Genomic DNA, 116,021 nt, shown 5'->3' with positions numbered 1-116,021 from the left:
TTAAAAAAAGTGATTTCCACCTCGCCCCTCTATCTCTCTCCACCTCGTCTCTCTCTACAACTCACCCCTCTCTCTCTCCAATTCACCTCTCTCTCTTTCCAACTCACCTCTCTCTCTCCAACTCAGTCCTTTCTCTCTCTCCAACTCACCTTCATCTTCTCCGATTAAAGTCGTCGGCCGGAAAATTTTCCGGTCGGCGACCTTCAACATAAAAAAAATAAAAAATCTCTCTTCCTCTGTCCTTTCTTCTCTCCCTCTCTCTTTCTTCTCTCCCTCTTTCCCTCCCTTCTCTCTCTCTCTAAATATTCCGGCCAAGATCACTTTGTATCGTGGTGAGTTCGTCTCAGTTCCAGATTCTCTGAGACAAAGGATTTTTAAGGAAATGGGAGAGAGAGAGAGAGTTTTTAGATTTTTGTCTTATAAAGTAGATGATGATTAATCAATATTCAAGGATGAACATCACAATGTAGAGAGAGAAACTAGATTTAAGTTCTGAACAAACACCTAATTTGTTCATCTTCCTTGCATTCTTCAGATTTAATTTTTGTCTTGTAAACACCAAATCAGCGAGAGAAAACCAGATTTAATTTCTTCATCTGAACAAATGCCAAATCTAGAGAGAGAAAACAACATTTAATTTTTGTCTTGTAATGATGATGATGAATATTTAAGGAAGGCCACCCTAATTAAACACCAAATCATCAGAAATCTAGCCCGTATACAAGAATTACGGCGGCTAAATGATGAATCTAATTTCTCAACAAACAAACATTCAAATATGACCTTCAAAATCTAGAGAGAGAAAACCATATCATAATATCCCAGATCTCTTGTTTTACAAGGCGATGTAATCGATCTCTGCAACTCATAGCAACATGAGAGCATCCATATTCATCATGACCATATAATCAATTCCACCCCAAAATTCCAGATCTCTTGTTTTACAAGAAGAAATTTGGACTATTAACCTAAAATTCTACCCCAAACTTCTTATAGACTTTCCTTAGTTCATCACTATTCATAGGTTCATAGCCTCATAGCCATATGAGACGCCCAGATGCCTGGTGAAGTTCATCAAATCCCTTACTTAGGTCTATTTCTGTCTTTTATCAAATCACACAAAATCTGAGGGTATTTCCGGTGGTAGTATAACACGAAGATGGGGAGGAGAGCGAAGGTAAAGAAAGACCTAAAAAACAAAGAAAGAAGAAGGAATTTGGGATTTTGGTTTCAACCGGACCTTGAAGGTCCGCTTTTTCCGGCGAAGAGGAACCCCCTTCGCCGGAATATTTAGAGAGAGAAGGGAAAAATATTTTTTTAGAGAGAGAAAGAGGAGAGTTTAAAAAAAAAATCTTTTTTTAATGTTTGAAGGTCGCCGGCCGGAAATTTTCCGGCCGGCGACCTTCGTCGGAGAAGAAAGAGGTGAGGGAATTTTTTTTTTTTTTTTTTTTTGAGGTCGTCGACTGGAAAATTTTCCGGCCGGCGACTTTAATCGGAGAAGATGAAGGTGAGTTGGAGAGAGAGAGGACTGAGTTGGAGAGAGAGACAGAGGTGAATTGGAGAGAGAGAAGAGAGAGAGAGGGGTGAGTTGTAGAGAGAGATGAGGTGGAGAGAGAGAGGGGTGAGGTGGAAATAACTTTTTTTAAATGTCTTAAATATAGAATTAAGAAGGGTAGTAATGACATTTACTTGAAAATAGGGGGCCAGATTTGAATTTACGAAAAAAAGGGGACCATAAAGGAAGCTGGTCACAAAGTAGGGGGCCATATAGGAATTAACTCATAATTTTATTTCACTAATCAGTTCTAAAAAAATGAAAGAAATCATATAAACTTACAAAATTTTTTAGTTCGATTTTGTTTTTCTCAGTTGAAGTAAAAATTTGAATCTAACATTTTACTTATTAAGTATTTCGAAAAGGAGACTTTAAATGAAACAAAAATATATATTGTAGTCCATTGTAATGATTGCACTTCTTAGGACTAGCAAGTTGTAAATATGAATCTAACTGCCCTTTGAGAATTACATTACCTATTTTATAATACAACTCCACAAATATGAAAAAATATGTTTTAATATCGGCCCCCCTCGATTTCTGATCCTGGTTCCGTCTCTGATTTTTCGTAACATACTATGCTATAGTAAAAGTTTTATTACAGATTTGTATACCAAATGCCATATTACGACTACGTTTAGGGAAGAATTGAGAGCAACTATGCAGTATTATTGGTTGGGCTTAAAGTTACTCTGGGCAGATGTTAGAATCAGCTCGATACTACTTCTAAAACTTGCTGGTGGAAAGAGTCTTTCTAGACGGGAAAGACAACAACTAACACGCACGACAATTGACATATTCAGGCTCGTGCCGTTTGCAGTTTTTCTTTTAGTCCCTTTCATGGAGTCTTGCAAACCGTGTTCACTGTTTATACTGTGAAAAATCACTTGGGTTTTCAAATCCAGGGGTTCTGTGATGCAGGCGCATAGGCGTGTGGGCCCACGTCCACGCGTGCCCACACCCTATTGAGTCATAATAGTAGTTTATTTAGTAGAAGAGAAGTTACTTTAATTTGATATTTCTTTAATTTTAAGTTTCTATGTTTGAGTAGTTTATTATTTTAGGAATCTTAGTTTGAGTCTATCTAGGAAGGTTTATTATCTTATAAAAGGAGATCTAGTCTATGTTATTATGCACCTTGAAGAGAAAAACCATTGAAGTTATTAAGAATTTAAGTTTATTTTATTGTTTCTTACAGTTTTCTTTAATTATTCGTAGTTTATTTTATTGTTCTTTAATTATTCCGCTGCGTCTACATCAAGTGGTATTCAGAGCCATTTTTTTTAACCAATCACAATGGTTAATCCTACCGTTCCTACTCCAACAATCAAAGAGAAGACACCAACTTTTGCCTCCGAATGGGACAACATCAACAAAAAGTTATCCTCGGTTACAAAATTGGAAGAAGCTTTCGAAAATCACAAGAAGGAAACTATGGAAAAATTCGATCAAGTCAATGATTCGATCATGAAGCTATCTAAACAACTCGAAGGCATATGTAAGTCTCCCTCTTTTACCACTACTCCTTCTTCTACTACTTCCATTCAAGCATCATTACCACTTCCAACCACAACACCAACTTCAAATTCCCTACTTGGACAACCTAACACTGCCCCATTCCCGATTCACATCAACCCTACATCACCACTATCACCGGTTTTCCCACTCACATACATAAACCCCACAACACCACCTTTCTCCTTCAACGAACAACTAACATCGAACAAACCCGAATCGTTCTCCCATTATTCCACTACCAACCCAAGTACCACCCAACCATACCCCTTTCAAACACCAAGGCAATACTATTCACCGAACACCACCCCACTCGAAACCCAAAGCCACCGAACCCTCACAGCCCAACATGGATACACCTATTCGCCAACACTCTCGTGCCATCTCTCCACATCTCACGCCCAACCGAGGAACACCCTCTCCTCACCAACAAACCGATAATCACCACCCCTCCCATCAACACGAACCGGAAACCGTCAACCACCCAACCCATGATTTTACCGATAGCTACAACCCTAACCGAACCCGTATACCCGAACCGGTACTGAACCGACCCACTCCAAACCGAGACATAGGGTTCCCATTAAACAATACCCAAAACCGAGAAGACCAATTTGAGCCCGACTACAACCCTTACCATCATGAAGCCCGTCAACCTAACCGATCCCACTTTTATGAACCGGCTAGATTCAAAAACCGACCAACCGTTACGGAACCACATCATAACGGTTCCATGCTACGTAACTGTTATATTCGTCCCCATCCCAAGTATAATGATCCGGATGACTATCACCTAGAGGATGATCACGATTCTCCACCACCTTCTTCTATGTACCGTGTCCGTATGGACGTCCCGGCTTATGACGGTTCCATCAACATTGAAAACTTTTTGGATTATATAGCTCGAATGGAAATCTTCTTTGATGTTATGCAGGTTTATGGACAAGAACAGGTTAGATGTGTCACTGGCTATCTTTCGAAAACAGCTTTAACATGGTGGAAACAAGAATCTGAACAACGACGGTTATCAAATCTTCCTCCCATATCCTCGTGGTCTGAACTTAAACCACTTATGATGGCCCGTTTCCTCCCTCCCGATTATGAAAATCAGTTATGTCTGGAATATCTTCGTTGTCGTCAAGGACGACGTTCAGTTGAGGAATATGCCTCCGAAGTTCAGCGTTTAAGTACTCGGCTTAATCTACCCGACACTGAATCCATGAAATTGGAAAAATTTAAGGATGGTCTTCGAGGTGACATTAAGGATCTTGTCAACCTCCGTCCTTTCTCTTCCGTATCGGAATGTATTAGTGTGGCTCGATCTTTTGAATCGAATTCTAGATCTATTTTCAGGGGGAACTACAATCGTCCTAATTATATTCGACAACCTACAGATGATACTGATCTTTCGAAACAAACGGATGACGGAGCTAAGATTGTTCCTGAAAATCCTTACAAAAAACAACCTCCAGGTAAGTGTTATCGTTGCTTTGAGACAGGTCACTATTCTAATAATTTCCCATTACGTGGTAAGACAAATTTAGTGGAAAAACAGGATTACTTGGATGAGGAGACCGATCATGTCAATATTGACCCGGATTCAGGTGACCGTGTTATGTTAGTAACTCGTCGGGTACTTTTTACTCCTCTTGAACATGATCTTTCTCAACGGAAAAATTTATTTGTTACACGAGGAACGGTCTTGAACAAAGTTTGTACGATTGTTATTGATAATGGGTGTGTGGAAAATTTGATTTCTTCCAAACTTGTGGCTTACTTGGGTATTCCTACTATTCCTAAACCACACCCTTATCATACTGCTTGGATTCAATCCGGTACTGCAACCTGTGTTGATCGAATGTGTACCTTTTCCCTCTCTTTTGGCTCTTTCTATTTATCTGACATTACTTGTGATGTTACCGATATGGATCTTTGTCATATTATTTTAGGACGTCCTTGGCAGTCGGATGTGGATGCTATTTACAAGGGTCGTTTGAACGTTTATGAATTTCCATGGATGAAGAAGATTATCACATTGTTACCGATTACGAAAGGATCTGATGAACTTGCTTCCATCCTACAATCGGTTCGGGACGAACCTTCTGGGGAACAGGGTGCTGATGCAGGCGCATAGGCGTGTGGGCCCACGTCCACGCGTGCCCACACCCTATTGAGTCATAATAGTAGTTTATTTAGTAGAAGAGAAGTTACTTTAATTTGATATTTCTTTAATTTTAAGTTTCTATGTTTGAGTAGTTTATTATTTTAGGAATCCTAGTTTGAGTCTATCTAGGAAGGTTTATTATCTTATAAAAGGAGAACTAGTCTATGTTATTATGCACCTTGAAGAGAAAAACCATTGAAGTTATTAAGAATTTAAGTTTATTTTATTGTTTCTTACAGTGTTCTTTAATTATTCGTAGTTTATTTTATTGTTCTTTAATTATTCCGCTGCGTCTACATCATTCTGACTTCTGAGACACAGATAAAAAAATTTAAATAAGGAAAAACCTAAAAATTAGTAAAGCTGCATAGCCTCCAAACTATTTAGTATAAATTTCCTTTATTCCTGAAGAAAATGGGTTTCTAGTGGTTCTTTTATGATTTTTGTGAAGCTATCGTTGAACTCGTATTTTGTGGGTTATTCAAATAGTTGTACCATAGGTGGTAAAAGGAGACTTAGATCCTCTATGGTACTAACGATCAGCTTCGGAGTGAGTGTAAAATGTCAGGTCTGGCAAATAATATTTTTTCCATCCTCTAATTGATATAGATATAGTGACATATAATTGCTTGTTTTTTTTACTTATTCTCTTGAATCTTAATTTCTTTATAGAAAATATCAACTAATTCCGGACGTATATGTAGGAAGCATTGAAAAGGAAGCTCGATGCTAGAATAGAGTATGCGAAGTTCTTACAAGACACTGTCAAAGAAATGGCGAAGGAACTTCGAAACTCACAAAGTGGAGAAACTAAAAAAACAGCAGAAGATCTTGATGAATTTTTGAACAAAGTGAGTCGTTTTCTGGACTTGAAGTTCTACTGCCTCCCAAGATTTGATTTTCTTGTTGAATATTTTTGCTTTCTGAATCGCTAGTAAGTTTTTTTTTTGGAGAAGATAAAATAATATCATTAATGAAAAAACAAAACAATGCAATGGCAGAAGCCTAGATGGCTAACCATCCAATACACAGACAAAAGACAAGAAAATATAGATACATTAGGCTTATAGCCTAGATAAAGCATCCCAATTCCTAATGTATTGGCTAAAAGGGGTCGACTTGCTCCATAGTTGATTGGTTGCCCAATAGTGAATTAGGTTCTTAGCTTGAATGATGATATTATCCCGTGTAGCTTCTCTGTCACTTTCTATCTCCATAACTCTATAATTACGCTCTAACCATATGACCCAAATGATTGCCGGAGGGGTACAAAGATGGAGGAAGGATTTTCTATCTGTTACTTTCTTTGGTTTTCATTCTATCAAGAAGTTGGAGATTGATTGAGTGCTACTGTTTGTATCATGAGAGGGGATTAAAGCTTGCCAAATCTTAGAAGTGAAGGTGCAATTAAGGAATAGGTGATCAGATGATTCACAATTGGACTTACACAAAGAGCATCTGTTTGGAGTTATAAAGCCTCTTCGAATAATCTTGTCCATGGTTGGAGCAGCTTTATGGATGATAGCCCAGAGAAGAAAAGAGACTTTCGAAGGAATACATTTGTTCCAAATCCAACTTGCAAGTGGTTGTTGTGAGGATGCAACTTGATGTTCTAGCTCTAGATATAAAGATTTGACCGAGAAACCATGGTTTGAAGGGAGCCACTTACGTGAGTCAATCGAGGAATTGAGGGAAGATGAAGCTTCCGTTCTGGACTCAAGGAGAAAAGTAAGGGGATCAATCTCTGATGTTCTAATTGGCCAAGAAAAATGAAGATTCCATGAATCGCTAGTAAGTATGTTTTTGTTCAAATAGGTCAGCACCGGAGTCATCATTGTTGTCCATCCTATCACGTTCTAAATAGTGGTATGATATCTATGTTATAGGAGGAGGACGAGAAATAGGAGAAAGCTAAATCTAGAATTAGCCAGGAAGATATCGCATTGAGAGATGATCGTTCCAACCAGAGAAGCACAAGAGCAAGCAACACCAAAAACATTAGAGAAACACGAGCAACTCTGTGAACTAAGCGGTGCATTGGCTGTTTTAGCTTGTTCCAGTCTGTAAGTACGGAGCGTGAGGAGTTTCTGAGGCTTGTCAATGAGGAGGTATATGAATTGTGAAGTAAAAGAAAATTAACTTCTTTAATTTAAGAGAAAAAAACACGTTAGCAGAAATAGATCCACGGTAGCCAGCATAGGGTGGGAATAAAATTTCGAGGCCCGACACTCGTCATGTTTACCCGAGTCTTCATGAGCTGTGGATGGCTGAATCCCAAAGATGGATAGTCTTCAGCGCTCATAAATAGGGCGTAGGAAACGATCAAAACCATTTTCGCTTGCTTACTTCGGTCAATACATAATTCACTTAATAAAACCTAATATCAAAATGGTTTACCTTATATCCCAGGTTGATGCTATGCTCCAAAAGCTTGAAAAGGAGATTGATGACGTCGACGCCAAAATTGGTGACCGTTGGCGATTACTTGATAGGTACATAAATTGCTTACGATGTGTTTATACCTTATCCTTGTGACTAGTCTTAAAAGGTGGATATATATATAAGTACCCCTACCATTTGGCAAAACCTGGAGCCCAATTGTTAGGGTTTCTTAACTAGTACCCAGTTTAATGAATTTCAACAAAAAAAAAAAAATAGTACCCAGTTTAATGCAACATGAGCACACAAATATATTGTTACTCTGACAAGACGAGCCTATAAATATTTCACAAACATGTCTATTTTCTAGTATTTATGCATCTTGTGAGTAAACTTGCAGAGACTGACTCGGGTAGACATCTACATTAACCATTTGCAGGGACTACTACGATGGGAAGGTGACTCCAGAGGAGGTACCAGATGCAGCTATGTACCTCAAGGACCCCATAGGCAGAGACGGTGCCCGAGAATTTTTCAGCAACCTTTCTAAAGATACAGGTCAGTCAATATCCAAGTTCCGCCTTTACCTATTCATTTACGTGCTCATTTTCCCTGTTAATTCTTTAAATCTTCAAATGAGTTTTCTGATATCTTATTGCTCTCTAACCTTGGCCGAACCCCCTTTCAAGCTTCCTAAATAAAATTTGGTTCCCGCTTCATATGAATAAATCTAATTTTCTATAAAGTTGAGAGAATATTTCGTAATATAGAAACAACTTGGCTCTTTTATCCTATGTTTCGGATTAAGTTTACATTAACTATATTACCTTACGGACTATAACTTTTGTTGATTCCAACAGAAGGCAATATTCTTGTCGAAGACAGTCAGATTAACAGGTGCGGAGAAAAAGCTAGAGCACAAAATAAATAAAGATTTATATCCATCCACCAGATGGATACTTAATCTTCGAACAACTGGATTCACGATAACAAAAAGAAAAATGGTTTGCCTTTCTTTAGAATTCTTTGCAAGGAAGACAAACGCATTTATAATGGCTTTTCCATTAGATTGTTTTATTTGCATGTTCACTTTATATATACCAAGATTAATACGGGAAAATGGTGCATATATAATTCCAACTCACAAATGATCTCATAGAATTGAGTAGGGGTGAACATGGTTGGATAACCGACTTTTTCAGCCTATCCATAGCCCGATCCAAAGGGTTTGATTATTGTAAATCTCAATCTGAACCAATCCGTTCATGGTTTGGTTCGGTATGCATGAGCGATATGATTTGGTTAAATAACCGAACCAAATGTCAAAATTTTGCCAAGAACAAATTTTCGAATTTTCAACTTTAAAACTTGCTACAATTATACTTGGAACGTGCTAAAAAGTAGTGTTATCTCACAAACCCTTAAGTCTACATGTACGTGATTAATTCGACATAGTTTATCAACATTCGAGGAACATAAAAAATGATAAACAATTGAATCATATATTCTCACATATCTATTATATTAAAACAAATCAGTCAGTTATCCAGGGGATAAGTCTGACCGTCCATTTTACTTTAGAGATTTTGTTGAAAACACATCCGGCAGATGTTATAAAATATTTTTATGTAAATATAATAAAACAAGAAGGATATTAATGTCAATTGTTTTGAATATTCAGTTACGGTCTCCCTAAAAAAACTATACCCCACGAATTTAGGGTGAAATACATCCCATGAATTGAGTTTTTCTCACTTTTCACGTCCAAAAAACTACCCTAAAAATCTCAACTATTTAATATTTAGTTTCATTTTCTAACTACTTACCCTTTCACTAAAACCCTATCTCTCCCAAAATTTCCCTGATTTCTTCTTTTAATCATGGTTTTTCTTTAGTTTTTTCTAACATTGTTTGGTGGTTCCTTGCTCTCCACAGGTCACCATCTCTCCCGCTCAACCTCTCGGGTAAGTTGTTAAAGTTCCTTTTTGGGTCTTCTTTCATTTCTTCCATTTTCAAATCTAAAATATATACGTCAACTACTTCATCTTCCATTTTCTCATATCTTTCATTTTGCTGTTTTTTTTTAACCACTTTCATCTTTCATTTTCTCATTCATCAACTCAATCTCCGTTGATTACTTTCATGTTTGATTTTCGAATAGATTTAACTACTTATCCATGTTTCTTAACATGTTCACTTCCACCCCTTTTCGCAATTCATTTGCGATCTTTTGTCGGATTAGTTGAGTATTTATACTCGGGCTATGACGGCGATCCCATTTGCCAGGTGTCTGATCAGATTCTACTTTGTGAAACTCGAGCGAATATGGTGTCTGCATATGGAGAATACTGGCGGGATAATTCGGAATCATCATTTGGTTCCACCTTACAAACACCCTCCTTTCGTTCTGGAACTTTGGGTGTCCGTTTAATCAATCTTCAATGTTACAGGAAGGCAGGTACTAGTTTCATCTTTCAATCAATCGGAAGGACTCTCAAGACCAATTTTCATATCATCTTCTTAAAGAGCTGTCATGCTTATAAGCTATAGAATGAATGAAGCTCCACTAATCAAAGTTATAGTGGGCAATTCCTCAATTCTGTAATTTTAGTGTTTTACTTTGTTTATTGTTATGTTTGTTTTTTAATATGGATATTGTAATAAACTCTTAATTAGTTTAATGTATTTGCTTTCAACAAAAAAAAAACTTTTAACAAAAAAAAAAAAACAAAAAAAAAAAAAACAAGGAACAATAAAATACTAACACTTATCCTTTTTAGGTGTGGTTTGGCAACACTAAAGTAAGTTACTTTTTGCTTATTTAAGTAGAAAAATAAAAAAATTAGTTTGGTAACGTGAAACCTTCTGACTTTATTTAAGTTAAAATTTGACTTGCTTTTGAAGTTTAAAATTTTTGCTTTTGACTTCAAAATTAAGTTACTTATGTCCAACACATACACAAATATTACTTGACTATTTTTTTCTTGTCTACCTCCGCTCCACCACAGTAATTAGCACCACTACCACCATACCTAAACCACCACAGTTGGCACACATCTACCACCACCCCACACCTCCACCACACCACCACCACTCCACCACACCACCACCACACCATAACCACCACAACACCTCAAATACCACCACTTTACCTCCACAACCACAACCATAATCATCATTAAGCTTCCACCACCACCACAACCATCACCATGTCTCCACCACCACCACACATCAACCACCACCACACCTCAACCACCACCACAACTAAGTCTTCAACACCATTACCACCATCACCAAGCTTCCACCACCACCACCACCACCATCACCACATCTCCACTACCACAACTCCACCACCACCACACATCCACCGCCTCATTTCCACAGCCACCACACCTCAAACACCACCATTACCACAATACCTCAAACACCACCATACTTTCATCTCCACCGGCACACTTCAACCACCAATACCATACCTCCTCCACCACCGCCACTATACTTCCACCACCACCACCACCATCATACCTCCATCACTACCACCATCGTCAAATTTCCACCACCATATCCTCATGACCTAGCACCATATTAACACCACCACCGCCATATTTCCACCTCCACCACACCTCAACCACCACCATTATTACCACCACCTTTGACATAATAGTCATCATGAAATCGTATGAGTAAACTTAAATGAATTATCTCTATGGCCGGGGAAAGAAAAATAAAAAGTAGAAAAGTAAAAAAGTAAATAACGTTTCCAAACTAACTTTTTTACTTTTTTAATTATAAATACTAATAATTTTGCCAAACATAATTTTATATTTTTTAACTTTATTAAAGCAAAAGTTCTTTTACTTTTGTTTGCCAAACGACACCTTAGTCTTTTAGCCAAAGCCCAGAAAACCCTAACTCTCTGCCAAGTCCTTTTTAGTCTTTTTAACCAAAATCCTAAAGTAACCCTTTATTTAATTCTTTGCGGAACCCTAAATCTGGACAAATCTTCTTGTCTTCTACTTGTTTCAAAAAGCTTCTTCTTAATCATCTTCCAAAAAGCTCTAGCAATGGACGACGACATACCAACACTTGTGTGGGAATTGTTCACCCTCATTAATGCAACAAGGAAAGGTGCTATTTCTCTAATAGATAACAAAGTAGTATACATTCATTCACCAACATTCGAATCAGAGTTCACCCGTTCTTCCTTCCTCTCCGAATTAATGAAAGAAATGAGGGATCATGGTTTTACTGAACCAACAACATCATCATCTCAGGACGAACAGAAGAATTACTACTTCTATCATCATTATTTCTGTGTAGGTAGCCCTGATTACAGTAAAGTGAACAAAAGCAATACATCCCCTTTCCCTGCTGAAACTGTCTATAGAACTCCTCCTCATAGACTTATTGGTCCCATTAATCCTCCCGTCGGACCCTTTCGACGTCATCATCCTCTTACTGCTCCTAAGCAAGAACCGATTCAACTTACTCCTAAGGAAGAACCGATTCAAGAATAAATCCCTTTATGGTCTCAAACAGACCTCTCGCCAATGGTTCTCCAAATTTTCATCAGTCTTACTTTCTAAAGGTTTCTCCCAATCCAAATCCGACTACTCTCTCTTCACTTTTATTTCAGGTTCTACTTCCATATATGTTCTTGTTTATGTCGATGACATAATCATAACTGGTAATGACAATTTTGCCATTTCCAAACTTAAAACTTTTCTTGATCGAACATTCTTTCTCAAGGACCTTGGAAGACTTTAATATTTTCTCGGTATTGAAGTTTCTCGTTCTTCCAAAGGAATTTTCTTATGTCAAAGAAAATATACCCTTGATATTCTCAAGGATTTTGGTTTGATGGCTTATAAACCATCAGCTTTTCCAATAGAACAAAAATCACATCTTAGTCTGCATAATGATGATCTTTTATCTGATCCGACCGTCTATCGTTGCTTAATTGGTCATTTACTATATCTAACGGTCACTCGTCCGGATATCACCTACTCAGTCAATAATCTAAGTCAATTCATGCAAAGTCCGAGTCAAGTTCATCTTGACGCAGCTCATCGTGTTCTTCGATATCTCAAAGGTTCCCTTAAAAAAGGTATTTTCTTATCTGCCTCTAGTTCTCTTCACATCACTGGTTATTGTGATTCTGACTGGGCTGGTTGTCCTACTACTAGGAGATCTACAACCGGCTATTTTACAATGCTTGGTTCCAGCCCTTTATCCTGGAAATCCAAGAAACAACCAACGATTGTAAATCATCAGCTGAAGCTGAATACCGTGTTCTTGCCACTGTCACGTGTGAATTACAGTGGCTCAAATACCTGCTTCAAGATATGGGTATTAATCACTCTTCTCCAATGATGGTTCATTGTGATAAAAAGGCGACACTTCACATTGCAGATAATCCCGTTTTTCACGAAAGAACAAAGCACATAGAAATTGACTGTCATTTTGTTCGCGAAAAGATAAAAAAAAACGTCATAGCTACTCAATTTACAACAACAACTGAGCAACTAGCAGCCATCTTCACCAAACCCTTGGGTGTAGAACCGTTTCAGAAGATAATCGGCAAGTTGGGCGTAGTTTCCATCCCCGCTACAACTTGAGGGGGAGTATTAGGGACCCATGAATATTCCTCCATACTCGGCCAACCGAGTCCACCTTGACTAGGTCCAAGATTACTCATGTATTGTTAAGATTTAGTTAGGATTTACTTACTTATTCAAATTTGTAAACTCTATATATACTTGTAACTATCCCACATAAAATAACAACTTGAATATATTCAAATTCAAATCTCTCTCTCCCTCTCGCTCACTATCTCTCTCTCTCGGTCATCCCTATCTTTCTTTATCACTGTTTTATACTAAAGAGTCAGGAAAGTCCCTCTTCACAATATCGCATTGAAAGAGATGACTGTTCCAACAGCCAGAGAAGCACAAGAGCAAGCAAACACCAAAAACATTAGAGAAACACGACCATCTCTGTGAACTAAGCCGAGCATTGGCTGTTTTAGCTTCAGCATCTGTAAGAATTTTTTTTCATAAACTTTGCTTTTCGTTTAAGACAAACATTGAACACTTTGAGATGGTGCAATCTACTGGATTCTTACATATGGTTTTCTTTTACTTGTTCCAGTCAGTAAGTATGGAGAGTAAGGAGTTTCTGAGGCTTGTCAATAAGGAGGTATATGAATTGTGAAGTAAAAGAAAACTTCTTTAATTTAATTTTCTAGAGAAAAAAACACGTTAGCAAAAATAGATCTATGCTAGCCCGCAAAGGGTGGGAATAAAATTTCGAGGCCCAACACTCGCCACGTTTACCCGAGTCTTCATGAGCTTGTGGATGGCAGAATCCCAAACATGGATAGTGCCCGCTAGAATTGGTGGGTCTGCCTCCAGCCAAAAATGATTACTTGGTAGTCTGCTTGGGCTGAAGACGCCCAACGGACTACTGGTGTTTCCGCAGTCATAAGCTTTAAACCTTGCCCAAGAGAGCCGCACACCCAACCCTACACAGTCAATGTAATTATGCTGAAGAGAGCCGACCAGCATCATCATGGGAAGTTAGAGCTAGATGTGAATTCGTAATTGATTGTTATAAATCGAACATCGTTATTTGTTTTTTCAGATAGAAAGTGACCATGCAGCCGAGGCGGCTATATGTGACAAAGGTTTCTTCAGCGCTAATAAATAGGGTAGGAAACGATCAAAACTTTTTTCGCTTGCTTACTTCGGTCAATACTTAATACATAATTCACTTAATAAAACCTAATATTAAAATGGTTTACCTGATATCCCAGGTTGATGCTATGCTCCAAAAGCTTGAAAAGGAGATTGACGACGTCGATGCCAAAATCGGTGACCGTTGACGATCACTTGATAGGTGCAATTGCTTACGATGTGCTTATACCTTGTGTCTAGTCTTAAAAGGTCGATATCTATAAGTACCCCTACCATTTGGCAAAACCGGGAGCCTAATTGTTAGGGTTTCTTAAGTAGTACCCATTTTAATGCAATATAAGCACACAAATATATTGTTACTATGACAAGAGGAGCCTATAAATATTTCAAAAACCTATACATTTTCTAGTATTTATGCATCTTGTGAGTAACCTTGCAGAGACTGACACGGGTAGTCGGGTAGACATCTAAATTAACCATTTGCAGGGACTATGATGGGAAGGTAGCTCCAGAGGAGGTAGCAGGTGCAGCTATGTACCTCAAGGACACGATAGGCAAAGACGGTGTCCAAGAAATTATCAGCAACCTTTCCAAAGATACAGCCATACAGGTCATCCAAAATATCCGAGTTTCTGCCTTTACCATTTACATGCCCATTTTCCTTGTTAATTCTTTAAATCTTCAAATGAGTTTTCAGATATCTTACTGCTCTCTAACTTTGGCTGAACTCCTTTTCAAACTTCCTAAATAAAATTTGGTTCCCGCAATAAATCTAATTTTCTGTAAAATAGAGAGAATATTTTGTAATATAGAAATAATTTGACTCTTTTATCTTGTGTTTCGGATTAAGTTTACAGTGAACTATATTATCTTACGGGCTATAATACTGGTCAATTTTCATTGATTACAACAGAAGGTAAGATTCTTATCGAAGACATAATCAAATTAGCAGGTGCAGAGGAAACAACTGAAGCACATCATAAATAAAGATTTATATTCATCCACCAGATGGACACTTAACCTTCGAACAACTGGATTCACGATAAGAAAAACAAAAAATTCTTTGTCTGGGACATCAAAAAATGCTTTGCGTTTCTTTAGAATTCTTTGCAAGGAAGACAAAGACATATATAATTCAACAAGATATATACGAAGTTTAATACGGGAAAATGATGCTTATGATCTATCTTACAATTTTTCTCATTTTGCTCAAAAAAGGATTCTAATATTCAAATGATCTATAGAATTGAAACCAAAAGTCAAGCTTATCCGAGGCTTGAACATGCCTCTTTTTAGTCTTTTAACTAAAACTCAAAAAACACTAAACTAAGATTATTTAATTTTGTTTTTTGCCCAACACTAAATCTCGTCAAACCCTATTTAGTCTTTTAACCAAAGCTCAAAAAACCCCTAAAACAACATTATTATCAATTCTTTGTCCAACCCTAAATCTCTGTGAAGCCCTTTTTAGTCTTTTAATCAAATCCCAACAAACCCTAAAGTAACATTATTTAATTCTTTGCGGAACCCGTCTTTCAGAAATCGTTTCCGTCTTCTTCTTCATCCAAAAAGCTTTCTTCATCTTCCAACTCTAGCAAAGCAATGAACATACCAACACTTGTGTGGAAATTGTTCACCTACATTAATGCAACAAGGCAAGGTGCGATTTCTCTCATACAGGACAAGGTTGTATACATTCATTCGCCAACATTCAAATCAGAGTTTCCCGGTATCGATCTCTCCAAATTAATGAAAGCAATGAGGGACCGTGGTTTTACTGAACCGACAACATTATCTCAGAAAGGAAACTATTACTTCTATCATTATTATTTCCGTCGAGATAGCCCGGATTTTAGTAAAGTAAACAGAAATTTTACAACGCCTTTTCCTGCTGAAACGCCTTTTCCTGCTGTCTATAGAACTCCACCTGAACAATTAAAACAAGATCCTCCTGCTAATGCCTCCTCTCGCCAAGCGCGCGAACATGCTCGTCGTAAAGCTCTGGCCTCTTCTATGTTAAGCAAGATTGCCTGTTCCATGGGTGAGATGAACAGGATTGCCAATTCCATGGGTGAGCTGAACAGGCTTGCCGTTTCCCCGCGTACTAAAGTCACCAGCTTTAAAGAGAATGTCACCAGTTTAAAAGAGAGAGCCGAAGCTTTAAATGACAAGTGCCTTGCCCTTAAGAAGGATTGGTCTCAGCTCTCTCAGATTCTAGCGAGAGATGGACGAATTTAAGTTTTAGTTTTAGGATAATATGTTTTGAAATCTGGACATTGATTACTTTTTTTTTTTTTTTTTGATGAAGGACATTGATTACTTATTACCACTATTTGTGATCAAGAAACTACATGATATTATATTTTAATATATCTTGTATTAATTATATATAGGGGTGAGCAAAAACCGAACCAATCAACCAAACAGAGCCGAACCGATTTCGACTCGGTTCGGCCGAAAAATCGATTAACCCAAACCGGTTTGGTTTGGACTTGGGTTTCTAGAAAATCGCCCAAACCGAACCGACTGAACCCTAAGGGGTTTACCACAATAAAATATTATAAAACACTAAATTTAGGAATAATTTAATAAAACCCTAAGGGGTTTACCACAATAAAATATTATAAAACACTAAATTTAGGAATAATTTAATAAAGAAGTATTAGACTAGAAAGAAAAAGAAATAAAAAAAAAAACCCTAAAGTCTTCTATAGTCCACCGTCCTTCTACCTTCCCTCCTATTGTTATTGTTGTTGTGGTTTTCATCATCATTCATCAAGCAGAAACAATTAAACAAGAGTAATTGCCTATTTCTCTTGTGAATTTACTATCTACAAGCATTGATTGAAGCTGTAACTTGTATTCACTTTTTGGTTAAAGCATTCTTGAAGAAGTAATTATAAACAAGTTCATCTTGACAATACATAGAGATGTGTTTTAATTTTAATTTTGGTATATTTAATGGTCTAAAAGTACGATAGTTTCTTAGTTTTTATGTTGGGTATATATTTTAATTTTTTCTAAATTGTGCTCGGTTAAACCGATCAATCGAACCCAACTGAGCTGAACCAAACCAAGCCGAACCTTGTCGGCCAGCCGAATGATCGGCTCAACTTCGACCGACGATTTAGCAAAACTGTCACTTATTGGTTCGGCTTCGGCTCGAACCATAACAAAAAAAAATCGACCGTTGCTCACCCCTAATATATATATATATATATATATATATATATATATATATATATATATATATAACAAAACATAAAAGTTGTGACTAGGACAAGCTGAGTAGGACAAATTTACTAGGCAACTAAGCTGACTAGGCAACCCACCTTATTTGGAATTCTAATGGCTTTGATACATCTAATCATCCGTGCCACATCCACACAAATACAAACAGTTAGATTCAGCACTAAAATAAATCATTTAGTGGGTCCAATTAGTGCACATTGATTATAATCTTTAATGTGGATGAGTTTTAATTTTTGGGCATCTAAATCATGGGCGTCTGTATTGGTTGATCTCCGAGTATGACTTTTGAATCCTTTTGCGAGACGATTTTATTGCTTCAAACACCCTCCCATTAAATCTACTTATTATACACATCCCTTACCAAAAAATGACGTTCCAAGTCTTCCGGTATACGGTTATGAACGCTCCAAACTCCTTCCTCTTCATCTTCCTCGCTACTTTCATCTATGCTTGAACGTGGCGTTCCTCAATTACAAAAGCATCTTGTCGCTTTTTCTCTCAGAGCATTCTCAATGTGAAACAGGTAAGTTTTCTTCTAGGTTTTTCTCTCTCAGAATTTTCGGTGTTACCTCTTTTGTTTATTGGTAACATCTGTGTTTTTATTTGATCTTAAGTGTTCTAAAATTTAGAGATGTTTGTTTTGTTTGAAACTTAGCCGAGTACGGACTGTTCAAGGTTTTGGATGAAGAAAAGCTGTATAAATTCAATGTATATATTGATATCGTTCAATGTAAATATTGATTATTGTTGTTATTGATTTCTTAAGGTATCTAAAGGTTTAGAGTTTTTTCTTCTAATTTCGTTTATGTTACATTTTAGGGCTATAAAATTGAGTATTGTACCTAATGATATCATAATTTGGGGTTTTCTTCTTCTAACTTCGTTTAGCTCTTCTTATTTGGTTACTTAGTATTTGGTTTCATATAATCAATTGATTTCTGCTTACCCTATGAATAATGGATTCTTAAAGCTATACTAATAATTCTTTTTTGAACAATCAGGGAGAGAAGTAGAGAGAACCAAATTAGGAAGTTTCGGTTCACCGAGGTAGGAACAAGCTATCTACATAGATTTCATATTTCCAGGTTTTGTGATCTCTCCCTCTATTTCTTTAGTTGTGACTATTCTACGGTTTGACATCAATAATTGTTTGTATTTTTATCAATCCATTTTATTCTATCCATTATAGAAACTCTGACAATACATTAATTAGTTTTGTTATGATTTAATTCAGATGTTATAAGTCATTAGTTGATTACGTTGGGTATTTATGAGATTCTTTAGTATTCGTAGATTTGATTTAGTTTTCATAAAACTAAGGTTTTATCAGTCTTACCATAGGAAGAGGAAGTAACAGGTTTTGATTCAGACACCGAGTCAATTAGTAATATTAATAAGCTTTCATATATGAATCATATAATGGATTCAAATGAGGAAAAGCTTTTTTCGGAAAATGATTTCGGAGATAGAATCGCCCATTGAAGAACAAGATGAAGATATTGATGAGAATTTTGAAGCTTCAGGCTGCGAAGATAGCCCGAGAATAGTGGAGATTGAATTGAATGAAACTTCGAAAGTTCTTTAGTTTTGAAGGGATAGATTTATTAGATTCAAGTGTTATAGGAAGATAATTTTTTACTGTAACTGAATTAGAACAAGAACAAGAAGAATTTAGTGAAGAAATGTAAGTCTACCCATTGAATTATCAGGATAAATCTCAAGATTCTCAAGATTGAGTTCGAAGAATTCATCAGTGTCCGAGTTTGAGGACTTTGATGAATTGGAGTCATTGGTGGAGCACCGGGACTTAACATAGCAACTAAAAATGGAGATAAAGAAGATTAGATTAATAAGACTTTCAATTATCTTAGAAGAATACGAGTCCCCAAATATGGTTGAAGATTTTAAACCATGGAAGATCGACGAGAAGTACTTGCACAAAGATTGTATCAACCAGCTACACAAATTCTACAAGATTTACGAAGGATACCAAAATTTGATATTGTCAATTTTCAAAAAAATTACTCTTCAATTCTTCTCTTTGTTTACTATATATACCCATGATTTTCGTATACCTCATTATTCGTTTAGCACTGAATTGACAATCGATAGTGTTAATTCACCCACTTCGATCATTTGCTATCTCATCTTTAAAGTGTGTTGATAATTCATAGGTTTTCTTAAGTTTAAGGACCCATTTCATAAAACTTCATCAAGAAGATCAGGAACTCGAACTCTCACATTAATACTTTCACAAAATTTTCAATTTCCAAAACCTAAGAGGCCCGAAATGGAGTCAGCGACGAAGTTCAAAATTTGGAAGACCCCAATCTCTCTTGGTCAAAAACCTCTCCTCCACCACCATAGACCTCACCATTTCCACCTCTCTTTCCCATTTCCTCCCTCATTTTTTTTTTCTCTAAATGCTTTATTAGTTTTTCATTTTCTTAACCCGCAAATGACAACCTTCACGCATGACAGAATATGCATTTAAGTTGTGTCGACTATGAAAGTATGTAATGGTTATGTAGATAGTGCAAATTACATTGGACTAAACTCCATAGATAAATTTCTTGAGGCCATACTGGATTTAGCAACATGAACTTGGCAACAACGCATTTTCACCGTTTTTAAATTTTGTCGTGCCGGAGGCACGGGCTATACCAAAGTTGCCGATCCAATTTTACTAGATATGAAAACCCTAGAATCGTTCAATGCAAGCAAAAAAACCCTAGAATTGCATACCTCAATTTACCCGAGCTAGGAACAAACTCCCTCTTCATCTCTTCAAGTGTTATCTCTTCTCCTTCAGATTCAGAGGATTCGCTCACAGGAGCGTGCTCTTCTTCTACCTTTCGCCTTTTACTCACCGGGGATTCATTTTCAAATTCCATGTTTTCTCTTCTCCTCTCGTTTTGCTTTCTTCCGATAAAGGATCCATGCATACGAGTAGACTTACTTTTATAGTAATATGGAAGAACCACCTATTTGTCGGCAAGTTATTAGCAATAACCAATGGAATACCAATATCATTGATCAATGCTTTGACAGGAACATATGTAATGCGATTCTTAGCATTAAATTACAGGATCATAAGGAAGACACCGTGCGATAGACCCTAATCAAATCAGGTAATTTCACTGTTGGTTCGATGTATAATCACCTCAGAACCAACAATTATTCGTATGAAACGAGGGAATGGAAACGCATTTGGAACATTATTACGACTCCTATAATCAAATTTTTACTGTGAAAATGTTGTACGAACAGATAGACTGATAAGAAAAAAGATTGGAAAGTTCATTGGTAATATCTACAATTGTGAGTACTGCAAAAAAATTGGTAATATCTACAATTGGTAGTATTCTTTAACTTCAGCCTTTAAGTGTTCAATGACATGTCAAGATCCTATATTAAAAAAAAATACCATGAGAATCAAATTTCTTCCAAAAATAACCACAAATAAACACGGGAATTTAATTTTTCGAAAGAAATTCACCTACCAAATAAACCATTAACCGTTGCCCATTCAATTCCACATAAAAAAACCTGGGATGTTGTACATTTAACAACTGTCATATAAATAAATGTCATAGTCGGAGTCACAGTAAAGGAATCCCTCGTAACATATCATTCAACAAAACAAAACAAAAAGGTCCCTCATAACACACCATGTAACATGATATCGCCTTTTTCCAATGCTTAGGGTGACCTTGCCAGACAGGCAATATTGTTCGCATATTTGATCAACTTGCAGAAATTTTGTTGAATAGCATCATCGTTCTCCCAGCACGAAAACCTTGATTTGGCTTCATCGTGCAGTTCCTACGATAGCAAAGAGAAAAGAAGATGTCAAAAGGCCATCAGGCTCTATATATAAGTTAGTACGCATATTATTAAGAATAGGCATGTACTCTTCTAAGTAAAATAATTTTAGAATCCCAAAATCTCACCAACAAACATCATAAAAAAGAGAAATACATCTAGAAGAGAACTATAACACAAAAACGAATGCTTGAATTATATTACCTGATAATTAGTTAAGTCTTTTTCCAACTTCTCTTCATTTTCAACCACCTCTTTTGAACAACAGCTGCAAAACCTACTACGTTCTTTTATCTCAGACATCTCCCTCAAGATCTTGTTTTTTTCATCTTCATTTAAATTGGCATCAGCATTGATAATCTCATGAATATTTTTAATCTGTATTTCATAGCACATCTGATATTGAGGGAACACAAAAAAGATGAAGACAAATTACACTACAAAGTTCTAGTTTACGAGTACTGTATATACCTTCATAAGTTTTTCAAGAATCACTATAAATGCATCATAATTTTCATATAGAGTTTCTTGGAAGGTTGCAAAATGACCACTGTAAATATCGACTACAACCTGAAGAAAAAAACAGGATAAAGAAACATATTATTGCAACAAATAGTAACACTCTCAATAATTAGTATCAGCCATACAATGTGAGATGATTTACCGTCCATGCTTCTAATTCTTTTTCTATTCCTTCTTCCAGAGGTTTATGAAGCGAGTCCCTTACGATTGCATGAGCATAGTAAATCAACTCAAATATCGTCCGTCCTAGTTCAACAACCAGATCATCCATTCCTTTTTTCTTATCTCTTTTCGGCATATTAATCCAGTTTTCGATACCATCAGTGTACAATTTCCTAAAAGAATAATATGGAGACATACAAATATTAAAATAGTCTTTACACACAGCGGCCACTGAAACATGGAATAGTAATAAAAGGGCATGAAGCATATGGTGTTTCAACCAGTATGCCATATATATACAAAATTAAACCCCAAAGCGGTCGTCACGACCCACTAATAGTGAGGGGGCGAAGCCAATAATTTGACGTCTTGGGGGGGGGGGGGGCAGATATACATACAAAATTAAACCCCAAATGCACGATGAGACGTGGGTTTGAGGATATAAACTAACTTTAGTTGGTGCAAATTTAATTTTTCAAGACTCCATTAGGATACAGTTTTCTTTTTGTATCACAAAAAAATAAAAAATCAATAAAAAAACATAAAAGTTTGTAATCTAGAGACAAATCTAAGCTCTATTTAACAATTTTAATACCCAGGTTTGTTCTACCTTTCAAGGTTTTGTCTTTGTTAAACTATTAGGAAGCTTGAAGATTTTGAGTTCTTCTAGTTAGGGAAATGGGGAAAGAGAAGACAGTTGCTACTATATCCGAAGATCCTCATGCTCGAATCACAAGAGTTCGTGCTGCAGCAAATCGTGTTTCTGGTTTCATTCGTCCGCCTCAAGTACCCGCAAGACAGGAAACGAAGAGGGTATTCCGTGGAAGATCTAAAAGAGCGGCCTTCCACGATAATGATCTGCATCTTCCGTATTTCTTGCTTGGTGGACATTAGATCAATCAAGCTATCCATGGAGTTAAACTCTAGAACACTATATAAGTTATAAAGAGCCGGACTTAAAAGAAGTGGTTCTTGCACTCCAAGATTTGCAGCTTAACATCACTTCTTGCCCGCTTAATGTTATTCGAGAAAAGTATAAGCAACCAAAGTTCAAATGTGTTTCTACTTTATCATCATCATCAAGAACACTCCAAAAGTTCATATGTTCAAGACTCTTTAACATATGGGTTCTTCGTAATCAGCTAGAAATCAAATATCTTGTTAGAAACCAGATACTTATCGGTCAACTTACATGATTATCTAATACTAATATTAACCTTCACAATTACATTCAACTGTCTTCATAGTTATGGTTGGTGTTGTTGTAAAAAATATGAACAAGGTTCAAACGAAAATTTCGAAATAAATTAGTGAAAAAAAAAAATTAGGAAATAGCAGGAATCGAAAAACACGGAGCAGATCAGACAATAAAATTTGTTAAAAAGAAAAGTCAAATTAGAATTTTAAATATAAAAACCCTAGAATCGTTCAATGCAAGCAAAACAAAAAAAACCCTAGAATTGCATACCTCAATTTAAACGATTTAGGAACAAAATCCCTCTTCATCACTTCAAGTGTTATCTCTTCTCCTTCGGGTTCGTTCACAGGAGCGTGCTCTTCTTCTACCTTTTGCCTTTTACTCACGGGGGATTCATTTTCAAATTCCATGTTTTCTCTTCTCCTCTCGTTTTGCTTTCTTCCGATAAAAGGATACGACCGACGCCTTACTTTTATACTGACTAGGTATAGCCCGTGCCTCCGGCACGACAAAATTTAAAAACGGTGAAAATGCGTTGTTGCCAAGTTCATGTTGCTAAATCCAGTATGGCCTCAAGAAATTTATCTATGGAGTTTAGTCCAATGTAATTTGCACTATCTACATAACCATTACATACTTTCATAGTCGACACAACTTAAATGCATATTCTGTCATGCGTGAAGGTTGTCATTTGCGGGTTAAGAAAATGAAAAACTAATAAAGCATTTAGAGAAAAAAAAAATGAGGGAGGAAATGGGAAAGAGAGGTGGAAATGGTGAGGTCTAAGGTGGTGGAGGAGAGGTTTTTGACCAAGAGAGATTGGGGTCTTCCAAATTTTGAACTTCGTCGCTGACTCCATTTCGGGCCTCTTAGGTTTTGGAACTTGGTCGTATATATGTTGTTCTATACTTATGTCGATGTATGCTAAAACGTCTACATCTTTAAATTTGTGTGGTACTGCCCTATATTTGTTCCTTGGTGTATCTGAACCGACATGGATGACAAAGTGTTAATGTGAAAGAATCTATTTAAATCCCCGATGATACATATTTGGACTTTAGCATAACGTTTAATAGATTTGTTACTCTTATCATTTATTTCATCCATGCTAATCATCATCATACAAGTATGGCCTTAGAACCGCACAAATCTTACCAACTTAGTTTTGTCATACCTCTTTTAGATATAATTAACATCTAACAGTCTATACCAAACCAGTGCAACGGCCAAAAATCTTTTCTTCTCACTAAATATATGCCCCTTCACTTTTCCTGATGTACACCATACATTTATATATGGAGATTAACTTTACAAGTACTCTGAGTAATTCGGTTGACCCTTTCAGATGTAGGACAATGTCCCTCGACGATGCTTTTTCGGTACCATCTCCTGGTATTATAACGGCAATCTCATGTGATGTAGGCAAATTATATAGCCTTCTATCCATGGTTGGATTATAATGCAAGTGAACAGGCAAATGCTGGTTAGCAGAAATAGTTTCTGATAAAATTTCATATGCCTGACAATATTTAGGGTAGAATGCATTGTAAAGAAGGAGCGTTTCTTGAATAATGTTGAGAACACGAACATCCAAATCATTGTTTCTTTCACTACGAATCCTTAATGCTGTATCAGGATCATAGATATAGAGTTGAGCATAGGATGGCGGTGTGTCCGCCTCTGGTAATAGTGAACCAGTCCGATGACGCAATTCCCCATGTATAGTGAATGAATATGGTCCCCGACCACTTAGCGTTCTAGATTCTAATGTGCATCCTAGACTTGTGAATGCATTTGCAGCGTTAAAACGACGTATGTTTCGTCTAAATGACGTTGAACTTTCGTCATCTCCATCATATAAAGATTTTAATGGCAATGGAGGTTCACGTAGCCGGGGTAGGCGGATTTTTCCTTGGAAACAACATGTACCAAATAACGGTCTTGATATAGATGAATTCTTTAATTTTTCGTCAATCCAATGTAGTGCTGAACAATGAGGACACAATACTTCCATAAGTCCAAGAAAATGTCGCTCAGTATCAACTGTATTGAACTCATCTAATCTGGAAGTCGAAGCCTCGGTCGGCTCTTCTAGGGTACTAACATGGTTTGTGTGTTGTCTATCATCTTCTTGTTGGCCCAACATCTTTAGTCGCTTACATGTATTTGTACTTTGTGACGACATATTGGTTTGCTATTATATTATAGATATATGTTAGCAAGACTTATTATTAAGGATAAAAATAACCTGTAAAAATATATAATATCGCCCATAAATAAAGAATGAAGAGATAATAAACCTCATAAGCGTTATGCAGGGTTGTGGTAGGTGAATGTTGTGTGGTCACAGGAAACACATCATTTGGTATTGATGGTCCTTTTCTCTTGTCTCCAGAAGATAGACGTTCCCTATTGCGACGCAATTGTTGACCAATGCTACGTTTCTGTAGTATTAGAAAAGGATCATTTTTTTATTAAATGAAGGGGACCAAAATGGTATATGAGGGGTACAGAGTAAGAAGTAGCGCAATTAATGAGTTAGAGTCTGTGTAAATAGGTAGATACGATTTTAGTAAAACAATACAAAAACTGTAAAACAAACCTCATTAACAGATGCAGTGGTGGGCGAAGTTTCATGTTGTATAGGTATGCTAGAAGTTGTGTCATTTATTCGCAGGGGTCGCATAGATGTACTTTGCAGAAAACCAGATGAGCGTTCATCCTATAGAAGACAACTTCAGTGTAAGTCGGATAAAGGATTTTTTTAGTATGCAATAGAAATATAGCGATTCAAGTTGTGCAGTAGTGATTAGGAGGAATATATAGTGTCTAACATTGTTAGGTATCACCACTGTTTTTCCTTTGTTTTGGCGTGCTATCCGTTCCCTTTCCCGACGGAGGCGTTGTCCTGTACTGCGTTGCTAGTTTGTAAGAATGAATAAATAAAGTCAGGGATGTAGTTGATTTGTTAATTTGTAACACTAAACAAATGAAATCAGGAATGTATTATGGGAAAGATCCTTAAGGTAGTATATAGTGGAGGCAATGGAGTAGGTGTTTATTTGATAACAATCAATTTGTCAGTAACAACCTATGTACAATATAATATATGTATATATATATATGTGTGTGTCTGTGTGTGTGTAAGAGATGCATTTTCATAGTTATTTTCTTAAGTTTAGTAGTGTGAAAGGGAAGGTGTATTATAAGAGAGATGTTGTAGTATTGATGACGTCATAAGTAAATTTTTGTTGTTGTCAATTCAATTGAGTAATTTGCATAAGAATAATCGCAAATGAGATTAAAACGCTCACATGTGATTCAGTGCCTTCACTTTCATGGTCAAAGGTGTCGCTAAGTTGATGGTGTGGTGCCGCTTTAGAAGTAACCATTGAATTTAGGTTGAGGCGATGCTGAGAAATAATTTGAGGAAATAAAACAACACAGCTGCAGAGACCTACATAAAATGGATTTGAAGATAAGTTTAACTGTCTGAAATTGTTTAAAGTTATATATTGAATTAAAGGTCCCAAAACATTTTCATATTTATGACATTAAGTGAACATTTGTTTAATTATCATATATAAATACCACAACTAATATGCATTTAGGAAAAGTAAGTTACGATGTAACGTTTACATAGGAAATGGTAATAGATCATTATAGAAATATGAAATTGCATTTTGAAAGACAATATATATACTTTAATACGATAAAGCATTAACTTGTTTTTGAGCATCCCTATTTAAAATGGGCTTTCTATTCTCCGATATTACTAATTGAATCCAAAAGGAACTGGGATTCAGATGAGAAGTCCACCGCCTCCGCCTTAACGACAGTTAATTTCACCAGACGCTCATTATTGTAAAGTTCTTCTTTTACTATTAACTTGAATGAGTACAACTTAAATTTCACCATCCTTATAGTGTCTGAAAATTTTTCTTCATCCCCTTCTTTCAAAATTGTCAAATCTTTCGCTGAAATGCCCATTATTGCTTCAGCAACCTCTTGGAATGCAGTCACATATGTAGTACCTGTGCAATCTTGAAGTTGTAATTGCAGAATGTACCTGATTTCACAATCTGGAACTGATTGATCACACCTTCCACACCACCAATGTCCCTCCTCATTCTTTGTTACCTTTTTGTTGCATTTACGGGACCCAACCATTAATGGGCACGCAGTGTACGAAAAGTTTTCTGGTTTTACGTATGAAATTCTAGCGGTAACAATGATATAGTTGGGTTCGCCAGATTTTCCGAGCCCCTCTTCTTTGATTTGAGATATTAGTTTACGGTGATATTGAACATTTGTTGCTGATTGCTTAGAAATACGGATGGATGTGGTTTTGGATTCGTCTGAACTATACCACAACCTAAGTTTATGAGCCTCTGGAATGTCTGGATTGATGATTAATTGCGTTGACATCACTGTGTACACTGATTTTCCATTGAATTCATTAATTCTTCCGGATTTGACAGCGATGACAACAATAGAAGCAGAGTCAAGAAGTTCGGAAACTTTGTCACCCTCAACATTGCAAAACTTTCCCCACATGGTCAAATCCACTGTGTAACCAGACATGTCTCTCAACTCCAGATTTCTTTTCACTGTCTCGGTTCCATCTTTTTTCACTATAGGCGTGGTTGAATTTATAGACATCACCAGACCAACTACATCCACTAATGAGTATTTTTCCATGTTTCCAATTTCATTTATTGGTTGAAAGTGAAATTGATGTACAGGTATTGTGTTATCATCTTCCGCACAACGTTCAATTTTGGAAGATTTGTCTAGATAAATCTCATACTCATTTCTCAGATGGTTGAAGGTTTTAGATGCAGGTTTTAGCATGCCATTAGCAATGGAGTATACTTGTCTCTCTTCAATGTAATCATAGAATTGGTCAGCTACCGCGTTAAAACAAGTTATATGGATTTCATCTCCTTTAGAATCTACAATGTCAAAGGAAAATACTTTCCCAGGACCTTTTGCATTTGTGTAATTCGTAAGTTTACTTTTTGAGGTGACCCTAGCTTTCACTGTCCACTTCCCTTGATAAGGATTGAGTAACCTTATGGGTATTGTCATCACAGGAGTTGCGATTGTAGGTGAACTCATTATCTGTATATAATGTCATGAATTGGTGGTAATGAGTTCTAACGTTGGGGACACTTAAAATAAGGATGAAACATCAGTAAGCATTAATCATGACATTTTTCAAAAAAATTTGGGTTATATTTTACTCTATAATGCATTGATAAAGTATTAAAGTGTAGAATATCAATACAGGTATGTTGGTTATGTAGAAGTGGGTTTTGAGTCAGGTAAGTAATCCTAAAGTTAAGTAGTTTATGTGGTTTTATGTGATTTAGTCGGTAAGGTCTGTCAATAAAATACATGATTCTTATAAGATCTACAATTATGTCTATCATGGTGACTAAGATACTAAGTAGTTAAGTAACCAAAGACTAACATAGCATAGGTCAGACGAAGTGGGAACAACGTTTAATGGGTATAAGCTAATGGTTTGTTAGTAAAGAACGTCAGAAAAATTAATTATAATATCAATGAATTTAACGCACCTACGCTGAATCAGAGCCTGTCTTGCGCAAATTCCAATTACCTATAAAAAAGTGTGGAAAGTAAGTAAAAAAGAATGTTCAATAATGTATGAAGCTTTAATCATTAAAGTTTTCAATATTATGTACACTTATTTATAATAGTTCAATACTGAAATTAACCAAATTTTGTTAGTAGCCCTGTAAATATCCGGGTCAATTAAGACTGTTTCACTCATTGATTCTGTAATTGTAGAAAACACTATCTTTACTTCAATATTAGGCTAATAGGATGTTAAACAGACTGTTTGTTTTTCAAGTGCTTCTAATAAACCCTATACATGCTGAACTATAAAACGTGTAGAATAGTGGAGTACGAAAACTTATGTGGGTTAATTAACGATGAATATCGAAGTGAAAAAACAAAGAAAACAGCAAAAACAATGTATAACCTAAAATAATTTGTAATTTACTTTGGTTAAACCCTCTGAAATAGCTATGTTGTGCAACTCCTAAAAGAAGCTAAGATGACACCCAATGTATGTACATTAACCAATACTAACCAAGTTTGGTGGTATATTACAATTATGAAAGATCAAAATATAATTAGGAATCAGAAACAACGCTGAAAATTTGAGGAAAGAAACTAACCTTAGTCAATGTAGGGTACTGTAACGAAGTAGACATGCTTTTGTTGAGAATGAGTATGAGTTTTATAGATAAGTGGAGCAGTCCAAAATTGAAACCTATCCATTGAAGAACATTAATTGTAAGGAGGGTAAATGAAACAACTTGGTGGTAGAGAGAGGTTTCTTTGGGATGGAAGTTGATAATTTGAGAATATAACCAAGTCATCCTGAGGTTCAAGAACTTTGACCGAGAATTTTGTGGTCAACTGTCTATTTTGTTCAACCGTCACCAGGTGGTGAGCTGTTGCCTTGAATATGGTAAAGCACGGAGTTATTACCATGAATGGGGATATCGTAACTCCCATCCAACATATATATTGGGGATATTGTCATCTAGAATGACGGTAACGCCTCCTTAACGGATATACGAAGAGAGGTCAGCTGAGGAGGAGAGGACGAACCTCTTCTTTCCAGAGCTAGATGTACTTCCGTATTTTGGTCTGCTGAGGGAGTGAGGACGGACCTCTTTATCCAGAGTTGGATGTACTTCCGTACTTTGGCCTACAGGTGAGGACGAACCTCTTTATCCAGAGTTGGACGTACTTCTGTACTTTAACGTTGCTTCGATCCTACAAAATCACCATTACCTTACCTTGAAGGTCTGGTTTTTCCGGCGAAGGGGCTCTTACCCTTCGCTGGATTCGTAAAGAGAGATGAGAGAAAAAAATTAATTAGAGAGAGATTGGAGAGAGAGAAAAAAAAAAAGATTAGTTACAGAGAGAAGATAGGGGAATGAAGAAGAAGAAAGTGAAATTTTTTTTTTTTTTAATGTTTGAAAGTCGTCGGCCGGAAAATTGATCTGTCGGCAACCTTCGCCGGTGAAGACGATAAGGTGGCGAGAGGATGAGGTGGCAAAGAGAGGTGATGAGATGGAGAAAAAAGAGGTTATGACTAGTTAACGAACATATAACGGTAACTAAAAAATGGAGTCATCTGAGAATTTTTGATAAAGTAGAGGGCTAGGCAAGAAGCTGGTCATAAAGTTGGGGGCTATTTGGAAAATAACCCTAATTTTATTAGCTTGTTAAGTAAATATTAAATATTTTGCATGTATATCGTAGACAAATTGAAGTGAGAGAGAATTACAAACCCATCCACCCTTTCTCTGGTCTGGTTACGAAAATGATTCAGAAATGTAATTTGGGTCGAAAATAGAGTTACAAACGTGTAAAATTTGTCACAAAATTTTAGTTCTTGTGTTGCATTGGAAGAGGTAATAGTTTTTTTTTGAATTGTTAGCGTTTCTCCAACCCATTCCAACCAAGTGATGTTCACAAAGAAGAGGTGATTGTAAAGTTAAAAGAAAGTTGAAAGATCATTTTTGTTGATTGTACTCCTTTGTTGTCCTTGTGGGCTCTTTGGTTGGACAAGGTAGTGACATGGTGAAATGATGTATAAAATAGGTTAATGAATTCTTAGATATTGAATGTACTTAAATAACTTTTTGAACATTTTAAATATAAGCATATTGGTGGTCTGGGTAACCTTTTTTTAATAGTATAAACTGCAAATCAGATACTTGAGAAACCTTGTTTCGTTTTCTTGGTACAAACTTTAAAGAGACCAAGATTAAAAAAGTTGATAAAAACAACTAAACTAAATTAAAACAAAAAATAGACCGAGTTTAAATTTCCTTTTGACCAACTTTGCAAATACACAGCTAAAAGGTAATTTTATCGAAATGTTTGATCAAACTTAAAATAAAATTTGATATGGATGCATGTGCATGTTGTAAACAAGGAGATGATATACCTCGGTATGCTTCTTTCAAATATGGGAGTTCCTATTGGACTAATGGATACTATAGTTGCTACACTTGCTAGATTCAGATACGGCAATTTAACCAAGTATGGCATCCGTAGGCCTACGGAAGGTCCAGTTACCCAGAAAGCCACAATAGGCAAAGCTCCCGTTATTGATGTTGGCACGGTTGAAAAGATAAAAAGTGGGGTCATCAAGGTAACTATAATTTCGGTCGCTATAATTTAGTACATTTTATACAAATAGGCAAATTAGTTAAGATTTTTGCTCAATCTGGCCATAAATAAATTACTAATCAATAGTTTAAATAAATCATCAAATTTGATGATGTACACGCCTATAGAGCTACCCTTATGCATTCTCGAAGTAATTGACCGACGTATCAAGATCTTATATGTTTACGAACTTATGATGCATTAATATGTGTTCACAGGTACTACCTGAGATATTGGAGGTTAAAGATAATAATGTGACCTTTCAAAATGGACAATTGCATAAATTCGATGTCATTGTCTTCGCAACTGGTTATCGTGCTTCAAATGCTTGGGTTGAGGTAAGCGATTCTAGTTTCTACTGGTCACTTTAGTCACCCGATCCCTTTGACTCCAATAATACTAAGAAGCCCCTTCGATGTCACCCATTTTGTGCTTGGAATGAACTTGCCAAGATAACACAACTTAGACACCAGATCCCTTTGACTCCAATAATACTAAGAAGTGATGTTATTGTAATTTGGTTGATAAATTGAGTAAAATGTAGCTCATTTGTTAAATATGTGCAGGATAATGGGTATTTGCTAAATAATGATGGGATGCCGAAGAACAAATATCCTACTCACTGGAAAGGGGAAAATGGGATATATTGTGCTGGGTTTTCCCGGAGAGGTTTAGCTGGAGTTTCCATGGATGCTCAAGCCATAGCACATGACATCAAGTCTGTCATTTCTAGTGAAAAGATATCTGGTCTATCGTTGAAGCAGATATTGTGACAGTATAGCATTGGTCAGAATAAAATTTTGGTTCCACACCTTTAACTCTCCAAGAGAGTTTTTGTTGTAAATTGGTATTTAGAATATTTATCCTTTGGATAATTGTAAACATAATTGTTTGAATGAAAAATTTAGTCGGGTAATACATCTTGTAATTTTCTAATGAAAAGATATTCTTTGACTACGTGATGCAAGCGCATAAACGTGTGGGCCCACGTCCACGCGTGCCCACATCCTATTTGATTATAATAGTAGTTTATTTAGTATAGGAGAAGTTACTTTAATTTGATATTTCTTTATTTTTAAAGTTTCTATGTTTGAGTAGTTTATTATTTTAGGAATCCAAGTTTGAGTCTATCTAGGAAGGTTTATTATCTTATAAAAGGAGATCTAGTCTATGTTATTATTCACCTTGAAGAGAAAAACCATTGAAGTTATTAAGAATTTAAGTTTATTTTATCGTTTCTTACAGTTTTCTTTAATTATTCTTAGTTTATTTTATTGTTCTTTAATTATTCCGCTGCGTCTACATCAAGTGGTATTCAGAGCCATTTTTTTTAACCAATCACAATGGTTAATCCTACCGTTCCTACTCCAACAATCAAAGAGAAGACACCAACTTTTGCCTCCGAATGGGACAACATCAACAAGAAGTTATCTTCGGTTACAAAATTGGAAGAAGCTTTCGAAAATTACAAGAAGGAAAATATGGAAAAATTCGATCAAGTCAATGATTCCATCATGAAGTTATCTAAACAACTCGAAAGCATATGTAAGTCTCCCTCTTTTACCACCACTCCTTCATCTACTACTTCCATTCAAACATCATCACCACAACCACTTCCAACCACCACAAACTCAACCGTTGCAACCACCACACCAATTTCAATACCCCTATTCGGTCAACCTATCACTAACCCATACCCGACCACATTCCTCCCACCGATTCACATCAACACTACACCACCACTCTTACCGGTTTTCCCATTAACATACACAAACCCTACTTTTTTCGAAAACCCACTACCCACTGCCACATACCCTACAACACCATTAACCACCCTGGGCCACTCAACCCATAACCAACTCAGCTTCTCCCAATTCAACTCTTATAACCACCCACAAGTTTACAATTAATGAGGAACAACAACTACAAGCACCTCCACATCATCTTTCTCCTCATTCTCTACAGGAACCCTTCTCCAACCAAACATTCCACCAGACATATACAAACCCTAGTTATGTAGGCTACAACCCGGATTCTATAGGCACCCCTAGTTTCCCTATACATAATATTCAAATCCCATCTATGGCCACCACCCAAATAACCCTACCCCAATATCACCAACATGTTCATGTTTTCCTCCCAATCTTTTGGTGTCAAACACCATCACCAACACAACAAACCTCTCCTTACTATTCCATATCCCCAACACTTCTACCAGAAAATTTTGAATCTTCCATATCCCCAACACTTCTGTCAGAAAATTTTGAATCTTCTCCTCAAGTTGAAACTCAGTTATCAACACACCCAAGTAATCAAAACCCAAAATTTAGTGAAGGAAAAGAAGAACAAAAAGCAATTATCAAAACCCATCACAACCAAGAAGAAGAACAACAAGAGAAACAATTAAGAAAAAGAGGATCAATTTCCTAATTCTTACAATGAACCTATACTCAATGGTCAAAGATCACATACCAATTGAACAACTTCCATCTAGGTTTCACATATCAATTGAAGAAAACAAACAGTGGGCTCCAGGTATTGATCACGTTAGAGTACATAAACTACATGAAGATGAACTTGGAAAAGTCAATTTTGCGTGGCATATCTACACTACATGGTTCCATATCGATATCTTAGTTAGCGATGGTTATGCTTATACTTTGGCTATTGATGAAGTATCTTGGAAATTTGTTACAATTACTCTTACTTCACACTTGCTCATAGTACTTCACACTTTCTTGAAGATTAAGTGGTTGTGCCTACCGTGGGAAGATGGCGAGATGAACATTATTTATTCACTAAGGTTAATTTTGCGAGAATCATTGGCATATGAGTTTGGGTACGAGGTTGACGATTACTTGCACATTAGTATCCTTCCATTCCAGTGCAAACTTCGTTCGAAGTGGGAATTACGGATCGCCATGACAAAATTCATCGTCTGTGGGTGCATCAACTTGTTTTCTTCATCGAAATCGGTTCGGGACGAACCTTCTAGGGAACAGGGTGCTGATGCAGGCGCATAAACGTGTGGGCCCACGTCCACGCGTGCCCACATCCTATTTGGTTATAATAGTAGTTTATTTAGTATAGGTGAAGTTACTTTAATTTGATATTTCTTTATTTTTAAAGTTTCTATGTTTGAGTAGTTTATTATTTTAGGAATCCTAGTTTGAGTCTATCTAGGAAGGTTTATTATCTTATAAAAGGAGATCTAGTCTATGTTATTATTCACCTTGAAGAGAAAAACCATTGAAGTTATTAAGAATTTAAGTTTATTTTATCGTTTCTTACAGTTTTCTTTAATTATTCTTAGTTTATTTTATTGTTCTTTAATTATTCCGCTGCGTCTACATCACTACGTTTTGAGCAATCTAAATTTGTTGAATTGAAATATCGGTTCATTTTAATTTGCCCCCAACCAATAACCAATGAAAAAATTTGGCGTATACAATTGTCTAATATTTAAGTTTAGCTTCCAAGACTATGATTCGTTAGTCAAATTTAATAGAGCTTATCTAGCTGCGCGATGCACAGGATCATGATGAGACGTATAGGATCATAAACCTAGGGTTGTATTTTCTGTCTAACAACCTATAACCGTTTGTAACAAACCTTTAGCTTTTCTTGTTTTCGTCTTTCTCTCTGTTGATTCACTATATAAAGACTGGTAATAGTTTGTTAGGGATTAAGTGAAATGAAATCAATTAAAATTAACAACCAATATTTTCTTTTTCTTACGACCCTTCATTTCGAATGGTTCCTCTCCTAAAGAGAAGGGTCATGGTAAATTATGGATTAAATATTTTTATAACTACCGACTCTTCTTGTGAATTGAAGATTCTGGACGGTTTCATACCGACGACTGTTTCCAGAAACCCTTCATTTATTTTCTTCCTTCACATAGATTTCCAAACTCAGATTCCAACTTGAGAAAACGCTTCATTTCTTCTTCTTCTTCCTTCGTATGGCCTGAACTAGATACATCTACAAATCGGTTTGTTTCCCCATTTCTCTTTCATTTATAAGTTTCAAAGCTATTAATATAAAAGTTATTGTAATTGGATTAGGTCGCAGAATCACTGAAGCTGGAATTTCATTTTGGTTGAACCTACGTAATTCCTTGATTTTGCTTTAACTTATGTAATTGCTTGAATTTATCAATCTGTAATTTATTAATTGACCTCTATCTCTCAAAGTTACAGTAATTTGATTGTTTATTCTATTTTCTTAATCTATTACATTCATAAGAATTCTGATTGATTTCCGGTCTTAGTATAGCTTATGGAATATGTCAACTGATCATCTAACAATTGTGTTCATTACATGTTTGTTAAAATGTCTCTATGCACATCATTGGGATGTTTGGAAACAGTATAAAATCCTTCTTATTGTTAAAGGGTGTAAATTTTTCTTTTTGTTTTAGTAATTATAGGGCATGATACATCTACTAACTCGTTGATGATCGCTACGTTTCTTGACTTCTATTTTTTCCCAGTCTCCTACACTCTCTCACACATATTCAATTCGATCCATGATTCGTTAGATCTTTTCTCTTAATTTTGATTTTCGTCTGCTCTTCCTTCCACGTTATTCTTGAGTTTTTGTATATGGCAAGATGCGAAATACGAAATGCTACTTAGAAATCTTTTTCAGAAAAGGCTTATTGATTCGACTTTTGACCTTTGTTTAATCATTGTTTGACTGCTTTTTTCCTTTTCAGATATATGTCGATGAGGATCATTGAAACAAAGTTGGAATTGGCATTAGCTAACGGTTAAAGGTAATTTTACTGTTATTTTCAAGATCAAATAATTTTGTTGGTTTTGATAAAAAAAATTACTGTGGCGAAGGCAAAAGCGACCTTTAGATTTAATTCAAACATTATACCACACAGTCATATGTTGATGCCCTTTTATTCATGGGTTTAGCATCAGACACTCAATGTAAAGCACAAAACAAATTGAAGAGAAAAAGAACCGACAAAATGAGTTCGTCCATTGATGAGTGAGGTTGACTAAGAATTCAAGTTTTTTTTCCTTCAAAAAGTTATGATTATCTGGTGTGCCTTGGATCCTCTTTATTTGTCACGTTTGTTTCAACAGTGGACAAACTATTATATTAGTTTGCTCACTGACACATATTGGTTTGACGAGTAGGAGTTTTGATATTCACATGTTTCCATCACAGTAAGTTCTTATTTGTAAAGATTTGAATGTCAAAATACTAACCTAGCATGTGCGTTGTATTTCTTGGAAATCTAACGTGATCTCCATGCGAAAGTCTTATCCTATCAAGAGGACCTTCTTATGCTTCGACTAAAGTTAGTTTTTTTTTTATGTTTGATACGTAATCAATTTCCACTACTCATATAGTTTTTGAGAACAGAGGAATGCATAGATGCCAATGATGTTGTTGTTTTACTGATTAATCCACATTTGTTTTAAATTCAAATGGTACTCTACTGGTACCTATGATATGAAAACCAAGTCTTAAGGTCTACTCAGAACAATGAAACACAATTGATTTTCCTCATGGAGTGTAATGGTCTTGATAGTGTTGTTACGCTTTTGGACTCAATCAAGGAACAATTCCCCATCTTGATATATGTTGATATCTACCAGTATTCTTCCATTTTAATCTCATGTTTCTATTAGGAAAAATAATTACACGTTTTGATTGATGTGGTTGGCTGGAGTTGTTGGTGTTGAAGTTACTAGAGGGTTTGATGTTTCGTGTATTTTACTATACAGTAAGGTTATTTTTGGACGCTCTCTCATTTCTTCTTTGGTTAGTGTTAATCTTAAGATTAAAGGTTTTGTGTTTTGTTTGTTTCAACATCAAATCAAGGTTAGTTCTGTTTAACCGTTCAAAGATGTTCAACGCACTCAATTTCTCGATACTTTTCCAAGATCTCGACTTGATTATTTCCAATTTCCACTCAATAATTTGAAAAGAAATTTTAGGCTGAATCGACATTATCAGAGTAGTTTCAACAACCTGTGTTTTCTATATGTTTTTGATGTTTCTGTGAACTTCAGTAAATAGATGTACTAAAATGTATTAGTTTTAAGTGTAAATCAGCTTTGATAACACGTTTTGTTCGGATTTTGTATATTTCAGATTTCCAATTTATGGATTCATTTATATTGCGAAGTTTATTTTATTGAGTTACCACTATTCCTTCCTTTTGCAGGTAGATATCGGAAGTTAAACTTAGTAGAGATGCTTGAAAACCTACATTTTTGTGGTGTTTTTTCTCATCGAAGAAGAGGTTGCGAATACGAATACAAATCTCTTTCAATGATTCGTTAGAAGAAATGTATTGAAGAACTACTAAGAGTGCAAAGAATGTGAATGAACTACGAAATCGTGCCAGAGGTGGCAAATATGTGTAATATGGACGAGGAACCCCTTCTTCGAAATTGGACATGAGATTATGAGAAGACGTGGAAACCAAAAGAAACACATGAAGCCAAGTGTAGTATGGTAAAGGGACCTGATGAAAAGCCATAACCTATTCTATATACGTATTTATAATATTTTTAAATAATAATTTAGGATATCGGGACAAGATAAATATTTCCCTTGGCTATATACTGAATTATTTTTTGATGAGATTCTATGTACTGAAGTTGACAATGAGAAGATGAGGAGACTAAAAGAAAACACATGGACAGAGCACTAATGGGGTGAAGACTTTTCAACAAAAAAATAAAAAACAAAATGGGGTGAAGACTTAAATTGTCAAAGAAAGACTTAATAATGATGACTCATGTGAATATTCATAGTTTGGTAAAGCATTAGTTATTTCTGTGTTTTATTTGATTGCATTCTAGACACTGTTCTTTAAACGAACCTGTTTTTGTTCCTGAAACTTTTATGTGTTATTGCTTATAAGATTTGAATTGTAACTGTACAAGATTTGTAATAAGATAAAAAAAAACCGGCCCGTGCCCTATGGGCACGGGCTATACCTAGTCTATATAACAAAACACAAAAGTTGTGACTAGGACAAGCTGATTGGGAAAATTTTTTGCCAACATGACACCTTGTGCTGACAAGGACAAGCCCCTATTAATCATGCAAGTCGTCTAGACACCCTTCTAAATCTTGACCCTCTATTATTTGATCCAAAGCTTGAGAAGAACCTAACTCTCCACCTTCTTTCATTAACACTTGCATGGCCGCTTCAATTTCTTTGAGCGGTTTCTAGCTTCTTTAATTTCTTCATCTATCCCATATTATCTCTCTAGATAAACCTATTGTTTTTGTTCTCATCTTCTTCCTCATTTGTCTTTTAAGAGATCATTGTTCACTTGGGTTGAGTTTCATAATCATAATTTCTGATTTACCTATTGGAACTTTGACCTTTTTGTTGGAAGGCTTGATCTTTTGTAGATTGAAGGTATTTTTTTTGTTTGATTTTCTTCAACTGGGTCTTCTCGATTAATCCAATAAAGGGTTTTGATCGTTCTTCTTTCTTCCATCTCTTGGAATCTTCTGCTGAGATTTTGAAATCTCTAAGTCCAGATTATAAAATTTCTCAAAATGGGTAGTAGATCAGACAAAAATAATCCTTCTTTACCATATTTTTTCAAGGTAATTTGGATCTTCCCCTTTTCTTTTTAATCTATATTTTTTTTGAAATTCTACTTTTTTCTTTTAAATTTTGAAGGAAGAATTGGAGGTGGATATTAACAACTGAAGTTGGTCAAAATCGAAGAGCTTTAAGTCATATTATTAATATGACTTAAAGAGTACTATCATATCAGGGTAAATTTTTGAAACCCTTATATCTAATTTACGCTAATTTTCGTTCCATGAATTTATATATCTTATTTTCTTTTTATCCAGGGTTTAACCTGCAACTTAGTTCTTCTTCAGGAAAAGGAATGCAATTTTATTGCTGAAATTGCTAGCCAGAACTAACCTTGCTCTTAGGTACTTAATTTTGCTGAAATTATTATTTGTTGCAGGAATTTTGTGGCTGAAATTGCTAGCAAGAACCAACCTTGCTCTCAGGTACTTAATTTTGCTGGAAACCCATACCAAATTCCATGTTTTCTGAACTAGATTTGAGACAAATGGGTTTATTTTACTTCATTTTCTTTGTTTTTGGGGTTTTTGATCTTACTGAGATCTAAAGAGTATGTTTTAAATTGAGAAGAACCTTAGCTATCAGAATAGCAGACCTCCATTCTGAAAAATCAGTACCTTTAGCCGCTCCCTCTACCCCAAACTAAGCAATTAAGAAAAAAGATTCTCACGGAAAACTCTTCATCGCTTATTTGAGTTAAAATTCTTTCACTCTTAAAACCTACTCCTTTTAGAAATGATTTCCGCAGGTCCAGTTTTGATATAAAATTTTTCATGTATCTACTGTTAAGCGAGCTTGTTTCTCTATCGAGCATGATCTAGGTAGATTCGTTGACAAATTTATCCATCCAAGGACAAATGCTGGTATGTGGTATAAGTTGGTAACTTATTGTCATCTTCCTTGAATTCTTTTACCGTGCAAAGTGAATAAGTTGAAGTTATTGGTTCTTTGGTGATGACCATTTCTTTCAAAAAATATGTGTATTTTATTGAATTTACTTGCAGTCCTTTAGCTTTTGGCAGGAGTTGAGGGAGAATTATAATAAAAATGAAAGTATTTGGTTTGTACCAATTTGGTCAACTAAATAGAGTGTCTTCAGTTGTTTGTCAAGATTCAGAAAAAATTCTCTGTTTTGATATGTTCATGTAGCATTTTATGTGCTCAAGGTGGATTATCCAAAAATCGTGATTTCTTGTGACCCGAAGTACAAACAATTGGAGCCTACTTGGGAGAGATTTCCTAAGTGACCATTGATTAGTATTAAGAGTTTCTTAGTTTAATGCTTGAGAAGTTTTGTTGATCAATTTCTGTTTTTGACTGATGGGAAGACCAAGTGAACTAAAATATTCATTGAGATATGCTATCCAGTACCATTTTCCAAATAGAGACTGCAAAACTCAAGAAATTGTCTAGGCGTAGATTTAAGATAAACAGAAAGTTGGATCCGAGTTGGTTATTAACATAATGAGTTGTTTTTTCTTTTTGCAAAACATAATGAGTTGTTGATAGTGTGGTTTTGATGTTCTTAATGGAAACATTAGTGATAATAACATTAAGAGAACAACTCTGTCATGGACCATAATAATGTTGTTGTTTGTTTGTGTAGGTGTGCCAAGGAAATCACATGTTCAAAAACAATGAAATATTAGGAGATGTGTGGTAACAAAAAAATATTACATGTATGGGTACAATACAAATTTTGAATTCAAAGGTCTTTCAGGGCACAACCCACAACTGACTATGAAATTTTAATATAGTGCAAATATCGATATTAATATGAATTGAGGAAGGAAAAAAAAATGAAATAATTTTTCTTCAATCAATTGCTGTAATTTTGAGGTTAGTTGTGAATGGATTTCTTATTGTTTTATTACATAGAATTTGGAGGAAAATGAAATAGTTAAATCTTTATTTAAATTTTTGGAACTTGTGTGTTAAGAGAATTCTAATCCTCACAAGTCACACCCTACTCAATATATTTGAAATGTGATTTTTATCGTGACATGTATGGGTACAATACATTATATGAATGCGTAAACGGTTTGAAGGAAGTGTCCGTGCCGGAGGCACGGGTTATACCTAGTGTATATATACATAATCTTCATCTCTCTGTCTCTGATCGTGTGTAGTTTCCAAAAGATTATGGAGATGAAAACAGAAGAAGGGTTGTGTTCAACAATCCCTGATGAAATAATCATCACCAACGTTCTTGTGAGGTTACCAGTGAAATCACTCTCACCATTAAAGTCGGTATGCAAAAAGTGGTACTCTTTATTCTCTGACCCTTTTTTCATTAAACTTCACTGTAATCATCATGCTACTCAACAAGACAAATTCACTCTCATTATCAAATTTTATAACAAATTATACTTTGTCGATTCGGGTTCATTGTCTTCACCACCTAATAATCGTATTTACACGACCCATTACCCATCTATCTCTTTTCAACCTTGTATTCAATTTGTGGGTTCTTGTTATGGTTTGGTTTGCTTCATTCATCATCGTTTTCATCGTGCTACAGATTATCATATAACTGGTACATATTACCTTTGGAACCCATCCACTGATGAATGTAGACTACTACCTTCACCATCATGTGCTACTTCACTTCATCCTTCGACTACTAACTCGTACGGGTTTGGTTTCTATTATGATTCCAAGCTTGACGATTACAAACTATTGAAAATACAAAGCATGTGGACTCGCCATGCTTTGCGTTCTAGTGACTCAGTACTCTATACTTTACGATCCAATTCATGGAAACAACTCGTTCAAGACATACCTTGCGAAATCATTCACTCCGTTCACGGTGTACTTGTTAATGGAGCTCTACATTGGATGGCAACTATGTTTTCTAAAAGATATAATGTTATAGTTTCCTTTGATGTGGTTGATGAAAGGTTCAAGGAAGTGTCAATGCCGAAATTTTTGGAGAACAAATTCTGGTTACACTTATCGCAACACATAAAATTGGGTGTTTTGAATGAGTGTCTTTGCATATGTGATAATGTTAGCAAGGTTACTACTGATGTATGGGTGATGAAGAAGTATGGGGTAAGCGAGTCTTGGACTAAACTGTTTACTGTTCTAAGAAACAAGGTTCTTCGAACAATTTCGCCAATCAAGTGTTTTGAAAATGGTGACATATTGTTCGAGGGTGGAAAGGGCTTAGTTTTATATGACAAGATGAAAAAGACGAGTAGAATTATTAGGGTAAAGGGCATCCGAGGTGGTTTTGAACCTTTGATTTGTTTCGCTAGCTTAGTTTCACTAAATTCTGGAATTACTTTGAAGAAAATATTAGTATATAAAGAGAATCAATATTAGAAGACGAGAAGAAGCTTAATTACAGAAATATATGGAGGATATGTATTTGGAACTTGACTTCCTTAGAGCAACTCCAATGTGGGGCTCGGGCTCCCAATTTTGGGAGCCCCTGAATTTTGGGAGCCCCGGGGCTTAGACCAACTCCAACGTTGGGCTCCCAAGAGGGGCTCCCAAATCCAAAATATGCACATGTGTGGTGTATGTGTGTGAGGGTTGTGTTTTAAATTTTGGCTCTAATATATTAAATTTCAAATTTTTTAAAAAATGGGGGGGAATTTGAATTTCAAATTTCAAAATTTTGGGGGGAATTTGAATTTCGAATTTTCCAAAAAATTTGGGGGGAATTTGAATTTCGATTTTTTTTTTACTTTTTGTTCACCTATAAATACAATCACTTATCCATTAAGTTTTCTACATCTTGTTTCTATATTCTCTACATTTTCCTTCTACATTCTTTCCATCTTCTCTCTCCCTTCAATGGATGATAATTTTGAGTTAACAAATATGATCATTCAACAAGAGTTAGAAGATAGGGAAGAAGATGAATTTTTATTTGGATTGTGTCTATCAGAGTTACAGGAAAGGGAAAGGGATCAACGACCACGTTCCCGTCATGTTGGTTCTGTTCCGGGTCATCGTACGATAAATCGTAACAGGAAAGATGGTCATGAACGACTGATGCGTGACTATTTTGTTGAGAATCCAATTTATGATGCTGCTACATTCCGAAATCGATATCGCATGAGTCGTGATTTATTTCTTCACATCCTCAATACGTTGGTTGCTCATAATCACTATTTTGCACAAGAGGCAGACGCCTTCGGCAGAATGGGTTTATCGCCACATCAAAAGATAACTGCGGCTATGAGAATGCTTGCTTATGCGACACCAGCAGATGCAATTGACGAATACCTTCGACTTGGAAAGACGACTACAATCGATTCACTACGACAATTTGTATCAACGATCGTCAATGTGTTTGGTCCTCGTTACTTAAGGTCTCCTAATGAATCTGATATTTGTAGGCTTTTAACACTTGGTGAAAAACAAGGATTTCCTGGAATGCTCGGTAGTATAGATTGTATGCATTGGCGATGGAAAAATTGTCCGACCTCATGGCACGGACAGTATACTGGCCATTGCCATAATCCAACAGTCATACTAGAAGCTGTTGCATCGTCGGATCTTTGGATTTGGCATGCATTTTTTGGGTTGCCTGGATCATTGAATGACATCAATGTGTTGGAGCGTTCTCCGGTGTTCGATGCAATTGCCACAGGTAAGGCTCCAACTGTTAATTTTGAGATTAATGGTAAGCATTATGATACGGGTTATTATCTCGCTGATGGGATATATCCACAATGGGGTTGTTTTGTTAAAAGCATACAAAATCCATTTACTCCACAAGAACAATATTTTACGAGACGTCAAGAATCGGTAAGAAAAGATGTTGAACGAGCCTTTGGTGTATTGCAAGCTCGATTTGCTATCATCCGAGAACCGGCACGTGTTTGGGATGTAGAAACACTAGGTGATATCATGAAGGCATGTATTATATTGCATAACATGATAATCGAAGATGAAGGACCTAATGCGACTAATGATTTTGACGGAAGTATTCCAGAAGAAGTGGTTGTTGGGGGAAATGAAGAAATGTTTAATCGTCTTGGTCGAGTGACAAGCAAAGATTTGCATACACGATTAAGGGCAGATCTTGTACAACACGTGTGGAATACTAAAGATCGCAACGACTAAACGGAACTATTTTCGTTATTATGTATTTCGATTATGTGTTTGTAGGGAGTTATTATGTATTTCGATTATGTGTTTGTAGGGAGTTATTATGTATTTCGATTATGTGTTTGTAGGGAGTTATTATGTATTTCGATTATGTATTTGGTTTTCAATCAATGAAGTGCTATTTAAAAAAAATACATAAATTCCGGGTTTAATAAAAAACAACTAAAATTCATACATAACCAAAACAACTAAAATTCAAACATAATCAAAACAAAAAACAAAGTCATACATAATCAAATCAACTAAAATTCATAGATTTTTCTTTTGCCAATTTGAGATCAACATCATATGAAGAGCAAGTTGTTCGGGAGTCATGTTCGAAGTATCTTTGCCCGCCAAGTCTATCCCCATTTGCCACACTTTAGCGTCTACTTTTTTTTCTTCAATGGCTAATTCTTTTTCTTTCATTTCTAATTGTTTGTTTTGAAGTAGTCGATTTTCTTTTTGCGAAATAATGGCTTCATTGATAAGTATATCTCTACTATCTTGTTTCTCCATTTTCTCTTTCCACAATTCAAGCACCGCGGAAATTTCACTACCTTTGGATTTATCTCTAGCCTCCTTGCTTGCTTTTCTTCCAAGTGGTCTTTGTTGGGTTATTGAGGGAGATCCTTCGTCTTGGTCAAAAGAATTTTTTCTTTTGTGTGACGAAGATTGAGATAAATTTAATGACCATTTGGGATGGTCTTTCAAAATTTTATAACAATGTTCGAACCTAAAATCTTTGTTGCCGTTTTGTTTAAACATCGCCTTTGCGGAATTTATCTACAAAAATAAAATTTTAAAATTTCAAATATGTGTCAAAAATAAATCATAATGTTGTCAAAATGTAAAATAAGAGTAATTACCCGATCATTATCATTTTCTCCGCTTTTTGGGTTCCTTTGCAACAATGCCAAATACCCACAAAACTTCGCGCATTGCTTGTTAATTTCGCCCCAACGACATTTAAGACCTTTTGGTACACGATTTTGATTTGTACGTTCGTTGAAGTGTTCGGTAATTTTGCTCCAAAAAGTACCCCCTCTTTGATCATTACCAATAATCGCATCGGTGGCAATATGCAAATAAGCATGAACGAGCAAAATATCATCATCATTAGTATAACGCTTACTAGAAACCGACGACATTGGTGTTTCATTACAATCAAGACTTTCTTCGACCCTTTCTTCGAACCCATCATTGGATAAATTAACTTCATCGACATAATTGAAATCGGAGTTCAACATTTCCACATAGCCTAAATTATGTAAATTGGCATTTGGATCCATTGAAAAAAAAAAATTAATGGAGGAGAAATTGATAGAGAGAGAGGAGATGAAAATATGAAATAGATAGAGAGAGAGATAAAATATAGAGAGAGAAGGAGAATATGAAAAAAAATTGGGGTGGATCCCCTTTTAAAGGGGATCCACCCCAATATTCCCGTTGGGAGCTCCCAACTAGCCGTTGGGAGTTCCCAACGGGAAGATTATTGGGGCTGGGAGCCCCCAGCCCGGGCTCCCATTTGGGAGCCTGGGAGCTTGGAGCTCCCAGGCTGGGGGCTGGGGCTCCCAAATTCAAATTGGGAGCCCCAGCCCCATGCACATTGGAGTCGCTCTTAGACTGGTTGTTGAGAGATTTACATTGTTCATGGTGTGTGTTCAATTGATTTCAATTCTTAAATTTTAGTCGCAGAATTATTTGTTATATAAATAAATTACTGAAATTAAGTGAAATGGTATATAATTGATTCTTGTGAAAATACACAAGTTATGCGTAGTCACAACTCAATCAAGAGACATCTTCTGTATTTGTAGACTCACGGCTAACTATGTAAACACTCAACTTGACTTATTTTTAGATACAAGTTTTTGGAAAAAATTTAATTGAAATTTTGAAAATAAAGTTTTTTGACAATTTTTTAAATACTACAATTTTTATTGGTAATTGTAATTTAGATTTAAAAATAATACTATCAATTTTTCATGTCTGAATAACCTAATTCTAGAGTTTTTAGAGTAGCATTTTCTCTCTCTCTCTCTAAACTCTCTCAAACCGTTTTTTTTCAGATCTGAGTTTTTTCTCCGGCGAAGGGTCTTCCCTTCGCCGGATCCCTCTTTCCTTTAGTAGCATGTTGTTCTTTCTTGTTTCATATTGTGTTTTAGGTTTTAATTGCTGTAACTCTTTCTCTATTTGAGAGAGAGAGATTGATGGATATTCTTGATCATTGGTGTATGGTGTTTCATAGTGATCCGACGAAGATGGTTCCAAATCTGGTTCCAATTTTCGATAAGCGACAACAAATTGCTTCATCTCTTTTGTTATGGATTTTTGATTGGGTAATTGAAGATTGTTTCAAGTGTGGAGATGTATGAAATTTTTGATTATTTGATAATTGATTTCTCCATGAATGCGAACTTTTAGATCCGAAGAACTTATAAGTAACAACCTACAATGGTTAAAGGGTGTGTGTTTAAGAGGCAATGCCTTGGGGTTTTACTTTCTTCTACCTTTCTCTCTCTAAAAACAACACAAACTAGAGAGAGAAGGAGAAGCAGAAGATTACCAACGAAATTGTTCCATCACAATGTCCATTAACGCCTTACCTGTTGTTACTATTCTCTTTGCTTTGTTGTTCCTGATTCAAATCAATTTCCAACATTTTCCGAAGAGCCGAAGTATAGAAACGGTGCTGAATGTTCGTTTTCATCATCATCGTCGTCATCTTTGTGTGATCCATCTCATGTTCATATAGCAATGAAGCTTGATTCAGAGTATCCAAGAGGTTCAGTGGCGGCAATTCTATCATATTCCGGTGAAGGCCAAGATTTTCCGGCAATGGAGGCTGTTCTCCGGTGTAGCAAACGGTTTCCCGGTGAAGGCAACGGTTTCCGATGATGGCAACGGCGGTTTTGCGATGGTGGTGTGGCGACATCGGCGGTTTTCCGGTGACGCGGCGGTTATCCGGTAACGGCGACGGTTCTCCGGCAAAAAGGCGATGGTTTTTAGTTTTTTTTCAGTTATTTTTGTCGGATCTTTAGGATCCTTTTGTCAGATCTTTAGGGTCTCTTTTCTCGGATCTTTAGGATCCCAATAGTGTCTGTGTCTAGTCCAATTTCTCCCCCTTTAGGAGGGTTTTGCATTTACAGGTATGTAAGTAGCTTGACGCACCTCCGACAGAGAGAAATAACTTTTATAATCCTTGTATCATTGTGATTTTATCACTATTAATGGATATGTATCCCTTGGATTCAAAAAAAAAAAAAAAAAAAAAAGAAAAAGAAAATAATACTATCACTGATTGTCATTATATTTTTTTTCATTCCAAATACACCCCTCCATCTATTAAATTAATTTAGGGTTTCTTCACCCTGTAATTGTTATCTTTCTTGATTCTTTTGAGAAATTAAGAAGAGGATGAAATTTAAACCACGGGAGGACGTACGAGGCCAGTGTGTTATAATGCCATGTTTCAAAAATTGGATATCCCTAGATGTCCACTAAAGGTTTGATCTTTAAAGGCGCCTTTTGTAAGTGTTAGAGGCGCCCCTTTTCCTCACAAACATGAAACATCCCCTCAAATTTGTATTGGGTGGAGTTGGTCCGGGTATACTGAAGGGTTTAGGGAACAAAAAATTGGTAGTTTCTAAAAGATATACTAGTACTATATAGTAGGAATCCTAATTCTTTACCAACTCACACACACACACACACATATGTATATATATATATATCTTCATCTCTATCTGATCGTGTGTAGTTTCCAAAATTGTGTAGTTTGTAAAAGATTGTGATGATGATGAAGAAGATGATGAAAACAGAAGAAGGGTTGTGTTCAATCCCTGAGGAAATAATCATCACTAACATTCTTGTGAGGTTACCAGTGAAATCACTCGTACCCTTAAAGTCAGTATGCAAAAAGTGGTACTCTTTATTCTCTGACCCTTATTTCATTAAACTTCACTATAATCATCATGCTATTCAACAAGACAAATTCACTCTCATTCTCAAATTTCGTAAAAAATTATACTCTTTCGATTCGGGTACATTCTCATCATCATCATCTTATAATGACCTTCTTCACAGGCTTCAAATGAACCATTACCCATCTATCTCTTTACCACCTGTAATTGAATTACTCGGTTCTTGTTATGGTTTGGTTTGCTTCACTCATCTTCGTCTTCATCATGCTGAAACTGGTCATATGACTACTAGTACTAGTTATTACCTTTGGAACCCATCCACTGATGAATGCTGACTATTACCTTCACCACCTTTACTTGGTGGTTCTTGTTCCTCGAAGGGGTTCGGTTTCTATTATGATTCCAAGCTTGACGATTACAAGCTATTGAAAATACTAAGTATTTCGGATGGCCACAGCGACTCATTACTCTATAGTTTACTGCCAATTCATGGCAACAACTCTTTCAAGACATACCTTACAAAATCTGTTGGAATCGGAGCCAATTTTGGCTCGACCCGACTCGTCAAACTCAGAAACCGAACGCGCCATTGCGTTCGTCTCGTCGAGCTCTTAAATTTAGAGCAAAGAATTACTCGAATCCGATTCCGGATGAATGAGAAATTCGAGTTTGAAGTTTGGGTGAAAAAAAAGGTTAAGTCAGGGTCTGAAACGTCAAACGGGACAAGTTAGATCAGGGGTCGTTTGAGCGAATACCACGCGCATCCAAATCTGTGGGCACATTTCGGGACTGATCTAACGGTGGGCGTTCCACCCGAGTTTTCTAGCCAGATCCGACGTCCCAGGGTCCAACCGACTCCAATATTCAGTTATTCTTTCTGTTTAGTCCCTCCTTTCGAATGGATACATCTTTTAACCCAACAGACACTATGCACCCATTCAACTCCGATATAAACCAACCAAACCCACTTCATTTTTCAATCAATTCATTCTCTTCTCTTCTTCTCTTCTCTCCTAACAATTAGAAGTTCTGGTTTGCCTAGAATATCTAATTAAGGGTGTATTTCTAAAAGTTCTGGTTAGACTAGAATATCTAGAAAAGGAAGAAAGAAGTTTTGAGTGGAGTGATAATCATAGGTCGTCTAGAACATCAATTCAATTCACTTTCTTCTTCTCTTCCCTTCTAACAATTAGAAGTTCTGGTTTGCCTAGAATATCTAATTAGGAAGTATCTCTAGAAGTTCTGGTTAGACTAGAATATCTAGAAAAAGGAAGGAAGAAGTTTCAAGTGATATTTGAATTTCCGAAGCAAATAGAAGATCATCCGCATTAGTCCAAGAGCTCATAATACTTACAAAGGTTCGTCCGCTTTCAGAATATAGAAGTACCATCTTAAAATTCTGAAAGGTTAGTCGTTGTATCCCGAAGGCATTCACCCTAACGTTTGGTACTGTTACGGGGGTGTAAAATGTCTTAAGGAAAGAGAATTTATTCTTGCCTCGACTACATTAACACCTATCTCGGTTAGTCCGAAAGAAGGAATATTGATTAATCATTATTCCTTATTAGTTTATCTCTCTATAAGTTAGAGAAAGGAAACTCTGTCTAAATTAAGCCAAGACAGAGAGAAATCGACTTATCGATTAATAACCAGAGAACAACAATCTTAAGACATTTTTTGTATAACAATTATTTCTCTGGTTATAAGATATTGATCTGGGTTATTTTATGTGTGTTTCAGAAAAAATGGCAAGAACAAGAACAACCCTACGGGTTCTTCAGCCTAACACCACATACGTAGAAAACCCAGAGATGTTCAAAGGAACTGACTTCGCTCTGAAGCGGAAGGGTCCATCTCAAAACAGAGGCAAGTCGAGGAAAAGGCAAAGGCCTGTCGAATGCTACAAATGTAGAAAGAGAGGCCACCTAGCCAAAGATTGTCGCTCCACATATGACAGTCAAAGGGAAAAAGCCGATAACCAAGCTTCATTAGCAAAAGACACCAAAAATCGGAATCACCGTCTAATGATTACTGAATTCGAAAAGGCGTTTGATATACTTCATAAGATGAACCTCTGTGCAGAGGCACATGAAGATAACCTGGTTAACAACCAGAGATGGTGGGTCGATTCTAAGACAAATCATCACGTTTGTAGTGACAAAAGCCTATTCTCTTCCTATACATAGGTAGCCGGAGGAGAGACCTTATTCAAGGAAAACGGCTCGACCACCCAAGTCAAAGGAAGGGGAAAGATCGTGTTAAAATTCACTTCCGAAATAGAGGTGACTTTGACCGATGTACTCCATGCTCCAGGAAATCAAAAGAACTTGATTTCTGGTTCCCTTTTAAGTGAGAACGGGTTCAGACTAATCTTTCTGTCAGATATCGTTATCATATTTAAGAAAATGATGTATATTGGAAAGGGCCACTTATGTGGGGGGTTATTTCAATTAAATGTTACCCATGTAATGCCGAAGACACCTATTATTAATAAAATTAATAATTATGCGTATATTGTTGAGTCCTCCAATATTTGTCACGAAAGATTAGGACATGTGAATAATAAGTCATTAAAGAAATTAATGAGCTTGGAGTTAAATTCCGAAACTCGAAATTTACTCAAGACGTACATGTCAAACATGTGCATAGTCAAAATGACTAAAACGTTGTTCAAAGTCTTTAGACTTAATACACAATGAACCCTATAACCTAAGAATGGTTCAAACATAAGGTGGAAAAAGGTAATTCATCAATGACTCCACTTGTTTCTGCTATATTACTTACTAAAGTGTAAGGATGAAGCAGTCGAAAAGTTCGAGCTTTATAAAAACAAAATAGAAACTCAACTTTGTAAAAAGATTGAGGCTTTAAGAAACGACTAGTATGAATCTCTTTTCGCCGAGATATACGCCAAGAATGGCATAGTTCATCAAACGGCGACTCTTTTGGTAGAATGAAAGCACAGAACATTAAAAGGGATAAAACTCGATCAGTGGAGATTAAAAATCGATGATCAATCTAATCTCGATGGATTTTGTGAAGTATTTCACTAAAATCTATTACTAGCCATGAACAGAAATAAGGTTCAACCCATGGTGACCATAAATGTTGACTTAGTTAATGACTCTTAAAATATCTTCTCGATAACAGAGACATCGAAAAACTAAGCGACATCTTGACCACCAAGTATCGACATAAATACTGGGTGTGAAACCGTATATCGAGAATACAGAGAGCGATCAATGATGAATACATGATCCTACAGGTTCAATTCGATGACGAATCGAAGATGACAACCGCATAAGTTAGCGGAGAAGTATGTCAAGACAAATGTCAAAACCTAAACGGTTAGAAGGTCAACGACAGAATATTACAAATAGTTACGAAACGATGAACTGTCCGAAAGAAATCATCGGTCTGAGATAATGAAAATTCCGTGAAACATTCTCGAATACAAAGTTGTCGAAGAATGCAAAATTCGAGAAAGTAAGTTATTTCGAATAACATATTCAGGCGGTAAATACTTCTCTAGAAGGTCCTGAGGCCTGTCTAAGAATTACAAGGAATCCTCAGATGTGTTAAACGGAAGGACCTTGGCTGAAAGATCTCGAAATCAGGAGTTATTATAAATAAATCCTTAAGTCTTTGTAAGGAGGTCCCTAATCATTCAAGAGTATGAACGAAATCTAGAAACGATAAAGGACAAAATAGGGAATGATAACTTTGATGATCATGCGACAGTTTAAATCTATCAAGAGAGTATATATGATTACGACATATAACTTAAGAAAGAGTTAAAAGAGGAACTCACCTTGTACTATATCTCAAGGTTCTAATGATCATAAATCATCATGTTATAGAACAAAACTAAACACACTACACTAAAGAAATTGTGTACGGAAATAGTTTTGTTAAAGAGGAGAATCCAATGGTTACCCTAGAACTGTGGGGGCAAATATTATCACATATCTGAACGGTACCCTATATGCAATAGTATAAGATTCCACCCAAATTGACGAATAAGAGGAAATACTCTTAAAATGTGGGGGGGGACCCGAGAAGGAACCGAAAAGCCAATTATAAAGAAATAAAATGGCATATAGAACTCCAAATTCCCCTGAAGATATAACGTCATAATGACGTGAGAAGAGGGAAATTATGGAGTACCTCGGAAACCAGATTTAACCAATAAGAATGTTTGGTCAAGAACTACGGTTATATTCACTAAGTTATGACAAAAGTGAGAAATCAAGTTTGTGAATATAAGTGATGACGTGAATGTCTAATTCACTCAACAAATCTGGAAAAATACAAATGGAAAGAACTTCTCTTCCTAATCCTAAACTGAGTAACGAGATTCAACCGTGAATCATCTGTTCAAAAGAACAGACAATACTAGTTAGGAATAAGAAAGTGTTTTAGAAGATATGATTCGATGCTTTTCAGATTGAATCATTACTCATGATTGATAATCTAAAGTTCATGGTTAAACAGAGAATGGTAGAATAACCACTCAAAAAACCACGATAAGCATAAATACTTGAATTTGAACAAATTCAAGAAAGAGTTATCAGAGTAACAAATAGTTCTTAGGTATCTGAGCAGACTCGTATTAATGTTTGTACATGTCATAAAGGAAAATGAAGATATGTGGACAACACTCGAATCTCAGATACAAAACAGTGGATATGACAAACCACTAAGGGATACGATATCACAAAATCCTCAGAGGCAGACGTGCATAGCTGGATCAACAATGTAATCCTAAAGGCCTTGATGGATACATTGCTTTGGAGAAAGAAAAGGAAGTAGGTGAACTTCCTGGAGGATATTTGTTTGTGATTGAAGCCAGTGCACGCAATAAACCTGAGTAGTTGTTGCGTAGGCACTAATATGGTAAGTCTAGAGAATTCAAAATAAAATAGACTAGCACCGTAAAGCAATTGCTCTCAAGGAATGCATAAATTAAAATTATGCTCAATCCTAAGTTACCTGGCGGATCCGTAAAGAACAAGGGTGAACAAGAGAGTTGAAATTGCATCATCAAGGGGAATGTGGCAAAAACGCCTAAAGTAAATGAGTAAAGGCATGGTGAAACCCTACCTAGATGACTGGAGATCCCACGATCTAGGTTCAAAGGGCAACTAAAGCTATATCCTGACTCGACAGTAACACTGTAAGAGATTTCTATCTCTTACCCATTCCTAGGATGATAACAGTGTTGCCTGCATTGAGAGGCTAAGCATTAAGCTTTTAATGAATCCGAAAACTTAGAACTTGATTCTAACGTGAGGTATAGCAGGATACCTTATTACGGATAACCTATATGTGTGTGAATTGATGCCGGTTCCGTGGGAAGGTCGTCTAGGCCGACTTCTCTAAAGCACACATGAATTCGGGATTGTTCAGGGCCGAAATGAACACAACCGAGAACCTAAGTCGGTAAGGGATTAGCTGTGTGATAGCTATTCAGGTTTACAATTTCCAGGACTCAGTTCAAGACGATAAGTTCACTGCCGTCCTTGTAGACCTTGTAGTTATTCACTAGGAAAGGTTCAAAGTCGAAAGACTACCTTCTTCCGATGCAGCGAAGTTCCGCATATGACTCAGTATAGTATGTTTGTATATAGTAAACCTCGAATTTTCATTCATGTGGGGGATTGTTGGAATCGGAGCCAATTTTGGCTCGACCCGACTCGTCAAACTCAGAAACCGAACGCGCCATTGCGTTCGTCTCGTCGAGCTCTTAAATTTAGAGCAAAGAATTACTCGAATCCGATTCCGGATGAATGAGAAATTCGAGTTTGAAGTTTGGGTGAAAAAAAAGGTTAAGTCAGGGTCTGAAACGTCAAACGGGACAAGTTAGATCAGGGGTCGTTTGAGCGAATACCACGCGCATCCAAATCTGTGGGCACATTTCGGGACTGATCTAACGGTGGGCGTTCCACCCGAGTTTTCTAGCCAGATCCGACGTCCCAGGGTCCAACCGACTCCAATATTCAGTTATTCTTTCTGTTTAGTCCCTCCTTTCGAATGGATACATCTTTTAACCCAACAGACACTATGCACCCATTCAACTCCGATATAAACCAACCAAACCCACTTCATTTTTCAATCAATTCATTCTCTTCTCTTCTTCTCTTCTCTCCTAACAATTAGAAGTTCTGGTTTGCCTAGAATATCTAATTAAGGGTGTATTTCTAAAAGTTCTGGTTAGACTAGAATATCTAGAAAAGGAAGAAAGAAGTTTTGAGTGGAGTGATAATCATAGGTCGTCTAGAACATCAATTCAATTCACTTTCTTCTTCTCTTCCCTTCTAACAATTAGAAGTTCTGGTTTGCCTAGAATATCTAATTAGGAAGTATCTCTAGAAGTTCTGGTTAGACTAGAATATCTAGAAAAAGGAAGGAAGAAGTTTCAAGTGATATTTGAATTTCCGAAGCAAATAGAAGATCATCCGCATTAGTCCAAGAGCTCATAATACTTACAAAGGTTCGTCCGCTTTCAGAATATAGAAGTACCATCTTAAAATTCTGAAAGGTTAGTCGTTGTATCCCGAAGGCATTCACCCTAACGTTTGGTACTGTTACGGGGGTGTAAAATGTCTTAAGGAAAGAGAATTTATTCTTGCCTCGACTACATTAACACCTATCTCGGTTAGTCCGAAAGAAGGAATATTGATTAATCATTATTCCTTATTAGTTTATCTCTCTATAAGTTAGAGAAAGGAAACTCTGTCTAAATTAAGCCAAGACAGAGAGAAATCGACTTATCGATTAATAACCAGAGAACAACAAAATCATCGACGCCCCTTGGGGTGTACTTGTTAATGGAGGTCTTCATTGGATGGCAACTACGTTTTCTACCCGTAATGATGTTCTGGTATCTTTCGATGTGGTTGATGAAAGGTTTAAGGAAGTCCCAATGCCGAAATATTTGGAGAACAAAGTGTGGTCAGACTCATTAGAATACATAAAATTGGGTGTTTTGAATGAGTGTCTTTGCATATTTGATAATATTAGCAAGGTTAGTACTGATGTATGGGTAATGAAAGAGTACGGGGTAAGCGAGTCTTGGGCTAAACTGTTTACCGTTCTCAAAAACAAGGTTGTTCGAACAATTTCGCCAATCAAGTGTTTCGAAAATGGTGACATATTGTTGGAGGGAGATGGAAGGGGCTTAGTTTTATGGGGTAATTTCTAGAAAGGTCAAAATAATATTGAAAATGAGTAGAAAAGCACAAAACATTTGAAAATTATTATTCAGGTCAAAAAGTGTGCAAATACTAAAATACCCCTTTTTGTCATTTTGTGTAACTAAATTCTTTTATTTTTCTTTAAACTTTAAATTGATATAACTTTTGATTGAGATGTCGGATTTCTCTAAAAATTATATATTTAGAAATGATTTTTCATTAGCTTTCTAACAAGATCCACTTTCAATACTTTTTTCCTAAAAAAAAACCCAGAAAAAAACGGCGTTTTTCTCCTTTACGTTTTTCTGCAAACGTGTTTGCAACAATCTGTTATGCAAACGTGTTTGCAACAATCTGTTATGCAAACGTGTTTGCAACAATCTGTTCTGCAAACGTGTTTGCAACAATGTAAACTGCAAATACGTGTTTGCATAATGTAAACTGCAAACACGTGTTTGCAAAATATAGATTGCAAACATGATAAGGAAGCTTTGCAGAATATAATCTTGGGTTGCATAGCTTGCAAACTCAATTTGCAAGAATATAAATTAAGAGTATGTATTTACGAAATGTTGAGTTTGAAATTGATTTCATCATTCATCTGCCAAGTTTCATATTCAAGTCAAAAGTAGGATTTTATGGATGAACTTCAACATTAAAGAAACTATAAAGAACATAAACTGTGAAGCTTTTAAGAATGTCAATTTTAGTAACAACTCAGCCTAATCTATTCTTCCATTGCATCTCCTCCAACTACCACTTGCTTCTTCAACACTTTCACCTTCGTCGTTAAAACCTCTGCAAATAAATAATTACAAACCCAATTAGACAATCAAAATGTCTCAGTAATAAGTTCACTTCAGTCTTGTATATAGAAAGCTCAAACACTTCAATCTCCAAGTCCATCATATCAAGCATAGAGTCGACAAAACAATTTACAATTTCGGTTTGAAAAAAGAAAAACAGAAAGCTGCAACTAATGTGAAGATAAGTTATTACTTTTTTATATGTTATTCGCATTATGGGATCATATATCTAGGCGTAGAAAAGATTTTCTATTCTGCAGACTATGCAAAAAAGCATTTACCTATGCCGAGCTTGTAGGCAAAGTGCTCGCCAGTAGATTGTTGGCCCATTATCCTTGTTACCAATTCAAATTTAGTTGATATGAAGGATGTCCATGTAAAATAGAGGGTCATACACTTCCTAATTGTAATCATAGGTTTCATTCTGAGTGTATTGATATGTGGTTCCATTCTCATTCTACTTCCCCACTTTGTCGATCTCTTGTTACTAAACCAGATATTCGAGAACCAAGATTTGAAGGTGAATATGTTCCAATTCAAATCCATATTGAGTCAACTCAGCCTGAACAAGCCGGGACTAGTTCCGGTGTACGTGTTCATCATGTAAGAATGAAGGAGCTGAATCTGGTTCAAATTCTGCTCCTGGGTCTTCTTCTACGAGTTCTAATACTTCATTAACAATTGAGATTCAGAGAAATTGAGAAATTTGTAAGACTAAGAAATATAGGTTGGGTTATCCGAAATGTCTAAAGTGAGGAATTAGATTTCGAATATTTAGGTCGAAATGACCAAAATTTTCATCAAAACAGAAATTTCACTAAATTTTTCTTAGCAATGGCTTGTCAAGGAACTCAATTTCAAAATATTTCGGTGACTAAAATATTTCCATTTCCATGTCTATTGAAATTTCATTCCTTGGTTTGAAAATGCCAAATTACTGAAGATCCAGTCATATGAACAAATTTAGCACAAACCCTTGATAAAATAATCTCAAATTCACCAACAAAACTTTAACTCATTTCATTCATCATAGCAGTAAAAATAGGATTCATATTATAACATATTCTTCAATTCAGTATTCACAGTAGTTATAACTTATAAGTATCCCAACCAGCTCTAACATTATAATCACCATCCTTCATGATTAATGATTAAAAATTGAAGTTGGATTTGTTTACCTGAGTGGAAGCATCTCAATATGATCTTCGAACTTTTGCGAAATCGATGTGATGGGAAAGGCATATCTATGGAGAAGAAGGAAAAGAAGAATCGTTTAATGGATCAAACCCTAAATTTCGGGATCTTTCCTTTCTCTATTGGTTTTGTTTCCAATTTTTCATTAGAAGCAGATAACTCGTTCACGTTTCTGGATTTCAAAAATCGAAGAAGAAGAAGAATCGAGAAGGAGAAGAGCAAGAACAAAAAAAAACCCTAAATTTTTGAGATTGGTAGAGAGAACATGAATTTTAAGGAGCAAGGGCATTTTTGGAATGAGAAAATCTAAAAATGACCTTTTTACTAATTATTCATATTATTTTAGACTTAATGTATGACTACCCATAATATTGTGGTAATTTCTACCTAATAGAAAAAAGTCTAGGTTTTTTTAGTTATTATGATAATTTTTTGAACCTAAACAACCATTTTCCCTAGTTTTATATGACAAAATGAAAAAGACTAGTAGAATTATTCAGGTAAAGGGCACCCGACATAATTTTGAACCTTTAATTTGGTGCGATAGTTTAGTTTCACTAAATTCTGGAACTAATTTGAAGAAAATATTATATAACGAGGATCAATAGAAGACGAGAAGAAGCTTAATTACAGGAATATATCGACGATATGGATTTGAGACTTCACTTCCTTAGACTAGTTGTTCATAGGTTTATATTGTTCATAGTGTATGTTCCCATTGGTTTCAAACTTAATTCTTATATTTTAGTCGGAGAATTATTGGTTATATAAATAAATTACTGATTGAGTGATTGTATATAATTGGTTCTTGTGAAAATACACAAGTTATGCGTACTCACAACCCATTCGAGAGACATAAGTTTTTTAATATCATTTTCTTTATCACTTTCTTATATCTTTATCGAAATAATTAATGTTTTTGTTGATAGAAAGACATAAGACATCAACAGATGTGAGATTGACCTTAGTCAATGTCCTTTGACCCCAAATACATATTGGCATCTGGGTATACAAGACACGGATTGACCTGTCCGAGAGTCAAAGCAAGGGGTTCGAGCTCAGGCCAATCTGAGCCCTTTGGCTACCGGACTGATTCGAGTCTGAGACTAGTCCGATGGTATTTTTCAAGACAGAACTTCGAGTTTGCCCCTGCTTTGCTTCAAGACAATGCTAATTGGTTCTTGTGAAATTATATATAACCGGTTCTTGTGAAAAATCCCCTACGTTAAATTTGAATTACTGAATAGCCAAACCACCTTTGAAACTACAATTCAAATGGGTTCAAATCCTTACTTGTTTTTATATGTCAAAGACTACACGCCTCTCCTCCCACCTTTAGCAGTTTTACTGTTTTATTTTCCTGGCCCAGTCAGATTTTCGATCTTGGACAAGGTTGGCAACCCTATTTATGAGGTATCTAACTCATTTTCTTTTGAAGATTGGTTGGTCGTCCATCAAGGGAATTCTGGAGGGTAACTTTGGAACCTTTCGGTTCTTAATCTAGGAAGTCAAGGCATTGATACATCATGAAGATGTGTGCCTATAGCCCAACAACATGAAAGAGGTCTAAAGCCCGACAAATTTGTTACATTGTTTACTATATTTATTGTCTAAATTACATGAGATAAATCTTGATGGCAAACTGTTTCCACCGAGATTCGGTCTCACGACCTCATTGGCTTAAGAGAGGGTGTCCAACCACTGTACAGGGTGGTGTACCTTCAGTGAAGGTTTTAATTCTTATATTCATCTAACGAGGGAGAGGTTATGTTTGTCTCTGTCTTTAAAGAAGATTTGGATGGATATGATCATTAGTAGTTTGGAGTTGGTTGTTTATTCTGAGTTTACTAGCTCAGAACAGGTGTGACAGCTCTCGTCTTCTTCGGTATCCACTATCTTCGTAGATACTACCGTGTATTCGAAGGAATCAACTGAAAACTGATTGTGTTTAGTTTAATGTGTTTAGGAGATGTAACCTTTGCTTGTTCTTGTAAACTTTTGCTAGATAAATAAAGTTTTACATTGAATAAACACAAAAATAGCCGGGTACCTGAGAAAAATAGAGTGACTGCCACTAAGGAAAAGTTGTAGAATATGATATGATTGATTAGACCAGTTGGAACATCTTTTTCTCTCTCCGAATGAAATATCTAGGAAAATGGGTATGAATATTGTGTGCACAAAACAGAATGTTTTGTGCTGAATGGGACAAACCAAAAGACAAATCCGGTCGTTCGTTGTGTTTTCGATTGCATCCTCACCCTTTGATCAATTACCCACCCTAAAAATGACAAATTTAATCACCGAGTGAATGACAGAAGGTAAACAAAACCCTTAATGTGAGATGTGAAATATGGTCAACCTACCTTGGCGCGTTATTTCCTTCGTCTTCCACTCATCTGTTGCGTGCGTTACAGACTCTTTAGCCGTTCCAATCTTTAATAATCAAAACAGAAAATCTTCATTATGTCTTCAGGTCTATGGGTGTTACTAAATCTTCTTTCCCCTCATTTTAGTGGCAGAAGAAATCAGTATCACTCCTCCATGGTCTTTGGCAAAAACGAACCACCCAGAAATTCACATAGTCAACATCAAAGTAATCTTCATGATTGAAATTCTCACCAAAGCAATTACTCCTCCCAAATCTTCAGCAAATAAGAATATCATCTGCTCAATCTTCAGCAAAAGAATCAAGCTTCTCAAGGTCAACACCATTTTTAAATCACTCCCCCAAATCTGTCTTCAGGATTATGAAACTTGATGAGAGTTTGGCAATCAATCAATATGTGCTATAATTTTATGCTCTAATCATATTTTGCAAAAGGATCCAGGTTATAGTGATTTATGGTTTTCATAGTAAATGGCCTTCTATGATGAAAGTATCAGTTCAGGAATTCTACTTGACCAACGGTTCTAACCCTATCTCCCTCGTAATCTTTGCTTAATATCTCTCATTATTTTCTGATTTGATCAACATTGATTATCGTTTGGGTAATAGGAATTGAGGGATCCAAGAGATTCCATGTTGCTACTGAATTTACTTATAATCCCACGTTTAATTAGCTAAGTAAACAAAATAATATTTTGTGGAATTTTAATGATCACATTTGAATTAATGAATTGTGAACTCCAGTTGTTCGATGAAAATTCTCAACCAAATTAGCCCATTATATCTTCAAGGTTAGTTTCTTTAATCGTTAGTATATTTATTTTTTTCTCATCAAAGTTGTTAGTCGTCCTTCGATTTTGATCTTCTTAGTTCAGTTTTTGTGAATTTGATCCGGTTTGGTCTTCTGGTTTGTTGGTCTTTAGTTTTCAATTACTTCAATTTGACTTGTGTTTTATTCTCCATTGTGTTACCTATTTTGCAGATTGTACATATGAATTACTTATACGGACTCGAAGCGCTTTTTTTTTGCCTTTATTTTAGTGAGATATTGTATTTCACTATTTCTTATGCTTTTTGCTTATTTATACGGACTCGAAGCGCTTTTTCTTATGCTTTTTTGCTTATTTATATTACCTCTTTGTAATGGAGTTTGTCCCTCGTAGCCTGGCTTTCCCCTCCCTCTATCTCGCTAACATTTACTCTTCCGATGGTAGTCATAGCTCCAATACTTCAGTCCAAATAACACCAGTGGTGCTGATGAATCTACTGCGGAGGACTCCAAACCAACTCCACAAGCTTCAATAATAACATAGCTATTGGTGCAACTATTATTACTACTTTAGCAAGGGCTTGGAAACACATTAGGGACAACACATGTAGCATTTGTCTTACATCCACTCTGACTTGCGTTGAGGATAAAGAATTTAAAAGTTGTAAAACCTGCCCTGGATTGTCTTCATGTATGTCATGGATTGACTTACATCCACTCTGACTTGCATTGAGGACAAAGAATTTGTGGACTCACCATAAACCATTAGCATTACCTTCTTCATCAGAATCATTCTCAACTCTTCATGTTTATACTTACATGGTTAGTGGTTATGTTAATAATTCATCATCTAACTTTATCTTTTTCTACTTGTTTCAAGAGGTTCCGATCCCATAACCTACACTGACATTTTGGGGAATGCTTTACAGTTCCCTTTTGCAAGTTTTGAAGGTGTTGCTTAGGCCTCAAACAAGTTCTTCAAAGGTATGTTGAGTAATTGTGAACTTATTACCTATCCAAACATAACGCGTTAAGCATTCAAGTTATTCATGACCCTCCTTAGTAAGTATATAAATAGACTTAACTCTTCGGACAGTTTTACATCTTAACAATAAATCTTTAGATTTGTAAGGGATACTGACTTATGCCTGTAGATTTATTTTTACTAAGCCCTACATAAGTCTATATCATCTGGTCCGACATCTACCTCTCGGTTGAGAATGCATGATTTATGCCACTGCGTTGGAGAAAGTCTTATAAGATATTTCTTTACACACACTTCTTAAGAGCCTTAGGAGGGTCAGTCAAAACTTGTTATTTTCAATTTTTTTTCTTTGTCTACATAAGGCTATATCATCTGGTCCGACATCTACCTCTCGGCTGAGAATGCATGATTTATGCCACTGCGTTGGAGAAAGTCTTATAAGATATTTCTTTACACACACTTCTTAAGAGCCTTAGGAGGGCCAGCCAAAACTTGTTATTCTCAATTTTTTCCTTTGTTATAAGACCATGGTGAGTTGAAGTTCGGGATTGTTACTGCTCGATTAGGATTGTAGAAGCCTAATCAATCGATTAGGTTTTTTGTTCGTTGCTCACCCATTTCCTTCACTTCATTGCTCAATTGTTTTATTTATTTCTATTTTGTACCATACTTAATTTTTAAGGGTTGTTCTCTTATAGTGTAGGCCATTCATTAGTATGTCAAGGATTTATTGTAGGATATGTTTAATAAGTAATACACATGGTTTGGGTTTCATTTCCACGTTGGTTTCAATTTGATAATAAGGTTCTATGGTATGTGATTTTAGCAAGTATTTTAGTTGACATTTTACGAATCATGGATTTTTTTGGTTGAGTTACACTTCAATTTGGCGCAATCAATAACAAATTTCTAATTTGATTCATGAGTTAGTTATTGCCTCTGATGTTGTTCTATAAGCTCTATCTGATTTTCTTCCATCCAACTTTGTTGAAGTACTGATATCACTTCATGATAGTAAGCTTTAAGAGATATTCAAGTTAAATGGCATGAGCAGAAGACCAAAAAAATCAGCTACGGACAGGTATTTCTCTATTCAGAAATTCAAATCAGAGAGTTAATTTGGTTTGAAAAAAAATTATTTAGTGTGTTTAGTTTAGAACAACAATCAAATTGGTTTTGGTTGTTGGAAGAAGTTAAAATTGATTGAGTTATGGCAGAGTTTTTTCTTAGAATTATGACAAGTTTCTTAGATTTTCGACATCTAGGACTATTTAATAATGTATTCTTATGGCGGGAAAGGAATACAACAATGCAATGTTGTTCTTATAAAAAAGTTAAATTCATGACTTTGAAATACATTTCGCGACATTATTTTACAGCTGGGAAACATAGGATACAAGCGAGTCATTTGGCGTCTTCACCCACACAGTTAGGTTTAAGTTTATGAACATGCAAGATATTTAGAAAACCATTTAGACAAACTGAGTTTATAGAACTAAGAAGCTATTCTGAAAAGTTGTCAACACAAAGTGCAATATTGGAGCTAATTGTAGTCTGACCTTTATTGAATTTGTCACTCACAACAACTTTAGTCATGGTTTTTTTATTCTTTTTGTTTGGTTTGTAGACAACCATGCTCACTTTTTTGTATCATGTTCTTTATGATGAATTTTAACCAGACTATACCCCAGATCTCTTATTATGCTTCGTGATCAGAACCGACACAGGTAAGAGAAAAACTGTGAAATTACAAGATGCAAGAGATTGTACAGAATAAAACCTCTAGGGGTGTAGCTAGAAATATATTATATGCGACTGTTGAGGATGTTGGAGAAGTGGACATCATCATCAAAATTTTGCACTTGGTAAGCATCTTATTGGTGTTCTGTTTTATAGAAATAGGTCATAATTTTATTTTTCTTAAATAAGGATTTTGTTGTTCAGAACCGTAACTTGTCTATGGAAGATATGTTATGAACACAAAACTGACATAATGTGAGAATTAGAAGGTAGATAGTACTTCCTTAATACTTGATAAAATAGTCTTTTTTTTTTCATTTATGTAAGTAGGATATTGGTTGATTTATTTATAGAGGTTGTAAAAATGGGTGTTTTTTAGGTTTGAATGAATGAAGTGAGTTTGTGAGTTTTCTCTCTTTTTCCTAGCTTGAATTCTATTGCAATACAGTTTTTCTAATTGATGAATCTTATTTTTATGTAAAAGAGAAACTATTCAATCTCAAAAAAAAAGTTGCATGGTGTTGTTAGTCAATTGCTTTTTAATTCTATGTTGAATGGTGTGATAAACACACTTACCCGTGCCCTATGGGCACGGGCTATATCTAGTCTATATAACAAAACAAGATTTTTGTGCTGACTGGGACAAAATAAATGCTTGATATCTGGGACAAAATAAATGTCTCTATCTCATCTTTCCATCATTTAATCTCTCCCCACAAAGTGTCAAGTGTTTGGTGAGCAAATGACCCTTCATATTCAATCAAACAACCACAACACCTCCAAGCCACTCAAGCGTCATTACTCATGCATTATTCTTCTTTGCGCCATTTAAATCATATTCATTGTCCAAAGGTAACTCCCATTCTAATTAATCCTTCATATTCAATCAAATGACCACAACACCTCTAAGCCACTCAAACGTCATTAGTCATGTGTTCTTCTTCTTTGTCTCATTTAAATCATATTCATTCTAAAAAACATAACTCCCATTCTGACATATAAATTTTATAAAAAAAAAGAGCGAAGAGTCCAATGGATAGTGATCCAAAGCATAATAGCCAGAAAGAGACAACTCTTGGATAAATGTGCATCAAGTAAAGCAAATTTTTTTCCAATCTTCTCAGTTTTTGCGTTTTTTTTTGCATAATAATCTCTCTATCATTCTCTCTCCCCCTCTTTCTTTTTCTCTTATTGTGTTTCAAATTGCAAGAGTGATGCGGAAACAAATTTTTGATATGGTCACTATATTAGAAAGTATCGGGGTGAATAATATTCTCTCTTTTATTTCCTAACTCATAGTTATGTTTTTCTCAGTTTCTTAATAACAAAGGCGAAAGTGAGCATTCTTATATAGGTAACAAGTTTTCTAAATGTCGTAAGTCTAACCTTAATTTCTTATGTTGGCTTACATCTTCTCAAGATTTCAAGTTAGCGGAAAAGTTTTAGTATATTTTCGATTATTGCGTACGAATGCGCCTAAAAACTTATCATGTTGAATGTGTGGGAAGCTAGAAATATCGATAAACACGGGTGTTATCGTGTGATTCTTGACTTGAAGTTTCCATGATGATGATACTTCAACTGAGAAAGTGAAGGATATATTCGTTCGGTCTGAAGGAGATGTCCTTCCGAAGGAGTGTCCTTCGACCAAGATGGCAATGGGATCAATTTGTCAGTTAGGATAAAGATGTATTCTTTATGAAGATCATCCAGTCCGGTCCAATTAGGGGTCATAGTGCTTTGCTAGAAGACAACTACGATCGTCGGATAAATTCGGTGATTCGCGACAAACATAGACCGGATCCTACAACGGGTTACACATAAGAGTGGTAACTTGATCGGAGAGAGTTAACTAGTGATAAAGTGGCAAATAAGTGGATTTGATCCATTATTGGTAAGGCCAAATAGTGTTCGAAAGAGTCCAAACACATACACACAAACCCGGGCCCGAACGGGAGCCCGGGGGTGCCCATAAAGGGGTCGGCCATCACATGGCCGACCTAAGCAAACACATGGCCGACCTAAGCAAGGGGTGGGCCAGCACATGGCCAGTTATGACCTTAAAGTGGGCCGACCATAAGCCCATAAGAGGGCTATAGTGGCCGGCCACACTAAACCCTAAAAGGGAGTGCTTTTGGGATAAGTCTAAAGAGAGATTTTTTTGGAATCCTAGTTTGGGTCAAATACCTACTCTATGGTTCCCTATAAATAGACCTCCTTAGACATAAGTGTGTACCTAAGAGATGTACAACTTTGGCGAGCTTTTGTGTGGAATTTTTCTAAGAGAAAAAATTATACACCTCTATCTCTCTCTCTCAATATACAGCTAATGGAGAGAGAGGAAGTTAGAGAGAATCTCAATTCTACCAATCTAGTCAAGAAGAAGAGTTCTTTCCAACCTTCTATTAAGTCCTAGCAGACATTAAAGAAGGGAGATCAAGTTAACCAACTCGGTGTCTCAAGTAGAGGAGCGACAATTGGAGCTCTCGATCTTCACAAGCGAATTGGAATGATTCGAGGGAAAAACACGATAAAGGTATTTATCCCTCTTCTAGTTCATTGATTAGTTCTTGTATAAATGATCCTGGTAATCTAGTGTTAACATATGATGTTGAGATTCCGCTTAGAACACTAGATAGTATATTATATACACCCAAAACCCTACAGAAAGATGAATCATAAGAAGATTTTAGTCTCCCTGAACATTATTCATATGCTAAAATTGATAATCTTCCTACTACTCATCTTCTTTAATGGTCAAATTCATATTCATGCATATTTAAATAGTGGTGGTCCCAATAGAGAAACAATTCTATGGTTCTTTAATGGTCAAATTCATATTCATGCATATTTAAATAGTGGTGGTCCAAATAGAGAAACAATTATATGGTCCCAGGTAGACATAAATTAGTACTAATTTACGGAGGATATGAATCACGTCGCATTGGTTTTGATTTGGAAATCCAATTGAGGCCGTTTGGAAATCCAAAGTGAGAGGCGGTTTGGAAATCTAATTGAGGCGGTTTTGGAAATCCAAATTGAGTGGCGGTTTCAATTTGGATGGTTTCCAATTTTCGAAGTCGGCAATGTCCAATCCTACCGGCTTATAATATATATAAATAGGGGGTTTGAGTGCTTTGTAAAACACAACAACACAAACACAACAACTATTTAACATAGAGTGTGAGCAAGTGAGAGAGAAATTTTGTTCATAGTTTTGAGCGGTGTTTAATTTCTCGGTCGTCGAAGATCTAATATAGAAGGTTAATTTCTATACGGTATCATCTTGGGACGAACTTGCGGGTTCTGTGAGTCGTCTTCATCTATCCTTCAATAAAGATTTCTTGTTCACCCGAGGACGTAGGCTTTAAGCCGAACCTCGTTAAATCTGTTTGCATATTTAATTTTGGCATAGCTTTTCGATTAATTTTCATAATCGGATCAATTTCTAGGATAGGTTTGATAGCTTCCGCGACTTTTAGTACTAACATACTGATGCATGCGCATAACGGGACGGACCCGCAATCCCGCGCGCCCGCGTCCCAGTCGGTCGGTCTAGAGAGTTTAGGAAGTTTTAATTTAGGAAGGATTAATTCATAATGAATCTAGGTTTAGGAAGTTTTAGGTATTTCTATTATTTAGGAATCCTAGTCTATATAACAAAACACAATGTTTTGTGCTGAATGGGATAAGCCGAAACACAAATCCGGTCGTCAGTTGTGTTTTTGATAAGATCTACAACCTTAAATTCGTTACCCACCCTAATTTAATCACCCACCAAACGAGGGAAAGTAAATAAAACTTTAATCTCTGACGTCAGCTACGGTCAATCAACCTTTAGATTATGTTAATTATGATTAACGTTGAGAATCTGTTATATAAATCATGACCGTTCTTTTGAGTACGATAAGAGGGTGGCCATTGGATCATACCAATAATCCCTTGGTAACTCCTGTCATTAATTCAAATAACCTCTCTCTCCATCTTAATATCAATTACGGAGTATTTCTCTTTCTAATATCTTCCTCTCCACAATTTAACCTCTTCACAAAAATCAATTTTTTTTTTTATGAAAACACAGAAATCAATTTAACCCTCTAATTTCTCTCTCTAATAACTTTTATTTCTCATAACTAAATTGTAACTGTTCCTCTCTGTAACGGTTCCAATTAATACCCTAGTAACCCCCTTTATCTATCTTTCATTTTCTTGAAACGACTTTTAAGTGGGTATCTGTATCATTTTGTTGTTTTCACTGTTCAACTTCCACGGTTGTACTTTCATACTGTCTCTGTGGTTTCTTTCACTCCATAATTGGTATTTTCTAAATGATCTCATCCATTACAAGGCCTCAATGGTTTCACCTGAATAGGTTCCTTTCTCTCTCTCACACACACAAAAAAACACAAACACACACTCTATTTTAATATTTCATTGAATAAATTTTCCATCATGCTTATCTTCTTATTAATAAAAAATGATTTGTAATATTTCACTTGATTTGTGTTTCAGAAGTATGAGTGCATGTTCTTGTTCTTTCAGTTGTAGATTTGGTGTTGTACTGTTGTGTATAACTTTCAATTTTGTATAGTGTTTGATTTTACCAGGTAAGACATAAGTTGTTACTGAATCAGATTGAGATAAGTGATCAAGAAGGTTTTCTTTTCTTTTAGTATAACTTTTAACCTCCTTTGTACTTAAAAGAAGATTTGAACCTCAATCTTTTGTGTGGTTAGGTTATAATATAGTTTTCTTGATTATATTATGTTTTTTCTTTCAGAATCTTTGAGTACATCATCTTGACAAATCAACTAATACAAGGTTTTCGTATATTTGTTTTGTTTTAGAGGTAACCACATCCCCATTTAGGGGTTTGTCAGGTTTTAATTTTTAAGTTTTTACTTCTTTATTGCAAGGTTAAATTTGTTTGAGTATGGTATGTTTGTTTTCTTCATTCAATAATTGAGATATCTCCCCTTCTCTATATTACGTATTAGGGATGAATCTAATTTCGAATAATTTCTTTATGGTAGGCTTTGGTTGCAAAGAAGACATCTTTTGTTTGATCAACATATGTTCGATTTATGTAGCTGGTGGCTACACATAACCAATCTTTTTCAAGGTAATTGTCTGAATATATTAGTTTCTTCTCAACTTTCATACATAACCAACTTATATTTTGTTAGACTTTTATTTGCTTTTTTAGTGATTGGTCGTTTGATTCTCCAATATAACGCTCCATATATAGAGTACTTAGTAAATGAATTTGGTTAGCAACTGATTTTGGTTTTTAATTTATCAGTTTTTGGTCATTACTTGATGTTTATTTTTGTTCTTCTAATATTGATTTTGGTCTTTTCTTATTACGTGTACCTTAAAGATATGTAACTTGTTATGTAATTGTGCTCGACTTTTTCTAGGAACAAACTTTGTACTCTCGAGGGGAACATAGTTGCTCATAGTTTACCCCTTGGAGCCCTCTTTGACATTGCTTATCATGTGTAGTTAACTTAGAGATATGTAACTTGTCATGTAATTGTACTCGGCTTTTTCTAAGAACAAATTTGATCTCTGGAGAGGAACATAGTTGCTTATAGTTGACCCCTTATCCCTCTTTGACATTGCTTATTATGTGTAACTTGTTATGTAATTGTACTCGACTTTTCCTAGGAAAAAATTTGTTTCTTCACATGTGCAATCTGGTAGGTTTGCATTGGTGATTTTGAGGTGTTTTTGTTTGTTGGTGACTAATAGTTTAATGAGACAGAAAGCGACAAAGTGTTGGACGTGAAGTAGAGATCACATAATGTATCCACGTGATACTAATGTTGTCTTAAATCTTATTTTATTTTCACTTTCTCTAATTCTCTCTATCTTTGATCTGTCGCTCTGTATTAATTAATCAGAAGGTGAAGAGTGCCTAGCTATTTTACTATCTCTGCTTTTTCACTGTTCTAGAAGGTATATGCTTCATTCTTCATCTTTAGTTGTTGGTGGTTGGTTCACAATTTCACATTACTCGCCATATCTTATTTTGTTTTCACTTTCTCTAATTCTCTCTATCTTTGATCTGTCGCTCTGTATTAATTAATCAGAAGGTGATGAATGCCTAGCTATTTTACTATCTCTGCTTTTTCACTGTTCTAGAAGGTATATGCTTCATTCTTCATCTTTAGTTGTTGGTGGTTGGTTCACATTACTCGCCATAACTTATATTTTGAGGTTCTTTCATCTCATATTAAAAAATAATTTTCTGTCTCGTAACAGCTATAAGTTTGCCTTTCTATTCCACGCTATTGGCCTTCTCCGCTCCTAATGTATTTCACCACTTAAGGACTGAAACATGAAGAGATAACAGAATGATAGCTAAATGAGCTCTGATTAGTTGTTGACAAATATTCTCCTCTTTTTTTATCTACTGTCTTTCTCAGCAATCTGCCTTTTTGTCTTCTTTCCTTTTTGTATCTATTCTCCGAAACTAGGAAGTGCTTTTTGTTAGGTAATTGTCATGTTTTCATTTGTGGTTAAAGTGTTTGGTTAATGTATTGTGGTTTAATATTAGGCAATTGTCACTTAACATGGATGGTATCCAAGTGTGAGATTATATCGTACCTCTGCAACAACTAATGTGTCATGTCTAGGTAATGTTTCGTAATCATTAATATGACACATGAAACATTTTCTTTTCACGCTCTTGAATTTATATCTTTAACGCCGCCACTCAAATGAATGCAATGTTACAGTTTCTTCTTTCTATGCTATATTTCATGTGAATGCAAAAAAAAGACCTATTTGTTAGCTTTCAGGAGTCTGTTTGAATTTGTGAGGACATTCTTTGTATGCTAATTCAGGTTTTCACATGTTTAAGATCAAATATGGCACAGGAGTATCATATGTACAATTAGTTTTACCTTTTGGTATAATGTTGTTTTGTTTTTGTACTTTTTTTTATTCTTATATATCTTGATGATGTAAATTTATGGTATTAATTCATTTTCATTTGGATTTTCGTTTTGTTACGATTTCTTAGAGATGTGCTTGACAAAACTACTTGTGCCCTATGGGCACGGGTTATTTCTAGTATATATATATATATATATATTGTTTTAAAATTGCATAAAATGATAGTTAGTTTGTTGCGGTGGATAGATACCCATTTGTTTGGTTTAAGTTCGATTTTGTGTCATTTTGGTAGGAATTCTTTTTTTAGTTATGCTTTTAATAGATAGTAACTTTTTCTCCATTTTGTGTCATTGTGGTGAATTTTAATTGAGTATCAGTATCGAATGATCTCTATAACATCACTAGAGGAGTACTAGGAATCCTAACTTAATAGAAAATGGCTATCGATCAACCCAAACTGCAAATTCTCCTTGACAATGCTTTGTCGTAGATCGACTAGGATTCTCTTACCAATTTTGTCGTAATTGTTGCTTGGTTTATTCTGGTTTTCACGCTTATTTGTATTCAGGTAGTGCTATTTTTCATAAGGATTGCTTGAAGTGTTTCTCCTCATATAGACACTCTGACGCCTTCAATGTTGCTTGAAGTGTTTATTTAGGTCAGAGGAAGTTTTTGGATAATGACCATGTTTGATATGCAAGCACCAAAATGTTTTTAAGACAGGTAGTTGAAGGAATTGATGTGGTGCTTTTATTTGTTCTCATTTTGAGGGTTTTCATTTGAAAGATTATAGAGTTATTTCACACCAAAAGATCGTTAGTTATTTGGACCTACCCCTAGAAGTAAACGTATATTGGAAAATTCCCCTTCCAACTAACGGATTCTGTTATTTGTTTGTTTAAATGACGATCTGGTTTGGCCTATAGTTTATTCATTATTCATGTCTTACCCTTACCCTCCCTTTCACCATCATACAATTCGATTGAAAGATACAGTTGAAGAAGATCAATTGAGGTAAAATGAAAACTTTTAAATAACTTTGAAGTGTACAATCCGATTATCCGAACTTCCGTGACTTCGCTTGCCTGATACCTGTAGTAGGCTTTGAGGGCTTTGACCTTTAAGAATTTTAAAGACAGTCCACTTTGACACCCAAACGGGTAAAGAGAAAAGTTGTCCGGCCCATTATGCACGCTGATTTCACTACTCGCTGGTCCCATACCTGCCTGTTTCTCGCCCCAAGTGAGACTTTTTCTCTCTCTAAATTCTGATCGGACGCATAGCTCAGCCAGAATTCGGGATAGTAGCCCGACATAGTCCCATTTCTCTTCCCACCCCCACTAATGGGCATGTGAAGTTATACATTTGTTTTTGTTCTTTTTAATTCGGAAGGGGATAAAGAATTATGGGAAATGAAATGACATCAGACATAATTTGGTCAAGGTATTCACTGCCTTGTGTTACTGCTGTCCCAGTTTCATCCACCACTTGTATCAGTTTTGGTTTTTGCACGCCTAAGTACAGGAGTATGACTCAGCGCTACATATCATGAAAGGGTCTTCGGGTCTGTTCGACTGTTGTAGGCATCAATTTGGTCGGGCAACGGTTATACTGTACCAATGAGGAATCAGGAAAGTATATTAACCAAGGAATAACACACCCAGTGAAGAAAAGGTTGTCGTTTAAAAGTGCCTATCTTTATAGTATTCATGAAAATATGATCCGAAAGTATACCTGTGAGATATCTGAAAATGGAGGGATAACAGAAGGCAAATCTTGAAACTGCAACAACTGATGGATTTGCGTGTTTCTGTGAGCATAGTGGGCATATTGTTCTATCCGGGAGGAAGCGAAATTCCCTCTTCTGCAACCTGTTACTTAATCATGTTTTTTTTTTTTAGAGAAGGTAAAATAGATCCATTAATGAAAAAACAAAAGCACAACCATGGAGGAAAACAAGATGGTTAACCAACCATGGCACCACAACAAGAGCATTCTAAAGATGTTACAGTAGGCCTAAAGCCTGTTCAAGACATCCCAATTCCTAATATAAAGGCTAAAAGGAGTTGTGCTACTCCATTCTTGATTACAAGCCCAATAATGTATCAAGTTTTTCACTTGTGTGATTAAATTCTCCATGGAAGCTTCTTTATCATAATCTTTCTTCATTAATCGGTTGTTTCGCTCTAGCCAAGTGGCCCAAATGATGACAGGAGGTATGCATATACGGATGAAAGATTTCCTATCTGTTACCTTCTTCGGACACCACTCTGTCAGAACCTGAGAGATGGTTTGATTGCTAGTAATGAGACGATGAGAGGGATTAATCGACTCCCAAATTTTAGAAGTGAATGGGCAAGTGAGGAAGAGATGTGTAGATGATTCCTAATTGGACTTGCAAAGAGAGCATCTATTAGGAGCCGTGCAACCTTTCTTTATGATGTTGTCCATTGTGGGGACTACGTTATGCACTATAGCCCATAAAAGGAAGGAGACCTTTGACGGGATAACCTTGTTCCAAAACCATTTTGGGATTTTAACTTGAGATTGAGAGGATGATGTTGCTTGTTGTTCTAGCTTTTGGTACAATGATTTGACTGAAAATCCTTTGTTACTTAATCATGTTAGAAATGGAGAAGTACCCAACATGTGGATTCAGTTCGAAACCCACATTATAACAACTTCATTCGGAACTATTTTGTCCAAATATTTCGTTATGAAGCAGAAAAAGGCAAAGAAACTGGTTGGTTTGTTTCTTGATTTAAATGTTTGTTCTGTTAATTGCTAAGTTAGAATTTCTGAGCTAATAATCACTGGTTGAGAAAAATGAAAAGTTTAATTTACCTTTGGGGGCGTAGGAGGTGGGGGATAGACAGTTGGAGCTGACATCCTTTCCTCAGCAGACAGACTGGTAGTCTGGTACCACCACTCCATCATCTGAGACGATTTTCATTTAACATATGTGATCTTGTTCAATCTCTTAAAAGTGGTGTAAACAAAGAAACCCATACAGAAAGAAAAGAAGACATTTAGCTATACTAGTATGAAATTTTTAGGTACACTTACTTTGAAGACAAACACGGCTGCAATAAGACCAGTTTGTGCATAGTCTAGGCTAGTAGTGTATATACACACAGCTCAGTAACATTTTTTGCACGCACAGCCTGCTGCCTGTATATCGTGAACTAGAAACAAGTTAGATAGGTTATATATTAGTTGCAAAATGTACTGATAAGGTAATGAATTACCTTCAAGCAAGGTGGCCCACGAAGTCTTACACGTTCATGGCTTCTAATCTTCGAAATCCTAGATGATGTATCATCTATCTACATTGACATCAAAATGAAGAAACGTATAGAGTAAGTGACATTTGAAACTCTGGGAGAAAGAAATTATTTGGACCACTTCAAACAAAATTACAGGTTGAACAAACGGTTAAGTAACATTGTACCAGCTTCTGTCCTGTTTTTTTTTTGAGAATTGTTCAGCGTGTGCCTCGAACCTTGACCTCTAGGTGAAGATTATACCTCTTGCCACTCCAACCAAGGGTTGTTGGCCAGCTCCTGTCCTGTTGCACGACAGACAATGAATCCCCACCACATGTAGTCCTGGAGAGAAGAAACCAGTAGCATCCAACAGATATAATAGTTCTAGTAGGCTAATAGATTTTGGACCCCCCGAAGATTATAGTTGTTTTCCAATATTTTTGCCCCTAAGGAAACATTAACAACGGTTATCCATGTCACTTATCCAAATGAAAAAGGTAAGGTGTTGGGTTTCTTTTTTCAAATTTGATTAGAAATAATTTTATGTTTACTTTTACTTGTTTTGCATACTTTTATCAAGGAATTTGTCAAGGAATTTGTACATGTAGCACTCCCGTTTATCTTAAGATTGTGAAACAAGTACCGTATCCCATGCATTTGTTTTTGGGCTTCAAAAAAAAGTTTTTCTTTTTTGTTGAAAGTAAAGAACAAGTTAATACATAAAAATATTTATAGATGAGCGTAAGGGACAGAAAAGAGAGAGAAGAGAACAAAAAAAATGTTTAACTTGTATATTGGCATTTCAGTTCCTCATGTTTCTTATCGACATCTCACGGATTAGGATGAATTCATAGTCATTGCCAAAGATGGGGTAATAGAAGAATTTTGGTTAAAATAACAAAATTTAACTATATTGGCATTTAACCCCGCAATCCTTTTAACTTGTTTTAGTTATTTCAACATGTTTGGGATGTACTCTCAAATGACAAAGTGGTAGAAATAGTGAATTCAGCTCCAGCTCCTACACGATCCTATGCAGCTAGAACATTGGTCGAGTCAGCTGTGAAATCATGGAAGACCAAGTTTCCAACCTCAAAGACCGACGACTGCGCTGTCATTTGCCTTTATCTCAATCCCTCAACCTCCATCATTTCCTCTTCTTCCATTTCAAAGTCCAAGACACAACACGAACCATTGAAGCAAGTTGACAATAAAGAGGACTCCTCAGTCGTTCCTTCAGGGTTAGATCGTTCGGGTACAGTACTAGCAACATGTCCTGGTGAGAGTCGGTTGGAACTGGTCAGGCTGGAAGAAGAGGAGAACGAGTAAGCCTTGAAGCACCAACCTAAGAGAAATTTGGAAGTAGTCAGGAGAGGAATGGTGAATCTATAAAGGTTGGGTCTTGATAAACAAGGTGAGAAGACATCTGCTAGAGAAGAGGCCCTAAGATCAGGCGAGGGACTAAGTCTCTATTTTGGCTTGGGTTTGTTATTGTGCGATAACTATTCTTTAGTGTGGTGAACTTTTTTTCTTATCTGTTATATAGAAATTTATCAAGAATGATTATTGTAATTACCGCGTCACTTGTAGTTTGACTTAAAAGTTGATATGACATCATCGTTTCTATTTTCGAGTCAATTCTTTGTATCTCTTGGATTTTTTCAATAGATGGTTCAATTCTATTTAAGTTTAGAGTAAGTAAAGTTTCAGAGTGTTATTTATTATTTTTCTTTACTATGTTATCGTAAAAATGTATCTTTTATTACAGATTTGCTTTTTCAGATAGAATTGTATAACATGGTGGAGAAAGAGAGTACAGAAGGAGAAGAAGAGGCGAAGAAAGCATACAAAGCTTCGAGAGAGGAAAGTGACCATGCGGCCGAGGCGGCTATTGACAAGGTTTCTTCAACGCTCATAAATAGGGAAGGAAATGATCAAAACCCTTTTCGCTTGCTTACTTCGGTCAATACTTAATATATAATTCACTTAATAAAACCTAATATTAAAATAGTTTACCTTATATCCCAGGTTGATGCTACGCTCCAAAAGCTTGAAAAGGAGATTGATGACGTCGATGCCAAAATCGGTGACCGTTGGCAGTTACTGGATAGGTGCATGAATTGCTTACGATACGCTGATAAACTTTGTCCTTGTGACTAGTCTTAAAAGGTCGATATATATATATAAGTACCCCTACCATTTGGCAAAACTTGGAACCCAATTCTTAGGGTTTCTCAAGTAGTACCCATTTTAATGCAACATAAGCACACAAATATATTGTTACTCTGACAAAACGAGCCTATAAATATTTCACAAACGTGTCCATCTTCTAGTATTTATGCATCTTGTCAGTAAACTTGCACAGACTGACTCGGATAGACATCTACATTAACCAATTGCAGGGACTACGATCGGAAGGTGACTCCAGAGGAGGTAGCATGTGCAGCTATGTACCTCAAGGACACCATAGGCAAAGACGGTGTCCAAGAACTTATCAGCAACATTTCCAAAGGTACAGGTCAGTCAATATCCGAGTTCCTCCTTTACCTATTCATTTACATGCCCATTTTCCTTGTTAATTCTTTAAATCTTCAAATGAGTTTTCTGATATCTTACTGCTCTCTAACCTTGGCCGAACCCCCTTTCAAGCTTCCTAAACAAAATATGGTTCCCGCTTCATATGAATAAATCTAATTTTCGGTAAATTAGAGAGAATATTTCGTAATATAGAATTAATTTGGCTCTTTTATCCTTCGTTTCGGATTAAGTTTACGTACATTGAACTATATTGTCTTACGAACTATAACCCTGGTCAATTTTAGTTGATTCCAACAGAAGGTAAGATTCTTGTTGTAGACATAGTCAGAGTAGAAGGTGCAGAGGAAAAAGCTGAAACAACTGAAGCACAACATAAATAAAGATTTATAATCATCCACCGGATGGACACTTAAGCTTCAAACAACCAGATTCGTGACAAGAGAAACAAAAAAATTCTTTATTTGGGAAATCATAAAATACTCGGCCTTTCTTTAGATTTCTTTGCAAGAAAAACAAATATATATATATTGCAACAAAATATTATTTTTGGCTTTTCCATTAAAATGTTTTGGTTGCATGTTCACTCTTTTTTTTGTTGAAAGGTTGCATGTTCACGCTGTCTTTTAGTTTGTCTCAGTTTCCTTTCAAGCTTGACGGAGGCTTAAACATGCCCAGTTTAGTCTTTCAACTAAAGCCCAAAAAACATTAAAATAACATTATCTAAATCTTTTCCCAACCCTAAGCTGACATTATTAACTCTTTGTCAACCCCTCAAACCATGTATCTCTACCAAGCCCTTTCAAGTCTTTTAACTAAAGCCCAAAAAACACAAAAATAGCATTGTTGTTATAGGATGGTGCGGACCAGCCTTCCGGGTTGCTAGTGATACTGTCCGCTTTGGCACACTTAGGCCTCACGATTTTAAAAGGGCTCACTAGGAAAAGGTGTTTTAACCTCTTAAGAGGAGCACCACACTCCTGTCTCCCACCAATGTGGGATAGCTTTACAACACACCCTCCCAAGACCACATCACAGTAGAGCGAATCGTGCTGATAACGTGGTGAAATAAATATATAGCTTTGATATAAGAGCATCTCCAATGCAACAATCAATCTTAGAAACTCCGAGTGCCACTTAGGATTTTTCGAGTTTTTTCTTAAAAACCATCTCCAATGCAACACTCTATTTGGATCTCTAAGATGACGTGTCGAGGGTGGAATAGAGATATCTTAGAGCATCTCCAATGGGACACTCAATATCTAACACTTTGAGTGCCACACATGACTTTTTGGAGTTTTTGTTAAAAAACCATCTCCAATGGAACACTTTGTTAGACACTCTAATATGAGGTGGACGCATTTATTATAGAGTGTTTAGAGAGAGAACTTCTAAAATGAGAGGGTCTACTTGAGACTCTCTAAGTGTTGCTTTTTAATTCCAACCAATAGAAAACTTTACTTTTCAACTACTTTTTATCTATTGGATTGAAGAGGGACATGTGTATTAAAGTATAGAGACTTTAGAGATTTCCATTGGAGACCAACAAAACTTAGAGTGTCTCTATATTGACATTTAGGAAAGAGAATCTCTATTGACACTTGACAACTAGGACTTTTAGAGTGTTTGGTAGAGTGTCCCATTAGAGATGCTCTTAAGAGGACACTCTATTTCTAGAGTGTCCTCTTGAGTTATCTCTAATTGTCCACCTCATCAATATTTGATTTTCAACCAATAGAAATCAAGTTTTCTATATTTTCTAAAATAATTAATAATTTATTTACAAAAATAACTATAACACATAAGTAAATAAGATAAGTTTCGAGTTTTGCATTGGAGACACAAAAATTTGAGGATCTCTATTGACGCCACCTAGGAGTGAGAATCTCAATTGGAACTTGACACATATGATGAATAGAGATTTTTTAGAGTTTTGCATTGGAGATGCTCTAAGTTGAGAAAAGATAATAATACATATCTTTTGGTATCCTAACTTTGTCTTTCTTTATCTCATATATTCTATATATGTATTTCACTAATTGTTTAATTTTGTGCCCAACCCTAAATCACCGTCAAGCCGTTTTTAGTCTTTTAACCAAAGCCCAAAAAACCCTAAAATAACATTATTACTAATATTTCGCCAAACCCTAAATCTTCAACAAAAAAAACATTATTACTAATTTTTCGTCAAACCCTAAATCTCTGCATGCCCTTTTTAGTCTTTTAATCAAATGCCCAAAAAAAACATTATTACTAATTTTTCGTCAAACCCTAAATCTCTGCATGCCCTTTTTAGTCTTTTAATCAAAAGCCCTACCAAAAACTTTGAAGTAACGCCTTATTTAATTCTTTGCCGAACCCTAAATCTCCAGAAGTCGTCTCCGTCTTCTTGTCTTCTTTCTTTTCCCAAAAAGCTTTTTCATCTTCCAACCCTAGCAATGGACGACATACCAACACTTGTATGGGAATTGTGCACCTACATTATTACAACAAGGAGAGGTGCTATTTCTCTCATACAGAACAAAGTTTTATACATTCATTCTCCAACATTCGAATCAGAGTTTCCCCAGATCGATCTCTCCAAATTAATGAAAGAAATGAGGGATCATGGTTTTACTGAACCAACAACATCATCATCTCAGGACGAACAGAAGAATTACTACTTCTATCATCATTATTTCTGTGTAGGTAGCCCTGATTACAGTAAAGTGAACAAAAGCAATACATCCCCTTTCCCTGCTGAAACTGTCTATAGAACTCCTCCTCATAGACTTATTTATGCTATTAATCCTCCCGTCGGACCCTTTCGACGTCCAGCTGAACCATTGATTCAAGATCTTCCTCTTAAGGAAGAACAGGTTCAAGATCCCCCTGTTAATACCTCCTATGGCCAAGCTGCCCACCAAGTTCGCCAACATGCTCGTGGTAACCCTATACCCTTTGCTCTGTTGAACAAGCTTGTTGGTTCTCTCCTTAAAATGCGTACTGAAATCACCAGTATAACAGAGAGTGTCCAAGCTATAGAAAACAAGTTTCTTGCGCTTCGCAATGAGAGAGTGTCCAAGAAATTTTAGTTTTAGTAAGATTTTAATGTTAATGATATTTTACATGAATGCAACTAGATTCTACCACTCTTTGTAACAAAGAAATTAAATAAAGTTATATTTTAGTATGTCTTGTATTAATTTTAGAGTTAATTCTTATTTGACTCCCTACTTTGTGACCGGTTTTTTTTTTTGCCTCCTATTTTTCATAAATTCAAATTTGACCCCTTATTTTCATGTAAATGGCGTAAATACCCTTCTAATTTCTAAATAAAATATTAAAAAAACATAATTAATTCCACCTCACCTCTCTCTCTCCACCTCATCTCTCTCTCTACACCTCACCTCTCTCTCTGCACCTCATCTCTCTCTTTCTCTATCCACCTCTCTATCTCTCTACCTCACCCCTCTTTCTCCACCTAAGCTCTCTCTCTCCACCTCACTTTGTCTTCTCTGATGAAGGTCGTCGGCCGAAAAATTTTCCGGCCGGCGACCTTTAAAAAAAAAACTCTCATTTCTCTCTCTCTCTTTAAATATTCTGGCGAAGGGGTTACCCTTCGCCGGAATCTGTTGAACCAAACTCTCATTTCTCTCTAAGGTTTGGTTCAACAGATTCCGGCGAAGGGTAACCCCTTCGCCAGAATATTTAGAGAGAGGGAGAGAAATGAGAGTTATTTTTTTTTAAGGTCGCCAGCCGGAAATTTTTTCGACTGACGACCTTCATCGGAGAAGACAGAGTGAGGTGGAGAGAGGGAGGTTAGGTGGAGAGAGAGAGAGAGGGGTGAGGTGGAGAGAGAGAGGGGGGTGAGGTGGAGAGAGAGAAAGAGGTGAGGTGGAGAGAGAGAGGGGTGAGGTGGAGAGAGAGAAAGAGGTGAGGTGGAGAGAGAGGGGTGAGGTGGAGAGAGAGAATTTTTTGATTTAGAATAGCATAGAATGGTAGTAAATTTGTTGTGGTGGATATCAGCACATCTGTTTGGTTTAAGTTCCATTTTGGTAAAAATTCTTTTCGAGTTTAAAGTTCATAGTAATTGAGTGTTTGTAAACTTTATAACATCACTAGAGGAGTACTAGGTTCATAACTTCATTAAAAAAAAAAGGTTTAAAGACCAACTACATTATTTATACCCTAATAATTGCAATTCAAATAACCAAAGATTCCACCTTCTCTAGGATTCGAACCTGGGACCTCTACGGGTTTCTGAGTTTATGTCAACACCTTGGAACCACTTGGGCTACCAACGGTTGACGTGGGTAGAATGATTGACTATGGGCTAAACGGGAGGACCACACCATTTCTTGCTACAAAATTTGTGGTTTCTAATTGATTTAATGCTTCTGCCCTACAACCACTACAAAATGTTACTTAGGGTCCGTTTCATACGCTTATTTCTTTTTGGTTTTCACACTTATTTTGGTTAGTGCTATTCTTCATAAGGATTGCTTGAAGTGTTTCTCCTCGTATAGACACTCTGACGCCTTCAATGTTGCTTGAAGTGTTTATTCAGGTCAGAGGTGGTTTTTGGATAATGACCATGTTTAATTAGCAAACTAGTATGAAATTTGAGCACCAAAATGTTTCCAAGTCAAATAGTTGAAGGAATTGATGTCGTGCTTTTATTTGTTCTCATTTTGAGGGTTTTCATTTATTTCACACCAAAAGATTGTTAGTAATTTGGACCTACCGCTAGAAGTAAAGGTATATTGAAAAATGCCCCTTCCAACTAATGGATTCTGTTATTTGTCTGTTTAATTGACGATTTGGTTTGGCCTAAGTTTATTCATAATTCCTATCTTACCCTTACCCTCCCTCCCTTTCACCATCAAACAAATCGATTGAAAGATTCAGTTGAAGAAGACCAATTGAGGTAAAATGAAAACTTCTAAATAACTTTGAAGTGTACAATCCGATTGTCCGTACTTTTGTAACTTCGCTTGCCTGGCACCCCTAGTAGGCTTTCAGGGCTTTGACCTTTAAGAATTTTTAAGACAACCCACTCTCACACCCAAACGGGTAAAGAGAAAAGTTGTCCGACCCACTATGCATGTTGATTTCACTACTCTTAGGCCCCATACCTGCTTGTTTTCTGCCCCAAGATCATAGTCATTGCTAGAGTTGGGGTAAGAGAAGAATTTTGTCTTCGATCATGGTTAAAATAACAAAACCTAATTATATTGGCATTTAGTCCGTCATTCCTTTTAATTTGTTTTAGTTATTTCGACAGGTTTGGGATGTACTCTCAAATGACGAAGTGGTAGAAATAGTGAATTCAACTCTAAGACAATCCTCTGCAGCTCCACCAACCTCCACCATGGAAGACCAAGTTTCCAACATCGAAGATCAACGACTATCTTGTAATTTGCCTTTATCTCAATCCCTCAACCTCCACCATTTCCTCTTCTTCCATTCAAAGTCCAAGATACAGCCGGAACCGTTGAAGCAAGTTGACAACAAAGAGGATTCGTCAGTTGTTCCCTCAGGGTTAGATCGCTCGGTTACAGTACTAGCAACATGTCCTGGTGAGAGTAGGTCGGAACTGGTCAGGCTGGAAGAATAGGAGTAAATCTTGAAGCACCAATGTGAAAGAAATTTGGAAGTAGTCAGGAGAGGAATGGTAAATCTATAAAGGTTGGGTCTTGATAAACAAGGTGGAGAAGACATCTGCTGGAGAAGAGGCCCTAAGATAAGGCATGGGACTAAGTCTCTATTTTGGCTTGGGTCTGTTGTTGTGTGATAATTATTCTTTAGTGTGGTGAACTTTTTTTTGTCTTATCTATTAAATATAACTTTATCAGGATTGATTATTGTAATTACTGTCATATTGTGTCACTCGGGCTGGAAAAAAGTCCGCAAACTCGAAACCCGTCACGGGTACCCGAAACCCGAAGGCGGGTTTAGCCCGACCGACCCGATGAAATTAACGGGTCGGGTACGGGTTTTGAGGTGTTACCAGATATCCCGCCCGAGCCCGTCCGATAATCTTTACCCGACATAACCCGCTTAATAATGTCATCCATTTATGCGATAATACCTATGCACATTATATGTATGCTTGCTTGTATGTATTTATGTATGCATGTATAACATATACAAAAATATTTTTAAAGTATTTGAAGTGTATAATATAGATATACATACATATATTGTTGTCCAAGTGCGGAGTGCCCTTGACACAACATTGTTAAAAGAAACTAAATTAAATTTTAGTTTCGATAGAAATTTCGGTATCATCGAAATAGAAATATTTTTGTCATTTCGACCGAGGTATTTTGAAACTTTGGTGAAAACTCGATACTCGACTGCTCAATACTCGAGAAATCCGAAAAGTTGGACGGACTTGGACGGGTTTTGGACCCTAGGATTTTTTAAATTACCCGCCCGATTAAATCCGAAAGCCCGAATGGACAGAGAGTTTCAAATCCCGACCAGCCCGACCCGATGAATGACATGAACCCGACCGACCTGACCCGGACCGATTCCCACCCCTACACTCGTGGTTTGACTTAAAAGTTAATACGAGATCAGTTTCTATTTTCGAATCAATTCTTTGTATCTCTTGGATTTTTTCCACGCTGGACTTAGAGTAGGTCAACTTTCCGAGCATTATCTATTATTACAGATTTGTATATCAAATGTCATATTCCTTGATTAAGATCTATCGAGAGAAACGACTACGTTTAGGAAAGTAATTATAAACCAAATCTCAATTTTCTTGCATATTTAAGTTACATCAATTCTTGGATATGAAATATTCTATGAAGCAAAAAAGGGAAGTGGCTGGAAGTTGTATCAATAATTTAAGGGTTATTTTTCAAATGGCCCCCAACTTTGTGACCAGCTTCCTGCCTGGCCCCCTAGAACAGCAAAAATACCCATATGACTCGCTTTTTCCGTTATCTTTAACTGTCTGTTACTCTCACTCCTCCACCTCATTTCCTCTCTCTGTCAAGTCATCTGAGACGCCACATCATCATCTTCTCCGGCAGGGGTCGTCGGCCGGTCAAATTTCCGGCCAGTGACCTTCAAACATAAAAAAAAAATTAATTAAATTTTTTTCTCTCTCCTCTCTCTCTCTAAAATATTTTTTTTCTTTCCTCTCTCTCTAGATCTAGGGAAAGAGAGGAAAGAAAAAAAATTTAAAGAGAGAGAGGAGAGAGAAAAAAATTAATTAAATCTTTTTTTATGTTTGAAGGTCGCCGGTCGGTGACCCCTGCCGGAGAAGATGATGATATGGCGTTTTAGGTGACTTGGCAGAGAGAGGAAATGAGGTGGAGGAGTGAGAGTAACGGACAATTAAAGATAACGGAAAAATGTGGCCATATGGGTAGTTTTGCTATTCTAGGGGCCAGGCAGGAAGCTGGTCACAAAGTTGGAGGTCATTTGAGAAATAACCAGTAATTTAAACCATTGGAACATTATTTTTTATTTATTGAGATCATTGAACATTATTTGGTTGAGCTATAAATCACATTGTTATATGAAAAGAATTGAAGGTCTTCAATTCTTTTTTTTTATCTGTTTAAGGCCAGAGTTTCACAAACTCTGGCCTTAAACAGGGAAATACAGAAGATAAATGCCTCAAACAGTTCTAAATTTTGTACAATATTATATTTCTGTCAACGACCTCAACAAAAAGTAAGATAAACAAAAAAGAGAAACAAAAATTGAGTTGATGAACGAGTACCAAATTAAGATTAAAATAAAACACTCTAAAATTTCATACAAAATTGATATCTTTGATCCCCATGTGAATATGAAGTCATCGTAATTTAAAATGAAAACTTAGGTTTAGACCTTGGTAGAACTTTATCACTTTATTAATTTTTCTCAATTAAGAAATTACAATGATGATGATCTTATTTATATCATCTAGAAAGAGAAACAAATAGTTAGTTATAGAGAGAGAGAGAGTGATTAACAAACATAACTAACTCTTGTTAATGGTTGTTATGTTTGTTAATCATAACAGAATTCTCTAACTACTCTTTTAACTAACTACTAAACTAACTTCTCTAACTACTAATAAACCAATACTAACTACTTGAGTCAGTTGCTTTTGTGAAGATGTCAGCTAATTGAAGATGGGTAGGAATGTAGTTAACCTGAAGTGAACCATTAGCAACCAAGCCCCTAATGAAGTGATAATCCACTTCTATATGCTTGGTTCGAGCACGGAAGATAGGATTAGAGGCAATATCATTTGCACCTTGATTATCACAATAGATAAGAAATGGTTTGGACAAAGGCAAATGCAACTCAGCTAACAAATAGCTAATCCATAACACTTCAGTTGTTGCCACACTAAGAGCTTTGTACTCAGCTTCTGTGGAGGATCTAGCACCAGTTGGTTGCTTCTTTGAGGACCAAGACAGAAGAGTAAAACCCAAAAATATACAAAACCCACTTGTTGATCTTCTAGTATCAGGGCAACCAGCCCAATCTGAATCAGATAGGCTTGAATAATGGTCAAATTTCCTGGATTAATGGTGACACCAGAACCAATGAAACCTTTCAAATACCTCAAAATCTTCTTCACAACCATCATATGAGAAGACCTTGGCTCCTGCATAAATTGAGCAGTGTAATTGACTGCATAGGATATATCTGGTCTGGTGAGAGATAGATACTGTAAAGTACCCACTAAGCTTCTATATATGGTGAAGTCAGACAAAATATCCCCATCCAATTTAGAGACCCTTGAGCCACTAGCAACAGGCCAGGGTTTTGCTGGTCTTACAATCCAGCATAGAAGTCTTTTCTAAAATTTGAAGAGTATATTTCTTCTGAGTGAGGAGAATAGAACCAGTATCATTCCTTATAACTTCAATGCCCAAGAAGTAATGTAGCAGACCAAGATCCTTCATAGCAACTTTGAGCTTAGTGTCTTTATGTGAGAATCTATCAAGATAGAAGATGCCCTAGTAAGGATAATGTCATCTACATAGAGAAGAAGAACTAACACCTCACTTTGGTGGAGTAAATAGAATATAGAGTGATCAGTAGTGCTCTTAAGGAACCCAAATTGAAGTAGAAAATTAGCAAATCTATTGAACCATGCCATTGGTTCCTGCTTCAAGCCATATAAGGACTTATGTAACATACACACATAATTCCTCTTTGTTTTGTCAATGAAACCTTGTGGCTGAGCCATATAAACCTTCCCATCTAAAACTCCATGCAGGAAAGCATTTGAGACATCTAGCTGCTTGATGCTCCAAGATTTAGTAACTGCAATGGTAAGAATAAGTCTAATAGTTGTAGACTTAACTACTGCACTGAAGGTTTCATTACAATCAATACCATCTTGCTGATGGTAGCCTTTAGCTACCAATCTGGCTTTGTATCTCTCAAGAGAGCCATCAGACCTTTATTTCACCTTATATACCCACTTACATCCAAGCACATTCATAGATGAATCAACAGGGACCAGAGACCATGCGTTATTTTTTTGTAGAGCTAAGAACTCATCTTGCATAGCAGTACACCACTCAAGAGACTTGGATGCTTCTTTGAAAGAAGTTGGCTCATGAAATTTATTAAGAACAACAACAAATGCAGAGGAAATAGGATGATATATTGAGTAATGAGCTACATAACCAGGAATAGACTTTGGTCTTTGTATACCACTCTTGGACCTTGTGACCATAGGACGGACAGAAGAGTAGGAACTAGTAGTAGGCAGAGCAGATAAAGTAATATGATCAGGTTACTCATTTACATGTCCAGAAGAGGAATGTACTGGGTCTGGGACAATGTGTCCTGGAGACACAATTGAAGCAGCAAACATGGGAATGGAAAGAGTAACCTGCTGAGGTAAAGACTTAGGCTGAGTACTTGACGTGGACTTGTCAATACATTGGTCTTTGAAATAAAGATGATTCGTCAAAAATTACATGCCTGGAAATTTGTAGCTTATCTGAGACAACATCATAGCATTTGTACCCCTTATGCATAGAACTATAACCCAAGAAGATGCATTTTGCTGATTTAGGACTAAGCTTGTCCTTTCTAGAGGGAGCCAAATAAGGAAAACATGTCGAGCCAAAAACTTTCATGAATTTGTAATCTGGGGCTTTGTGAAATAAACACTCATAGGGTGATATGTTACCAAGTATAGGAGTGGGTAGCCTATTAATGATATCAACAGAAGTAGAAAATGCATCACACCAAAAGACTTTAGGCAAAGAAAAGTGAATGCGCAAGGTATTACCCATTTCAGTGACATGTCTGTTCTTTCTCTCAGCCTTCCCATTCTGCTGAGGAGTGTAAGGACAAGAACACCTAAACACCATGCCATTCTTGTCAAGAAAACTTTTGAATTCACCCTTTGCCAGCTCAGGTGCACCATCACTTTGAAACTTCTTGATCTTAGAAGACAGAAGATTTTCATTGGAAGCTTTAAAATGTTTAAAACAATTCAAACTCTCTGATCTTACTGATAAAGGATAGATCCACGAGAATCTACTATAATCATCAATGAAAAGAATATAATATCTTGTGCCATTAGATGTTGTGACTGGAGCTGGCCCCCAGATATCACAATGAATCAATTCAAGAGGCATAGATGACTTAGAAGTCGAAATTGGAAAGGGAAGACATTTGCTCTTACCTAATTGACAGGAATCACACACAGATGCAATTGATTTGGATTGAAATGTGATTTTGGCCTTTTTTTTGAGTTGTAATAGGATAGAATTTGATGTATGCCCCAATTTTCAATGTCAAACATGAGGTTCTTGACAGTGGATAGCACTATGAGCTTCAAGTGAAGTACTGGATGTCGAAAAATGAATAGGATACAAGTCATTCACCATAGGACCCTCTGCTAGAACAATACCAGACTTCAAGTCTTTGATGTGATATCCCCATGGAAGAAATTCAACAGAACATTGATTCTCATTTGTGAACTTAGAAACAGACAGTAAGTTCTTTTTAGTTGTGGGTACATGAAGAACATTAATGAGTCTAAATGATTGAGAGTAGTATTACCAGTTTCTTTTATTGGTAAAAAATTCCCATCACCAACCATTACTCCTTCTTTGCCTTTGTAACCTGATGAAGTACTCAATATTGACTTGTTATTTGTCATGTGGCTGAAAGCTCCAGTATCAGCTAACCATGGAGTTGTTTCAGCCAAGTGACATTCTTGAGAAGAATCATTATCATTAGTTGAGGAAGAACTAGATAGAATAGCCATATTACACTCAGCTATAACAATATCATCACTATCATCTGAAATATCAAAGCTTTCTTCAAGCTCTTTCACATCAGACTCATCCTCTTCATCTTCAATATGAAGACCAGCAAAATTAGGTTGATAGGGTTTGTTCTCCTTAGGATGAGAATACCTAAAGTAACAATTTGCAACCAAATGACCCCATCTTCTACAAATTCCACAAGGAATTGTAGCAAAATCAAAATTTTCAGCTTTTGGACCCAAGCTAGGTCCTTCAATTTGAGATTTTCCTTTATTTGAGGTAGGATAACTCGGTTTGACCTGATTCTTGGTAGAATCGTGTGTGGTCTTACTGTGATTTGAATGATTCTGAGAAACCTGAGTTAGAGGTTCTGTTTGTAATCAGACTTCTGCTTATACTGTGTTTGTCGAACATAAAAGGCATCTTCAAGTTCTTCTTGTGATTCATTGAGCAACCATTGCTCATGATGTAATAGTTTTGATCTAAGCTCAGGAAATGTAATTCGACCTTCTCCAATGTTCATAGAAATAACAAATTGACGAAAATCTTTCCCTAAACCAATAAGAGTAATACGACATAGTTCTTTATCAGTTACCTTATCATTGACAGCAATTAGAGCATCAGGTAGAGATTTGATCTTTCTGATATACTCACTGATGGTGGAATTTCCTTTCTTTATAGAATGAATTTGAGATCGAAGCAAGTCTTTCTTTGCTTCAAACTCCTATGTGTATATTAGATCAAGATAAGTCCAGATTTCATAGGTTGATTTAAGACCTAGAACATCTGATTTGATTTCGTGTGAAAACGTAGCTTTTAGGCATGATTTGACAAAGCTATCTTGCTTTTTCCATTTCTTATAATCAGGATACAGAATCTCTCTATCATCTTCAATGATCTTCATTGTTGGTTCTTCAATGGATCCATCAACATAATCGATCATATCAGCTCCATATAGAATTGTTTCGACTTGATCCTTCCAAACTAGATAATTAGAGCCATCTAGTTTATCAGAAACGAAATTAGTAATATTGGAGAACGATTAATTTGAGGAAGAAGAGTAAGCAGCGGAATTAGATGAGTGGTTCATTGTGTTAGAAATCTGATACCATGTTAAGTTTGTGGCCATCCAACTCAAAACCAATTGACAATGAGTGGAGAGGACCTATACTTTATATTCTTGATTGCTAGTTACCCATTCTCCCATGTGGGACTATTCTCACACGCCTCCTCACGTGTGGCGTTCTTTGTGCCTAACACGTGTGTTTTTTTTCTTTACGGGTGACGTGGAGCACGTGTCGCTTTTAAACCTATCACGTGCGGGCCTAGCTCTGATACTATGAAAACTTAGGTTTAGACCTTGATAGAACTTTATCACCTTATTAATTTTTCTCAATTAAGAAATTACAATGATGATGATCTTATTTATATCATCTAGAAAGAGAAACAAATAGTTAGTTATAGAGAGAGAGAGAGTGATTAACAAACATAACTAACTCTTGTTAATGGTTGTTATGTTTGTTAATCATAACAGAATTCTCTAACTACTCTTTTAACTAACTACTAAACTAACTTCTCTAACTACTAATTAACCAATACTAACTACTTGAGTCAGTTGCTTATTCATCTTAGTCGAGTTAGATGACTCAGACACTAACTCTCTTATAAAAACAATCTCTTTCATCAGCATTGACTCCAGTTTTCCTTTTAATAAGAGATGAATGTTGTCACTATATTTATAACCCAATCTTTTTTTATGATACTTTACACAAATTTGTTTTTAATGAGATCAATTAATCGATGGAGACAATGGGCGAATCTTCAAGATCTTATTAAAAAATTAAAGAGAGGATCAAAGTCTATGAATGATTCTTATGGATAACAATTGACTGTGTTTTGTAATACTTATTAGACAATAGTTTTGTAATACTTATTCAAGATCCTCTTACTCCTAAGTAAGAACCGATTCCAGATCCTCTTACTCCTAAGGAAGAACCGATTCAAGATCCTTAGAATAGCTTAGAATGGTAGTTAGTTTGTTGTGGTTAGTTTAGTATGGTATGATAATGAAGTTATATTTTAAAAAATATATCTGTTTTAAATTTGTGAAGAAATTTTAGTATGTTGGTCCAATCGGTTTCTTTTCGATCTACACAGCATTTTCGTGTGTCTGGATAAAATAGATAGTAATGTTTTCTCCATTTTCATTCTTATATCATTTGAGTTTGAAGTTCATAGTAATTGAGTACCAATGTCGAATGATCTCTATAACATCACTAGAGGAGTACTAGGAATCATAATAAAAAAAAAAATGGATTTGATCCCCACGTAAATCATAACTTAACAAAATTGAGTAGACAGTCTGAGTACCAAATTAAGATTAAAATAAAGCTCTCTCAAATTTCATACAAATTTGGTATCTTTGATACCCATGTGAATAAGAAGCCACTAAAATTAAAACAATCTCTTTCATCAGCATTGACTCGAGTTTTCCTTTTAATAAGAGATGAATGTTGTCACCATATTATAACCCAATCTTTTTATGATAATAATCTATACAAGCTTGTTTCTAATGAGATCAATTACTTGATGGTGACAATGGGTGAATCTTCAAGATCTTACTAAAAAATGAAAGAGAAAGAGAGAGAGAGATCAGAGAGGATCGAGTCTATAAATGATTCTTATGGATATAATTGAAGGCAGGCTATATTCAAGCACCTACAAAGTAAAGAATAAAACAATTGACTGTGTTTCGTAATACTTATTAGACAATAGTTAAGAACCTGATGATCGAAATGGTAGTAGTGGTAATAATAATCTCTTTAGCATTTGGCAGCTTTCATGAACTTGTCGTAAGGGCTTGAAGGTGGTAGCCTGAAAGAAGACTGTTGTTCTTTTTCAGCAGAATGTAATATAAGCTCTTGTTGCTCCTGCTGCTGCCGCTGCTGATCCTGGCCTTGAATTTGCTCGACATCTGCTGTCTCGTTTGCCTGGAACAAAAACAGATCAACAACAGCATTAACAAAAAACAAATCTTAATTTGGTTTGTTTTAAACATTTCAAAAGGAAAAAAGAATGAGTAACCAAACAAATATACTTTCACAGCGTGCAACATTTCCTTATCAAGTATTCGGTAATCCAAATTTCGTTCAATATGTGTGATAATACATACTCACTCGCAAAGGTATAGTTACAGGGTTTCGAAATTTATGAGTGATCCAATATCTGGAATATCTAGATTGACAATGATATGGCTGCATCGCGAGATATATGTGGGGTCAACAACAACTGTATGAACATTTTGTGCCGACCTTACTTGTTTCATAAACTTCATCTGAAGGTAATGTGAAACAGAAGTTTCGTGTGCGAATAATTTAATCCCATATTGCTTCAAAAGACCTTCCAGGCCCGCGGGTTATGACATAACATTTGTACTAACAAGTTTTGTTGAGAGCCTTTAGGTGGATTTGGCGCCTAGATTGGTCGGGTGGAGAAGCCAAGGGAAAATCGTGTACCATGTGCAACTAGGCTACTGGGTCTAGATGGTGCCTAGCCCAAGGACTATATGGCTGGTAAGAGGATAAGTATAACATCAAAAGGCCGATAGAGGTCATTTAAGCAAAACACTAGCCCGTCGTAAAGAAACTTATAAACCAGAGTAGCTTCAAATCCAGCATTAACTTGAGTGCGCCGTGTGCCCACCTTTTACTAAGATCTATGGAGTTATACTAAACAGAGCAATAGCATGATAAACTCAGAAGGTATTTGCTTCCAATATTTTGCATAAAAAAGTAAAATACCATATTAACAAAACAACTTTGCTAAAGATCTTACCATGTTCAGGACGTCATTATCATTCACTTTGTTTTCTATCCCCTTGGATTCCTGATTCTTGAAGCTCAAAAGGACGGACATCTTCTGATGTTTACCCATAACAAGGGCTTCACATTGATTCTTCATTTGATCGTAGGGTATTGGAGTAGTTGTCACAGGAAAGCTTGCAACTTGCCGGGCTGTTTCCAAGACCTGTGAAGGACATTTGAGTTTATCATTATCAATGTAAACAAGAGAATGTAAAAAAAAGTCTGTTAACATAACTACATAAGTCCTGTCTCTAGGTCCTAGCAATAAATACGTCTAGTGAGATGATGACCTAAAGAATTATGCAAGCATGGCTGAATCTTTCAGTATAAATTACCCTTGAATCCTTTTAGTGAAAATTTCTTTGTGCAACCATTTTTGAGGCATAGTAGGATTGTACTTTTGCTAAATAAAAGCTATCCATAAAGCTTGTGTTGATGCATATAAATAATAACACTAGTGTGTTTATAAATGGTCGCGTATTTAAATTTTAAACAACATTTGTTTTTAAATGACCTAACATTTAGCTGATCTAAAAATTCGTTTGGAATAGGTAAAGCCCAAATTAGCTATACCGAATCCAAAAGCTGGTTAACGTTGAGAACATCCAATGAGTCGATAGATATTGATGTCTTATGATCCGTTTGACTTCCAGTTTCTTCTGGAAATGCTTCTTCATCTGTCAAGGCAGCTGGCATGACCTGCGAGAAAAACATATGATAATTAGTTTTTAGTTCAGTTGAGTCTCCTGAACCATTTTAGTCCAAATATTTTTGCAAATTAAATCATAATCGTTCAATTCTCTTTGTAAAAATCAAATATTTGATACATTTCAGCAGTAGCATAGTGAAAGAGAGATAAATGAAGATTGAAGTAACCTCATCAAAACCTTGAAACTCCGTCTGAGCAAGTGGAGAAGATCCTGGTGTCTCCATATGCAGTGTAGTTCCCAATGGATATTCATCATCTGGTGAAAATCCCTGTACAATCTGCTTCTTTATGTCCAACAACTCATCCTGTAATAGATTTCATCACGTACGTTATGATTTTTAGTCTGAGCAGATATTTACCATGTTTTATTGTGAAGCATTTCTAGTGGCACCATATTTCATCAATTAGTGAACTTATTACTTCACTCCAAGAACCTTGTATATTCCATACATGAAGATCTCCATATTCATTACACCAATGAACGTTAAGAGAAAACCAATAATACACCAAAAACATTTTTCAGCCTAAAGGGTGGATCCTATCTAAACAAAATTTATTTATCTGAACTTGTGACAATACTTTTGATTGAAGAAGAGAAATATGCAGAAACCCTTAATTATCTGAGAGAACGATTTAGAAAGTTGGCAAGTGTTACCTCAGACAAATCGCAAAACTTCTTTACGAACAAGGATACTAAAGTTTGTTTTAGTTGTGCAACATTTGTTTCTATTTCTGAGAGGGACTCTAAAGCAGCATCTTCATCTTGTTGTGATCCATAAACTATCTCCTGATCATCTGACTCTGTACGAACAGCTTGAAGCCTAATGTCATCTTCCAGCTCAAGAAAAGGATCAACCTGTCACAAGACATTCGTTTCACTAATCCAAGCAGTAAACTAATATAAATATTTACAGACAAAGTCTTCTCTTAAATTTGGTTATCTGGTAAAGGGTACTGATTATTCACCGTTCTATCTGTCAGCGTTTCTTTGACAAGAGGAATCATCTCTTGCAGGTTGCTTGCCTTCGCTAAAAATATAAGCATGGACGAGGCCAAGGTAAACAGAGATCTTCTACGGGATGGCTGCAAAAACCCTTCAATATGTATGAAACAGACACCTATCAGAAGATATTTAGAGAAAGAAACAGCAAGCGTTAACTCTGGGGTTCATCGTCCATGCACCCCATATCGTGATCACATCAATAGTTTTTTATAAATTTTCTCATCTTACAAGACTTAACTTCAGCAGCTGGTTTTACAACCATGCAAGTGTAAATTTAGATCATTCCCTGTCACAATTCTCACATTATTATGTTGTTTGGAGAAATTGGTTCAAGTACAGGACAGTTAAGACATTCCTACCTTCTTGTTCAATAGAAATGCTTCTTAATGAGAAAGCCAGCTGGAAGCACCGAACTAGAGCCAAATTGCTTGAATTCTGCCATCAATGAATCACAGGAATATCCATCAAGAACTAATATATGGTAAGCCTAACCTTATTGAGTAATATATTGTGAACATATGAGAAATGCAAACAAGAATCTCTCTGGTAAGAGCTATCACGAATATTGGTAGTGTTTAATCAGAAGCAAGACCTAGATTAATGTTGAAGTAGTAAAATTGGTAAATTTGTGAATACTTTACTCTCCCAAAGACCCAATCTTTCTGGAGGAAGTTTCTTGGAAAAATCTACAGTAAAATCCTCGTACAATATCACTTTAGAATAGAAGTACCATGAAAATAAGGCCCTCATGAACTCATTATATCATGTTATCCGCCAGGTAGTGAATGCTCTATAAGAGCATGGTTACCACGTGGGAAACCTCTCGGTTTGTGCCTCATCTCATGCACTGGCGGAGACCTTAAATCTAAACAAACAAGCATCTTAGTTAACTTAACTTCTTTATGAGAAGTATGCATGACTAATAACACTACAGCCCATTTTAGTTCCTTGCAGTGAGCAGATCACACGCATATGGAGTTTTGTGTTTATAAGGATAACCCCATACAAGCACCACCTTAGTTCTTTTCTAGTAGAGTTGATAATGTCCAATTAGTACTTCTGAATTTTCATCTAATGTGTGTGTAGTCCATTGACAGTTAGAGTAACACTTCGTGGGGAAATTAAGACTTCGTGTCAAGGTTTAGAATATAATTCACCACTTTCTCCAATTAAGTGAATGATTCACAAGCTTTTATCCGTGATCCCAACCACAACTCCTAGGTAAATGAAAAGAAGCTAAAAATGTAAATAACCAGTTACATTGTTACTATCTAATGGTGACCACTTGAGTACAATATACCCCAGTGTACTACCAGAATTGGTTTTGATTTTTATTTACTACCTAACCGTCACCAACCTTTTCTATTATTTACTTTACTTTAACAGTATTTGATGGCACCTTAGCGAGATTTAGAGATTCAATACATTGGACGAAGGCAAGCAAGGAACTCACCTTCCACCGAGAGAAGAGTAAAGCAAGATTATAAGCGTGTGCCATCGCCTCAAAATTTTCTGGAAAGTTCTCTGTTGATGTTGCCTGGACCCAAATTGATGAAAGCAGAAGATTGACTTGGTGGCTACTCAACCGGAGAGAACTCATATCCTGAAATAGGTATACATACCAAGGAAAATCTAAGGTAGTAAGTTTCAAGGATTCCCCCTTTCACAATAAAAAGAAAGTGAAGTTACTAAGCGTTCACCAGAAGGCATACCTTTTCTGGTGATTTTCCACATGACCGCGACCATGGACAAGCAAGTGAAGGAATGAGAACAACATTAAAGATGCGGTGGGCTACAACTCGCGTTTCATGGTCTGGGTGCACCATTGCTGAGAGCAACTGTTGAAATAGCGGTTCCGGGAAGGCCTGAACATGGCAATGCAATTGCCGAGAATAAGTTCATGATTGAAGTCTTAAACATTTCTTCCTTGTCAGTACAGAAGCAACCATCAAAATGATGGAAAACACACAAAGTTAGAATACTTGCCTTCTTCTCATATGACAAATTCGGGACAGAAGAAACTATTTGGGCAGTACGATAAACAGCTGAGATTGTACTTCTGGCACCAATTACATTAGTAGTAGGGATGTTCTCCATAAATACAGCCATCGTATCAAGAACAGGTCCGATGTCCCCAACCTGTTAATTTACATGCAATGGTTCAAATAACACCAACAATATTGGTATGACTGAAGAATTGTATATTATTACAAACTTTATGTTGAAAGAGCAACACTAAGCTTCCTGGTTTTATAAAGAAATGGAATTCCTACAATATGGCAAAGTTACTAGATTCGGTCATCTGGAGAGCGAACTCCGATCTGGTTCGATCGTACCCTTTTAGGGTGGGTACCCGAATCAGATCGCTAAATCGAGCGTACCCATTTGCAAGACAAAAGAGAAGATGAAAACATGATAGTATAGATTGTTAATGAAAGATGATTTAGTTATTTGATTTGAGTTATTAGAGATTGAGATCTAAATTTCATCGGTTTGACTTCTGAAACGAATAATTTATGATTAAAAATTTAAGCTTTACGTCATATATATATATATATATATAATTTTCGAATAATTATACCCCTAGTGAATCGGAAACGTCTAACTAGCTTTCCCTGTATCCGTACCCCGTACCCGTACCGGAGCGTATCGCTTTTCAGGTAACTATTTATGGCTACACATGAGTTACCAGATCCTTTACAATCTTTAGTGTAGTCATATTCAGAAGAAATATTTTTTAGTATCCAGGAAATGGCAGGGTACACCATAGTACAAGAATGGAGTATTAGACCATCTAATACACTACTGCAGATATTTAATAATAGTTCTCAAGTGAAAGATTGGTATTTTACATGAATTTCATATATAAAATGGTTACCAAGTCAGAAACTGGATGACAAATAGCAATGTAAGAAAACAGAAGTCAAAAGAAAATCAATGAAATACCTTGTCAGCAAATACTCTGATGCACTCTTCCAGTGAAGAATGAAGGGCTTTGTTCCACTTATTTGCCTCATTCTCAGGGTTGGATGCTTCAGCAGAAAACTGAATGCATTTGCGCAAGTGTTTCATCAAGTCAGTAACTGCACCAATGGTTGCAACTGTCGGACGCAGCTTTGTTTGTTGTGCTAATTGTGTCGTAATGTTTATGATATCAACCTGCATTCTTGTATTTTTGGCAACATTTTTATGATCCAAGTGCTTCACCAAGACAGATAGTAACACATTGGTGTTTTGCCCTGACATGAAGGTAAAGTGTATAAGTGAAGGCCAAATCGAAAAAAACACTCCGTTTCAATACTATACTAATTCATACCATTTATAAGTTTGAGATTAAAAACGTTACCTGATTTCTCCATTACTGAGTGCATATCTGATAAAATAGAAGAGGCAAGATCGTACTCAGGAGACCAGTCATTTCTAGCATCAAAATAACGAAAGAGAGGTTCAAGTACACGCCGCACCGTAGTTGCCTCCTTGGATAATCCAGCCATATTGTGCAAACAAACCCTGGACCAATATGTAGGGCTCCTGGAAGCATCCCTGTACAGATTAAAAGTAGCATGGACTGTTTAAGATTTAATTGGTACAGATATTCATACAAAGCAATGCAATTGAGATAAAGAAAAACTCACATTGTCGGATCGACTACAGGTTTCGAATTGGTAGCTTCTTGACACGTATCATGGGGCTGTGTGCCGTTGTATTTATCTGAGTTTGTTTGGGGATTTACATAATTTTCCAAGGTAGCTGATATAATCTGTTTCAAGAGTGGAGCAGGAAGCATTGATTTAAGAGTACAAGTTCAATTACCAAAAGAATTAAGGTTTAGGTTGTCGACTAACTATCTAGAGAAACAAATTATTGGAAAACAGACTGAAGATGGTGAATAACACGTAGTGTACTTGTTATGGATGTCTATCACCAATCACTTAAGAAAAGAACTTACGGTGTCAAAATCAATCGAGATGTGGGAATGCTCGCCCATGAACCAAACCTGGGCAAAATACAAAAAGCATAGGAGATCAATTAGAAAGGAAGACTATCAGGAAATAAGACTTGCATCTCTTTCTAACATTAGCATCAAAAGTCTTAAAATAAGTCATCAGATAATTAAAACAAAAACGTGAATAAGCTCGGAGAGAAAGGAAATAAGTTAATAGATGTTGGAGGATAAACATGGAGATTAGTATAATAATTCACTTGGATTATCATATAGACAATTTCTTTGAGTACAAACAAAGTAACCATTTCAAGATGAAACAGGAAAATTTCAAGATGAAAAAGGATAACCAAATACAGAGATTACATTGACTACCAATTTCGCTTGGGCATTTGCATTCAGAAGAAATAGTTCACCACATATACAGTTCTTGATCTTAATATGTAACGAAATAATACAGATCTATGACCACGAAGTATGTCCACAGTCCACTTAACGATGTTAAATACGACTAAACATGGAATTATCCAATTACTGATTTCTAGTGGCGATGATGTACCCATATCATCATCATCATCAAAGAAAACTAGATCAGTCTACAATTTCTAACCCTGTCAAAACCAGGAGTTTTATGTCAATCTAATATTGTCTAGATCAAATTTTGACAGGATTGGGGTATCTTTATGTGAAAGTGATCTGCAACAAAGAACGCATTCCCACACCCTTCAATGGTGCTCTGCTGGGCTCTAAAAACCATGTCAAGGATTGTCAGAAATTGCAAATAAGCACGGATGCCAGTCTTCTCAAGCATCTTGGCATGTTTTCAAATAACTACAGTGTTACTAGTTCTGTTAATTTAGTCTTTCGGTGTCTCTATAAACCAACATGTTTTATAACATTGCAATGGAACTAGTGGGTTGGCAATGTCAAGCCAGAAATCTGTACGAAATGTATTGTGATGATCCGCATTCCTCTAATGACAAGATAAATTTGAAATTTTAAGTACTGAAATCAGGTAAGTAGTACACAAATATAAGAATCTGGGACAGTAGAAGAGGTTACCATGAATGCAAGAGCCTGAAGTCCAGATGAGCGTAAGGTGAGAGCTCTTTCATCTTCTCCAACTTCTTGAGCCAGTTGACAAAGTTTTGGAATAAGGCCTTCTAGATTGAACATATGTGTGCCATCTGTCTACTTTGACAGCACATGAAAATAGCTAATGTTAGTATTTAAATTAAAGATAATTGTAACAGTTAAGATCTAAAAATTATTTCTACAGATTTAGTATGCTTTCACTCAAACAAACCCACCTCTAAAAACTGAATCAATCATTCACGACTTAAAATCATCTACTATGCAAGTCAACTATCTTTTGTAAAATAATGTACCTGGCAATTAATGAAGTCGACAAGAGTGTGGCAACCTAGAATGCGCATCTGATCCTCTCGTGTTTGTTCTAGAAGCGTTCGGATAATTGTCAGTAAGCTACTAGCAAAGAGTGGCCTGAAAAATTGAGAAGCTTCGTTAAAAATTATATCCTAAAGAAGGTGCAAATAATGGTATTATGTATTACTCTCTCAGGCACCTTTTTTCTCATAACGAGTTGTTTAATTAGAAACAGCCAAAAAGGCAAAAGAAAATCTATGCTGCAAAGTATAAGCAAGGAAGACCATAAAATAAGCAAGAAAAGATGGAAAAATGAAAAAAGGCCACATGTTTCAGAACTACGCCCATAGCAGGGATCCCGTGAACCTCCTCATTTCAGCCACACGTTTCTCTTTAATGTAAGAGAAAAAAACAATCCTAAAGAATAAATCGCAACATCTCACCATCCAAGACAAAATTAACGACAAATATAAGAGTCAAGTCGTCTGTCTAGGAGACGACTGAGATTGCACCCGCGTTAATTTGAACAAGAACAAAAACAGGTGCTCGTGAAACAATATGCGGACTGTGGCATGTACTTAAAAGAGTTCACTAGGTGAAGCACAAATAACACAAGGGTTTGCACTTTGCAGACAATGTGCATCTTATGCATGGACTGATCAGTCCAGAAAACCAAGAAATGAGGTTATTGATCTGATTGCCCAAGAAAGTTACCCCCCTTAGAAGATGCAGAAGACAGAGCAGTAAAATTTATCCGATGCTCTACGGCCAAGCAAATCATAATAGAAAGTAAAAATAAACGAAATGTGAAAAAAGGGTAACCTATGATAAGAACACACTAAACTTACATTTGATCCTTACATGAGCATAGCAGCTTCCTATAGATGCACAAAACAACCTTGACTGAGCCGAACTTCCCATGACGTAGATCTTTGTAGCATCTTTGCTCAAGGTACTCAGTAATCTGTGAAGAGAACCATCAGAATCACAGGGGATTAATATTCTGTCCTAACTTAGGCCTAGCTAGACCTTTTCAAGCGAAGAACGAACATGCAAAAAGAAAACAAACAAATTTTGCATCTTTACAACAACCAACCCAAAAGTCAAATTTGCGATCTACAAGCTAAGCTATTGCCAACAAGGTATCCACATTGTACGCAAAGTCCCAATACAATAACTATTTGGTCCATCCCCTAAATCTAGAAAATAGTGTACCATGAAAGTCCATGTTCAGCAAATAGAAATCCACCTTCCCTCTGAATATTTCTTCTTTTCTAGCTTCGACACTATCCACATCACCCCATTTGTGATAGCCTTCCAAAGCTCGGAACCTTTCGTTGATAATCTTAATTGGTCCTGAAGGGTGATAAGGAGTTAGATTGTCCCTGATATGCTTCAACAGATTCCGAAGGGCATGGATGTAAAACTTCTAAGCTTCCAAACTAGATGGCAATGCACGAAAAAGCGCTTAGTTATCTCTGTTATGCATTTACACAAAATACATTTATTAACATGGACTTGTCCCCTCCTGATTAAGGTATCAATGGTCGGCATTTTCCGAAGGTAGGCTTCTCAAATGATGAAGCTCACTTTCTAAGAGAGAAATTGATCACGTAATCAGATTCACACTCTACACTGAATCAGTGACCATCACTCATAACAAGTTTTATATTGCAATCCAGGATTCATCTACGAATATCTTTTTTTCCCTTAAAGGTCCATCTACGAATATCTTCGTCCACCTATATATTGACTCCATTTGAATTTGGACCCCACTTCCCAGACCTCCAAAACACTAATTGTCCTCGAAACCAAGTTCCCAAAGTTCTACGTACCCTCACTGATATGGGTATCACAATCCGTCACCAGAGCTCCTAATTTTCCGACAGGGTAAATAAGCCCGCAATTTCCTCTCTAGGGGGTAGTTTAATCACCATTCTTCCTCTCTACTAAACATAAGAAATACTGCAGTCCCGCTGAATCTCTTGAGCAACCAGAGAATGCTATCTAAATCTAAAAGCTAAAAATCGTTTCCGATGCACCACGTGGAAATCCAGGATTTCAAATATGAGCAATAAATGATCATAACCCTCCAATTTTTCAATAATTTGGTAAATTTAATTTTAATAAATATAATTTTTATACCATTCTAGGGGGGGTAATGAAATAGTTGAGATTATCTTAACATCAATTTAGAACTTGCTTGTATCATTTTAAACAAAAAAAAACAGAAAAATTCATAATAAAACAACCCAAAAGTTGAAATTTAGAGGCCTCCCCTCAATTAGTAAAAACATTTACCTTCGGTATTCGTAACGGATTCTTAGAAGCATATTCACAAAGCTTGCCGATTTTCCTATCATTTGGTTCAGCATTCTATCATAAAAATTAAGCAAATTGTAATAAGAAACCATAATCCATAATAGATAGATAGAGAGAGAGAGAGAGAGAGAGAGAGAGAGAGAGAGAGAGAGAGAGAGAGAGAGATGGGTAGAGAGAGAAGTCACCTGAGAGCGAGGGAAGATATCAGAGAGAATTTTCTTATAACGTTTAACAGGTTGCCTGGATCTAGGTCGTAATGAAGGGCAAAAAAAACACAAACTACCACAAGCCGGCAAAACCCGTCGTGAAATTACCCCCATTTTTTTCTCTCAATCAAAATTTTCTACCTCCAATCAAAATCAAATTTCTTAAAACCAGATTAATAATCTTCCCCAATCAAAATGATCAAACCATTTGTTCTTCTTCCTCCCTTAATCACACAAAACCTCTTACCTTCCCTGCTTCCCGATCTATTTGAAAAGAAAAAGACCAAACCAGACAAACAAGAAGAAGAAGAAGAAGAGATTGAAGTGGTGAAAATCAATTCAATGAGGTTGAGGAAGCTAAACAAACATAATTAGGTCATCATTTGAAATGTTGATGATGATCTGAAAAATTGAGGAATGATTTGTGAAAGCGAGGGGGGAAAGGAGAGGATTTAATTTTTCCCCCACGCTAATTTTTATTTTATTTTTTGCTTTTGTTTCTTCGACATTAAAGAAGAACAATAACCGGTGGATATTTTTAATTTTGTCAGAAAATTAGTAATTAATTAACAAATAAATTTATTATTATTATAATAATTAAAAATAGCAAAAATAATAGAGAGTTAAGATAAGGTAAATAAATATTTATGTAAACAGATAGACCTCGATTTGTTTTTATTCAATGTCTAGCCATATGCCAACTCACATCCATTGGTTAAGAAAAAGAAATTATACCATAATTAGGTAATTTTGTATATCCATTGTATATTAAGAAGTTTTCGATGAAGAAGTTCATATATTATAAGATTCTTCAGAGAAAAATTTCACAAAAAAAATACGAGGTATAGAAAAACACAAAATTTAACATCTAATGTCTCAAATTGGATTAATGCAGATTGAGTGATTTGTTTCTTTTAATATTGACTACAATGGTAATTACAAATGTATTGATAATACGTGCGGAACATGACTTCTTGAGCAAACAAATTAACGTAAACAAAAGTCTGATTTTTGGTAGTAGTTATATTGATACAAAATTCAGTAGTAATTTTGAGTAGAATGGTTTGTTATATGCGAGAGTAGACTCACAGTTGAACTAACTTTCAAAAGATTTTGTTGGTCTAGAATAAGAAGGAATTAACTACGAAATTAGGGCGAAATAAATTTTATATGTTATAAAATTATGAACAACCCGATAACTTGGTTCTATTCGGCCTGTGCACGTGAGTCGGCACGCGAGAGCATGTGCATGGCATGCATAAATATCTCTGCATATCTCTAAGGATGATTCTTTCTATAACAATCCATAAACAAACTAATTTAAACAAAAAACAGGTTTTTCTGACAGATATTCTAAAGATACAAATATTCCATACGCAAGGTTTACTTTCCATCGACTGCGGGGGATAATTTAAACCAAAACAAATTTATGTGTAATTTTATGTCTTAGTACTTGCTAATGAAGTTCATAGGAAAAAATGATTTTCAGCTTCATCTGATGGATAGACGTAGACCACAGAGTCAAACATTTTCATGGGTTAAATCAATCTAAAATCTTAACTAGGTTTTAGTAAGATTTCAGAGATAAACTTTGGATGAAGGAACACTATTCTTGAACCGGTGTAGTTCTATATTTTTTAAAACAGAATGGCTTTGCTCTAAACACCATTAGAAACTTAGGAAGCTATAAGAAATCAGTTTAATCGAAGTTCATTTTTGCAGTAATAGTGAAGCTGACAAGTAATCTTGTAATACACATTAGTCGGGTAGAGTAGAAGATTGTGTCTAAGCATTTTATCTCCCTGGCCAGCTAGTTGGGAATAATGGGGAAACCTGCAGTTCTAAATAACTTCTTGAAGAGACTAAACAAGATCATAACAACCATTAATATACATGAAAACCAGAAGATACCACAATGACCATGGTGGTGTTTGTTTTTCCTGGTTTCGTGATACCAGTCTCAATGATTTTTTTTTCTTTTGAATTGTTCTGCGTGCCTCGAACCCTTGACCTCTAAGGTGGAAGACTATACCTCTTACAACTCCAGCCAAGGGTTGTTGGCTAAATGGTTGTTTTCTTGATCTTTACTCGGAGCTTTTTTGTACTTTTATTGCCTCATATACAGCTGAAAAGTCTAAATCCCCTAACTCCAAGCTTCTAGCCTTTTTGAATGCCTAGAAAGAGAGAAAACAGAAGTGGATGTCAATGAGGAAATACAAGAAACAAATGAAGAACAAACAGTATTTGAATCCCAATGAGGTAGGTGGATAACGCGACGGGTCGAAAAGACGAAGATCCAACGATCAACGAGAGTTGAAGATATTTTTAAATTTCAGATATCAGTGTTTTTCATTTAAAAATAAAGTGACGAAGTTGCCAATTATTAGAAGAAAGAAAGAACGAATGGAGATGAAGGGCAAAGTTTCACCTCATTGGCAGCTGCAGCTACTGGCATGGACACTGAATTCTCATCTCCTAAAGCAAGAGCCAACCTCATATCCTTCTGTTGATGCTTTAAAGGAAAAGCAGGGGCATACTTGTTCTGAATCATAGCCGGACCCTTTAGCTTGAACATCGGATTAGCAATGGCACCTAGTTCCTGCCAGATATAATAATACTTGGAAAGTTAGGTTAATTCTCCAAATTTCAAGTATGTTTATCCGCAGTGCCTTACCACTACATCCAGAAGTGTCTGCTGGCTCAATCCACTTTTATCTGCCAAAACGAGCCCCTCCGAGAATGCATTCATCATACTGCAGAATTCGATATAAATTTAACATGTATGGTCTCACTGACTGATATACATGAATGACTATGATAAATACAAGGAGATAATCAAATGAAAGAAAGGAATTTGGAAATTACTGTGGTGGGTTGTTAATATAAAACCCAAACTGAGGCCTTTTCTGGCTGGGCACTTGCTCTATTCATTCCATAGTTCAGTAACTTCAATACTAGAGGTAAGTATTTTGCTTCTTTTCTTTCCTAATGCTCCTCTTACTTTTCTGGTGGATAGACAACTGAGTGGGGAGGGGGAGAATGTTTAACTAACCTGCCCATTATCATGTTAACGACAAGCTTCATTTTGGCTCCATCGCCAACCTGACCCAAGAAAAATGACTTCTTTCCCATGACATCAAAAGCGGGAAGTGCTTCTTCGTACAAAGCCTACATTTGTAATCAGACCAAAATTTAGGAACGTGTAGATGCAGAGGTGCAGAGGGAGCCAGTTTCATTCTGACATTTACTCCACATTTATTAAAAAGCTGCAGCGGTGTAGAAGACGGATTTGGAACGTGCTATTCTACAAAAAGAAATCAAGCAGTCTATTGGGAAAAACGGAGAAAAAGAAAAACAGATAAGTCCCAGTAGAAATCTGCATGATAGCTGCAATTGAAAAGCTGAAAGCAGTCACACTCTTACTTAAAAGATACCGTGAAGTAATTTTGGTTCTACTTCTGTTATTGAGCAGAGAAAGATCCCTGTGACAATCACCTTTCGCCCAGTTCCTTTTAGCAAACTGACCTTTTACCTATTCTTCTAGTTCTTCTTCATGACCTTTCTATATCCTCTACTTCCTCACAATCATATAAATCGTGTAGTCAAAACTATGAGTAATTTCCAGTCACGATAACTATTGTGTGTATCAATTAATAGAGTAAAAGAAACGTACGAATATGTCAAAAACAGAATTTGGTGAACTTTTAACTTGTGAATAAAAGGCCTATATGTCGTAGTGTTGTTAAACCAACAAAGTACCATATAATTCACCACATGTAAAACAAGAAGTCAAGAAACTGTAGAATGCTGATTTTGCATTTTGCCTTACCTTCTCCCCAGCTGCAAGAATGACTAACTGACCATCTTCAGCAGGCTTTTTACTGCCAGATACTGGAGCTTCAAGAAAAGAGCCACCTTTTTTGGCAATTCCCTTCAGAGATTAGATAAGCATATGTCAATGCTTTTCATCACACAATCTAACTCGGAAAACTAACCATACATATAAATTTCTGCCTTATCAATTAAAATCAGGTTAGAATGTGACGTACCTCGTGAATCTTCAATGAAGTATCAGCATCAACTGTTGACATGTCAACATAGCCTTTTCCTTCACATATTTGTTCGAGTACCCCATCTTTGCCAAAAACTACCTGCAAAACTAACAAATTGGTATTACTTGGAGATGTCTAACTTATAACCAAAAGATAAAGGCACCAAAATTCTTACTAACCGAGAGTGCAGCAGAAGGATCAGACAACATTGCTATGGTGTACTTGCACTTCTTGACTACTGCCGCTGGTGTTTCTCCAATCGAAGCACCAAACTCAACTAGCTCTTCACACTGAAATATATGTTTCGAAGCAAAAAAGGGAACAAAAAGTTATGATGTCAAATTTTTGTAGTTTGATATCCCAGACAGGGCCACACTAGACTGAGCTGGCCTACTTGTGGCTCCCTTTAGAGAGACCAAATAGGTAAACACTTTATGGGCTATACTAATTTGTAAATCTATCTATTAGAGTAGCCTATATTAACTAGCATCCTTGGTTCAGGTCCTGATTGCACCCTCTCTCCAAGAAGTAGTCACTTCACATTTAGAGACGAACAATGTCTTTTGTGCTCTGGTTCCCCGAAAATGGATGAATCCTGATTATGTTAGTTCTTTTACAAGATTAACACAATAAAATTCACAAAACAATCCCTCTATCTCGCAAAATAGAGAAGCCTTTTTTTCCAATGAAACTTTTATCCGTTTCACGACTACTTTAACTTCGTAAATATATTCTGATTAAACAACAATCAAAAGTTTTCGAACATCTGACTGTTCTGAATTTAACCCATATTTCCAGAATTGAGCAGTAGCTTAGTATACTTGGTTTCCATATTGAAACTTGGAAAGGGTATTAGTTTTCACATTTTGTTCCAACAAATTCACACCACTTGCTTCCCCTAAGAAAAGTGGTAACCAATCTTCCATTACTAATAAGTTCCAATTCATGTCATATCATTTTCTTTACCCACTCTTAATTTTTCTTTAATTCATTTAGGTTTACTAGCTAAAAACCCAATTAGTTCTTCAATTCTAAACATCTAAATCTGATTCCATGATAATTATACTTAAAAAAGTAATCAAAATATAGATCGATTTTTTTTAGACAAATCAAGTAGAAAACCTAATTAGATATGTACAATTGAATCAAATCATTAATTAACTGAAATCAGATTAGTAATTAGGAAAACAACAACACGTGGGCAAGATGAAAATCTAGATTGATCATTAAAGAGAAAGAAAACTAAGAAAAGTAAATGACCTTAGAGAGAGTCCTGTTCCAAACAGTGAGTTTGAAGCCATGACGTAGAAGATTAACAGCCATTGCTTTCCCCATTATTCCTAAACCTAAGAATCCAACCTCCATTTCTCTATCTTCTTCTTCCGATCGCCAAAAATACCTCTCTCTCTCTCTCTAAGATCAGAGACACACACACAGTCTCTCTCTTCCTCTCTCTAGAAATTCACCTTCTCTCTCTTCTATCAGCAGCTACTCACCTAGTGCGGTTTATATTGTTAATCAGAAAGATTATTTGATGTCTTAAAGGAATAGACGATCAGAAGAGACTGCTAAAAGAACTACCAATGGATGTCATCCACGTAAGCAACATTTGTTAGATTCCTATTTTTTAGGAGAGAGAGGATGAAATTGTCATGCTCGACTGTTCAGTTTACTCCTCTGATATTCCACCAATTGATTTATGACACATAAGCCCACAACTGGTATCTTTAAACCAATAAGAATCGGCCAGATTGCAAATAATCAAAGGTAACTATAACTCCGGTGGGGACCCTCAACAGTTTCACCTAGGTACTGTCTATAGGCGACCACAAAAATTTGCATAGGCCCGCTTTGTCTACTATCGGTCCTCGGACAAGGTAATCTGAAGGCACTCCTACTGTGCTAGTCCGTTTTGCGTTTGAACAATCCGGAATTGGCTAGTCTGAATGCTCTCGGATTGTCGTGTTTGTGGTCCTTGAACTGCTCATTCTAAGACTCACAAGGTGTGCTAAGAGAGTGGTGCGCCTATGACAAATTTTGGGGGCCTATAGACTCACCATTATACCTAAATGGCATGGGTGAGCTGATTGACTTTGTCCATGTCAAGAAAAAAATACATAAAATGTTAAGTTGTAAAAGGGTGTTAAGTGACTCTAAAAATGAAATAGACGGGTGTAGGGGTATGTAGACCAAAATAATGTTCAAAAAAAGTTTATGATCCAATCTTCCTAAAATACGGATATTTAGTCCTTTTACATTATGGACATAAAAACTCTCACTTTCTAAACACAGGACCGTCAATGTCCCACGCTCAAATTTCGCGCGTTTTGGAAAGATAAATTTGGGCGTGATTTGGGGGATTTTTAGCAAAACATGGATTGAAACAAATCATAATTTCTCTCTCCTCTAAACAGATTTGGAAATCAAATTTTCTCTTTCCTATTATCCGAATCAATCAAAAACCAAAACCCTAACAAAAAAGAAACGCCATCCCCACGGATATTTCCAAATCAATTTTCTTTCTCTTCTTTACAGATTTGGAAACCAAATCAATTTTCTCTATCTCACTATGTAAAAAAAATTTCGATTCAAATCAATTTTCTCTCACTTAACTTTCAGATTTGGAAAGAGTATATTTTCTTGGATCAATTTAGCGTGATTTGGGGGTTAAAATATATCACTTTCTCTCACTTAACTTTCAGATTTGGAAATAGTATATTTTTTTGGGAACATTAAAGCAACATTTATTTTCGTTTTTACTCATACATAAATACACATCGAATACAAATTATGAAACAAATACGTAAACTATGTGTTATTTATGACGAGGAAACCATCATTTGTCATGTATACAACGTAATTTATCAAATTTATGTGGGTCTTGTTCAATAAATTACATATAATTTCTTTTACATTACACATCGTTTACATTCTGTTACTAAAAAAACGAACAAAATCTTCTCTGGTTCAAAAATGGTGCTCATCCATGTACTCTCCATTTGTAGTCTTGAGCAGGACAAACAACAGTTACACTATATTGTCGAAGAGCATATACAAATGCTTTTGCACCACCAGGAAACAACTGACCAACTTCAGTAAATATTTTATCCGAGCTATCAGGTTTTAGTTTCGTTGACTTACTTTGATTTGATGATTCTGTTTGAAATTTCATTTGTTATATCAAATCTACACACATAGATACACATACATTAAAAAATATCATATATTGTATTATAAACTACATGTACAGTTCCGCAAATTATGTATAATGTTTGTCAAATTTTGACAATATTTGAAGGTTTTGAGTAGTTTGGTAAGCTTAACAAGGCTATTGTTTTGTGTGAATAGTACGTGTAATGGTAAATAAATAATACATAATTTATGTGCACTTATACGATGTTTTAGAATTTATTATAAATTATATATAATGTATAACAAATTACGCGTATTTTACATAGTCTTATAAAAATATAGTTCGGAAGATGTTTGCGTAATGTACTAGAAAGTATGAAAATTTACTGTAAATTACCTATATTGTATATTCTGTTATGATAAAGGTACGAAATAACACCTGGTTCATAAAATTGTACGAAACCAAAGATCTGAGGTGAAGAAATATAAGAAAATCAAGAAGCTTAAACCTAAATCTAATGAAAAATGATATAATAATCGGATGAAAAAAAACATAATCGATTAGAAGGAATCAGTAAAGAAGGATTAAACTTCAAGATCATAAACAGTTATGAATATTTTAGAGAGAGAAATAAACAACAAATCGAGTATGTTAATGAAAATAGTAATCAAAGTTAAACCGATTCAAAGAAGATTTCTGTCAAAATCTGATGTTTTTAGAGAGAGAGAATATGATTGTTTAACCTGAGAAGCAACATTAGATCTTATCAATGGTTTGAACAAAGAGTTTCACAGTTTAAAATCTGATAAACAATGGAGGTTTTTAGACTGTTGCTGTAATGAAGATGAAACAATGGAGGTTTGTACTGCTGCTGGTGAGTTTAATGGAGGTTTATTGGAGCTTTCATTTTTAGAGAGAGAGAGAAAGTTTCCAGATTTCAGTTACGAAAGATATTGAAGATAGTGGTTACTTTGAATTTAAACGTGATTGGAGAGAGAATGTGGAGATAAAAATGGAAAAAAGATATTTTGGATTTTAGAATGTAAATCTGATTTTATGTACAAAGAAGGTTAGGATAGGTATTATAAATTAATATGTAATCTAGGGATTTGTTTTTTCTCTCGATGAGACCAAATGGACTAGATATCCATTTATATTATTTTTCTGGTTTTGAAACCCTTTATAGGATTAGAGAGGACTATATCTGCTATTAGGACCCGTTTTTTGGGCTATAAGGCCAAAAATTCTTTTCTTTTTCTGGTTGAAAGGGTGCACTTAGTCCCTAAACAAGGAGCCATACACTTGATAGAAATAAAAGTTTATGTACAAAATAATGAAGATTTGCCGTTATCTTTTATGACCGTTAAAGTTTGCGAGTGTTTATATGATACTTTCATATTAGTTATGAGCATGTTGGTCAGAATGTTATTTTTGTACCGTGAGTTTCTATTCATTTAGTAAAGTAGGCCCGTTGTGTAATTTGCTAAACTCTAAAACTTGAAAACCAATGAATTTGAAAGACTTAGTCATGTTACTTTGGCAATTGGTTTGTCAAATTAATCTTTTTATTATTCAACCCGAAATATTGTGGCAAACTAACAACATTTTTATAAGAATTGATTTATCCAAAGAAAAAGGTCGCGGTTTTGGAGAATAAAGAATAATCTCCGGAGAATGTTGAGAGATTGAGAGAGAAATAGTCAGAGATCGAGAGACATAGATAGGGAGAACAATAGCGAGAGATAGTAAGAGATAGACAATAAGAAATCGAGAAAGACTTGTTACTAATAAGTTTTATTAGTATTATTGACTTTTGTTTTGTAGGAGCACCCAAATGCAAAAGAGTTGCGCACTAGGACTTTTCCATATCAAGAAAAACTAGGATCGATTATTGGAACAGAACAAGCCACTAGCAGTCGACAAATTGAAGCTGATGATATTTCGACCGAGACACGTGGTTAGTGGTTAATGTCAACATTAACTTATAAAAGTTGTGTCATTTTTCCTAATATTTTCATATTTACTTAATTTTGGTTTAGGTGAAAGTGCAAATGTGGAGCCAATCAATTTGGATGAAGATGATGGTCTTGGCTCTCCTACTTCTACTCAACGTGCCCGGTCAGTAACACCAAAACGTAAACGGCGATCAGGATCAGATGATACATGCGCATTGCTTGCAGATGCTGCAAATAAACTTGCAGAAGCATGTCAAACTCCTTTACTTAATGGAGTAGAAGATGCATTATTGGCCATTCCAAACTTGACAGATACGGAGTTTCAAGCTGCTTTGGTTTTTGGATAACCCAGAACTTGTACCGCTATTCTTAGAACTTTCGGAGAGATTTCGAGGAACATGGCTAAGAGGAAAGTTGTCAAAAGAGTGATAAAGGGGTAAAAACTTTTGAATTTATTTTATTGAGTTTTTAGTTGCTTAGGGACATTCTTTGAAGTGAAGACATCTACTATGATGATATTTAATAAGTTAGTTCGATAAATTTTTTAATTAAGATAATGTATGACAAGTATTTGAGTCATTTTTAAGCATTTAAGAAAAATGTCTTTTTAGTATAATGAAGTATTATGTTACCAATAATATTTTATAAAAAAAAATAATTTAGTAAATAAATATTTTTCTATATGCCAGACAAACAACGGAAACTAACAACATGAGAAAAATAACTTTATTTTCTTCGGTGAACCAAACAGTAGAAAATTTGGAAAATGTTACAAGGAATCAACTTCTAGATGAAGATGTTTCTCCGAGAAACACTTTCTCTTATTTTTTTCCTTTCCCTAACTTGGAATCAAACACACCTGAGAGAAGAAGAAGGAATGAATAAGAGAATAAGAGATAGATGGTGAGAGGGAAGGGAGGGAGGGAGGGAGGGAGGGAGGGGGAGAGAGAGAGAGGATAAAGATTGAAGAGCAATATTTGATCAAGTCAATTTTTGGACTAAAACAAAGGCCGCGGCTTCGGGGAATAAAAAAACTTCTCCGGGGAATAAAGACTTAGTCAAGGTTGACTTAGGGAGAATATTTAGTTTTTAGTCCAAAAATAAATTTGATAGCTTTTTAGCCCTTAGTCTTCATCATCTTCAGCTCACCTTCACCAACATAATTTCCCTACACAAGATACAGAGTATGAGAAACTTTTACCAAACCCTAATAATCTTAAAAGAATCATGGATCAAAAAGCAAGGGAGAAAGAGATTTTTAGAGAGAGAAAGAGATTACCCTAGTAGATCCGAAATCTGATGGTTTTTAGAGAGAGAAAGAGATAAAAAAGAAGAGAGAGAAAGAGATAAAAAGGAAGAGAGAAAGGGGGAGGAGAGCATGAAATGATGGTGGCCAAACACTTTCTCTTTCCCTGTCTCACTGTCTTTTTTGCATTCCATAAGTTGAATTAATGATTAGGGTTTTCATGAAGGATTTAGGGTTGTTTCTTTTGTTTTCCTGTTAGTTTATCTAGGGTTTCTGTAGATGTCATACAATCCCTTTACCTAGGATTTTTACCTTTGATTTCATTCTAATAGGGTTGTGTAGAAATTTCTAGATCTGGTTTCAAAAGTGAGATTACAAAGACGGCGATGACAAATTATTATAGCGTCTTCACAACCAATTATGTTGTTGGTGACCCGAAATTATGGTGGTGGTCGGGATTTTAGTGTGAAAGTGAGTTGAAGATGTTGAAGACTAAGGGCTAAAAAGCTATCAAAATTATTTTTGGACTAAAAATTAAATATTTCCTCTCAGTTAACCTTGACTGACTAAGTCTTTATTCCCCAGAGCATTTTTTTTTGTTCCCCAAAGCCGCGGCCAAAACAAAATATGCCTGTGAGTCAACATTTATTGACTAAATTTTTATTCTCCGGAGAATTTTCTTTATGTCCAAAAACGCGGCCAAGAAAAACCCATGCTTTCAAACTTTTTTTTTTTTCAAACTTTCAATCTCAATAATGATCTAGATTCTTAGACTAATGTATGTGAATCTGTTTTAGCGAGTTGAGCTATCTGAGTTCTTTTTTCTTGACCGATCTCTTATTATTCTAAAAACTTCTTCAAGATTCATTCAATTTTTTTTTCTCTAAGCTTTTGTCTTTCTAAATATTTTGTTTATTTTCAAAATCATAACTCCATTTTTCCTCATCTTCAAATCATAACAAAATTCAAGACCTGTGTAGACACAGTAGCTTCATGCCTAAAATTAGTGCCTCTAAATATAAGTAAAATTAGGCTCGTCAATTGCTGTTAATTGTTTGTTAAAAGACTTGTCAATTGATGTTGATCACTTTTTCTTTTTTTTTGTTGACACTCTCTTTATTGTTGTATAATTAAAATATATACACACTATTTTGGTATATTTGGTATATGTGCATGCATCAAGGAATAATGGGAGGAGGCGCCTCATAGCTTCCTATAGTTTTTTTCTCAAGTGAAATGTTGGCGTATAATAAAATAAAGTGTATGCAAGAAAAATTTCTTCCTAAATTATTTTGTAGTTTGCTTTTTATTCTCGCTTACAAGATCTCAGACTTTTTTTTTAATTTTTTCTATCAACTAAAATATTATGATATCAAAATCCAATCTGTAAAACACATCATTATTTGAGGTCGATCCCAATGGTAAATTTATATTTGTCTCTGTCAAATGGTTAGTATGACTCCTAGCTAGAACTCCAAGTGCATTAAAATATGTAAATGTTGTTACTAGTCAGCCCAAAAAATTTTAAGGTCACTCTCCTATGACTAGTCCTATGCTTAAAATATAGGCCCAAATAAAATAATTGAGGGTTACTTCTCAAATGACCCCCAACTTTGTGACCGGCTTTCTGTCTGGTCCCCTAATTTAGCAAAAATATCCATATAGCCATCTTTTTTCGTTATCTTTAACTTTTCGTTACTCTCTCCTCCATCTCATTTTCTCTCTCTGCCACATCATTTGAGGACGGCACATCATCGTCTTCACCGACATGGGTCGCCGGCCGGCCATATTTCCGGTCGCCAACCTTCAAACATAAAAAAAAAATTTCCTCTCTCTCTAAAAAAATAAAATTTCCCCCCTTTCTCTCTCTAGACCTGGTTTATGGTGAACTAGATTTAGGTTTGATTCGAACAGACCTTCAAAGGTCTGTTCCGGTCTGATTCGAACGGACTTTTGAAGGTTTGTTCGAATCAGACCCAGATCTAGTTCACCATGAACCAGATCTAGAGAGAAAGGGGAAAAAAGTTTTTTTTTTTTAGAGAGAGACAGAGGGAATTTTTTTTTATGTGTCAAGGTCACCGACAGGAAATTTGGCCGGCCGGTGAAGACGATGATGTGGCGTCCTCAAATGATGTGGCAGAGAGAGAAAATGAGATGGAAGAGAGAGAGAGTAACGGAAAGTTTTAAAGATAACGGAGAAAGAGGGTCATATGTATATTTTTGCTAAAGTAGGGGGTCAGGCAGGAAGCTGGTCACAAAGTTGGGGGCCATTTAAAAAATAACCCAATAATTAAATAGTACTATAGGCCCCTCATTTTTGTTAAAAGGTCTCCCCTCAATGATAATTTAGCAAGTAAAATGGTGCATGGGAGGCCTTTTAACAAAATTGGGGAGGCCTTATAAAACTTCCCTATTTTTAAAGCTTCAGACATTACTAGCCTCTTTGCCTTCCACGATCAACAAAGCATCTAAATTCTCTCTCTCTACAATATAAAGAGTCAGCTGGACTAAAAGAAGACCTTCGTTCTCATCTTACTATCTTTCTCTCTCTAGAGTCTAGATCATTCATATTTGGATTTTCTCTCTCTCTATCTAGGTTCCGCCATGGATGAAGAGTATGATGTAATTGTATTAGGAACTGGACTCAAAGAATGCATCCTCAGTGGTCTTCTTTCCGTTGACGGTCTTAAGGTTTCACTTCTTCATTACTACTACTAATTTCATTTATCTTTATGATCCATTTGTATGCCCTAAGTTTTGTTTATGATCTTATCTGATTTCGATATAGTAATAAATCAATCTCTAATTCTCTCTCTCTATATATATACTGAAATTCTAGTTATCACTTTTAATGTTCTAGTAATCCCTAAATACATGATTAAATGATAGTTCTATAATGGTTTTCAGTGATATATCCCTAAATTTAGGTTTTGATTTGTTTCTATTGTCTAAAGCAAATTACTTATTGGGAAAATTGGTTATTGAATATTGAATGGACTGGAAAAGTATTTTTAGTTATAGCATAGGTGACAGAATTTTTTTTCTTGTTATGGGCCTGTGGAGTTCGGTTGATCATATCCAAAACTTGAGTTTATACCCCTTTGGGCTTATGCGTGTCAATGTTATATCTTATATGGGATACCAAATGGCACGGAAATGCACATAGGGTCCTGGTCCAGTGGTAGTGCATAGAAAACCCGAAAGTCAGAGGATCGATACTTGGTGGTTGTGGAAATCCATCATTTGTTGATTCGTGTTATTAAAGGTACGGAGTATAAATAAAAGTAGATTAGTGTAGAATGACCTTTAGGGGTGTATGAGTGTATTTAGGATAGTTCCAAGGCAGTAATGAGCATATTCCGTCCTCATGATGAATCCAAGCCATCTGATGTATGATGTCTATTGTACTCATATAATCCTGTATTTAAAAAAAAAAAATCTTAGGAAAAAGAATTTCAGATCCATGTGTTTATCAGCATCAAGTTCATATCAGGAATGAAAAGCCTTTAAGTAGCTTCTTCCTTAAACCCAAGGGTCACAAGTATATGCTTATTTGATAAGTTTTGGAGGATTTTATGTGGAAAAATATTTGCTTAATATACCCATCCGTAACGTTTACCAATATACAGATACAAACATTAGCATTTTATATTGCGGAGACCATATGGAGAAAGAAAGCAAAATGGATTATGATGAATACATTTTTATTCTTGCGCCGTTATTCTGATTTTTCCTGACTATGAATGATTCATCTCACTCACTTTTAATCCTAGTTACGTGCTTTCCCGATTCGGTATTTGTTGGTTACTTGGTTAGACAAACGGAAAAACTGTTTTTTTTTCTTCAATTCTATTGATAACTAGTGATTTGGTATCGAAGAAGTACTAAGCATTTATTCGTCTATCCATCATAAATGTAATTATTTTTCTCAACGCGCACAACAAAATTTGCAAATTTTCAAATGTTAAAGGAAGATATCTGTAAATACTTACCCGATTTATAGGCGCCATTTCCTTGTTGCATAAGGAGTTATCTTTCCCTTGATAAAAGGTATATTTTGATCGAGTGAACTTCTTCCAATGCATAAAACATACCCTATCACAGATTTATATTCTACGATTTTCTATATTTATACTATGAAAGCTCACTTTGGTCGCGACGTAACATGTATGTCTCTCCACAGGGGAGACCACGGTTTGAATCTTACCGTCTCAGAAAATAATAATTAACGCTGTATTCTCTCATTCACTTTTTTTTTTGCAACTATATAAAATTTATTTTCTGTTCATGACCAGGTCTTGCACATGGATAGGAATGATTATTATGGAGGAGAATCGACTTCTCTCAATCTTATTCAGGTTATTACTTTTCATGTTTCTGCAACTTTGGATTTGGGTCGTGGTATAATCAAGTTCACAAGTTGTCACCTATTGTGTCTCCTTATTGCTATTTACCTTTTTATGCATAATTTCCTTGCAGTTATGGAAAAAATTCAGGGGAAGTGATAAGCCTCCAGCACATTTGGGCTCCAGCAGGGATTACAACGTGGACATGATCCCAAAGGTTTTCCTTTTCTTGGGTTTTTCAGTCTACTCCCTATTGCCCCTTCACTTTGGAAGAAAAAATAATTAATTGTTTCGGATAAGGATAAAAAGCAGATATATACAAAAAATAATCAAATTAGTTTTGACTGTTGGCCTGTTTAGTGTTATCTGATGGGATAATTTTTATTTGACTAGTTCATGATGGCAAATGGTATATTAGTGCGCGTCCTCATTCATACTGATGTTACAAAGTATTTGAACTTCAAAGCCGTTGATGGAAGTTTTGTGTTTAATAAAGGAAAGGTGTTTCACGTTCTCCCTCTACCATTCTCTCAGTTAACTTTCATTTCTTTCACTCTAGTAGCTAAATAACAATTCTTTTCCATTTATATGTATTTATTGACTTCTGTTTTTGAATCAAAATTTCCATTCTTGGCTTCATTGCAATAGATTCATAAGGTGCCAGCAACCGACATGGAGGCTCTGAAATCTCCATTAATGGGTCTATTTGAGA

At 35.9% G+C, this 116,021-nt stretch overlaps 6 protein-coding genes, 3 long non-coding RNA genes and 1 pseudogene across 11 annotated transcripts in view; 5 read left to right on the top strand and 5 right to left on the bottom strand.

Moving 5' to 3' along the window:
• Window positions 1-21,040: 21,040 nt before the first annotated feature.
• LOC147550851 (uncharacterized) lies at window positions 21,041-23,900 on the bottom strand. The gene is made up of 5 exons (XM_086670301.1): window positions 23,538-23,900; window positions 22,050-22,242; window positions 21,857-21,955; window positions 21,590-21,763; window positions 21,041-21,385 (listed from the first exon to the last, which is right to left on the bottom strand). The coding sequence occupies exons 1-5, from the start codon at window positions 23,675-23,677 to the stop codon at window positions 21,263-21,265; spliced, it is 729 nt and encodes a 242-aa protein (XP_086526427.1). The 5' UTR covers window positions 23,678-23,900; the 3' UTR covers window positions 21,041-21,262.
• A 613-nt stretch (window positions 23,901-24,513) lies between these two features.
• LOC147550850 (uncharacterized) lies at window positions 24,514-29,653 on the bottom strand. Its single transcript, XM_086668506.1, has 7 exons — window positions 29,480-29,653; window positions 28,857-28,893; window positions 26,582-26,724; window positions 26,102-26,188; window positions 25,870-25,989; window positions 25,568-25,711; window positions 24,514-25,461 (listed from the first exon to the last, which is right to left on the bottom strand). Exons 1-7 carry the CDS (start codon window positions 29,513-29,515, stop codon window positions 24,514-24,516), a joined length of 1,515 nt encoding a protein of 504 aa, XP_086524632.1. The 5' UTR covers window positions 29,516-29,653.
• A 1,637-nt stretch (window positions 29,654-31,290) lies between these two features.
• LOC147550849 (putative indole-3-pyruvate monooxygenase YUCCA10 pseudogene) lies at window positions 31,291-32,448 on the top strand (annotated as a pseudogene). The gene is made up of 3 exons (XR_015237454.1): window positions 31,291-31,476; window positions 31,712-31,831; window positions 32,060-32,448. The product of XR_015237454.1 is annotated as a putative indole-3-pyruvate monooxygenase YUCCA10 pseudogene (transcript).
• Window positions 32,449-35,235: 2,787 nt separating this feature from the next.
• LOC147550845 (uncharacterized) lies at window positions 35,236-63,607 on the top strand. Its single transcript, XR_015237812.1, has 7 exons — window positions 35,236-35,487; window positions 36,214-36,273; window positions 37,687-38,544; window positions 59,473-61,460; window positions 62,455-62,542; window positions 63,141-63,326; window positions 63,406-63,607. It is a non-coding gene; the product is annotated as an uncharacterized LOC147550845 (long non-coding RNA).
• On the top strand, window positions 39,144-40,962 carry LOC147550848 (uncharacterized). Its single transcript, XR_015237813.1, has 3 exons — window positions 39,144-39,266; window positions 39,470-39,515; window positions 40,697-40,962. It is a non-coding gene; the product is annotated as an uncharacterized LOC147550848 (long non-coding RNA).
• LOC147550847 (F-box/kelch-repeat protein At3g23880-like) lies at window positions 41,233-48,457 on the top strand. The gene is made up of 3 exons (XM_086665319.1): window positions 41,233-42,144; window positions 46,365-46,538; window positions 48,005-48,457. Exons 1-3 carry the CDS (start codon window positions 41,233-41,235, stop codon window positions 48,455-48,457), a joined length of 1,539 nt encoding a protein of 512 aa, XP_086521445.1.
• Window positions 55,334-57,529, bottom strand: LOC147550846 (uncharacterized). Its single transcript, XR_015237930.1, has 2 exons — window positions 57,303-57,529; window positions 55,334-56,116 (listed from the first exon to the last, which is right to left on the bottom strand). It is a non-coding gene; the product is annotated as an uncharacterized LOC147550846 (long non-coding RNA).
• A 9,962-nt stretch (window positions 63,608-73,569) lies between the features above and the next one.
• On the bottom strand, window positions 73,570-106,266 carry GLYR1 (glyoxylate reductase 1). 2 transcript variants are annotated; one of them, XR_015236827.1, is made up of 9 exons: window positions 105,890-106,149; window positions 104,809-104,919; window positions 104,627-104,728; window positions 104,407-104,508; window positions 103,630-103,745; window positions 103,252-103,330; window positions 103,006-103,176; window positions 102,582-102,751; window positions 73,570-73,606 (listed from the first exon to the last, which is right to left on the bottom strand). XR_015236827.1 is itself a non-coding variant. In XM_086665762.1 (8 exons), exons 1-8 carry the CDS (start codon window positions 105,992-105,994, stop codon window positions 102,662-102,664), a joined length of 876 nt encoding a protein of 291 aa, XP_086521888.1. In that variant the 5' UTR covers window positions 105,995-106,266; the 3' UTR covers window positions 102,276-102,661. The 2 variants fall into 2 exon arrangements, 1 of the variants encoding a protein (XP_086521888.1); XM_086665762.1 differs by lacking the exon at window positions 73,570-73,606 and having other exon boundaries at window positions 102,276-102,751; window positions 105,890-106,266.
• On the bottom strand, window positions 89,600-101,182 carry LOC147550844 (ARM repeat superfamily protein). Its single transcript, XM_086665761.1, has 19 exons — window positions 100,557-101,182; window positions 100,351-100,425; window positions 98,898-99,013; window positions 98,052-98,166; window positions 97,726-97,854; window positions 96,670-96,717; window positions 96,356-96,480; window positions 96,067-96,263; window positions 95,667-95,959; window positions 94,707-94,859; window positions 94,433-94,585; window positions 94,174-94,323; window positions 93,080-93,155; window positions 92,684-92,811; window positions 92,373-92,573; window positions 91,885-92,022; window positions 91,582-91,707; window positions 90,980-91,171; window positions 89,600-90,135 (listed from the first exon to the last, which is right to left on the bottom strand). Exons 1-19 carry the CDS (start codon window positions 100,689-100,691, stop codon window positions 89,968-89,970), a joined length of 2,718 nt encoding a protein of 905 aa, XP_086521887.1. The 5' UTR covers window positions 100,692-101,182; the 3' UTR covers window positions 89,600-89,967.
• A 7,085-nt stretch (window positions 106,267-113,351) lies between the features above and the next one.
• The window catches only part of LOC147550842 (guanosine nucleotide diphosphate dissociation inhibitor 1-like), a 5,123-nt gene continuing 2,453 nt past the window's right edge, over window positions 113,352-116,021 (top strand). The window contains exons 1-5 of the mRNA XM_086667003.1: window positions 113,352-113,654; window positions 115,259-115,321; window positions 115,443-115,526; window positions 115,703-115,810; window positions 115,958-116,021. The exon at window positions 115,958-116,021 is cut by the window's right edge and continues 109 nt beyond it. Coding sequence (XP_086523129.1) covers window positions 113,568-113,654; window positions 115,259-115,321; window positions 115,443-115,526; window positions 115,703-115,810; window positions 115,958-116,021 — 406 coding nt within the window. The 5' untranslated portion in view covers window positions 113,352-113,567. The remainder of the gene's footprint in view (window positions 113,655-115,258; window positions 115,322-115,442; window positions 115,527-115,702; window positions 115,811-115,957) is intronic.

This window comes from Eschscholzia californica, unplaced genomic scaffold, assembly GCF_041429995.1.
Source record: "Eschscholzia californica isolate CP2 unplaced genomic scaffold, dmEscCali1.0.p SCAF_3, whole genome shotgun sequence".
Classification (NCBI taxonomy): domain Eukaryota; kingdom Viridiplantae; phylum Streptophyta; class Magnoliopsida; order Ranunculales; family Papaveraceae; genus Eschscholzia; species Eschscholzia californica.
This window is presented reverse-complemented; position numbering and strand designations above follow the sequence as displayed.

Excerpts from the sequence above, each read along its gene's own strand:
- GLYR1 (XM_086665762.1), bottom strand. The coding sequence starts at position 105,994 with ATGGAGGTTGGATTCTTAGGTTTAGGAATAATGGGGAAAGCAATGGCT. Across the intron at positions 104,920-105,889 it reads GGAACAGGACTCTCTCTAAG|TGTGAAGAGCTAGTTGAGTT; the intron begins GTCATTTACTTT and ends CATATATTTCAG. Across the intron at positions 103,746-104,406 it reads TTCTTGCAGCTGGGGAGAAG|GCTTTGTACGAAGAAGCACT; the intron begins GTAAGGCAAAAT and ends TTACAAATGTAG.
- LOC147550850 (XM_086668506.1), bottom strand. The coding sequence starts at position 29,515 with ATGTCTACTTCGTTACAGTACCCTACATTGACTAAG. Across the intron at positions 26,189-26,581 it reads GTGAAGGCACTGAATCACAT|CAACGCAGTACAGGACAACG; the intron begins GTGAGCGTTTTA and ends CTTACAAACTAG. Across the intron at positions 25,712-25,869 it reads CCACTGCATCTGTTAATGAG|AAACGTAGCATTGGTCAACA; the intron begins GTTTGTTTTACA and ends CTAATACTACAG.
- LOC147550851 (XM_086670301.1), bottom strand. The coding sequence starts at position 23,677 with ATGGAATTTGAAAATGAATCCCCCGTGAGTAAAAGGCAAAAGGTAGAA. Across the intron at positions 22,243-23,537 it reads CCTAAATCGTTTAAATTGAG|GAAATTGTACACTGATGGTA; the intron begins GTATGCAATTCT and ends TTATTCTTTTAG. Across the intron at positions 21,386-21,589 it reads AAGACTTAACTAATTATCAG|GAACTGCACGATGAAGCCAA; the intron begins GTAATATAATTC and ends TTGCTATCGTAG.
- LOC147550844 (XM_086665761.1), bottom strand. The coding sequence starts at position 100,691 with ATGGGGGTAATTTCACGACGGGTTTTGCCGGCTTGTGGTAGTTTGTGT. Across the intron at positions 94,860-95,666 it reads TCAGAGTATTTGCTGACAAG|GTTGGGGACATCGGACCTGT; the intron begins GTATTTCATTGA and ends GTAAATTAACAG. Across the intron at positions 91,172-91,581 it reads TTAACCAGCTTTTGGATTCG|GTCTTGGAAACAGCCCGGCA; the intron begins GTATAGCTAATT and ends TGTCCTTCACAG.
- LOC147550847 (XM_086665319.1), top strand. The coding sequence starts at position 41,233 with ATGGAGATGAAAACAGAAGAAGGGTTGTGTTCAACAATCCCTGATGAA. Across the intron at positions 42,145-46,364 it reads GGGTGATGAAGAAGTATGGG|GTTTTAATTGCTGTAACTCT; the intron begins GTAAGCGAGTCT and ends ATTGTGTTTTAG. Across the intron at positions 46,539-48,004 it reads TGTTATGGATTTTTGATTGG|AAGATGATGAAAACAGAAGA; the intron begins GTAATTGAAGAT and ends ATGATGATGAAG.